Source organism: Emydura macquarii, unplaced genomic scaffold (genome assembly GCF_026122565.2).
Source record: "Emydura macquarii macquarii isolate MOO-44397 ecotype Brisbane River unplaced genomic scaffold, CSIRO-AGI_Emac_v2 contig_3328, whole genome shotgun sequence".
NCBI lineage: Eukaryota > Metazoa > Chordata > Testudines > Chelidae > Emydura > Emydura macquarii.
Window position 1 is genome coordinate 7,909,832 of NW_027133465.1, and position 144,179 is coordinate 8,054,010.

At 44.6% G+C, this 144,179-nt stretch overlaps 2 protein-coding genes across 3 annotated transcripts; one reads left to right on the forward strand and one right to left on the reverse strand.

Moving 5' to 3' along the window:
• Nucleotides 1-2,153: 2,153 nt before the first annotated feature.
• On the reverse strand, nucleotides 2,154-34,864 carry LOC137143488 (protein MROH8-like). The gene is made up of 12 exons (XM_067533285.1): nucleotides 34,527-34,864; nucleotides 16,140-16,372; nucleotides 13,730-13,869; nucleotides 12,628-12,750; nucleotides 11,942-12,021; nucleotides 11,219-11,363; nucleotides 9,469-9,564; nucleotides 8,297-8,401; nucleotides 7,375-7,510; nucleotides 5,840-5,949; nucleotides 4,388-4,540; nucleotides 2,154-2,384 (listed from the first exon to the last, which is right to left on the reverse strand). Exons 1-12 carry the CDS (start codon nucleotides 34,862-34,864, stop codon nucleotides 2,154-2,156), a joined length of 1,890 nt encoding a protein of 629 aa, XP_067389386.1.
• A 5,030-nt stretch (nucleotides 34,865-39,894) lies between these two features.
• PGM2L1 (phosphoglucomutase 2 like 1) lies at nucleotides 39,895-113,976 on the forward strand. 2 transcript variants are annotated; one of them, XM_067533327.1, is made up of 14 exons: nucleotides 39,895-40,376; nucleotides 67,478-67,645; nucleotides 82,790-82,896; nucleotides 90,549-90,633; nucleotides 92,252-92,335; nucleotides 93,146-93,339; nucleotides 94,542-94,731; nucleotides 94,908-95,005; nucleotides 95,711-95,891; nucleotides 99,479-99,572; nucleotides 101,648-101,777; nucleotides 104,388-104,577; nucleotides 105,584-105,717; nucleotides 107,113-113,976. In XM_067533327.1, the coding sequence occupies exons 1-14, from the start codon at nucleotides 40,275-40,277 to the stop codon at nucleotides 107,213-107,215; spliced, it is 1,860 nt and encodes a 619-aa protein (XP_067389428.1). In that variant the 5' UTR covers nucleotides 39,895-40,274; the 3' UTR covers nucleotides 107,216-113,976. The 2 variants fall into 2 exon arrangements, 1 of the variants encoding a protein (XP_067389428.1); XR_010917178.1 differs by lacking the exon at nucleotides 101,648-101,777.
• The last annotated feature ends 30,203 nt before the right edge of the window (nucleotides 113,977-144,179 follow it).

Sequence of the window (144,179 nt, forward strand, 5' to 3'; positions counted from 1 at the left end):
GGTCTGAGGTATGCAAGGAGCTGGGAAATACTGCTAGGGAGGAAGTGATCTGAGGAATAAGCTGTGTTCAGGAGGAACTCCCGTTATGTCTCTGTAAGGACCCAGGACCAGGAGCCTTGCAGAGTGGGAGGGCAGGATTCCCTTCTCTCCCAGCCAATTGGGATGAGCTTTAGGAAGGGGACCGGCATATAAGCTGCCTCCTCTCTCAGAGCAGAGCAAACACCAGCAGGAGAAGGCTGAGTCCCCTGAGTCTGAAGCTTGACTGGGGGAAAAGGGCCACCAGGAGAAACTGGCTAAGGCCCCACAGCTGGCTAACCTGCAACCCAGCTCCAAGGAGGAGAGCTCGGGGAGTCAGAGGCAGGAGGGACTGCCTGACGTAAACCCCAGCTCCAGGAGGAAGGCTGGGGGAGAGGGGGGGGGGACTCCTGTCTTATGGAGGGAAAGCAGAGGGGCCTGTTTGAAACACAGCCCAGCTGCTGTCCGGGTGGCTGGGAGTCAGGTGGGAAGAAGCCACAAAACCAGGGTGGGAAAAGCAGAGTCTGCCGACCAGTGGAAGTCGCTGACAAGCAGGGAAAAGGGAGGAGCAGCACCGGGAAGTGGTGAGGGATTGAAGGAACAGTCCTAGCAGACTGACATTGGATCTCTGGGCTGGAACCCAGAGGGAAGGCAGGTCGGGGTTCCCCTCCCTCTCCCCCAGCAAGAGGCGAAGTACCAGCCTCAGGACTAAAAGAGACCAAGAATGGGTGGAGGCCGAGGGCCTGGCACAGAGGCCACTAGACGTTGGGTTTCCCCGTTTTGGACTTTAACGTTAACCCTGGAAGAGGTGACATGGCCAGAGGGCTAGGCCACGGAAGCTGCAGAATGCTGCAGCACCAGGAGGCTGGGCAAGGGAACCCTAGCGTGGAATAACTCCTGCAACATCCTGTCCTGGCGGGTGAAGGTGTGCGGTGGGCCCCGTGGCACAGAGACATAGGCTAGACTTAACTTTATGGGGGTACGGATGTTCAAATTGGGACTTACGGCAGCAGGCACGTGGGAGGCCCGGTGTTCAGTGCTGTGGTGACGCTGCAGTTTCACAGCCAGGTTTTCCATCACCTGCCCTGCGAGGGCTGGGTCAGCAGACAGGAACTGCCACAGCTCCACTGAATTGCTACACATTCAGACATACAGCAACGTGAGGGACGAGGGGGCTTAGGAGCAAAGTTATTAAACCTCTTCACCCTCCAACCTCGTTGCAAGAGAAATCCTCCTTTTCCCAATCCCCTGCTCGGCCGCCCAGACCCCAGAGCTGGTGCAGTGCAAAGGAGAGCATGAACAAGGACTCCCTGGGCCTCAGACTGAGAATCACAGGAGTTTGCACTGGGATCTGGAGCTTTTAATCAAGGATGCCAGTGTGAATCTGGCTTCGATGGGTAATGACCTGAGACTGGCTGATGGCTAATACAGCCTTTCTGGCAGCAGATGGCCTATATGAAATGAAGGGTTTCCTAATGCTCACTGTCCACATTAGAGTCAACCACCACACGTGGCCTTTGTTGGTAGGTTCAGGGATTGAACGGGACATGGAGGCTGAACCAGTTTTGGGCCTAGCAGGTGGCCCCTCCAGCTCTGAGTTCAGGGTATTGTTAGGGGCAATGTGGAGGAAGCTTGCACTGTCACTGCCTGGGCAGCCGCTGAGGACTGCACTGTCCATGGTGTCCATGGGATGCCTTTCACCACCATTCAATTCCCTTTATAAAAAAGGGAAAATGCAGCAGCATGGCTCCGATCTCTTCAGCGCTTTGTCAGGGCAACTGTGTGAGGGAGGGTTTCAGTGGAGGCCGGTGATACAGGTTGTTCTTAATCCACCCACTGCTCCAGGACCCATTCCCATGACCAGTGACTATAGATTGGGGGATTGTGCTTTTGAAAACCCCTCCGACAGGCAGATCTGGAACAAGTACAAGGGGCAGGGAGAAGCAGACTGGGAATGAGAGCTTCTGTCTTGCACGTGGGAAGACACATTCAGGGAACAGGGGAGAGGGATTTCGCTCTCTGTGGTTTGTGGCTGAAAAGAGAAGAGCCATCAGGAAGAGGGGGCAGGTAATTTGCCCATTGTAGAGGTGGGAGAGTCAGTACTTTAGACCTTGTCTTAGTAAGAATAAACAATGTGTTTAGTAGTGGGGAGCTGATATAGGGCCCCAAAGGATCACATTAGGCCAGGCTAGTGGCAGCCTTTGGTACCTGTCTGTCGGGAAGGAGTATTCCAGCAGGCATGAGATCACTGTGTCCTGATGGTCAGCCTCGCCAGCCAACAAGCCCACTAACTTCATCATCAGCGTCTGGGAGCTGGGCTGCTGGACTGAATCCAACCGGCTGCAAACCCCAGCCACAAGGTCAGCCACCTGAGAGAGAGGGAGAGGGAACCAGATGAGATGGGACAAGATGCTCATCCCATCCTTCGGCTGGGGCCAGAGAAAACATCAGTGTCACTAGAGAAAGAGTGTCAGCCTCTGGGTTGCGTCTAAAAGTCACGATTTCCTATTTTATTGCAAGGGCTCGTTTCAGAGCCTTAAAAGGTGCATTGTAGCAAAGACCAGGTATCAGAGGCTCAAGAGGGATGAGTCCTGTCTACTGCGCAATACAGAGGTAACTGGGTGAAACTCATTGGCCATGCAGAACATAAGAATGGCCATGTTAGGTCAGACCAATGGTCCATCTAGCTCAGCATCCTGTCTTCTGACAGTGGTCAGCACCCGGTGCTTCAGATGGAGTGAACAGAACAGGGCAATTTATCGAGTGATCCCTCCCTGTCGTGCAGTCCCAGCTTCTGGCAGTCAGAGGCTTAAGGACACCCAGATCATGGGGTTGTGCCCCTGATCATCTTGGATAATAGCCATTGATGGACCTATCTTCCATGAACTTATCTAATTCTTTTTTGAACACAGTTATAGATTTGGCCTTCAGATCTCCCGGCAGCAAGTTCCACAGGTTGACCGTGTTGTGTGAAGAAGTACTTCCTTATGCTAGTTTTAAACCTACTGCCTATTAATTTAATTGGATGTGCTTTGGTTTGTGTATGTGTGAAACAGTAAATAACACTTCCCTATTAGTTTCTACACACCATTCATGATTTTGTAGACCTCGATCATATATCCCCTTAGTTGTCTCTTTTCTCAGATGACCAGTTCCAGTTTTTTTAATCTCTCCTCATATGGAAGTTGTCCATACCCCTAATCATTTTTGTTGCCCTTCTCTATACTTTTTCCAATTTTAATATGCCTTTTTTTGAGATGGGGCAACCAACACTGCACACAGTATTCAAGGTGTGGGCATACCATGGATTTATATAGTGGCATTATGAAATTTGCTTATTATCTATCCCTTTCCTAATGTTTCCTACCATTCTGTTAGCCTTTTTGACTGCTGTCCGCTGCACATTGAGTTGATTGTTAGAATATAGATATTTAGGCCTGCCTGTAAAGGCCTATAATTTTTAAGTATATTTTTATCACTTAGCTAGTTATAGGGGCATAGAGACAAAGGATCAAAATTACAGGCCGCCTGTCTATGGCCCTTCTCTCACTGTGACAGTCTGAGGCCTTGTACTTTGGCTAAGCAAAACCAGAAGCAGTAGAGACAGCCATGGACTGGGAAGCATATGATCACATCCGCACGTTCCAAACAAATTACATTAAAACAAGGCAATACCAGGCTGTTAAGAAGGCAACCCAGTCTAACGCCTCCAGATAAGGAAAAGATCCTGAAATGTTTAACAAAATTGTTTGCTAGCATTCTGTCTGGTTTTTAAATGCTAGTCAGCAGTTGTGGTTGTAGAATCTACACTTTGTATTGTTTGGTCATTATGGTAACCACTTTTCTAATAATTCCTGTTTAATTCTTCAATTGTTTCTATCTGTCGCATAACTAATTGTAATCAGTTAAGGCGGTGGGGTATAATTGGTTAAAAAATTACCTTGTAAAATTTTTTTAAAATGATTGATTAAAATACCCTATAAAACCTGAGGTCAAACAGGGAGTAAAGGAAAGGAAAAATTACTGGTGTGAAAAATTAAAATTGATGCTCGCTTAATTATCCCAATAAACCCATTGTATTGCCTGCTGCTGGATTCTGAACTTCTGCTTCTGTCAGCGAATCAAAAACTGAGGGAGGGGCCTTAACACTGATGTTTTCAGAGATTTATCCACGATGACTCCATGATCTCTTTCTTAAGTGGTAACAGCTAACCCCAGCTTTTTGTATCTATAGTTGGGATTATGTTTTTCAATATACAGGAATCAGACTAGGTGATATCACAGTCCCTTCTGGCCTTTAATTCTCTGGATGTATGACTTCCCAGCACTGGGAATTCCAGTTGCCATCCATATCAGTAGCTGTGCCTCATACCTTTTCCACTTTAGTCCCACCACTGTTCACCACGGCAGATAGCAATCCCTCTGCAGTCGGCTGGCAGTTATTGTGGCAGTGATCTGTCAGGCCATCCATAACAGTCAGAATGAAATCTGTCCACTCTCTTGGACTGAAATAGACTCCAAAGATCTGAAGCATATGGGAGAAAGTGTAACTTACAAAGAATCACAGAAGATGAGGGTTGGAAGGGACCTTAGGAGGTCATCTAGTCCAACCCCCTGCTCAAAGCAGGACCAACCCCAACTAAATCATCCCATCCTTTGTCAAGCCACGCCTTAAAAACCTCTAAGGATGGAGATTCCACCACCTCCCTAGGTAACCCATTCCAGTGCTTCACCACCCTCCTAGTGAGAAAAGGCCTCTTCCTGATTCCACAGGGAATAACTGATAACTACTAGAGACCAGAGATAACCCCATCTGAGGGTTGCAGGTCCCCTCCACTTTCTCAGGGGATCTGTTTTAGTCCTTTATATTACAGGGCCCCAGCAGCTGATAAGACTTCTGCTGCAAAACCTTGTTGCTCACACAGAGGCAAGAGGACTTCTGAAACCATTACAGGGACCCACAGTGCTGTTGTGCACTTCTGACTTTACATTTAGTGGTGTCAGACACCAGCTTCCCAGGTGTCTGAGGTGCAAGGCTCACCATTGAAAGATCAGCAATTGCCCCCAATGGTAAAGTTGTAGTAACTGGGATCAGTGTGGTAATATCTGTAGTGACCGCTTCAGTGCTCAGTCTTTGTGAATGTATGTGATACCCTCCTACAACACATCCCTACATGAATACAGCATCCAAGTCCTGATTATGACATCATAACCACACTTCCTGACTTACTCCAATCCAAAGCCCATTGAAATCAATGGAAAGGCTTCCACTGGCTTCAGAGGGTTTTGGATCAGGCCTATATAGTATAGACCTCACTGTCACAGCTCCTAACAACCAAAAGGGCTAACGCAGTAGGCTCTCAACCTTCTCCATAAGGAGAACATACTAGGACCCTCCCAGAGTCCCCTTCCAGACCAGCCAGGACCCTGTGCCCTTTGGCAATAAGGGGAGAACAGGGTGGCTGTGCTCTCCAGGCTGGGAAGTCGTTTACTAGAGAGTAGATCACTATGAGCATCTATTGTCTGCATTGTTGTTGTAGCTGTGTTGGCCCTAGGATATTAGAGAGACAAGGTGGGGGAGGTTAGTATCTTTTACTGGACCAACTTCTGTGGGTGAAAGAGACAAGCTTTTGAGCCACAAAGAGCTTTTCTGTCTGAAGACGAGCGAGGGCAGGAACTAGTATTCGTGGGTAAGCCATTCACAGTAGATATGGGGTGTTCTTGGGACAGGCAATGGTCTGGAGCGGTGGGACGCCATATTGTATTGACACCAATATAGAATGGTCATTAGTGCCTAACTATGGCCTTTCTGGGGCCTGATTACCTCTGCAATCCTAGAGGGGCTGTTGAGAACCACCGTGGGGCTCCAAGCAGGCAGAAATTCCTTGTTCCTCTGTTCAGGGCATTCCACATTCTTTCCGTCCAACTGTGCAACTGAAATACACATTAATAACATGCTCAATTTTCCATTCTGGTTCCTGGCTTCTGCTCTCATCACTTTTCACAGGATTTCACCTTTGTTTGGCCCAGATCCAGCAAAGCTTTTAAGCACATACATTATTCTACACAGGCGAGTAACCCCAGGGACTTCGATGGGACTCCTCGTCTGATGAAAGTTACAGATGTGCGTACATGCTGTGCTGAATCAGGGCCCCAGAGGAAAATCAATCACTCTCCTGACACTATATACAGAGTTAAGTAGATCTATCAAGTGGTGACTGGAATCCAGTCTAAACACTTCAGTGGCATAAAAGTGGAATAACACAATCATAAATCAAGCTGCAAATTTGGATCAAGATTTCAAATACCCATTGAAGTTCTGGGGTGTTTGGGGTGCTGGTGTTGGCCATCTCTAATGGATATAATTGTTGTGGTGGCATTTAATCCCCTGTGTTTGTGTCCCCACTGATCCTTCCCAGTCCCACTGATAGAATGACGTCTACTAGTTTCAGCTCTTTCTCAGTTTGCAATAACTCGTGTTGCCTTTCTCTGTATTCTCCCCATCCTTTCTTTGAAAGTCAGGGCTGGAGTTACAGGCTGACCGTCAGACAGGAGGTGCTTGTTTCTAGAGCCACAGAAAATGGCACTCTCTTAATCATAGAATTATAGAAGATTAGGGTTGGAAGGAGGTCATTTAGTCCAACCCACTGCTCAGAACAGGACCAATGCCAACTAAATCATCCCAACCAGAGTTTGTCAAGCCGGGCCTTAAAAACCTCTAAGGATGGAGATTCCACCACCTATCTAGGTAACCCATTCCAGTGCTTCACCACCCGCCTAGTGAAAAAGTTTTTCCTACTATCCAACCTAGACCTCCCCTACCGCAACTTGAGACCATTGCTCCTTGTTCTGTCATCCGTCACCACTGAGAACAGCCTAGCTCCATCCTCCCTGGAACTGTCCTTCAGGTAGTTAAAGGCTGCTATCAAATCTCCCCTCATTCTTCTCTTCTGTAGACTAAACAAGCCCAGTTCCCTCAGCCTCTCCTCGTAAGTCATGTGCTCCAGCCCCCTCATCATTTTTGTTGCCCTCCGCTGGACTCTCTTCAATTTGTCCATAACCTTCCTGTAGTGGGAGGGCCCAAAACTGGACACAATTCTCCAAATGCGGCCTCACCAATGCCAAATAGAGGGAAATAATCACTTCCCTTGATCTGCTGGCAATGCTCCTACTAATGCAGCCCAATATGCCGTTAGCCTTCTTGTGAACAAAAGGAATGCAATGAATAAATATTAAGCCAGATGCGCTATGTCTCACTCAGGCACTATCCTGAATGGATTTTTGCCTGAGGAAAGACTCTAGCATTTAAGCTCCCAGAAGTGGTGTTTAGACGTCCATAGTCTCTAGTGCTTCTCTTACTCTTTTGGCGCTGTGCAATAGAGATGAGGTGACAAACACCCACTGCCGCCTTCGAGCTCACCGCCTTGATGGGATCCCCACAGCGAATACCCAGTACTGCAACCAGGTGTCCAAGCCTGGTGAATGGAGATGCTTCCTAATTATGCAAAAGAGGAGAGGAAGAATCCATTATCACTGTAGGTAAAGCAGGCAGTGTGTCCTAGGCAAGGAATCTATCTATATCCACACAGTCACTTTCTATAATGGGGCATGATCCTCAACTCTTCCTCTTCAAAAAAGGCTTGGGAGCCAGAATCAGAACATAGGGCTTGATCCTGAACCACAGAAGTTCACTGGAGTTTTGCCACGTAATTCAGCAGGAGCAAGATCAGGGTGATAACTGTCAGCAGCTCCACAAGAGGAAAGTATCACATGGTATTAGAATGAGGAACGGAGGCAAACAGGGAACTACCTGTGGATGAAATGTCTTTCCAAAAATACTGGAATATAAATGAGCAGCCTGATCCCCTTGAATTCTCTAATCAAGACCAGATCAGGCAGCTGTCTTCAAGCAGGGAGGAGTTACTGAAACAGTTCATTCAGTCTCTATGATTTTGAAATCTCTTTTCTCTGAGATTCATTAGATCCAACAATAGAAAAAACCTGTTATTCCTATGCCCCTTGTTAGCTGCCTTTCCTGCACTGGAAAGCAGGGGCCTATTCCTCCAGTGTACTGCAGTTACTTGCCAGGTGTATGAGACACCCACCCCATCTCGATCAGGATGATGAAGGGGCAATGAGATAGGGTTCTCCTCCACCGGTTAGGGAGCATTGCATTGTGGGGCCCATCAACATGCTTCTAAGCAGGAAGTCTCGCTGGCATGGGAGAATGCACTGTAGACATAGTTTGCAATCAGGTCACTAGAAGTCAAGAGCTACTCACATCCAGTTCGACTTTTGTGGCCACGAAGTTTAGCAACAATATGCTGCTCCATACAGCCCTCTCCCGCAGGTAATCTTCCCTGGACTGCATCCAGGAGTCCATGAGCTGCAGGAAAAGCAAGAGAGGTCATGGTTAAAAATAACAGGGGAAAAGGGGCGTGTATACAAGTGATCCCCGAAGGATGATCTTTATTCTGGCTGAATCATCTCACTCTTACAGATACAGGCTGCCTCTGCTTTGTGCAGACTCAAAGCACACATGGAATTCTCCTCTTCACATGAAAGCGAAGTGCATTCAGAACAGGGATCCCTCCCACGCATGAGATCCCATCCTGTCACAACTTTCTGTCCTGGATTCACCCTAATTCATAGAACCGGAATCATACTCACAGAGGACTCCAATACCCACCCTCCTGCCCCAGATCGGAGGGTCTCTCTAAGGGCCCAGTCACACACCAGCTGAAGTCAATGAAAGTTTTGACGTGGATCAGTCCCTAGATCAAACAGAAAGGTGTCCATCTGATTTCAATGGGCATTGGATTAGCCCTTGCAAGATTAGGTCCTATATAAGGAAGGGAATGGATAAGTCTTCTCTGGACAAGCCAAACAATCCTGCATCTCATTCAGCAAAATAACAGCAGCTGGAGGCAAACTGCTATTCTTACATGATTGCAGACTTTGGGTCAGCCCTCATGGCCTGTAGTTAGTGGCAGTCTTGGTTCCTATTGCAGCCTCTTACTCTGGGACCCCTGGAGCTGGGAGCTCTGTGGAGGCCAGGTGGCCGCCCTCATGGGGGACTTGAATCCTGGGAGCAACCCATCCAATTGCATCAGCAGTAGCAATGATGAGCACTAAAGGGAATAACATCCTCATTTGGAGAGACGGACGCTGTGATGTAAGGGCCAAGAGGAGACAGGAAAGAGACTGAGGGTAACAATGGAAGAGATTTTCAGAGCTCACAGATGGAAACAGACGACTCTCCCGTGCTACATGAACTGTGTCACATATGCCCTAAATAGCAGAACACAGGATTCCACCCAGGAGACTCTTGTGGAGATGGGGCACTCTATTCTTTCTTTAACTCTCCTTTCCCTCACAAGTTCCTAACAAGGTTTTCCTTTGCCTCTTCCCTTTCTTACCATCCTCCAACCTGCATCTCTGGATCCTGTTTACCTGCAAGATCCTCTCCAGCTCAGATGGAACTGGATTTTCTAAAATCAGACTCTGGAGCATCTCGTTGAGGGTCTGCAATGTTCCAGTGAAGACAGCCTGAAAGGAGTGGAACCACCACGCTCAGCAGGGATTATACAGAGAATTTATGTCATCAGCTTGATGCAAGGAATCACAGGGTGAAATTATTTGGCCTGCGTTATACAAGAAGTCAGGCTAGATGATCTAATCGTCCTTTCTGACTTCCAAGTCACAGACGAATAGGTATTATAGTTCAGACCTTGTCTTAGGACAATGTCTATAGAAATAAGGACAGATCCTCAGTTGGTGCATATCGACATAGCTCCATCAGCTTGAGTGAAGTTATGCTGACTCATACCAGCTAAGGGTCTGGCACATACTTCTAGTATACAATAGTTGCTAAATAATTAGCTACTTCACTTATTCAATAATCTGGGTGCCATGAGATTTGTTCTGGGCAGTGAATTCTTCATCAATCTGGAGAAAAACAAGCCTCATGTTTCAACTGATTTTGGCCTGATATGGTTTAAAGCTGTGCTCTCGACAATCACACAGAAAGCCAGGTGAATCATTCTATCCCTGCGATAGCATCATTTCCATTATAAACCAAAGGGGACTGATAACAGAAAGACATTTGCAGTGTAAATGACCCTTTTATTATAACTAATCTTCTAAATCATCCCCAAAGCCTGATGTAATTAATTGATCAAGCCCTCCCTTGAGAAGATAACATGCAACAAAGCCATTATCAGAAGGTAAGGAAAATCATATAGCTAAAGAAAATCCTACATTGAAATGAGGTTTTTGAACATTGGAAATAAATAGCACTTTATTTAATAAATCTATCACCTAGTTTTTGTTCTTTACTCCTCTAGTTCTTAGATACTCTTCTCCGCCAATAATTTGGTTACAGAGAGCATGCAGAGTGTGTGGCAAATTCATTGCTGGGGTAAATGTTCTAAATTCCATTGACTTTGGTAGTGAATTTGGTCCAGTGTCTGTAATTTCTCTCTCTTCATCTTTAGGGCCATAAGTGGCTTTTCAGGAGAAAAAAGTTCAGGCCCGGAAAGTTTTAGCCGATCTGACAGTACGGGCCAGAGGTTTGCCACCATGTTTACACCCACAATTTGTAGGCGCAGTTTTGCTCTTACAGTTCTTGTCACCTGTCATGCTGATCACTTAGATGTCAAAGTACTGGATTTACTTGTGAAATCAGGTACTTCAGGGGTCCATGTGAGCGCAAATAATTGCAGTTTTAAAGTAGGGACCCAAGTTAAGTTCAAGCTGTATCAAGTGCGGCATGACTCTAACTTTATTCAGCCCCTTCATGCAAGACGATCTAGCTGTGGGAGGGGATTGTTGTCACACAGCAGAAATACCTGATCAGTGACCAAACAATAGGCAACACCATCTGGGGCAAGGTCAAAGTCTGGGTTCCTCATTCAACGTGCCTCATTCTAGCTTCACACCCGGAATGGGATCCCCAGTAGTACCCTATTTAATGGAAAACTGACTGATCATTTTCATAATTGGGAACGTGGCAGCCACTTGCTGTATGCATGTGACGAATGACCAGGGCGAAAGTCCCCAACTGATAATCCGCAATGTCGTTCCATGCGAAATTTCGCTGACAGCATTGACCAACATAGTCACATATCACAACTATGGGCCAAAGTAGGTAACAGGAAGCCTTTCTGTGACAATGTCCTATCAGGGTAGGATAACCAGTTACCTGTATGTACTGGGTACTTGCAGTGCTGCTCATTCCTTGCGCATGCAATGTCTTTACAAGTGGAAGGGAAAACACGCTCTTGAGGAACGTTCTCAGCAGGATCCTTCTCTTGTGGGAGCCCAGGGCCTTCACCACATGCTTTTTGCTGGTAAAAGGAAGAAGCCTGGGTTGGACTTTGAGGGGCTGAAGCATAAGGGAGACTTTAATGGGGGCATTCAGATGGCGAGGACATGAACAGAGAGTTACGTTGAAGGAGCGTGACGCTAAAAGACATCTGGACTATTCAGGAGAACAAGACCATGCAAACAGTAACAATGTAAGAGTAAGACACTGGCAAAGAGTAACAGGATACAGGAACAGCGTGGGAAGACAGGGACAGGCTTGCTGCCTTTAGTACCTGAATAGTAAATCCGGCTCAGAAATGCTGCACAAAATAGTGAAGGAAATGACTCAGCTGGCGCCTCCAGAAAGAAAATCATCTCAAATGGCTACAGGCGCTCTTGGCTTTGATAAGCATTTGGAGTAAAGAGGATTATAATGTTACAGGGAAGAAAATCATAAATTGCTCATATACGAGTCCCCAGCTCCTCCCCAAATAGTCCTCGGTGTCTAAAGAGGAGAAGGTATTCACTGAGGGACTGCTATTGGCAGCTCTGATCCCACAGAATGCGGAGTGAGAAGCCAGGTGTGAAGGCTGGCCAGAGAAATGAGAAGTCACCCTACCTCATGTCGATAATGGTGGCCATGGCCTGGAGACGTATGGTGCTGCAGAGAGACTCCCGAGGTTCTTTCTTTATCATCTCCTGTAAGTCACAAAGGGAGCAAACATAGTGGATAGGACTCAAGGGCTCCCAGAGTCAGTCCTACTCCCCTACACAACGTTCACTGGGGAGGTTATACAAAGCCCCAGCATCCCAGCTAACTCTGGAGGCCTCAGAAAAGCCCCAGGCCAGAGTCTCTGATAAATCTCCAGCTAAAAGAACATCACATTCCAAAAGTAACAAGGAGCCCAGCCAAAGTAACAAGGAGCCCAGCAAGGATATTCCTTTCCGACTGAGGAATTCCCAGATCATTAAGCTGCTCAGCCAATGTTAGTTTCTAAAGGGATCTCATCTATTTTCACCCACCTACAAATCCACTCACTCATTTCCTCATCCATCTCTGTCCACCTGTCTCCTGCTTCCCACCTACCAACATCCTCTCTCTGTCCATTCACCCTAATAAGTCCAATCAAGCGGTGCTGACCTCAGTTTTACACAGTGAAACAATTGCTTTTTGTATACAACAAAGTTCTTTACAGCTCTCCAGATTCCACTGACCCTAGAGCGGATTTAGCACATACGTATTCCTCACAGTTCGTCAGTCTTTTCCATCCTACAACATGGACCCAGTGTATATTATTTACTCACCACTATGACTCCCACAGTGTCTGATGCAAAGGTGTGAATAAAAAAGTCAGGCATGTTATGCCAGTCGATGGTCTTGCTGAGAACAGACAAGAGTCGTAAGAAGCTCTTTTTCATAGTGACATCCTAAACCAAAATGAGACAGAAATATATCAGGGTGAAAAGGATTTAGGTAGAGAACATCATCAGGTAGAGTACTATACATTCATTCAAAACCCTTCCACACAGACACCTTCCATCTAGAGGACTGAGCGATGTCGTAGAGCAATTAATAGTCTCTTCCCATTAAAATCACACTGGTTCCTGCATAGGCAGGATCAGAAATCTGGGTGAGTTGAGGAGGATGATGCATCCTGGCAGCAACCACAGTATGCTAGGCTTTGTCTGCACACAAAGGAAGATACAGGCCCAACTCCCAAGAGTTGACCATTTAAGAAAGGTTATGATGGCTCCCAGCGAAATGATGAACTGTGTAGGATAAACACCCCAAGGACCTGACTGTGCGAGCTACTTGTTCAGAGAAGGGTTGGATCAAGGAGAACAAGCAGAACAGCAGTGGGACTGTAGGTGGAGAACTCCACACAGGGCCTGTTTTCTGTAGGACAAGTAGCCAGATTTAGCGTGACCATGTGTATAAACTATAACGCTGGACCCATTTCTTTTATCAGTGAATGGTTAAGAGAGGCAGTCACCAGGGAAGACCTAGAGTGCAAACGTTTAGTTTGAGACCCAACAGCTAGTGTGAGGCAGGTGAGTAGCCAGGCAAGAACCTACTGAACCTAGCACCAAGTGGTGGTTTCAATACATCACCAATGGGAAATCCCTGCAAATCAGGGATACCAAAGAAAAACGGGGCACAAGATCACCAGACAGTGTTTGTGGGGTGTATCAGGAGGAGGTACATAATAAGTATAATAGGAGAAGCCTCCAGAGGCTGGATTGTAGGGAGTAAGTGAAAGAAGAAAAGATGAGTGCTGTAGGCAAAGGGTTTGAAGAGAAGTCATACCCTACATGATAAACCTCCTGGGATGCCTCAGGTTGGGTCAGGGGGAATGGACGGTGCGAGGGGACACTAGTTTACAGATTTGATGGAGAACGTTTATACCTCTTTGTTACTATTGTAGTAGTCAATAGTGTTTCTCCATGATTCCAGCAAGAGCATGGCTCCCTCCATAGCAGAGCCATGCTGCTCATGTCCACCTTCATCCGCCTCCCAAATAGTCTCCATCCGCGAAATATCTGGGACTAATAAGACAGAAGGAAAGAAAGTACTATCATCACTGGTTAAAGGGGAACGAATGTGACCTGAGGTGTCATTCATGGACTGGTTGGTGCCCAAAAGACAGTTTATTTAAATAAAAGAAAGGACATGGTCTGTCTACCTTAGAGTTGTATACTGCTGCCCATCACCGCGGCAACTGAGCACCTTCCAGCTAAAATCGATTAGCAAAAGCAAAGTTCCTAGTGGAAAGTCAGGAGTCACCATCATGTCTCCCTTTCCAGAGTAAAATATCTCTGCTCTGGATAGGGTTATCTTCTGTTTGTTGGCTTGATTGGTTTGATTCCCACTGTTTGTTTTGGGTAGGACTGAAAATCTATATCCTGCTTGATCAGAGTTGAAGGAAACCGTGATGCAGGTGAAATAAACCACTGACTCTCAAAGGGAGGGAGATTGGTGTGATAAAAATCAGAATCAAATTGGGGATTCCTTAAAAAAGCCAAGACAGAAGAGACTCCGAATGAGACTCCTTTGCACTTAGATGGAGTTTTTCAGCTGAGGATCTCCAAATGATTTTTAAAAGGTAGGCAAGTATTATGACCGCCATATTTATAGCTGGGGAAACTACAGCACAGGGAGGCGAAGTGACTGGACCAATCACACAGCAGCTCACTGGCAGAGCTGGGAATAGAAGATAGTTCTCCTGAATCCAATCACCTCCTCTAGCTCCTTTATTTCTTAGATAATATGAACAAGAAATATCTTGGGCCTTCTAATTGGAAATGAATGAGCACAGACCCAAAGAAATACCAGGACTCACTGTGCTGTATAGGCCAACAAAATAATATATTTGTCCAATAGCATGAACATCAGCCAGCTAAATATGGCTGAATAGTATTGGCTGATGCTTTTGCAATTAGGATTCGGTTCACATATCTTGCTTTGCTGCTGTCAGCAGCATGGGAAAGCAGCAGTCTGGAGCTAGTCATTTGACCTGAAGGGTAAGGGGTTCAGGGAGTGGGGGAGCAAGATTATTTTTGCCAGAGGCTGTAATACAATTTTCAGTGCTCCTGACCCCACTGATTGCCCTGTGTCGTCTCCTGGGGGTCACGACCCACTGTTTGAGAAACATTGGCTTTTAAGACAAAACTAGACTGGACAAAACCAGGGCTCAGCGTGAGATGGTCCGTGGTGGCATGGCATATTGGCTTCTCTTTGCTAATGCCCGCTTGTTCTGCCGACTCTAAGCTTTCATTAAAAAAAGTGTCAGTCTCTAGCTGTTATTTAACAGAGGCATTACTGTAATAACAAAGGGCCCACCAGGAGCAGGGCCTATTTTGGGGAGGCACCAGCTGGGCCCAGAGTGTGTGTATGGAGTGTCTCCCTTGCACAGTTCTGGGTGCACAGCAGAGGCCACAGAGCTGGGCTCCCATTTTATCCCCGCCCCATTCCCCCTTATGGTTGCTAAGAGAGATGTACACCTGCCAGAACTGTGAAAAGAGGCCCTAGTGTAATGAGAATCAGGTTTTAGGCTCCAGAAATATGACTCCCATTCCAACCCAGGTAATTGTATTGTTCTGCCTGCTCCAAGCAATGACTTCACTACATGGATAAGAAAGAGAAAGGGGAGGAGTCTGTGGTGGAGAAAAATAGAAGCTGCCCTTCCTCTTCCAGCAACGAGAGATTCCCAGAGGAATACAGCCTCTGGGAGCATCATCACCTCAATCAGTGCCGGAGAGCCTTAAAATACAGGGGTCTGACAGTCAGCCCCTTGGAGACACCCGGATTCTAGTGTCTATACCGTGGCTTGTAAGTATTGTGTTCATACTGGGGACGGAGGGACCCCATGGAGATCCGGAATTTGCCAAACCGGTCCGAATTCAGGAACCGTTTCTCCTGTCATTCAAATCTATGGGAGATTCAGGGATGATTAGTGCTGCGGTTGATTACTGCTGGCTTGTTATTTATTTGCCATGCCCCAGCCGTGATCGCTGCACTGTGCAGAACAAAGGGCTACCCTCGAGCTGCTTGCGGTCTCAGAGATGGAAGGCCACCGTCCACCCACCCACAAAGCTGTGCCGGCACAAGCACATAGCAGCTATACAGCGTAGACACCGCATTGATTTGTTCTCTCCTCCTCCACCTTTTCCTTGAGATTTCCCCCCGATTCTCTGCACCTTGTCCGCAGCGTCTCCTAAGTGGAAGGGCTTTTGGGCTCACCACAAATCTTTGAACACATGGGGTTAGCGATTGACCTTGCCTCCCTCCATTCCCACCCCTTAGCGCTTCCTTTTACCTGTCGTGACAGTTCTGAGCCATCTCGTCTTTCCTTTCTTCCCTTTTTGGAAGATCCGCTTTAGACACCTCAGGATGGGCCCACCCCGCTCAGGAGCAACGTTGGCTGTGTCATCCTGAGCGTCTTCTCGAGCCAGCTCTGTCTCAGGCAGGCTCCCACTAGATGGCTCAAAGGTAGATGTACCATCAGCAGCCGCGTTCGCCTCCTCCCCTGGCAAGCTGTGCACATCCATCCTGCAACAAGCCAGCCAAGGTCGCCAATTTTGTTTCAGTCAGTCTTATTGTCTGTGGAACAATTTCCAGCCTGAAACAAGGGAGGATGTATGCATTGTCTTCCAGAGACCATGAGCCACAGACAGCAAAGCAGCTGGGGCCCAGAACCTCAAAGGTATTTAGGCTCCTCACTTCCATGGAAATACCTCTGAGGATCTGGTCCTGAGACCATGCACCCCCCCCCCAACTAAGTGTATGTCTACCCAGGGAGCTGGGGGTGTGATTCCCAGCTTGCATAGACATACTCGCACTGGCTTGCTAAAACGGCGGTGTAGCTAGGATCGCATGGGCAATGGCGCAAGGGGCTAGCTGCCCCGGGGCACAACCCCACCCAGAGCCTATGGGTATGTATGCAGGCAGCTAGCCCAACCCACATCCTGTGCTATCACAGCCTCACTGCTATTTTTAACATGCTAGCTTGGTGAGAGCTAGCGCAGGTATGTCTCCTCGAGCTGGGAATCTCACCCCACTTGGTCCTGCCTCAGCAAAGGGGGCTGGACTCGATGACTTCTTGAGGTCCCTTCCAGCCCTACGTTTCTGTGATTCTATAACAAGATGAGAATTAGCTAGGGGACAGATTAAAGGTTGGTGCCGGAACCTCAGCTGAGAATTTCCTTACTTTTTAGCATGTAAATGCTCAACTATAAGGAATCTAGTTTTTTTTTAAAATACAGAAATAAATCCTCAATGCAAATTGTATATTGTCAAAGGTTTGGGGTTCTTTTGGAACATCCTCGCTTTAATAAAATCAATAAATATACTCAAAACTGTGCAAAGGATAAGCAGTGTGGGCTAATGGTTGGAGCATGGGACTGGAAATCAAAAACAGATTTCTAATCCTGATTTTGCCACTCACTGTGTGATGCTGGGCAACTCACTTCCACACTATGTGCCTCAATTTCCCCATCTACAAAAAGGGGATGATGATCATGACTCTCCTGTACCTCCCGGGGATGAGGAAAATTAGTTAGTTAATGTTTGTAAAGAGAAAAAAAAGGCAATTTAAAACTAATTTGACCCAATGACGACATCAAAAGTGGAATTACAAATCAACTAAAAATCCAAACATATATCTATGTATTACAATATTTGCCAATCCAAAATTCAGTTATGGTGCTTCTAAAAAAGAGACATTGAACATTGTCCATTGCATACATGTTTCATTTGAATAATGCATTTGGTAAGTCAGATCCTCAGCTGGTATAAAATTAGAATACTTCATTAAATTCAATGGATGTAAATGTAAAGTAAATGTAGATTTATAGCAGCTAAGGAGCTGGCCCATAAAACCTGACACATTTTATGTCTAAAGTTGACTTGCTTTAAAAGTTGTGACTCTAACCATTTTTAATAATTTCAGCAACATTGGTTTCCTCCAATAACTAAACTATGAGCAAAGATGGGGAAGGAAATTTACAAAGCTAAAATTACGGGCTCAATGGTCATCAGTCAATATCATAATATACTTCTTAGCTATATTCAAATATCACATTGGAGCACAATGTTACTTAAATCTTCTATCAAAGATTTAAATCTTAATCGACATACTTGTGCTCCATGTGAGACAGCAGGAAAAATTACAACTTTTCACAATAATTGCAACATTTTATCACACTCTGTCTAAGGCTATGTAAGTGGGATGTAAGAGGTACACAACTTTTTGCTGACCCTCAGCACAAGGGCGAATTGCACCCCAAGAGAGTTAAAGATTATGTACAAGTATCTGCCCATTCCTTCCTAATGCTGTAACATTTTAAAAATTGAAATGGGCAGTACAAAACCAAAGTGATCTACCATCGTGGGGAAAGGAAATGTTATTCTTTATTGAAGATGGGGAATTATGGAGAATCAACTTGAAGGCAGATTTTAAAGGTCATATCTCTAGCCCAATTCCTACCCATTATGGCAGCTATGAGCGTGAGGCCACAGAATGGGGGTCAGCTTCCCCAAATCCCCCAGACCTGAATTGGAAATCCCTTACTGTCCATTCTGCACCCCGAGAAAACAGTCCCACAGCAAAGAGCCTCTCCTTTCCACACTCTGCTACAGGGACAGCAGGAGCCATCCTTTTATTTTTCCTGTATTTGGGCGAGATCCTAAGGCCATTTAAGTCAAGAGAAGACTCCCCTTATTGTGTACTCTGGGGTCTATATGTATGGAGCTTGTCTACAGCCTCAGATGAATGGAGGCCTGGAACAGAACCCACTGCCTTATCATTCCCTGCTTCAGGGATAAGGACACTGAGTGAGATCCCACAACAGGGTCCCAGAGAGGAATCAGTGGAAGAGACACGGAAAGACTTTCCCCCTCTGGGAACGTCTCAGTGATCTCTGGAGATCCTTATTGGGTTAACAAAATGTAACCTTAACATGCAGCCTTATTAACTCTGGAGTTATTCCCTATCTGCCACAATTTTTACAACTGAACTAAAGAACCGAGTGTGAGAGAGATAGGGCAGAAGTAGCCCCTGATCAGACATCTGGATTGCCTCCTGAATTCTGCTAGGATGGCATTTGTCATGCCAGAGTGAGAGATAGAAAATAGAACAAAGGCCCAGATTCTCAAAGGTTTTTAGGCTCCTAACTCCCATTGATTTCAGTGCTTTTGAGTTATGTGCCTAAATACCTGTGACAATCTGGGACAAAAAACCAAATTTCATTTGGTGACCCTTTGCAAACAGAATTTCAGCAAAGTGGGCTGAACATCAGGCAGGACAGCCATGTGGAGAAGCAGTTCAGTAAGAAAGTCCACTTACTTTCCCCCCCCTGTAATAGAGTAGATCATCGATCTGAAATGGACTTTAGCCAGCACAACACCCAGCCTCTCCTGATGTCGAAGTAAAAGCAACTGACACTGAGGGCCAGTGTTCAAATCATGGCATAGTGATGTCACATTGCAGCACTTATGTCATTGTTGCCATGAACACGGGTGGGTAATAAAGGAATGACCAACGGTTGTTAACCATATAAGGGACATAAAGCATTATGGTCACAACTCCACAGTTAGGGTTTTGTCTAAAATGGGGCATAAATTCCTACTTTTCCCTGTGAGCAGGTGGCTAACCAATGTGGACTAACCTTTAGTCTGATTGCTACACTGTTGGGGAAATGTTGTGATGTGCTTTTATCTATGTAAATAGTTCGCATAGTCCCCCTGCTGGCAAGACTAGGCCCAACTCCATCTTGGTTAAGATGGAGTCTAACAAAGACACAGACACCAAAGATGATTGGCAAGGTGCCAACAGGGCAGGTTTGCCCAGCAACAGCCGGAAAAGGCGGGAAGGCCCGTAACCTTGGTGCCGTGTGCACCACCTGAGAGGGTGGTGTGCAAAAGGTTTGGTGCCGGGTGCACAAGATTAGTGCTGTGTGCACAACGGTGAGGTGGGAAAATCCCCAGGCTCTCATTGGTTCAGGACTGAAGGAACCGCAGGAAATAAAAGGACACTCAGCCCCTACAGGCTTACTGCCCAACTGAGTGGCAGTGTGGGGAGGGTGCCTTAAGAGTTGAGGACTGGCGTGTGGAGAGACAGATGATAGCCTGTGGACCAGGAAGAGAAGCCGCTGACAGCAGGACCTGGGACTGAAGCAGATGGTGACCAGACCGTAAACAACACTCAGCGGTCTTAGTGAAGAACAATAGTGAGCCATGAGAGACTTTTGGGGAACCAGGGGTTGTATTATTGGTCGTTGGGACCTGGGACGTTGGGACCTGGGACGTTGGGACCCCATCTGTTTATCCTTCTTGATGTTAGTGGTTTTGATTTGTTGTCACTTAATAAATTGTCACCCTGTGTTTTGCAAAACCCTGAGCATTGTGGTCCTTTATAATCAGCTCCACTGGTGATAGATCCAGCAGGGTAAAGACCTTCAATAGAGAGACCCTTTTTTTTATTCTGTTTTACCGTAACAACACCTCCATTAAACAGCCCTTTAGCCCGGGCCCGAGTCAGCTGGCACAAGCCAGTCACAGATGTCTAACTGCAGTGTAGACACACCCTGTGTGTATGTACAGTGTCAGCACCATGGGGCTCGAATCTCAGCAGGTTCTATGATAAAACTAACATTCTTCAGCCCCGTCCACCCACAAACCATGGGACCATTGTTTGTCTTTGGAGCAGGAGAAAGTGACCTGTACACTCCAAACCCTCCCTCTCTCCAGCAAACACAACTTCATGCTATCTGGTGGAAATGGTCACTCCCTGGGGGCTTCTGGGTGGCTACTCCCTCATCATTCTTCTTCAATACATTGCTAAGTAGATCCTTCCCCCATCCATCATGCTCTTTGGGGTTCCTTCCCCTTACTTTGAGGCCTTTTCCAAAGTATCTCTCAGCTGGCAATGGGGGAAGGCAGAAGGAAAACCTATTAGCTCCCTCATGGCTGGCATGGCTCCCTCTAGCAGCTGTAGAACTAGGAGCTTCAGACTGTGTGAATTAAACAGAACAGAGACTTTGCTAGAGACCCTCAGTGCAATAGTCTCACACACACACACCCTGACCCAGCACAGACACCGAGACCTAGATTCTCCTCTTGATTTCCATGGGAGTTAAGCACCTATCTACCTTTGAAACTATGGGTCCAACCACCACTCAGAACTTCCCCTGAGGATAGTGGTCTGGTTTGTTCTAAGTATCTACAATCCTCCTCATTTCAGTTTCTCTTTGGCTTTGAGTTAAACGACTGGAAAAGAAAACAAGAGTAGGAAAATGACTGTTCAAAGAACATCTTTTAAGTTCCGATCTCCTAGTACATAGTTTGTATGATGTTCTGTCCATCATCTTGGCTTTGTCAAGTGCCTGAGGCATGTACAAATCTTTGGTAATAAAAATCCAGCCCCCGAAAGGATTTATTATCCGATACCATGGGGGCATGCTTGAAAGACATGGACAGTTGCTAATTGCTAATGCCACGTGGGGACGTCGTGTTATCCCAACTCTGTTGTACGACTGTGAAAACATGGATGCTAAGTAAGTCTGAAGAGCGGCAGATTGACATTTTCTATTCTCATCGTCTGGAGCGGCTTCTCAATATTAATTAGCAGGATAATGAAGATATTCCTAGTCAAACCTACCAACCAGCTCCATCATCACTGATTCAGTTTCAACAGCTTTCTTGGTATGGACATGTTATTAGGATGGAACATTAATGAATTATGAGGTGTGTTTACCAAGGGACAGCCAGTGATCACGTGATCGCCAAAAGCTTTGGTGGCGCAATAAGATTGCCAATGATGGATGTACACTGAACATCCAGGCAAGCCACCTTAAGAACCAAGCTAGACTTCAATCCAGGTGGTGTTCGATTTGCAAAGAGGCTTTGGGGTTTGCCCTGTTGACAATGATACCATGTGGGATGGAGAACTGAGAATGCCTTGAGCAGAATTGGATCTGGAGTAATCATGCCACTTGACAAAAATCTGTCCCCAAAATTTCATAGCATGTTCTGCAAATGGACACTTATTCTGACCCAGCCTCATGGCTTCTCTGCAGCGCTGCTCATAGACACTGGATATGCTCCTTCTAGCTGGATGGTGCATATGTCATAATACCATCCAAGCAGAAGAAACGTGCTTAAATTACTAATCTCTGAGGGGCAGCAGACCCATTGGTCAATCCCAAAAGCAGAACTGAATGATAACAATGCAGCCCAATAGCAAAGGTTCTCTTTTCACAGAACTCTTTCCGTATGAGAACCTGCCAATATCTATGGGCCAAATCCAGAGTAATGAATTACTGAGCACCCCCAAATTAGTCCAGAATATCATCAATCTATAGGACTGGCTGTGTATGCTTTTGTAATAGTATTTAGATGTCTCACAACCACACAAAAGCAGAGTTTTATCTTCGCTTGGGACTAGAATAACTGGCAATGCCCATGTGTTCTGAGATGGCCAAATCAGCTGCACCCCCTGGGGATTCTGCCAGCATAGGGAAGTACTAGTCTGGCTCTGTTCCACCATTAGCCTCCAAACTGGTGACCTTTCTCCATGGTTTCAGCTACCCTTGGTTGCTACTGGGATGTGTCTGCTACACTGAAGAGACCATTATTAAATATTTGTTCCCCATGTAGCTACTCGTAGAGTTAAAGCATATTTCTAATCATTCTCTGAACCCTTTCCAATCTATCAACATCCCTCCTGAACTGTGGGCACCAGAACTGGAGACAGTATTCCAGAAGTAGTCACAACAGTGCCAAATAAAGAGAGAAAATAACCTCTCCACTCCTACTTAAGATTCCCCTCTTCATACATCCCAGGATCGCATTAGTTCTTTTGGAGACAATGTCACACTGTGAGCTCTTGTTCAGCCGATTATCTACCACAGCCCCCAAATCTTTTTCAGTGTCACGGCTTCCCAGGATAGAGTCTCCCATCCCGTGAGTGCGGCCCACATTCTTTGGTCCTAGATGCATACATTTAGATTTGGCTATATTAATCTGCATATTGTTAATTGTGCCCAATTTATCAAGCAATCCAGATCGCTCTGAATCAGTGACCTGTCCTGTTCCTTATTTACCTCTCCTGCAATCTGTGTCATGTGCAAACTCTTTCAGTGATGATTTTATGTTTTCTTTCAGATCATTGATAAAACAGTTAAATAGGATAGGGCCGAGAACTGATCCATGTAGGACTGCACTGGAAAGACACCCACTCAATGACGATTCCCCATTTACAATTACATTTATCAGTTAGCCAGTTTTCAATGCATTTAATGTGAGCCATTTAATTTTGTGTCATTCTAGTTTTTTAAGCAAAATATCATGCTGTACTAAGTCAAACACCTTACAGAAGTCTAATTATATTACATCAACACTATTATCTTTATCAACCAAATTTGTAATCTCATCAGACAAAGCTATCAAGTTAGACAGGACCTATCTTCCATAAACCCATGTTGATTTGCATTAGTTACATTGCTCTCCTTTAATTCTTTTGTTAATTGAGTCCTGTATCAGCCACTCCATTACCTTGCCGGGGGTCAGTGTCAGAGCCTGGGATCCAAGTGTATGATTCCAGCATGGGTATGATTTCGTAACCATGAGTACAACATTGTGAGGTGCTGTACCTTTAAAAATAAACTTTGTCCTGTATTATTCCTATAGCTGACCTTTATTTATCCGAGCTAGAAGTAGTCTCCCAAACTATGATCCCACCAGCTCTTTCAGCCTAATTAGGATTAGGCCAGGTCTGTATTTGGATAGGAGGCCTCCATAGTCCTGTAGGATATGATATATCCAGTGATATAGCCATCGTGAGCCCCCAGTGTCCCAGCCTGGCGTCGGGATGTTGCACTGCCACAGGCGCTCCCTTTCAAATGAGATTTAAAGCGCAGAGCGTGGAGGCCTTGTGATGATTAGACATCCCGGGGATCTACTGTGTCTGTGCTTCCTGCTGAAATGTAATCTCTTACAGCGAGCCTTCTCGGGGAATAGCCACTGATCCCTCTGCAACTGTTGACAGCAAGAGGACACTTGGAAAGGGACAAGTATCCCCTCACCTTTTTACAGTGGAAGATATAGCTGAGTCAGAAAAGCCCATGCTGCATGGGGATTCTGGTCCTCTCTACACAAGACACCAATAGTTCCCTGCTGCCCTTTGTTCCTGGGGGAATCCACTAATGACCCTTACCAGCAGCAGATTACTTCCCCTTGCACCAGATCAGATGTGCTGACTGTTGTATTGGGAGGAGTCGAGCCAAGATTCCACCCATTTTCTACCGTTCTCCACCGACTCCCCAGCCACCTGCATAGGATGGGGATGGAATACCAGGTGTGCAACTCTTCTCCATCCCCCCATGCCTGCAACTGGAATGTGGAGAGGCAGCACAGGGAAGTGTGAGTGTGGCCAGGGTCTTGCTTCCCAGTACATTGCTGCACAGCCATGTAACGGCGGGCCACAATCTGGCCTGTCGTGCTTAAATGAAATATAAAAGCAGCCTAAAGGCAGCATTCCCTAACGGATGCAAAATTCAGTTTGCAGAGAATCAGGCTTCTTCAGCCTGTGTCTTTCAGAAGCTCAGCTCACTAGACTACCTCTAGGTGGTGCTACAGGCTGGAAGGTGTCATCAGGCACAACCATGGTGCCACAGAGCATTTCATCTTACAGTAATAACACACTGTGCCCACGGTCTATATTGGCTGGTTTTCTCTGGCATGGCCAAAGAGCTGAGCTCACTTTTTGACCAAAGACCATCAACCCCCCACCCACATTGTTTCCATCTCCTTGGGATGGGGTGGTTTCATGGCAAAGCACATCTGGAGTTAGGAGATACAGGTTGAATTCCTGAGTCTGCTACAGATTTGCTGGGAGACCTTAGATAAGTCACAAAACACCTCTATGCCCAGTTACCCCATCTGTGAATTAGGGATAATATTTTGCTACGTCAAATGGGATGTTATGAGGCTCTGTTCCATGCTGCTTGTAAACCCTCAGTTGGAAGTTGCTACAGAAGTGCAAAATAGTACTAAGGATAATGTTATTCGTCTATTATTTATTACCTTCCTCTGGAGTAAGGCGAGAGAGAGGATGCATCTCCAGGAGTAACTCAGTCAGTACTTCTCAGAAATAATCAGAAAGGTCAGTCACTTTCAATGCCTTTATAAAAAACAGACTTCACACAGAGCTAAACAGGTCATCATTATAAAAGACAAGAGATGAAAAGACAGGATATCAAACAAGTTATTGCAGTACAAGATTATATCTTCATATAATATTTATTATATAACAGATGCATGTGTGCTGTGCGGATGAGTATTGCTTATAAACATGAACAGCTGTATTCCTCCGTGATGTAACTGATAAGTAAATGGACTCTCAGTGTCAAGCATCTCTGGCTTGGTTTTCCTTGAAAATATAGAAGACCCCCCACACCACTGGAGACATATGACAATACAGGCCATATATCAGCGGGGAGATTCAAGATGGAGTTTAGTAGTGAAATTCCTAGCTGGTTTTCATGCAGATTGTTCGGTTTTAAATCTGATGTTTGACTTTCTTTACAGCGTATCTTGGAAATTTCTGGTGGAAAGTTTGACCTGATCTACGGTCTAAGCTACACTCACACTGATGATCTATCTAACTATTGGTTTTATACTGCTGCCCCTCACCGTCATATCTGAGTGCCTCCACACAAAATCAACAGTAACTAAACAGTCCCTAGAAGACATTGTGGAGTCTCTGGATTAGTAGCTCACTACATAGGGTCCCACTGGTTTCAACAAGACTACTCATTTAGTAAGGCACTTTCATTGTAAGTAACGGTGGCATAGCTGGCCTCCTCCGTAGCAGCTTTATTTGTCTTTGGCTGGGAGTTCAGATCTTAGCTCAGTGCAACTGTTTCATATTTTTAACTCCTTGCTCAGACCCCATCCCCACAGACCTCAGGTGGAGTCATGTGAATTGTCAAGATTAATGTTTCCCATCAGTCATGGCCCTTGCTTCTTATCCTTCATCCTGCCAGGTACCCTTGCTCTTTTTCTGAAGTCTCTCAGGCCGATGTACATTATCTCGGTGGCGCCTGCCCCCATGTTTCTTGATGTTGGCTGATATTTTGTCTTGGGTGACCTACTTATGATGCAAGCTTCTCTAGCTGACCCTTTAAATCAGCATTCCACCTCTAGAAAGCATTAGGCACACAGATGGTGTAATAATATTAATAATACCCAGTTTTCCCTCTGTTGCAATGAATTCATCCAAATATCCTTTCCTTTTATTTATTTATATAGATTGATAAAATGCACTCAGGCCTCTCCGAGACTACAAAATTGACACCGATTAGCTAAAGGAGCAATTAACTAGTTGATCCAGTGTCAACAATAGGACTTACCTAAATACCCAGGAAAGGTCTCAATAAAATCCACACCCACAATAAAGAATCTTTACTCTGAGCACCTGCACATCCAGCAAATGCAATTAGAAAACTTAACAGAGAGGTCTGTGGTGTGCCTAGAAGAGATCTGTCAAACCAGCTGTGGGAGAATCAGCATGTTCCCCTCTTCGCCCAGGGGGTGGTTTGTTAGTGAGGCAGCCTATTCCTGTACACTAAACCTGGGACTTGAAGCCTCTGTGGTCCATCTGCGGTACCCAAGTGTTCTACACAGGGAGAACTCTCAAGTGGCTGCATAAACCAGGTTTACAGCTGCTTTGTGCTCCTGGAATGGCACAAAACACGAAGGGCATATGGGTGTAGCTGACATTATGTGTCTGGAAGCACCCTCAACATGCCAAGCACTGTACAAACACCGCAAAGGAAGGCATGACGCTGCCCAGGGGATTGTGACTCGTATGTTCAGATCAATGTTGCTCCACTGAAGCTGAAGATGTGACCCATTATTATTTTATTTCTGTTTTACAAATACTTTTCACATGCATCATTTCCTGTTCCGATCAGGGCGTTTATCATCTCCTGTCCTCAGGAATCTGCAGGAATCTGGAGGCCCTCATCCAAAGCCCTTTGGAGTAACTGGAAAGACCCCTGGTAACTTGAACGAGCTTTGGATCAGGCCCAGAGTAAGGTACTACTCTAGAGGCCAGACTGAAGTCAATGGAATTACACACCAGTGTGAGCAGATAGTGAAGTTACTCTAGATTTACACCATTTTAAATTCGAGGAGAGTCCAGTTTTTTGTGTGGGAGGGTGGCAGAAGTGGGCTTTTATTTGTTTCTCCGCTAGGTCACTTTAGCAGCTTTATGGCTCACATTCCCCCTTTGTCCCTTGATAGTTTATGGTCTATTCAAATATCAGTGGTGCATTTAATTCCTCACCCGCCCACACACCTCTTCTCATTCTCCTTACCTGTTTATTCAAGCAGTTGCCCTGTTTCCAGTGCAACTGGGGATTAGTTTTATTTCACTAATGCTTGTTTAGAAATATTTCACACTCTGGCCCTTCCATGTTTGCAAAGCTTCATTCACTGTATATTCCAGTCTGCACTTTGTGTCCCATAGCTGATTTTCTGACAGTGCTTCCTACCATCCCCTCTGCGGGATTTAGAGACCAGGTATTGGCACTCAGCTTCTCAGACAGTACACATTCATACCAGCACTTTAGTCTTTACTGTGCAAGTTCCTTTGGAAACAGTTCTTTTTTCCATGTAATTTCTCATACTGATTGATAGATATTTGCTTGGTATCACTGCTCCCTGTGCAGCACTTTGATACACAGGAAAAGTGTTTTACAAACATAAATAATCAATTGGAACTCATGTGGCATAGGAATGCCAGATTAGATGGTCCCTGAGTCTGATCCAATTTCATGCCTCTGGCAGAGGCCAGCACCAGATATTTCAGAAGAAGGTGTAAGAACCCCAGAGTAGGCAGATGTGGAATAATCTTTCCCCCATATTAAGCCTTGTCTTGATCTGTACTAATTAGAGATTGCTCTAAATTCTGAATTGTGAAGTTTGCTATCCCCTCCAAAAATATTATTAATTAAGATAAGCCTGGCTATTCTAGTTATCCATATAAATGTCCAATCCTTTTTTGAATCCTGTTAAGTTCTTGTCCTCAATGACTTCCTGTGGCAATGAGTTCCACAGTCTAATTACACAGTGTGTGAGAAAAATATGTTTTCTTTTGTTAGCTTTAGATTTTCCACCTTTTAATTCCATTGAATGTCCCCTTGTCCTTGTGTTATGAGATGGGGAAAGAGAAATTCCTGACCTACCTTCACTAGGCCATTCATTGTTTAACAGACTTTTATCATGTCCATTCTTCATAATCTTCTTTCTAAGATACCAGTCCCAGTATTTTCAATTGGTCTTCATGTGAGAGTTTTTCCAGGCCCTTAATCATTCTACTCATCCTTCTCTGAATCCCCTCTAATCCAGATCATAATCTTGCACTAATCTGATCAAGTCGCATTACAGCCAGGATTGTCAAAGTGTTTCTAAATGCATGACTGAAAATATAAGTATGAAAACTAAGTTTCCTATGCCTGTATGTGCGTGGTGTCTCCTTCCCTCCAGTGTGTAATATTGCCAGAAGCATATCCATGCAATAGCCTGCACTGGGAAACCAGTGATGCTAAAATGCCTGCCAGCATCTAAAGCCTGTCAAATACACTTAGTGGAGCAGGCTTCCTCAGGAAGTCGATGCTGCTGACAACCAGCATGGCATGGCTACACTGAAGCTGAGCATGCTTTCCTAGTAGCATTTCTTGCCCTTCTTGTCTTGGGCAGTGAGGGGAAAAAATCTGGTTCCAAGCCATTATGCACTGCCACTATTCCATAAGTGCAGCTCTGCCCCCTGATATACCCCTCTATGTGAATCTCTCTCCACCTATGTTGTTTCTTGTCTCCCTTATAGCAGCTCCTCCTGTAACAAAAGGAGGAGCCTCGCTACGGAACACAGAATACTCCCCGTAAGTGGGGGATTTCAGATAATCCCAGGATAGAGTGACCTCTGCCCCTCCACCCCATCTGATCGCCCTGGGAGAGGGGAAGATATTGGACAACAATTCAGGTGAAGGAGAGTGTGAGGGTTATTGATGACAAGGAGATAGGAGGGATTGCTTCGTGATCTGGGTTTTAAGGAGGAATTTGTAGCAGTAAAGAGACTTCTAGGCAGATGAGACCAAAGAGACTGCTCTGTGCACAGGGGCAGCCTGATAGGCACGCAGCGAAGAGTGAGAGGACAAACAGAGCAGGAAGGGAAAAAGTATCGCGTTGCCTTTCTGCATTATCATGCCAATGCACCGTCCCGGTCTGTAACAAGCAGCTCTGAATCTCCACGTTGCTCTGCCAATGCACCTGTCATAGCCTACATTACCCCCCCGCCTTTCCCGTCCTTGGCCTCGTCAGCAGAGACTGGTCCTCATGCTGAAGTGTGTGGTATTTGTGACGTGAATAAATGATCATTAAGAACTAGGTTGCTAGTAACAGTGTGACTCATTTGTGATCTAAACCAATCCTTCGTTCAGGTCTCCAGAGGTGAAAGGCTAGCTTACTAGCCTACTGCACTATTTAGCTCCCTGTAAAAATACTTCTAGTCCACGTATGAGGCGGCTGATTAAACCCTAGATTAAGTACTCATAGTCACACTAGCCTATAAAATGTCATTTAATCTAATGGTTAGAGCACAGGATTAGAAGGCTGAGAGGTCCTGAGTCTTAACTTCCCTTAACTTGCTGACTCAGGGCCACATTCTGCCGCTAATAGGGTTGTAATACAGGAGAGCAGAATGCAACTCATGGTGTCTTTTCTATGGCAAATCATTTGACCAAAACCCCCAAATTGTCTCCCGAGGTATTGGTATGAGCCATCAGGCTATATCAGCTCTGGCAGGGTGATTACCAGTAGCTAGAAAGCAGATGTGGCTGACTCAGATGCAGGAAAATCATCTCAACCCTCCTTGCAATCTGGTGGCAGATTAATTGATGGATCCAAACAGCACCTCAGATATTCTGCTGGATCTGTGTGTTTAGAGCCTAATTCTGCTTTCAGCAAAGTCAACAGGTATTTAGTCATCAGCCGCAGTGTGGGGGCAGGATTCTGTCTTTACAACGCTGACATCATTAACAGCCAATCAGAATTAAGCTGCAGAATTCTAAAGCCATTTCCTAATCCCTCTGCTAGACCTGCTATGATACAGTCCTTCACGTTTCCCTGCTTGTTCCTTTTGCGATGCAGCCTCCAGGCCTTCACTGGTTTTCATCAGGCCAAAGCGCTGATCTGACCCCAGATCAGATTGGAAGCTTCATTCAGAAATCAAGTGACATCCTTTTTCTCTGCAGTGGACTAATCATTTGGCTGAGATCCTGTTACAGCCTGGGTTTCAGGTTGCACTGGGTTTCTGGAAACATTACAGTTAGACAGAGAAAGGAATGGTGTACCACAGTATCACCACTGTGTAAACAGAGAGGCACAGAATGAGCATGGGGCAGACAGGATAAATATATAATGATAAGACAAAAGGAGCACTGCAGAACCAGGGCATGGATATGTACAGTACTGCTGACTCTGCTGCCATGCCATCTCAAGAGACCCACTGTGCTCATCCTGTAAACTCTTGATTACTAAGAAAATCAGAAGGTAGGAAGAGAAGTAAATGGAAACGTTATGGGAGACCAGTGCTGAAGAGCGTTTAAAGACAATCTGGAATTAATGACATGCAGTGTGATTATGGTGAAAACACTGACCATAACAGAATAGTACCTACTAAATTCAGGGCCAGATCTTCAGCTGTAAATGTAAATCAGAGCAGTTTCATTAAAATCATTGGCATTAACCCAATTTATACCAGATGAGATAGGAATCCAGTTCATATTACTGATTTGCTGGATTACACTGACTGATTTTGCATGTTACTGTACAACTGATTTTTTGTTACTAGTGACCATATTATTGACCATTTAACGTGTCTTACTCTGATTCAAAAGTAAAATACATTTAAAGTTAAAAAATGTAGAGTTAAAAAATTATACACTAGTGTACAGAATTTTCAGATATATGAGTAAGGCGCAGCAGTAGACTCTTGTATACTTGCAAATCCTGAAGCTTATTATTTTAAACCACGTTAGCTTTCATTTTCCAAAGATATCATTTTCGCTGCATTTTAAAACAAGCCTTTTTTTGAGCTTAAACAATGGTCACCTTCCCCTTTGCAGCTGTCATTATGCTACACACCATGGCCACTCCTAGCTTCATGACAACAAGGACAGAACTCACATCCTCCTATTTCAAAAGTACAAGCTACTTGCCACTCAAGTGATAAGAGACGCTCCTTTAGCTGCTGCCATTATAGGGCCTATGTCATACAATTGAGCAGTTCTGGTTCCATCCAGTAGAGGGCAGTTATATCCCCACAGATGCGCACACAATCAGTTCATTACAATATATTTACAGCCTGATTTTTAGAGGCATTGGTTATCCATAGAAGGTTCTTTTCAGCCAGCCAGAGTAGCTGGCAATAAGGTGCCTGTTATCAGAGTGGTCCAAAGCCACAGAAAGCAAAGTCTCATACACACACTCTTTTTATAGTCCCTTGGGATAGTGTAATTCACTCCAGCTGAGCTCACTCACATTCCCCCTGTGGCTTTGCTCCTTGGCAATCCCTGGAATGAGAGTAGGCATCTGTGGGACAGTATATATCAGTGGTTCCCTACCTTTTTGGCTTGAGGGCCAGAGATATCATTTATACAACCCTGAAGGGCCACCAGTCTCCGCCAGGAGGCCCTCTCCCTCCCCCCACCCCCATGCAGCCGGACGGAAGGAGTTCAGTCTCCCTGGCTGCAGCAGGGAAACCGCACACATCCTGTAGCCCTGTGCACTCCACCTGGGTCCCTAGGCAATGGCAGCTAAGGGGATGGGAGATCAGTGCTCCCCTCTCTCTGGCTCCAGTAGGGACTCTAGTGCCAAAGGACCCAGGCACAGCGCTTTGCTCTCCACTGGAGCTGGGGGAGGGGAGCGCTGATCTTCCCTCTCTCTGTCTCCAGCAGAGACCCCAGTGGCTAGGGACCTAGGCAGAGCGCTTTGCCATGCTCCCTGCTACAGCCAGGGGGAGGGGAGCGCTGATCTCCTGTCCCCTTGGCTGCAGCAAGAAGCCTGTACCGTTTTTTTAGCCCCGCGGAAACGCACTCTGCCTGGGTCCTTAGGCAGGGCTCCCTTCTGCAGTCAGTGGGAGGGGAGCTGCGAGCCACTTTGAAAGCCCCCATGGGCCACTTTTGGCCCCCGGGCCACAGGTTGGGAACCACTGATATATATTCTGCTCTGGGACACAGAGTCAATTAATCCTTTCTTTCCCAACCCCTGGGCAGCCTGTACAAACCTTTTCACACCAGTTAATCTGGTCATGATTGTCTCTGGTGATGCTGCCTCCTTGGCCTTTCGCAGCTAATTATCCTATTGGACAATTGCCTTTACTGTTACGTGATAATTGAGTCAGCTCTACAAGGTTATAGCATCGCCAATCCCAGACATTCAGACTCGTGCGTCTGACTCTAAAAATGGTAAAATTACGTTAAAAACCATCAGATTTAACACAAATAATAAAGGTTGGGTTCTTTTTACTTGCCTTTTGGTTTTTTGAGCTTTTTAGCATTCACTTTTTCCAGCTTTTCTCCATAACCACAAGGGTTAGAAATTTACTTTTTACAAAAAAATGACAGCTGAGATTCCATGATACCAGTAGCTGGGGTTTCAAGATAAGCTGCACATATCATGAGAATCTCCATAAAATCATGACAGTTTGCAACACTGGGATAAAATGAGAGTCAGTTCTATCTCTCTGCACCATTGAGACGCTACAGACACACTGGGGGAGGTGTCCCCAGGGAAGGGAGTCATTTCTAATGTTGAAGTTCCATTGGTGGACGCTGTAGCAGAGATACACTGAATAAGCATAATCCTAGCCCTTTCAGTCACATGCCCTACCTGATCAGCATCACCCTTTTGGGCAGCACTGGTTCCCCTGGCTTACTCCTTTTATAGGAATAATTCTTCCAGGGCTTGCAGGCTGCCTCTGCTATACCTATTTACAGGGTGCAGCTTACGCTCTGCCCTGAATGGGGTCAGGTCCATGGCTAGCATGGAGAAGGATCAGAAGCCATCTCTTCCCTGATTGGGGAGGTTAATACCAATTAAGGCCTGACTTGACAAAGCCCTGGCTGGGATGATTTAGTTGGGGTTGGTCCTGCTTTGAGCAGGGGGTTGGACTAGATACCTCCTGAGGTCCCTTGTGACCCTAATCTTCTCTGATTCTGTGTGGTCACCAGCCTGAGGCAGACCTTGTCCTGTTTGAGTGCAAGGACTGTGATTGTTTCTGGCTCCTGTTCAGGGCAAGCCAGGAAGTGAGAATGCTACTTACATCCCCTGTCTCTCTTGTACATCTACACAGGGATCTGCTTCTTTGTATTACTTCTCTTAATCAGCTTCAACAATTGTTCTCCCTTTTTGTGCTATTAAATCTGAAATATATCAGGAAAGTTGTCATATCCCTCATTGTCATCTTTTCTCTAGGCTGAACATATCAAATCCTTTAAATCCCTTCCAAGCGTAAGAGCCTGTAATCCTTTTATTTTATTGCCCTGCTTTGGAGTCCCTCCAGATGGCTTTCCTCTGTTTTCTACCAGCTAGCCCCAAACTGTGTATAATACCTCAGATACATGGTACCCTAAAAAGAAACCATTGCTCAATCAGCAACACCAAGGTGCATACTCTAGTATTGGATACAATACTGTGGCTCTCATAGACTTACAAACATGATCCTAGATGTTGTGGCCATGGTGGGTAAAGGTTTTTTGTACCCTTGGGGGCATACTTGCCACTGGAATTGGGCCCCCTCATAAGCAAAATTGAGGATCCCCTCTTTGTCTACCAGTGGGATTTGGTAAAACATATCCTTAAGGTCTAGCGTGCAGCCCCACTGATTGGTGTTATTTAGCAGGGCCCGCTCGATTTGGGGGATTTCCCACTGGGCTGCAAACGCTAATGATTGTACCCGCCGGTTGGCTTGGCGATAATCTATAACCATGCGGTACTTTCCCGGGGCGTGAGGCTTGGGGACCCCCCATGCGCTAGACAAGTAAGTACTGGCGTGGGTGCGTTTAATTTTGCCCTGAGTTAGTAGGGAGGCAATTAATTGGCGAATCGCTTGTTGGCCCTCAGGTGCTGTAGGAATGGATTGGAACTTCCAACGAGAGGTAGATATTAACTGCGGGCGGTGGGGAGGTGATTGAATCGGGGTTATAGGGAGGACGCTACGGACTTGGTCCCCCAGGTCAAACAACCGAATCTCGTCTACTCCAAGCAGATTCTGGTCTCCCAGCAGGGCTTTAAGCGTGGCCAGGGTGTGACCGAAGGTTAAATGAGTTTTAACTACCGGTCGTTTTTCGATGGAGTTTAACCCTTGTACGTACATAGAGGTTTTGGTAGGGACGTGGGGGACATCAGGGGTAATTATGGACACCTGGGCTCCGGTGTCCAGAAGGAATCGAACCGGCTGGCCGGTGGGTGTTTTAAGAGTAGCATAAGGCCGAGTGTCCTTGGTAGAGGCCGGGCCCCCAGTTAGGCACTCGGCCGCCTCTAGTTTTTTGGGTCCGAAGATGGTTTGGGGCAAGAGCACTGGACTCCTGAATTTTCCCCTGAGGTGCCGTAATCGGTCCATCCCAATTTTATGGCTAACTGCTTTTGTTCATTATCTGTCATTTTGCATAGGGCCTCTTTATTAATTCCTTGGCTGAGGAGGAACCCGAACATGGCCTTTTCGATTTTGGTGCGTTCGGGGAAACGGGGGTTATCAGGTCTTGGTTTACTTATGGGGGTTTGGGCGGCCGCCACTTCAGGGGAGTCTCGGGGATCTGGGTATCCCCGTGAGACCAAGGTGGTTAAGGCTTCCCGAGCATCCTGGGGCCACTTAATGCGGTCGACAGCTTCATATAATCGACTAATGGGGTAACCGTGGAAGGTGCGCAGCCAGATGAGGGCCCCAGTATCTACGTGGGAACAGCCTTCGAGAGCCATGTCAATTGCTCCCTCATTGATAGGAATTTGGGTGGGGTCGGTTAGGAAGAGGAATGGTGAGGGTGAGGCTGCCTGAGCCTGGGTAAGGCCGAGAGGGTGGGTGTGGGGGCTCCATACCGTGAGAGATGCCCCGGCGATAGCGTAGATGAGTTGCTGGGGTGTTTTAATACTGTTGGCGGGGATATGCATCCCTCGGGCTGACCCATGAAGGTGAAGAAGCGCTACGGCCGGGGTCGTGAGATTCCAGATTGTATTGGTGGTGACTGCGTGACCGGGGAACCCCCTGGCCCAACTGGCCGTGCGGGCAATAATGGTCGCCTCTGCAGGGTCTAACCAGTCCTGACCATTTTCTAACGTCAAGCGCCCAAGCCACATTAGTGGGGCTTCAAGCGGTCCTCGGCCGGTATCCCGTATAAATTCCTTCATTTCAGGTTTGGTGCGAGTCCTAGACTCAGAGACCTGGGTTCGTTGGCCCTGGCCGTCTACCTTAAGGCGGGTGACGGTTACGGGAAAAGCCTCGACAGGAGCTGAGGGCTCTGGGTTCAATGATTCTGGTAAGGGAGGGTAGCAGCTTTTAGGTTTGGTCGGGAGGAGTTTTGCTTCGGGCTCAGGCTCATATGGGGGAGGGACAGGAAAGCCGGTAGAAGAATCGGGCGGGATAGTGGGGGCGGTGGACATTTGAGATTGTGTACAGGTGACCAATGCCCCCTGGATTACGGTTAGCTTGTCCAGGGTCTTGCCTAGTATGTCGTGAAGACAGGTGGCCACCTTGTCAGCTTTATAAGTGTCGGGTCTGAACCTTTTTGCTTTTTTGATTCCCTCTAGGGCTTCAATAAGTTGGACTAAGAGGCTGTGGCTGGGCCCGCCGGGAAAGATGCGGGGGGCCGGGGTCAATTTGGGCGGGTGGCCCCCTGCAGTCTTGAGGACCCGGGTACAATGAGACCATAGTTCTGCGGGGTCCGTATCGGTCCTCCGGTCCCCCGTGGACGTACACCTGGGTTGGAGGCTGGTGTCACTAGGGGTAGCTCTGAATTGAGGGTGGCATACTGTTAAACATCCTACAGATTCGGGTGTTAAGGGAACAGTATAGGATTTGCAATGCGTCCCTTCTCCTATGGAGCAGACCCATTCAAGGGCTGACGGGGACCCTCTATTAACTAGGAGGTGGTGCTGGAGGTGTTCAAATTGGAGTTCCCTGTTAGTGGCACCCGGATTCTGATAGGGGCATTGTGGGTTGGTAATTGGGGATCCTGTTCGTGACGCCATGTTGTAGACAGGTAAAGGAATCCCCAGGTTACCAAGCACCACGCAGAGAAAACAGTTTCTTAACTACTTACAAGTTTATTTGGGGCCAAGAGGGTGTGGGGTTTTACAAGGGAAAAGGAACATCACATATAACAGACTTATCTACTTTCCTAAATAGGGGGACTAAAGCAGATTAGAAGGATAACAAGACACAGGATACACTAATTAACGATTAGATGATTTCCAATAGTATAATTAATTAATGTTAATTATACCTGAAAACTATAACAAGCATGCTATTTAAAATCTTACCACCACGAGGAACAGGGTCATGACGCCTGGCCAATGGGGGGATACGAGAAACGCTCGGATTCAAGACCCGGACCGGTTACACTCGACTCGACTCTCGCCCAGTAGAAGACTCGGGGGCGGGAAGGGAGGCAGCAGCTTCAGGCGTGCAGTCTGGTGGGCCGACAGCTCTCTTCCGTCAGACCCACCGAGATGCAGCAGTGTTTATGCACTCGGGCTATGTGCAATATTCGTAACAGCTGATGGCTGTTGGGCTATGTGCTGTATTCGTAACAGCTAATGGCTGCTGGGCTATGTGCCGTATTCGTAACAGTTGATGGCTGCCCCTGGCTATTTGCAACGTCCCATTGTTTGCCATTGCAGACGTGCTATCTTAGGTGTGTCAGTAAAGGTCCCGATAAGGTCAGGTCTCAGGTCTACTGTAATTGCCGAGCGGGAGGGGCTGAGCGGGGGCGAGTGCCGGTCACTAGATATTATGTTGTCGCCACAAAACCATTGCTCAATCAGCAACACCAAGGTGCATACTCTAGTATTGGATACAATACTGTGGCTCTCATAGACTTACAAACATGATCCTAGATGTTGTGGCCATGGTGGGTAAAGGTTGTGAGATCCCGTTGTCCATAGAGCAAGTAAAAATAAACCAGAGCTTTCCTCTTCCACTGAGTTGTTTTATTTATAAATGACGTGCTATTTTCCAGGTGATTGTCACATGCAGCTGTGTCACCCAAGGCTCTGTGAGCAAGAAATCAAGAGAAAGAGATGGTCTAGATTTCTGGAATTTCCTACAGTGGTATATTTTGTTATTATTATGTATTTTCTTGGAGCACTTAGGAGACCTAGTCATATAGCAAGGCTCCATTGTACTAGGCATTATACAAACACAGAATAAAGAGACAGTTCCTGCCCCGAGAAGCTTATAATCCAAGACAAGAGACAACAGATGAATATCACAAGGAGTCAAAATGACAAACGATGGTCTCAGCATATCAGCAGCCTAGCTGTTGTCAAGTTGGTTGTAGGCTGTGTGTGGTGGTTTCCCCCACTCCCAGGATTCAGAACTTCAGCTGACCAAAATCCTCAGACCTGACTCCGTTACCACAGGGTGCTAACTCCCATTGCCTTAAATGAGAAATTAATTGTATCCTACAGCCAGAAAACAGGGCATCTCATGAAGCTGAATCAAAATCATTGAGCCTGGTCCAAACCACTATAAAATTAGATCAACATTTTTCATGCATTGGATAGCTCCCTCCTATAGCTTAAGCTTTTAAATAGCCTCTGATGTTTTCCTGTTATATATTATTTGACTGAAGTTGCCTGCCGCTCATATCAATTGTTTCCCACATTTCAATGGTCCTCCTATTCTCTTCTTTTTCCACTCACACTGCATCCCTCCATTGTCTGTCCTCCCTACTCCCCTCATTCTCTTGCCGTACCCCACATGCATGAATTTCTTACACCCACTACTGTGATATTCCCATTTTTTTTATCTCCCTTGATTTCAACCAGTCCCTAGACTGACATCAGCAGGTCAGGCTTTTTCCCCCTGCATAGCTCATAAACAGCAATTGCCCCCTCTGGCACTGTTGGGTTAGCCAGATACTGAAACCATCACATTTCTCTGCAGTCAGTGCCTCCTATCACTATGGAAACAAAAGTGAGGCTGTGCTGCTGAGATGCGATCACCACAGTGGCCTAGAGAGGAAATGATAGGACATGTGAGCAAATCCAACATGAATGCGGGGAAGGGGAGACAGGGAACTTCAGTAAACTATAATATTCTTTTTGTGGTGGTTTAACTCCAGATGAGGCACAGCTGGAAATGCTGCTGAACAAATGGTTTATTCCCTAGATGAAGGGCTTTTTCTTCACTTGCTGGGAAGTGGATCAGAACAGTCTGTTTGGATCAGAGAAGTGTTCCAGCGATTTGCAGGCAGAAGAGATGACAGTGTAACTGGCAGTAAATGAAGGCTTGTTTTCCTCAGCTAGCAACTGACCACTGAGTGTTCTGAGCCGACATAAAAGGGAGGAATGAAGAAGCAACTGGAGAGGATTTTATTTGGTCACATCTAGACTTTTCTGAATGTAAGAATGGCCATAGTGGGTCAGAGCCATGGTCCATCTAGCCCACTATCCTGTCTTTCTGACAGTTGCCAGTGCCAGATGGTCCAGGGGGAATGAACAGAACAGGGCAATTTATTGAGTGATCCATCTTTTGGCAGCTGAAGGATTAGAAACACATGGGGTTGCATCCCACACTATTGTGGCTAATAGCCATTGATGGACCTATCCTCCAGGAATAGTTTTTTAGCCCAGTTATTCTTTTGGCCTTCACAACATCCCCTGACAAGGAGTTTCACGGGTTGACTGTGCATTGCGTGAAGTACTTCCTTCTGTGAGTTTTAAACCTGTTCCTATTAACTCCATTGGGCGACCCTTGGTTTGTGTGTTATGTGGAGGGGTAAATAACACTTCCCTTTTCACTTTCCCCTCCACATTTGTGATTTCATAGACCTCTATCATACCTCCCCTTGATAGACAGACTTAGGTGCTGGGCAGGTGTGCTTGTGACAGGAACAGCTGTGCCTTATTTATGGCGAACCCTTCTGCTTTTTTTCTTACGTCTCTTGGAATCCAGCCTCGTCTAAATTTTTGGCACTCAGGGGGTGTGGAAAAAAACACCCCCGGCATAAGATTTGCTGTCTTAAGCACTTGTGTGGACAGCGCCATGTGGGCAGGAGACGCTCTCCCTCCGACATAGCTACTGCTGCTCCTTTAGGTGGTTTTATGATGAGCTTATCGACATAAGGCAGCTAGACAAGGGCTATTACAGCGGCACAGCTGTGCTGATACAGCTGTGCCACTGCAAGTTTTAAGGGTAGACTAGCCCTAAGTTCTCAGCCCACTCAGCCGCCCTGTGACCTGCGCTGCCAGCCTGTCCTCAACTCTGGGAGCCGATAGTGCTGTGCGCTGCAGCTGGTCCGCGCCTCAGAGGTGGCTGCACATCAGTGGTGGTGGGGTTCGAGCCCATCCACGGCCATCAGGGCGGGGTTTGCCAATGGCTTCACTAGGAGCAGGGGGGCGGGGCCTGGAGGAGAGACGGTCTCTGACAACGAAGGGAATTTGATACCCGGACAGCCTTGGGATCCGCACCCACTGGACAGGGCAACACCCCTTCAGTTCCAGCTTCCACACTGGCCTGGTTCTCACCGACTCAACCCTCCAAGAGAAAGAGAGCAGGGACTGCTGGGAGCTGGAGTCCCCTACTCCCCCTATGCTCCGTCCACATCTCGGCTCGTGAAGGGGAAAGAAAACTACATTTCCCGTCGGGCACTGCGAGACTACAGGCTGCCGCCGACAAGTCGGAGGCGGGGCCAGCTAGGAGCTCGCGTGCCAGGGCGGGCGGCCCCCCCGAGCGCGGCGTGCAGCAAAGTGCCGCCGGCTCCGGGTGGGCGTGGCCTGGAACGCGGGTGCTGCGACTGTCGCGGGGAGGGGGCGGAGCCGGCGAAGGGGCGGGGCTGCGGGCGGCTGGTGGCGTTGTTGTTGTGGAGGGCGCGCGGCGTGCAGGGACGGACCGTTACTCTGAGGCGGCTCAGCGAGCCGTTGCCTGCGCTGGGTGGTGTCGCCGCGCGCGAGACCGGCGGGCGCTGACTGGGTGGTGCCGGGGTCCCCGCCCCCTTGTCCTGAGGGAAGGGACGCTGCCCGGGCGAGGGGCTTGAGACACCCGCTGCGCCATCGCCGCCTGCTCCCCGGCTGAGGCACTGAGCAGCGCCCGCCCCTCCCGGGCGATGCCCTTGGCCGTGCTGGGCGTCGCCAGGTGAGCCCCCGCCGCCCGCCCCCGCCCGCCGCCGCCATGGGAGACAGCGGCGATGTCAACTCCAACCTGCCCATCGGCCGCAGCACCGGCGACGCGCAGCTGGACAAAGCGGTCTGGCAGTGGCTGAGCTGGGACCAGGTGGGTGCCGCCGCCCGCCCCGCCGGCCCCTGCCCCTCGCTCGCCTCTGCCCCCCCCACCCCCGCAGGGAAAGGGGCCGCCGGGGTGTCTGCGGGCGCGTGCCCGGCCCGGCGCTGAGCCGCGCGGGGTGTGTGTGGCTGTCTGTCTGGGAGCTGCTGGGGGTGTCTGTCTGTCTGTCTGCGTTGAGTCCTAGGGTTCCAGGCCCGGTGGGACCCACAGATCATCTCGTCTGACCATCCGTCCCCTCCCCCCCCCCCCGGTGAATCCCAGGCCACTGACCCCACCCAGCACCTGTGCACCAGCCCCAGCAGCAATCCGGAACTAGGCGCAGGTGTTGCCACCCGCAGCGTGTGTCTGTCTGTCTGTCTGTCTGTCGGAGTGGCTGGCTGGCACGAAAGGGCATCGCGCCGCGTTCTCCGATGACTCGCCCAGGGAAGGTTATATCCCCCCCCCCACCCCTCGCAGATTTTAACCCCGCTAAAGGGCGTTTTGCTGCTGTTCGTTCAGGATGTATTTTATTCGCCACCGGACACTGCTGTCTTAAGATGTTTAAAAAACAAAAAACATGACCACATAGTGTGTGTGTGTGTGTGTGGGGGGGGGGGGGGGGTGTCTCTGTTTATGTTCCCTCTGGGGGACACATTCATTTGGTAATAGTCGGCTGTGTCCTTGGTTATGTGTGTGGGTGTTTCTCTTTCTCATACCTCTTGTTTTTTGCCAAAAAGGGTCAGATCTGGTCTAATGACATCTCATTCCAGTTCTTCCTGTCTCTCTGTCCGTCCCTCCCCCCAAAAAATATTTGATGCTCCTTTTGTGCGGTAATCCAGCTGCTTAGGTGATGAGCTGAGCTCCCATTCAACAAGAGGAAGGGGGAGAACCATCATTTGAAAAATATATGGGGGACTGAATGTGGTGCATTAAGGTCCTGGAATCATAGATGGGAGTAAACACTATGTTGTGCTATAATCTGTTTAGCACATAATGCAGCCTATGAGAGGATATTAAGGAGAAGGAAGATGCACTGATTGGCAGATAAATTACTGAATACATTGCTTTTTTTGGAGGGGAGAACACTTCAGTGGCTTCCCTTTTCAAATAAATCCCAAAGAGAGTTAATCTGGCCTTAATGAAAAAGGGCAACATAAACTCTGTGGTGGTTGACAGGTTCTGGGTGGGGGTTGGGGGGTCATTCACTATTAAAAGGCTACTCATTTAAAAATAGTTAACACATTTTAATACAATGTCTAACTAACCTAAAGGAATACACTACGATAGAATATTGTGTTGGAAAGATTAAAAAGGATTAGGCATCTATATAAATAGGGATAGCATTTACACTTACTCTGTCTATCCTAAAAAATAGAGGCTATAATACTTCATGGCACAAGCTCACCACCAGCTGGGGTCAATGAGCCAGGGAATCCAATGGTATTACATAATTAGATGTATTATGGTGTTTGAATGCTTTCATCTAAAGCATTGATTATTAGCTTTATCCCTGATAACAGACTAGATGGCTCATTCGTTTGTTTTGATGTAACAGTTGCATTGTTAGGCTTCATCCTGCAAAGACTTGTCTTCCACTGAAGCCAAAATTGCTTACATGCGGTAAGCTTTTGCAGGATCTGTCCTGTTTTGGAATATCAAAGCTCTTTTCTTTCAATCAATAAAATTTGTACTCTTTGTAAAGAGAACATTTTGGCTAGTACTGAATGTAATCACCTGAAACATAGCAACTGCTTAATAGCACATGCCACAGCTGCCTGGGACAAGGAGTGAAGAATACCTTGTATTGACATTAAAGGAGTTTAAAAACAATGTAATTATCCATGTTCCTAAAGTATATTTACATTGAATTATGTGAAGTCAGTGTAACTTTTTACTTGTCTTGACTTTCTGAATCTAGAAAACTGTAAACATAAATTTGTCATTTCTTCAATATTAAAAACGGAGGTTTGAGTTCTAGCATGCTATTTTTAAAATATAACAAGGCATCAAAAGGGCTGTGTAACTATTTTAATGTTTTCCTAAAACATTAAAATTAAATTCTAGGATATAGTCAGGATCCAGTATTGGAGATGATCTGGCTAATAATTTTTCATTTAAAGATTCATCGATTCCAAAGCCAAAAGGGATCATTGTGGTCATCTAGTCTGACCTCCTGTGTAACACAGGCCATAGAACTTCCACAAAATAATTCCTAGGCACGTTGTCAGATTAAAATTTTTTAAAGAAAAGCTTCCTGACCTGTATTACTAGACACATTAGTGTTTTAAAAAATCTAATTCACAAAATTTACACTTTTCATTTTAGACCGTGGTAACTTTTGTTTACACTTGCTTTTAAATCAGTTTCACTTTGTGCTAGTGCCCCAGTTCCAGAATTCTCATGCAACTGCAGTCCAAACTGCAGCATTTTAAAATCCAGACATCAGGCTTTATTCAACAAACATCGTACTGAATGAAAATATTTGAACAAAGCATGAAAGTAAAATGTGCAGGATTTTTGGTCTATCTATACTGAAATGATGCTAGATCGAAGAACATTAGGAAGAAGAGCATGAGTCAACAGTATGCCCTTATTGCCAAGAATATTGAGCTGCATTAGTAGATGCATTGCCAGCAGACCGCGGGAAGTGAATGGTCTTTTCTATTCAGCATTGGTAAGGCCACATTTGGAAAATTGTGTCCAGTTTTGGGCCCCCCACTACAGGAAAGATGTGGACAAATGGGAGAGTCCAGAGGGCAATGAAAATGAGTAGGGGGCTGGAGCACATGATTTATGAGGAGAGGCTGAGGGAACTAGACTTGTTTAGTCTGCAGAAGAGAAGAGTGAGGAGGGATTTGATAGTGGCCTTCAACTATCTGAAAAGGGGATTCCAAAGAGGATAGAGCTAGGCTGTTCTCAGTGGTGGCAGATGACAGAACTAGGAAGTGGTGGTTTCAAGTTGCAGTGGGGGAGGTCTAAGTTGGATATTAGGAAAAACTTTTCTCTAGGAGGGTGGTGAAGCACTGGAATGGGTTACCTAGGGAGGTGGTGGAATCTCCATCCTTAGAGGTTTTTAAGGTGTGTGTTTTGACAAAGCCCTGGCTGGGATGATTTAGTTGTGGTTGGTCCTGCTTTGAACAAGGGGTTGGACTAGATGACCTTCTGAGGTCCCTTCCAACCCTAATATTCTATAATTAAAAACAGGTTTCTTAAATTCTAAATTTTAATGGAAAATATTTTGATAAGAGCTGCTGATGAGGAAAGACGTTTTAGTATGACATCTTTATCAAAATGAATTTAGTTAATTAGATTTTTTTAAAGGAATCTGAATCTTCATATATGTGGTCTTTTTTGTTGTGATTTTAAACTCCTCAATTACAGTTTTCCTTTGTCCAGTTGCCAAAGCCAAAAAAAAAAAATGGATTGTACATATATGGTTAATTTATTTCTGGGAAGCTTTCATCCTATAGTGTTGTCATTGTAAAGAGATATTTGCTCTCTCCAATTTAAAACCAGTTTCTGGGAGCCCTAATTAAAATAGGCAGTCCTACTGCCTTTTGGACTGTTATCATTTTAGGTTTTTAAATGTACCTGCAACTGTCTGTGACTAACAAAAGACCCACCATAGCCATTAATCTACAATGCCCAATAGGAACAATAGGCAACCATTTGTCTCCAGGCTAAACAGCACTAGCTTGCTAATACTGTCTCTTCCGTTTTTCCTCTCGGATTAAGAACTATAGGATGCTTTCCAAAGAATAACATAACATGTAGGCATATGTACAAAGGAAGCTTTCACTAATCTAAATTCTGTTTCCATCATGTTTTTCTGTTTGTTTCCTTTTCTGCTCATTTACTGTTTGTCAATTTCCTCTCTTATTATCAGGGTCTTTTTTTGTTGCTCCCTGTGTCTAATTTTTCTATTTTTGAGAAATTATATCTTTCAAGTTTACAAGATACAGTAGCATCCTCTTTGTTTTTCTGTCTTCACTCCTTCTCATCTGTAGATCACATACTTGACTAAATGAAACACTAGCTTGTTCTGTTATGACTGTTTCCCCCCCGCCCTCCTTGGTCCCATTTTTCATGTCTGAATTCTTTTTACTTTGTTCTTCCACTTCTCTGCCAAGATTGAATTTGGGCATGTACAGACTTCTCAAAAAGGGGTCCCAGGACAGGTGCCTTTTAACCAGAACATCTCCTACATGGAGTTCACTGTAGGGTTCTGACCTCAGTTGTGGGTAGGTGAGCTATCCGTTTTCATTAGGTGACTTTATATAGTGCCAGGAATATGCTTCTTGAGTGATATGAAAACAAGATTCTTTCACTGAAGATCTGATATAATCTTTTTATAAGGCCCCTGTCACCATAGTGTCTGAGAACCTGTTGTGGAGAGCAATGCAGAAGGCATTTAATATGAACGTGGAGGATCAAATACTGGCTTCACACTTATGGAATTTTCTAGAGGCAACAGTTCATCTAGTTAAGGTTTGGAGCAACTAAATAAAAAATATGGGTCTAAAGAGAGGGATTTTATATCCCTAGCTGGAAAGATGTAGTAATATGCATAATGAGAGGATATTTGATAACGTGCTTCTCAGACAATCAACATTTAAAAATAAATGCTTAAGCTCTAATTGGCCAACTGCAGGTTTTTTGCTAGTTACCTCCTGTAAAGCCTACACCCTCTAATGGATGTCTGATTACTTGAGCATGCTCAGTGGAGGAGTCCAAACTTTATCAGTGTTGGCTATATGTGATATAAAGTTCTGGTGGTGGTGAAATAGAGAGTCTTCATAATGGGAATATGGATGTCATTCTGTGCCTGAGAACAGGGAGTGTTATACCAGCATCAAGAAGCAGAAGACTGCAAAACTGCTATCTGAACAGCACATGTAGAAAACTTGCTTGACTTGTGATCCTGCATTAATTCTGCACGTGCAGTCCCCCTGTGAGGTATTCCATTGACTTTAGTGGGCCTCTGCCAGCACAGGGGTGTACCTGCACACAGTTTAGTGAAGAATCGGGTCTTGGTTGGTGGCTACAATCCTTAATGTAGACTGGTAGTAGTGGTTGTGTAAAAATGGAAGATTGACAGATGAGCTGTTTCACTTGGAAAAAGATACTGCAGTGCACCTGTACTCTACTTTTTTTGCTGGAAAGTTGTATTTGAAGATAAAACTAATAAAAATAGGTGCATTGATTAAATTGTCTTCTAAAGGCTAACAGTGTAACTAATATAAAATCTTTCTCCTGCAAAACCTTTCAAGCAAGTTTCTCTAAGCAACAATGACAAATTGAGCATAACTAATTTTCTGAAGCCAAAGAGAAGAAATATTTTGAAATTGCTTCACATGCATTTCAGTGGTCCAAGGAGGTTAATTATAAAGGTGAAGGACAAAACTGAAAATCCTATCCATAGCTCACTTCAGGTGGATTTTGCGGATAGCAAAAGTATCTTAAAGTGCAATAAGGCATTAGCCACTAAAGTAGATAAGAGACTGTAAGATAAGGCAATACTTGTATCTTGTCTCTTAAAACTGAAACTAAGACGTATTGGTAATCAATCTTGGAAAAAATTAAAAACTGAATTCTTGGTGCTACATTAGAGCCAGAGTTGTGGAGAGGCTTGAAGAGCACATTACCTTGGTCTGTTGCATACTGGAGTGTACAAGACTACAGATGTCTGCCGTGTCAATTTAGGCAAAAATGAATTAGTTCTGAGGTAAAAAGGACTAATGTCAAAGGATATGTAATGTAGTCTGTAAGGATCCCTGGTTAAAAGAACTGCTGTTTTGTGTAGATTCTGGTGATGTACTGATCTAAAATTGATGCTGAGCACTAAATAGCACTTCATCTCTAAGGAGAGCTAGTAACTGAAATAGAAAAGGTCTATAAAGATCTTGAAGTATATGTAGGAGTTGGGATACACAGTTTAAGTGGACCAAAACTAAAGTATTCTTTCTAACAGGTGAAAATATTTAAAATTTTTAGCTTTTTCTAATATCTTATTTGCTTTTCACTGTTTTTACAGCTTTATTTTTGCATTTCCTTCAGCTCTGGCACTGGAAATCAATTGAATCAATTTCCCCTTCATTTGTTAGTTTCACTTTAAGGTTTTCAATACATCAGTGTTCAGTTTGCTGAGACCTTAAGAACCCCTCTGGTAAAGGATTCACTATTCTGTAACAGAACCTCGTGACAGGTCTGACAAACTCACTACACCCAATATATTGCTCTTAGAATTAATCCAAAGAGGGTCAAGTGAGGTATCTAATACAAACTTACGTCATAGTGATTCTCATGATTATTGCAAGATGTATTCACCTGTGATATTTAAGGAGTTGTGTGTGTACTAAAAATGTTTTAAAATCTTTATCCCAGGCAGGGTTGACAAATTAGTTTTGCCAGACAAAGGCATGTAGATTCACCTGTCTGTCTTGGTTCATATGTAGATTAAGCATTGGAAGCCCAGTTTTGCATATGCAGTTAACAGGAGGATGTGAAGGCAACTTGAAGTTCACACACCAGGAAGGGAACCACAGGGGATCATCCTGATTGTGCGGACAAAAACAATGAGTTGTGAAAAATGCAAGACAACATTTTGTTATCCTTTGCTGAGGAAGCAAAAAGGACAGTACTTTTTGTGTTCATGAGAACCTGTTTTAAACGAAACTTTAACAGGCTAAAAACCTAAGTTTAGATCCTGTATTACTGTACAGGTACAAATGCTAGTAAGTCGAGATGAGTGATAAAGAATAAACAGATCTTTGGATTTTTTTCTACAATAGAATATAAGAATCAAGAACTTAGTACCACTTATACCATCAGTGTAATGCTTTAAGTTATATGCTAGAGATGAATTAGTTATGTCACAGAAAATTCTAAATTCCCTGCTGCTCAGGAGCATTGATAAAATACTTTATGTACTTGTTGGATATTTAGGGGCTGATCTTGCTTCCATTTGAAAACATTAATAAAACATCTCTTGACCTGCTATAATTGCAGGAACTGGCCCTACATAAACGTGAACAGTATCTAATGAAACGTCTGCAGAAAGTTAGGAACAATAGCTCTTAGGTGCCAAAAGTTCCAGCAGTCTCCTACCCAGCTGCCAAAACTTCTAGCTTTCCCCTGATTTTTATACTTTATATTTGTCTTCAGTGCAGAATTGTGCAGCACATTGAAAATTAAAAATGGAGTAGTAGAATACTGAATTCAACTGAGGGGATATTATGACTGTATTATTCAATTTTGTATTCTGTAAAATCTTCATTTCTTAATGTAGTTGAAGATGTCACATTATCTCCAACGTGGTACCCTGGCAATGCCTCAAGATTCTATAGTTTTGCAGTGGAATATGTGACTCTGGTTGGGGGGTTTCATAAGTGGACACTTAAACATGACGTATGTTAGGAGGGAGATGGCATATACATTTGCTGTCTACTCTAGAGTAACACTTGAAAAATTAGTTCCATAATACCTACAATGTAAGCAAAAGTAATTTTATATTGAAGAATGAAAACAGCAACTCTGTTCTTACTGATCATTAGTCTTAGTGGAATAGAGCTTCAGAATGCTCAGTCTAGAGCAGTATGCTTTCTGCAAAAGTTCTAATTTACCTGAACAAAAATTAAACTGAACAAAATCTGGATGTGTAGAGGGTACAGAGTATTTAATATTTTTCCTGCAAAGAGGATGCTTTCAGGTAATGCATTGGTTTTTTTTTTTCTTTCTTTAATACCTTCTACAAATCCATGAACAAAGTTGTATTCTGTCACTAATCCTCCTGCTCTATGTTTGATCTTTTCCATTTTAAGGAAAACTTAAAAATCATTGAGGAGCAACTGCTATTTTATATCAAAACAACCTAGGTTTTTTTAACCTTAAAAAGGGATTTCAGTAAAGCCTCATGTCATAGTAATCCAGACAGCTATTAAGAGGTGGCATGTCAGTCTACATCTGTATTTGATTTATTTTAACTGTTCTCTTCTGAACCTTCTATGTTAAATTAATTGTGTTTGGTATGAATTCATGCCTGTCTGTTTTTACCTTGCTTTTTTTCCATAGCTTGAAGAGCATGATTTTATGTAGTAACTTTCCTCTTTGCTTTTGGTTGGTTCAGTAGAAAGTATTGTTTAACTTAAAATAAATAAACTTAAAAATCAATGTTGTTTATAGAAAAAGAGGTCTGTTGTGCAAAAGGATTAGTTCTCATCCAAGCGTCTCTCAGCTATGTCGCTACTCTAAGTTAGTTTACTTGGACCCCAGAAATATAATGGAATGCTACATGATTTTACTAATATCTTCCCTCAGCCCTACATTTATTTTCAGCCAGTGCCAAAGACACACTCAGTGGGAAGCATAATGGTGCAGTGATGCTGAGAACTTTGTTGTGGCACATAGTCAGTGTATTGAAATAGGGTGTGTCAGGTTTTCCATTACTTCATGCACACCCAGTCTGCAGTGTTAACTCCATGCCACACAAATCTTAATTTTCGATGAGTGTACCGATTGCTGGTTGTTTTATGAATCTAAGAACTGAACCTTTATAAGTGAGCCACTGCACACTTGAAAAATTGATCACAGTAGAATTTATTTACATATCTCTTTAAAAAAACAAAAGCTTTGTGGTCTCACTCCACTTCTCAGTGAAGCTTTAATAGCAAAAGCTGTGGTGAGGGATTAATAAGACTTTGCTCTTACAAAATACACTAGTGTGTGTGTTTTCTGAATACTGTGTACAGTATAGTATTGAGCACAAGAAATTAAACATGGCTAAACATATTTTAAAAAGTTCCAATCCCAGGCCAAAATTTTATAGCAGAGATCCCTGAAAAAGACTCAGGACTAGTCTACACTGGGAACTTACATGGGCACAGCTACATCTTTTAAGGGTGTAGATTTTTCACATCCCTGAGAGACGTAGCTATGCTGACCTAACTCCGATGTAGATGGAGCTAGTTTGCTGGAAGAATTCTTCTGTTGACCTAGCTACCACCTCTTGGGGAGATGGATTTCCTATGCCACATTGAGAACTCCTGTTGGGGTAGGTAGTGTCTATCCCTCTTCTCCCTCCCCCAATAAAATTGCCCTGTTTTTTCAACAAAATAAAACCACTTTGACAAGAGGCATAGAGCTTTTTTTCAGCAAAGTTTAAGCAACAAAGCATCAGTGTAGGCACCGCACTTGGTTATATAGCTGTAAATGGCCTCCAGACGTATCCCACAATACTCATCATGACCACTCTGGTCAGCAGTTTGAACTCTGCTGCCCCACAGTCGTCTGCTCCCCCCCTTCAAAGCCCCAGGAAGTTTTGAAATTACTCACAATGGAGAGCTCACACACAGCTAAGCATGCTGCTCCCCTGGCAGCAAATGCACTGCTGCCTGTGCTGCCACCTACACTGCAGGGGAGGGGGAAAACTCCCGATGTGCTGTGCAGAGCCAGGGAGGGAGGTGGGGGCTGATGTTGGGGTGTCCCTCTCCCCCTGCTGATGTACCTGCCTCTGTTGAGCTGGGGTAGAGGGACGGGGGACACCAGCTGTCTGTGCAGCAGCATCTGCCTCAGGATTAGTTGCTAATGTTCTTCCAGCTGCTGCTCTCTGAACTTAGAGATGGTGTGGGGACACAGTCAGTCCCCCAACAGTCACTGACCCCCCAACACACACTGTGTCTCTTGCTCACACACACTCACTCGCTGACACACACCCTCCATCCCCCTCCCCCCTTCTGTGGGCTTCTTGTGGTTGTGTTCCGCAATGTCAGTTTGGCTGACAGTGCAGCTGAAAAGCAGCTGTCAAACTAGTAGGATGCCCAATGGAATGAGGGGATTCAGAAACCATCATCCTGTGATGCTGTTCCTGCCCCATGAGGCATTGCAAAGCACTCTGCATGCAGTTGCACAGTGGGATAGCTACCCACAGAGCACTGCTCTCTGTGTTGATGCAAGAGCTGCTACTCCACTGACAACAGCGGTTTAATTACAGTGATGGCTGTACGCTTGCATAACTTGTGTTAACGAAACTCTGTAGTGTAGACAAGGCCTAAGTCTTGAGAAAAGACTTGGGTGGAGGGGCAGGCATAAGTCTTCAAATATGTTAAGGGCTGTTATAAAGAGCCTAGTGATAGATTGTTCTTGTCCACTGAAAGTAGAACAAGAACTTTATGGGCTTAATCTGTGACAAGGGAGGTTTAGGTTAGATATTATGAAAATTGTGTAACTATAAGGGTAGTTAAGAACTGGAATAGGTTACGAAGGGAGGTTGTGGAATCCTTATCACTGGAGGTTTTTAAGAACAGTTTGGACAAACACCTGTCAGGAAAGGTCTAGGTTTACTTGGCCCTGCCTAAATAAAGTGACTGGATTAGATGATCTCTAGAGGTCCCTTCCACCCCAACATTTCTATGAAAAACATCTGTTATGAGCTAAAAATTAGAAAATCCCAAAGCTTTCAACTTCAATAAATAAAAAAGATTATAATCACCTAACTATTGAATAAGACCCTAATAAATTAGAATTCATTTAGGAAATTCTTAACTGCTTTTTTTCGTCTGTAAAACATCAGATCTTTCATTTTCGGTACACCAGCATTATTGATGTTAGCACAGTTTTGTGGGAATTGTGCACATGTATTGGTAAAATATGCATTCCTGCTCTGGTTCAGGCTTTAGTATTGTGACTTAATTATTTTTGCAGAATGTACTTGTGACCTTAAGAGCACTCCATTTCTGGCTGGCAAAGGGCTTACTGGTATGTACCAGTAAATCTCAGCTGCCTGTATACCTCAGCTCAGTATACCTCACACACTGTTGTCTTGAGATGCCTTTAAAAGTTGTCTTGTAATATAGATCATTTGCGAGCTAATAACACGCTGGTCGCTGATATCACTGATATGTAACTGCAGTATGTGTGAAATTAGGGATATTCTGATACTGTGTTTTGGAGGGTGTAGACAGACAAAGGAGGCAAACCAGGCTTTTTCCGGACAAAGGGAAAAAAGCAAAAACCTCTCTGTCTCAATTGCAAACCGAACCAGGTGTGACCAGGGACTGGAACAATGGGCTGTTAATTTGCCTTGCATTGTAAACCACAGGGGACTGCAAAAGTAACATGGCATCTGCTCCTTGTGGATATGGAAAGCTGAGCCTCGAGGAGAGCTTCCTCATTTTGAAGACAAAGATAAACTTTGGGGATATAAGGATCTGTTTGAAAGACTTTGGGGGTATCCGCCAGTGGAGAGAAGCAAAGTGGTGCTGCCTTTGACTGTGAAGGATGGGTCCTCCTGCTAGTCAAGCTGGAGAATGCTGGCCACTTGGTGTGAGTCAGAAACTAGGTTAGGTCAAAGCTGTATCTTGCTAGAATTTAGACACTAGAAAGAGTGTTGTTGATTTTTGTTTTTTTATAACCCTTTCATATTTCTTTCACTTTCTTGAAATCACTTAAATCTGTTTAATAAACTTATTGTTAGTTTTACTACAATCATCTCAGTGTTGTGTATGAAAGTGGAATGTATAATCCCAGCTGAGCTAACAAGCTGGTATGTGTAGTGAATTTAGTGTTATTGAGCAGTCAGGGCTATGAGGGACTGGACACTACAGGGGAGACAGTTTTGGGCAGACTTGGGACCGGAGGAGCTGTTGGGGTCACCCTACCTGGAGTTAGCTGGTTTGGTGGAAGCAAGGGTGAACGTTTTTGTTGTGAGCATGATGCTTGTGTCAGGGCTCTGAGTCAAAGCTGCATAGCCCAGAGGCACCCAGGTTAGAGGGCAGGTGGGACAGAACTTCTTATTGGTCTGGGTGAACCATCAGACTACTACATTACATTTACTAGTATACTGTAAAGTCTTGTCATAAAACTAAACTACTTGTCAGAATAAATGACCAAATTGTATTGTGATGTAGCATCTTTGATCTTAGGGTTGGCTGGCTTTCAATTAGTGTGAAATGAAATTCTCTTTTAGCTCAAAAGTGAACCCTCTTCGCCGCTTCTCTTGCTATTTGGCCAGTATTGGCTCTGTCCCGGCAACCATTTCAAATAGAAAAATGAATCTAAACTAGATTAAATTCCTTTTTGGTGCACCAGCCAATATTGATGATGATAGCACACTTCTGTCGGAATGACTAGCTGTTGCTGCACAGTCAGCTGAGAGAACTCGCACAATGTGGTATTGGTCTATTTTTTTAAAGGTGCATTTCAATTAAAAGTTACATTATTCTGTACCATTCAGGGCTTATTTCCCATTGGTTGAATAATTTTAAAGTAGGTCAGACTTTTGGGCCTAGATTGCTTTATAGTTTTCCTTGCTAATAGAGGATCAGTGGTTTTGATTGGAGAAAAATAAGTTATTTTAAATCCTCCTTAAGAAACATCTTCTCTACAGAGTATCTTTCTTAAGTGCAGCAAAAGCTGAGCAGTGCCAGGCAGTGCTGGCTTTAGAAGCTGGCTGACCTCTGTGGTAAATGTCAGTGGTGCTCACTCAAGTCTTTCAGATTCCAGTTGCCTTTTTTAACCTGTGCATAGGGCACTGCCTTAAGCTACTCTGGAGAACCCCGTCTCTAGTCTGTCATACTGTACCCAGTATATACACACAGTTGGGCTGTCTGGTTATCATAAGACTTAATTGTGCTACAGCAGTATAGTAATTTATATTACAGCTAGAGATGCATTGTTGGTGAGCCAGCTTTCAGTCTTGGGTTATGTCTACACTACAAATGCTGCAGTGATGCAGTTATGCTGCAGTATTGCTATAGTATAGGCATTTACTACAGCAATGGGAAAACCTCTTCCATCGTTGTAGTAAATCCACCTGCTCAAGCAGATGGAATTCTTCCATCCACCTAGCAGTGGAAGTTGGAAGCAGTGGAAGTTGGCAAACTGTCTCTCAGGGGTCACACCCCTAAGCAATATAGCTAGGTTGACTGAAGTTTTAGGTGTAAACCAGACCTGGGTTATAGCTTTCATAGATTGATAGATTCCAAGGCCAGGATGGGCTACTGTGATCATCTAGTTTGGCCTCTTGTATAATACAGGCCATAGAACTTTCCCAAAATAATTCCTAGTGCAGATATTTTAGAAAAACATTCAACTGTGATTTAAAAATAGTCAGTGATGGAGAGTTCACCATGACACTTGGTAAGTTGTTCCAATGGTTGATTGCTCTAACAATTAAAAATGTGTGCCTTTTTTCCAGTCTGAATTTGTCTGTTTTCAACTTCTAGCCATTGGATCATCTTATAGTTTTCTCTGCTAGACTGAAGAGCCCTTTATTGAATATTTGTTCCCCATGTAGATACTTAAAATTAAGGATCCAATTCTGTCACGGAGCTCACGGATTCCGTGACTTCACTGGACCTCCGTGACATCTTCGGCTTCAGCCTGCCTCAGTTGGAGCAGTTGTCAGCCCCAGGGCCAGAGTAGCAGTGCTAGGGCTGGAACAGTGGCTGGTGGTTAGTGCTGCTGGGGCTGCCAGAGCTGGGGCTGGGTCAGCTCTTCAGGGCTCAGGCTTTTAGTGCCCTCCATCGACCTCCTCCAGAGTATTTTTAGTAAAAGTCGCGGTCAAGTGATGTAAAAGTCAAGGACAGGTTGCGGCCTTCCATGAATTTTTGTTTGTCACCTGTCGGTGACTTTTACTAAAAATACCCATGACACAATCTTAACTTACTTATAGTCACCCCTTAACCTTCTCTTTGGTAAGCTAATTAGATTGAACTCTTTGAGTCTATCACCATAAGACATGTTTTCTAATCATTCAGTCATCCTTGTGGCTCTTTTCTGAACCCTCTCCAGTTTTTCAACATCCTTGAATTGTGGGCACCGGAACTGGACACAGTATTCCAGGTGTAGTTGCACTGTTGCCAAATACAGAGGTAAAGTATTCTCCCTGCACCTATGTGAGACTCCCCTATTTATGCATTCCAAGATTGCATTGGCCCTTTTGGCCACACCACCACACTGGGAGCTCATGTTCAGCTGTTTGAAAAAGATCTGGAGGCTGTGGTAGACAATCATTTCTTCCCAGGATAAAGTTCTCATTCTGTAAGTTTGGCCCACATTTTTTGTTCCTAGATGTACTCATATACATTTAGCCATATTAAAACAGTTTGTTTGCACGCAGTTTACCATGCAGTCCAGATCACTTTGTATCAATGACCTGTTCTCTACGCTATTTACCACTCCCCCAATTTTTGTCATTTGCAAACATTCAGTGACTATTTTCTTCCAGATTGGGAGAAATGGCTATAAAAAGTTACCACATCACATCCAGTTCAGGATGTTCTCTGCTCAGCTGTGTTGAAAAGGCTTTATAACTCCATGCTTTCTGCTTATAAGATGCCTGGAAATAACTTTCATTTTTGTCTCTTGAATTTGTTCTCCTCTGTATTTGAGGGCTAAAAAGCTTTGCAAGGTGCCCAATAAAATAGAAGGAGCCTCATGACACTGTATAAACTAATAAATAAACATACAATATAGAAAATGTATGAGCAAGACTTAAGTTTATTAAAATGAAGAATTAAAATTTTTCCTCAGGGTAAATTTAAATCATTCTGTTGCATATGTATTTAAGAGTTGCATGTAATCGGGCAACCTGCATGTAAAATTATGGGGTCAGAGTAATTCAGTCACTGTGACAAACTGAGTGGCTAAACCCACTAAAGTGCTTCATAATATAATTTAGATATAACCAATAAGACTAAGGCATAACATAAATAGAATTGGTATGTGAAGTCCCTGCTGATCTTCATAAGATTTGTATGGTTTGAGGCAATTAAAGTCTGTACGTTCTAATTTATATCTTTCTTTTATAAGGAAAGAAAAAATTGAACTAACAATACTGCTAGGGAAATAGACAAATCCATCCTCCAAATAACTTCCACTTCGTCTGCAAATAGACAGTACAACCTAATGTACACTGAGGAGATGAGCTGTAAACTTGAGCAAATCTGAACAGTGCCATAAAAGTAAGACAAGTTTTCTGCTTTACATATAGTATAATCTAAAGGTCTGATCTGTAGTTTTGTTTGGATAAATGCTAGAGTCCATGGGGTTGAACGTTGTTTAGGTAGTACCATACGAATTGATGGTGCTATAATAAATATCACTTTCCAAACTATTAAACAGTATATAATTAGTAATAGCAAACGTGGAGTTCACCAGCGTGATGTGAGGCACTACTACTGAGTGGATATTTAACAGTAGTAAGGGCCATTGTGGAGGCATGGCTCCTATAGTGAACGTTAGGAGGCAGTGCAGAAGTACTGAACTTCCTTGCCGCCATTCCTAAAATCTGTGGATTAAAAGACTGAGCCCCCTTTCGGGTTCTCAGGGAGGATAGTCCTGCTCTTTCCTTGCTCTGGCAAATGAGTAGGTGAAAGCAGTCTAAGTACAAACTCAGTTTCTTATAGCTTATGTTGGTTATTCTCATATGGGAGTAATTCTGCTCTTCATAAGTGGGCAGATGTCATTTTCAGAGGCACATCTTCTTACTCCACAGATCTGCCTCCTGTCACTATATCCACATTTACAACAATAGGATATGCAGAATTATGAACAATTAATTTAAAAAATGTTTTCCACCTTCTTTCTGCCCTGTCTCTTCATATCGTGTTAGTCCAAGGGCACCCTGGGTGTGAATGCTCTGTGATTTCTTGGCCTTCAACCTTCCCTTTAGCATATTTCCCTAACTGAACCTTTATTTTTTTCAGATAGCTTTGTCCTCTGTTGATGTAAAAGAGGGAGTAGTAGAAAGGGAATGGCAAATTTTGCCTATTGTTGCTGCTGAATATGAGTTTTGTAGGACAGCGGTCTAATACATATACATGTACATGTTGTTCTCCCCCGCTCCCTCTCCCCCAAAGATCTGGGGGAGGAGGAGTGCTTGAGGATCATATTCTTTGCCTCTTTTTTGATCCATCTGTCTCAAAACTGTCCTTGTGCTGAGTATCTGGATGAATGGGGCTCCCCAAACGCTCCTGACCGTCCCTTCTTACCTGCAGTGTTGTTTGTAGAGGGCTGGAGAATGTGCATTTAAAAAAAAAATCCCCTTCTCAACCTACCTTCCCAAATAGCTAAAATAACCAACTACAAGCAAGCACACTCCCATACTTCAAGCAAAAAGCCTTCCCTGAAGTAGGCCTCTGGCCATCCTGACAACATATTCTATACAGTACCTCAATTCATAGAACAGAAAGTGTCACTATACTTTTAAATAGATTTTCTGAGCAAGTTGAGGGCTTTCCATAGCATCTGACCCCCATTACATATTCTTTGTATACCAAAAAACTTGAGTCCTCCACATATAAAATTAAGATTCAGCCTTCAACAGTTGAAGTTTTCAAGTGCCATAAGAAACACTGTCCTTCTCTTTACTTTCAAGGCACTTGTTCCACTAATCTCAGTGTGGTGGCCACAGTGGATGGAAAGTCAGAGGAGGCAAAGAATTCTGAACAGTGATCAGTGAAATAATAGAGAGCTTAGATTGCCCAGATTAGTGTCATCAAAGGAGGATAGGGGATGGACACTTTATTTCACTTAAACTGGCCAGTGTAATTAATTGCAACACATTAAAATTCTTTTTTATATTTAAAAATGTACTTTTCACTGCATGCACATCCAGATATCTTAAATTCTTGAACATATGTACAGGCTTTGCAATACTACAGAGTGGGTGAGCACTAAACAGGTCAGTTAAAACAGTTTTGGAGTTATGCCAGGTCTTGTCTGCCAACTGGTGTCTAGAGTTAAACATCGGCAATTATTAGGGATCCCACATGCTGGCCAGACTCACTAACTGTTTAGCTGAAATTTTATACTAAGGCCTGGTCTACAGAAGAGACTTTTGTCAAGCAGAGTCAGCTTTTTGTGCCAAAACAGTGGTGGTGTACACACTTCAGTCACCCCCTTGCCAACCCGACTCCTCTGATTTTGCAACAAAATAAAGCTACCTCGACGAGAGGCATAGAGATTTTTGCGCCAAACTTTTAGTGACAAAGCGTCCATGTAGATACTGCGCTTGGTTATGTCATGGTAAATGGTCTCCAGGAAGTGGCCCACAATGCCCATCCTGACCTGTTTGGCCCTCAGTTTGAAGTCCACTGCCCTGCAGCCATCCACCCCATCTCCTTTAAAGTCCTGGGAATTTTTGAAATTCCTCTTCCTGCTTGGTTGGCGTGAAGAGCTCACATCTCATCTTCTCAGCTGACCATGGCGGCTCCACGCACCAAACGCTCTCCTGCTTGGAGCACACTGGAGCTTCTGGCTCTGATTAGCATTTGGGAGGAGGCTGTGCAGTCTCCGCTCTGCTCCAGTTGAAGGAACTATGATATCTGCAGTCAGATTTCTCGTTTAATGGCAGAGAAAGGCTATGAATGGGACACACTGCAGTGTCATGAAAATCAAGGAGCTGCAGCAAGGGTATCAAAAGGCTAGAGTCTCAAACCATCTCTCTGGTGCAGAGCCAAAAGCCTGCTGCTTCTATAAAAAGCTGGAAGCCATCCTTAGCGGTAACTCCACTTCCACCGCCAAGAGACTAGTGGATACCACTGGGGACCCAGAGGCACGGAAAACTGAGTCAACCCCGATGAAGAAGTTGTGGACGAAGAGGTCAAGTTGGAGACCGATGTGGAGCAGAGGATTGGGTTGTTTGCTGACATGGGGAGCTGGGACCAGGTGGGTTTGAGCCAGTCCCAGCCCTCCACCTCTGGAATACAAGATACAGGAGAGGGGAGCTCAGGTAAGTGATTTTTTTTTTTGAGTAGATGCTGCTTGGTTACATGAGGTACAGCTGTCCTTTGCTTTGTTGCATTATACAGCAGGTAGAAGGGATAGAAATGCACAAGAGTAGCTATGTTTGCATGTGCTTCCCATTCCCCTGTTTAGCTAGACAGTGCAGCGGAAAAGTGTGTTAATGCACACCGAGATTTCACGGGAACCCTCCAGAGAGATCTGTAGGAAACTTTCCTGGAGGTACTTTCCAATCTTCTGCCAGAGGTTACTCGGTGGAGCAGCTTTGTTTCTTCCCCTGTTGTAGGAAACTTTCCCGTCCCAATCGGCAATCATTTGAGCAGGACCAAAGCGGTACACAGGTGAGCAGCATAGAGACCTGATTTGAAGCTGCTCGCCTGGAGGAGATGCCCCCGGCATCCCTGTTTACTCTCAGGAGTGAGAGATTGGCTTCTGTGGCCCCCACAAATGGAAAATGATGGCACAATTTGAAATTTTGTGCCCATCTACTCGTATCAATCCCCCAAACAACCACCCAGAACCTTTTCCCAGCTTCAATGCTCCCCTCCCCCTGGGTAGAACTCACCACGCCCTGGTTGTGCACTTGCCAGGGGACAGTGAGAGAGGCTTATTTTATAGTAATGCATCAGTGCTGTTATTGCACTCACAATAATGCTTCTGTTCATTGTTTATTGTGCTTCTACAGATGTGCCCTTGAGGGGAAACTCTTCCACATCTGCCAAGTGCATGAGGCTGATAAGAAAACAACTACACAGAAGCAAACAGGAGATGTTCCAAGAACTCCTCCAATTCTCTGAGGTGGAAAAGAAAAAAGGGCATGGAGACGCAATGTGTCCGAAAATCAGAAAGTTGATAGGCAGGAGAGGAGGGAATACCAGGATCAAGTGGTAGCAGATCACGAGCACATGATAAAAGCCATGGAGGAGCAAACGGAGCAGCTAAAGTCACTCATAACACTGCAGACTTAATTCATGTATGCTCACCACCTCCTTGCAGCCAATACAGAACTGCTTTCCATGCCCTCCCTAAACTCCATCCTCACATTCCTGCCACACTCCTGGCCCATCTTGGTACTCCATTCACTCGAGCCCTTCAGACAGCTTCCAGAATGATAGCTGGACTTACACCCAGCTGTTATAGCTCACACTTCCCCTCACTGCTTTCCTCCCTTCAGTCCAGCTTTTTGTGTGTACTGTGAATAATTTTTGTTTAGTAAAGACGTACTTTGTACAGAATAAGCAATCTTTATTTGTCTCTTGCACATGGTGGTTGCACCTCACATTGATACACAGTGCAAGCTGGATAGCAGTCAGAGCATGGCACAGTGTTATTTACAAAGACAACTTATTTGTGTTCCTTGTCAAAATAGTTCCTCAAGGCCTCCCTGATTCGAATGATCCCCCATTTTGTCCCTCTAATAGCCCTGAGATCTGGTTGTTCATATTCAACTGCAAGGCATTCCGCCTTTGTGCCCCACCTAGGGGGAAATTTTTCACCCTTAGCTTCACAAATATTATGGAGCACACAGCAGGCAGCTATAACCATGGGAATATTTTCTTCATTTTGATCTAACCTGCCATAAAGGCATCGCCAGTGAGCTTTTAATCTGCCAAACGCACATTCAACAGGCATTCGGCACCTGCTCAGACTGTTATTGAAGCATTCCTCGCTGCTATCCAGGTTACCTGTATAAGGTTTCATGAGCCATAGCATTAAGGGGTAGGCTGGATATATCAGGATCACTATGGGCATTTCAACAACCCCCATTGGTATCTTTTGGTCTGGAAACAAAGTCCCTGCTTGCAGCTTTCTGTACAGGCCAGTGTTCCTGAAGATGCATGTGTCATGCTCTTTCCCTGACCAACCCACATTGATGTCAGTGAAATGCCTATGGTGATCCACAAGCACTTACAGTACCATAGAGGAGTACCCTCTTTCTTTTGACGTACTTCATCACAAGATGGTCCAGGGCTAAAAGTGGGATATATGTGCCATCTATCAACCTGCCACAGTTAGGGAATCCTATTGCTGCGAAACCATCCACTGTTTCACTCACAGTTCCAAGACACTTAGCAGAATGTGATTGATGGCCCAGCACACTTGTGATAACACTGCTCCAACAGTGGACTTCCCGACGCCAAACTGATTAGCGACTGACTGGCTAGCAGTCTGGAGTCACCAGCTTCCACACAGCGATCACCACGTGCTTCTCCACTGAGAGGGCAGCTCTCATTCTGGTGTCCTTGCGCCACAGGACATGGGTGAGCTCTGCACAGAGTTCCATGAAGGTGGTTTTGCATATTTGAAAGTTCTGCAGCTGCTGCTCATCATCCCAGACCTGCATAACGATGCAATCCCACCACTTAATGCTTGTTTCACATGCCCAAAGGCAGCGGTGCGCCATGTGCAGATGCTCTGTGAATGCAAACAGTAATCCGGCGGTTTTTGTTTGAATGGCACACAGCAGGTCGGATTCCAGATTCCAGTTTCTGTTGGGAGTTCCCGATGTACTTCATGACCAGCCATGATGTGTTCAGAACACTGACAAAAACAGTAGAGAGTAGTTCAGGATCCATCCTTTCAGATGGAGATGGTGGGCGCTCAGTAAACTGAGGCCATTGAAAAATGCCACAAAATGCAGTCAGAAACCCATGGAGTGACGGGCCAGAAATCCATCATGGGACATTGAGCCTGCACTCATGATGCACTGCAATCCTCTGTCTTCCCACACCTCCCAGTGGCACAAGGTGGGATAACTGCCCACAGTGCACTGCTCTCATTGTCTGTGCTAGAGCACCAACTGTGGATGCGCTTTGGCAACACAATGAACATTGTGTGAACAGGCACAAGTGTAATTACAGAGCTTTTCGATCATCACTGTAACTTGCGTCGACAAAACTTTCTGGAGTAGACAAGGCCTGAGACTCCCATGGTGTGTTGACTGCAACCATAAATAAGTGAGACAAAATGGAACCTTCCTCTAGCCATGGGCTCTGTATTAAGTGTGTCTTTGTTGGAAGCTGGTATTTGTATACATTACACCTGGCAGGACTGAGTCCTGATAGTTCAGGACCCTCTGATCTCTCATATGGGTGATTTATCTGGTATCCTAAAAGCTGGTGGTGAGGGGGGTGAGGCTAATGCTGGCCGGTGAAATCCAATACTGATGCATTCATGGAATTCAAGGGTAAACCCAGAAGCTCCTAGGTGTGACTTCATCCTTGGACAAGCTCTCTACTGATTTCACTGTACTTACAACTGGGATGAATTTAACCCTGTTGTCTAAATCAGAAATAGTTGCAGAGACCACCATTTCCTGATATTCATATTGTCTTTGTAGAACCTTCAGTATATACAGGCTCTAAAGCACATCAGTTAATTTTTATCCAGCCACTTCTCCCAAAACAACCTACTGTACTTGGTTCACTTCCAAGCTGACTTCCATCCTTTCACAGCACTGGAACTGCCCTTCTACCTGTATCCACTGAGCTTCCTCTTTTATTTTGACCATGGGTGACCACTTTCCTCCCCGCCGCTATCTTTTCCTTTTAACTCATTTTACTTACCTGTTTCCTCCACTGTGTGCTTGTAATACTTTATCTGCAGTCTGTCCAAGATAGTGTGATGTGATTGAATGTGTCTCTTCTTAGTTTGTCTGATATAGATAATTAAGCTGAAACTGTCCAGTCCTCATTCCCTTTCAAACATATATTTTGACTGTACCAGGTGTAAGATGTACTGTAAACACCCTGATTAAGAATTCCAGAGAATGTGTACTGTCCCTGAAGTGGACAGATGCCAGTGCAGATACTGCTCTATCCTAGTTACCTAGAGGAAATTTTACCATGGATAAAATAATGGATCTTGATGGTCTTGTAGAGCATATAACCTTGTGGGGAGAGGTGACCTTTTAAACTTTTCTCTTGGAGAGAGAGAAGAGGCAACCCCCAAAGAACTTTCTCTATTCACTGACCATGGTGTTTCTTCAGTGTCTTTGCTGCCAAATCTCAGGAGGTGGGGAGATGCTTTTAGGAAAGTCTTGGGAAATGTCAAGGAAACAAATCAGCTAACTTTTCAGTTAAAGACTAGTCAGAATGCCTTCTTGACACTGAAATGTGTGTAAACAGGCCCAAATTTTAATTCAAGATTCACCAAGCAAGTAGCTTCTTGGCCGAAGTTTAAAGGTGTTCCAAGCACCTGCACCACCCACTGAAATCAGTTGTTGTAGTTCTGAAAATTGGACCATCCATATTTACCTTGTGCATAGAATAACTTTAAAGAAAAAATCGTGCATGTGTGTGGCAGGGAAGAAATGGAGGGCAAGAGGGGAAGTGTAGAGCAAGGCTGAGGTGAAAACAGAGGGTGGGAAGCATTGGAGCAAACAGCCAATTAGCATAGAATGGAGCAGGTCCAATCAAAACTGTAGAAAATTCTGATAGCAGCAGCAGTTGTGAGTCCCTGCTTTAGTTGCTTCTACTAGCTGGAGTCCCTGGATGGCTCCTCCCTATAGTTTATTAGAGTATAATGTACCCAGGTCACTGCATCCACTTTAATTTGTATCTAATATTTTTTACCTTTAACATCTTTCTGAATTGTTCTAAATCTATAATAGAGGTAGGGGGAAAAATCCAGTCTTAACTTGAAAATTCACATTGCTAAATGTCTATTAACTCTCAGTACAAACACTATGGTACAGTCTTTAACAAAGTGTACTCTCTTAGTTGACAACCGATAATTAACTGGAGACTTTGGTTTTTAATACCACACTACTTGTTGTCAGAGTGCTTTGTCTGAACAGCAGCCCCAGGCGGAACATCAATTTTTGAGGAAGATGTTGCTGTCTGTGAGTCACTGTGAACAGGTGCTCAGTAGCACACATGCTACATATTAATGTAGGGTGTTTTTTTTTCATTTTCAGTATGTTCATTGTTATGGTTGGGATCTTATATCAGTTATACTTTAGTCCCCTGGCATACATGCATATAACATCCATTGTTTGACTACAATGGGGGACAGTGAAACTAATTTTTGGACAAAAGAGGGAATGGTCAGTGTTATAGGGTCATGCCCTATGATGTCTATTTCAGAAAGCAGCGTATTGGGTAATCTTGGTAGCATTGCATCAGTATGGCTTGCCCATTCAGATCTGCTATGTGTGCAGTGCAGCTTGAGTTATTGTTGTCATTGAAACCATAACTTTGACTTCTCTAACTTCAGTTCTGTCTCAGCTATAATGTTGCACAATCATAACTTATTTCTGTCTTAAACCTTGGCTTAAAATAAAAAAAACTTGAGTCAAACATAATTGGTTAGTAAGTGACAGTTGGTCTCTTGAGACTATGTGGATTATCTCAGTAAAAGTCCTGAGCTTCATTATTCTGGAGAATGAAACAAGAGGTTGCTCTCAAACTGGGTGTCCTGGACCACAAATCACAATGCTGGGTGAAATTATTTAGGCAGGTTGGGTGGCCTGGCTTGAGGATGAAGATGATGTTGGCTAAAGCTCTGACACTGGCAATCTGATCAGTTTAGGTGGACCCTTTTAGAGTCTTTTAAAGCAAATGGGGCTCCATGTGGAAAAAAGATCTGCCTGCGACAACACAATTGCATGTTGGGTACTTAAATTATGCTCTTGGTAACTCCAAGTAATGCCTTTTTCAGAAAGGCTTTTGTTGCTGACTTGCCATAGTAACAAGGCAACAAACCTATTTCTGCTTCATCAAATTCACTTCTTTGAAAATAGTTGCAAAACATCCTGGGCAGCTGACTCCATCCAACTACTGTTTATTTAAAAGTAAATTGCTTCTGCATTCTTGTGATTTCTGTAGAAATATACTACCATAGATATTCACATATTGACTCTGCATCCAGATAAAATGCATGGATACTTGGCCTCTTTGAAAATATGCCATTAAAAAAAGACAACTTTTAGTCTGTTGTGCCATTAATTTTATTGCAAGCCCTTCTAGTTGACACAGACCTCTGAGGGTATGTCTACACAGTTGCTGGGAGCAAGTCTTGTAGCCTTTGTCAACAGTCTTGTTTGAATTAGGCTTGCACTAGCATGCTTATAAATAGCCATGTAGGCATTCAGGTGAAGCCTAGGGAGCCCAAATCTCAAAGCAGCATCTACACAGCTATTTTTAGCATGCTAGCCCAAGCCCTGCTAGCGCCAGTCTGTCGTCCCGGACTGCAAGATTCGCTCCTGGCAGCTGTGTAGACATACTTGTGGAATCCTTGGTCAGATGCATTGCATTTAACTGCACTCGTATCCCCAGTCACTCCAGCATTTGAGTCTAATCTGTTTCCATAATAAAGAAGCAACAAACTAGACTGGATTATTTGTATGGCAACTAAACTCAGCAGAGGGAAAAAAAAAAGTCTCAGAAAGCAGTTTAAAACAGCATGGGGGACCTGGTCCAAAAAAAGAAGTTTCACCTTTTCTGGAATAGATTTATTCTGGTTTTGAGGGATCAGGTAGGGAATATATCAAAGCCCAGTTAAATTATTTAGCTCTAACTGCATTTTTCTGTCATGAAAGGAAAGTATTTTGAAGGAAATTCCTCTCAGAATATATAATCAAGGAGGAACATGTCAATTATTGTTCAACAGCCTTATTGAATGAATTTGAAATGGACCACTTATTGGCAGGCATAATGATGGGTCTTTTTGGCCTTAGTCAAATGGGATTTTTCCAAATGAGAGGTTGGATAATGGATTGGAGGCTTTTGACCAGGAGAGAGAGTTTGACTCCCTCAAATTGTGTGATGATTACATTCAAGGACCTCTGAGTCATTCTTCTGGTTAAATGTCAATGCTGATATTAGAGAAACAAGGTGGGAGAGGTAATGACTTGTTAGACCAACTTCTGTTTGGTGAGAGAGACAAGCTTTCAAGCTTGCCCAGAGCTCCCCAACCTCTCCCATCTTGTGTCTCTAGTATTATAAATGGCACGTTTGCATACACTCTCTCTAATTCTGAGTTGGATTTTCTGACACAGTACTTTAAAAAGATAAAGCTTTTGTATGGGTATTGATTGTATCTGTTACATAGTTCACTGGGTACGTTGCCAGTGAGGATTGCTAATTATCTTATTTATTATTTGATCTCTGAATTAACATCCCCCCCCCCACACACAAAATATCTCAGCACAATGATTTGAAACTATTAAATTGTGCATAGGGTTAGTCTATGAGCATATGTTCCTATCATTGGTACCCAGTTCATTCCATTCTTTTATGCTCCCTTGTTTCATCTTGTCTTATGCTAGTTTGTAAACTCTTCATTGCAGAAACCATCTCTTTCTATATTCTCAGACAGCACCCTGATTCTTATTGAGGCCTCTGGATGCTGATATAATACAAATAACGGCCACAGGCCCAATACTGCAAACACTTCAAGTCTGGTGGGCTACTGATTGATAAAGTTACTCATGTGCATAAGTGTGTGATTAGGGTCTGAGGTTACATATTTCAGAACTTTGCAGGCTTAAAGGGATGTGAAAAATCATTTGTCTGAATATACCTTCTATAGTTATAGCTCACACCTAAAATTACTGTAATTTAAAAGGTAGCAAAAAAAATTCTTCCTTTTCTATTTGTCTAGTGACTTTACCATTCCTCTGCAAAACTTCTCCCTTACAGAAAAGATTTGCATAAATATAAACAGTGGAGAAGAAATACCCTTAACATTCCTTCTAAGCAATTAGAGACAAAATTAGAGCATGCTGTGCAAATCTTAGAGAATTCAGGTTGGAAGCATTCTTGTAAACTTCCCATGCTGATCTCTTCTCAAAGTCAAATTGTAATTGACAGTTTGACTACTGGATGAGAGTGAAATCCTCCTCCCATTCCCCCGTTATATAAAGAAATAGCTAAGCTCCTGCTTATTGAGGATGACTTCCATTGTGTATGTTGAAAAAAATCTGTTTTGATTTAATCATTCAAAATTGTGTGTTGGATATGTGCAGTAGAAAAATGAAGTTTACACATGCACACTTGAATAAAGCTATGTATGTCAATACAGTACAAATAGGGAAGTGCACACGTATTGGTTTGTGGAATTCAGCGGTACCAAAGGCAGAATTTGTAAGCTTTTCAAACAGAATAGCTAGGAAGTAAGGAACTTGTAAGTTCCACAAGGAGAAGTGTCTTCTAAAATTAGCCTCCACACTTCCAGCTTCCCCCAGAAAACACTAGGAAAATAAGTGCAGAAAACATGCTGAGGTTGCACATTTTGAAATAAAAAGGTTCCAACTTCAGCATTAATTAGTTGTTGTGCAGCATAAGACGTAAAGATGTGCATTTTGTAATAAGCAGTAATACTTAACCAAAAAGAGGAATAGAAAATAGTTCATATGTACTATGTATGTGCATATGTACTATGTAGTGTTCATATGTATGTTCATATGTACTATATAGTGCAAATACAGTACTCTCCTATTCTTCTGGTTAAGTCTCTAGCTTATATAATTGAGCCTTGCTTCAAGTTGAGCAATAAAAGGTGCTCTTGAAACCGCAATTTCTGCTTTGCATTGCCAGACTATATAATTAACTGTGCAGTCTTAACATTGCATGAATGCTTGGTTTTATATATTAAAATTTGTTTACAATTCTGGTTAAATTATTGGTACCCCACAGTAATATTTTTTTCACTGCTTAGAGGCACTGAAGGCTGATTATGCATTCATATTTACATTCCCCTGCAAAAATCTTGTCCTGACCTGTTTTTTATTACTCTGGGTACTCACGGCTCCAAATACATGTTTCTGAGGCTGAATGTGTCCAGCACATGTCCTGACTCTGATATCTGCTCAGTTGTTTGTTGCCTCCTCTTGTGTGTCTCTCCAACAGAAGTTTGCCCAATAAAAGATATTGCCTCACCCACCTTGTGTCTCTAATATTCTGGGACCTACATGGCTACATCAGCACAGCATATCCTCTGCTTGAGTAATTTAAAGCTAAAGTGAGCAAAGCACTTGGGCAGGGGTTCTCAATCTTTTTTTGCTGGGACCCCCTTTGCAAACATTTCAAGCTGTGACAACAATATGGGATTATTTTTGTTGATTTTGTGTGTGGTGAAATTAACATTTACCAATAAAAATATAATCCTTGAAAGCCTGTGCATAATTAAAGATGTTTGAATAGAGAACGTGCTAGAAATGACAAAGGTTAGAGCAAAGGCTGATCCTTTTTTACCCCAACACAGAACTTGTATTTTAAAAGAGTTTGGGTTGTGGATATGGACACCACCACTTCTTATCCTGTGAATTTGTGTTAAAATAATTTTCTCACTAACTGCACTGCAGCAGTAATTGTTCCATCAGATCCTCCTTGAGCAGTGGGAATAGAACTTTTATTTTTCTTTTGCAGAACCCTAAAACAAAAGAGCAGATTGAAAACCTGTTACAGAATGGGATGAATAAGGAGCTGCGGGATCGTCTCTGTTGCAGGCTGACCTTTGGGACTGCTGGGCTTCGTTCTGCCATGGGGGCAGGCTTTTGCTACATCAATGACCTTACAGTGATCCAGTCAACACAGGTAACTAAACTGTTGCGTTGCATTATGCGGGCTGACTTCTTATTTATAATTTCATAATAATCCTCTTGATTGGTTAAAATTATGCCTTTTGTTTTCAAAAGTCACAAAGCAATTAAACTTATTAAACTATATATAGGAAATGCATCACCTGTCACTGAAATCCAGCCTCATGGGTGGAATGTGGCAACTGTTCAGCAGTATACAGCAACACCAAAAAGACAGGAAGTGTAAAAATCGAGTTAAACCAGTCCAGGGCATCTTAGATTGGCTGGATCTAATTACCTAAAGTGGAATTTGGCCAGTGAGCTAAAGCCTTTTGTGTTAACTTCAGGGGACTCATCTGACATTACAAGAGCAACCAAAATACTCTTGTTTGCAAGTGTTTGAAAGATGTACATACTGAGAAGAAAAGATTGTCCAGGTTTCTATAATCCCCTCCCCCCCCACTTCAAGTGATCTGTGGGGGGGGAGAGTAGATTTTCCCTTTTGAGAGGCTCTGAGTGTGACAAAGTGGGAATTTTTCTTAATATTTTGTATAAATATTGTGTCTTTTCCCCCTATCTGCTACATGTTTAACTAGGTGGTGGGAAGGGTTGTTTTACTCTGGCAGAGTCACTCTCAGCAGACAGTGGTCACATCTATGGCTGGACATCTGGTTCTTGGCAACTAACAACCCGGGATTGCCGCACCTCCCCCCTTTCCCTCCCCCTCTGCAGAATGCCAACTGGTTTTGACCAGCTAGTGTATAGAGAGCTAAGGTGGATAACCAGGTGATCTTGTTTAACCGAGGAAGAGGAACAAAGGACGGAGCCTCGGAGGATGGGCCTTTGGCGTTGCATAGTATGGGCTGCTGGAAGCAGGGCACATGCTTTTGCACTGGGCTGCACTCAGGACTGACCCAGGTAGACTATGCTGTAACTTTTTCTGTTCTCGATGTGAAGAACTTTCTCCGCTGTGTTCCAGACATCTAAAAACCCTTCTGTTTTTACAATGCTGCCTGAGAGTCACAGAGGTCGGGGGTGCGTTGCTCCCTTTGGGTGTGCAAGTCTCCCCTAGGTGACCAATTTGAGTGGATTCGCTATGGGGAGTTCACAATGTGTGCCGAAGTTTGGACCCAGGAGCTGGTGGAGCCAAGGGGCTTACCCTAGTGAGAGAGTATGACCCTAAGGGGGTTAACATTCCAAAGGGGTCCTCCCAGGGATCCGTGACATCGAAGCTCTCTCTCTGTCTCTCGTTTGAGTCAGGATCTAGAAAAGTCCTGCCCCTTTGAATGGGGATCTGAGAACACATTTCATGCATATCACAACTTTAAAGCACTCAGGAGGTGGATGAGAACACCCATTGGATGAATAGAGCAGGCCATACATCTCAGAGCTGTTGTTTTAGGAGAACATCACATTGAAATGAATGGGCCACTTCACACCTTTCATACTCTCCTGTGCTGCAAGTGGATGCGTACTCACTCTATCCTTCCTGTTTAAAGGACACTTCTGAGTGCTCTCAAATCTCCATGCTTGCATCGATTTTCTTGAAATTAGCTATGGCTTGTCAGAGTGCAGAGTAGGGCTAAGTGAACCAAACGTGGGGTCATTTGAACTAGGGTTTCCAGAGGTATAAGCCTTAGAGGGAAAAATAACCCAATTTTTTTTTTAATGGCTTTTTTTTTGTATATCAAGGTAGAGATCAAACTATTGCTGTGACGCAGGTCAAAATGGTCTCAATCAGTCAGTTTTTATCTCAAGTATTGCCTGGCACCCACTAAGTCTTTTGGAGCAGCAATTTTGTCAGACAGACCCCCTCCTTGGCTCTATTTGGTGCTGCAGAAACTTTTGCCTTAATTTCCCCCATCTTTTGGCCTCTTCTGTCTGTAGTAGTGCCATGGCTATTTCCTGATCTCTGGAAAGATTAATGTGGTGTTTCAAAGGCACACAGCATGGAGGTTTGGAACCAACAGTACAGGTACCTTGACCTCTGGGGGAAAAGAAATGTGCCCGCTGCCAGCGTTGGCAGCATGTGGATTCTGGGTGATTCCTGGATCATGAGGTTGCAGAAGTTTGCGGAGAGCAAGGAGTATACCATGACATGGGGATTGCTAACTACAGGCCCATTTGGGTGGAGAGAGTTGGCCTGCATTAGCATCATGTTTTGCCCACCTGCTGCGTTGAACTGGTGACTTAAGAGGTTGTGATCTACTGGACATTGTGGTGATTCATTCAGGAGGAAATAATCTGGGTTTTATTCCTGGCATACACCTCAAACAATGTATGACAGCAGATTTGGACTGCATCAGAAATTTGTGTCTGGGAGCTGTGTAAAAGTTTTCTCTGATTTTGCTGAATGTTTGAATAATCAGTACAGACACAATATGAAAGCTATTAAGCATCAGAACAACATTAATTGGGAAACAGGCAGGTATATTGCTACCCAGTAAATGTATATTGTATGACACAGAAATCTTCTTCTTCGTGTGATTGCACATGTCTGTTCCACTTTAGGTGTGTGCATATCTCGTGTGCAGTTGTTGGAGAATTTTTTAGCTCGCTGGTACCGGTTGGGGCGGCTCAAGTGCTCTTTCACTGTGCGCCACTGCATGCTGGTATGAGAGGGCAGAGCTGCCCCCAACCCCTCCCAGTTTCTTACCATCAATGATGGTTGTTGGAGTGCTTCCAGATTTGCTGTTGTAAGTTTATTTCCCTTGTTCTTTGTATGTAGTCTGTTTTTTGTATAGTAGTTAGTGTTAGGTTTTAGTTTTAGGTCCCTTTTGGATCAAATTTGATTCTCTGGACCAGTACCGGTACCAGAACCATGCCTCTTTCTCTGGGGTTTAAGTCTTGTCAGTTTTGTGCCAGACCAATGCCGGTCACTGACCCACACTGCAGCTTCCTAAAATGTTGTGGGGGGTCTTGCATCAGTGAGAAGTACCACATTTATAGAGGGTTTAAGCCTCACTCAAAAAAAGATAGAGCGGTGAGACTTAAGTATCTCCGTATGGATGCAGCACTTGGCCCTCCATTGGAGATGTTGGGTTCAGAGTGTACTCCCAAATACAGCACCATCGGTACAGAGTGTGCCTCCCGAGAAGCCTTTGGCACTGTGTTCTATATCTCTAGAACCGAAGAAAAGACACAGATCTGCCAAGGACATCGTATTTTGTCCTACAAGACTTTCAATACCAATGCCAGCTAAAAGTAAGAACTCTGAGGGACTCTGACAGGAAGCATTTCCCAGCACACTCGTCTGCTCTGAAGTGGGGTTTGTCAAGTCCAGAATCTGTGCCAGGTCTGTTGAGGCTGATCCCTGAAGTTTCTATACGTCAGACTGAAGATCCATTTCAGTACTGATGATGCCAGAAGTGTACACTGCTACTAGAGAATTCCTAACCTCTTGGCACCAGTGTTCCTAGTTGCTCAGGAAGGGTTTCAGTCCACACCGGCAACTGTGGTCCCTACACCACCTTTGGAAGAGCATGCCATACCGATGCCACTTCTGGTGCCTAGGAGGCCAGTACATTCCAGGGGCAAGCCACTGTTAATATCCCTGGTACCACTATCCCTGGGTTTGGCTTACTGATCGCCTGACCATGTGGGTTCTGCTCCACCATTATTGCATGACTGAGTCATCTTCAGTGGATTCAAAAGTGGGATCTATTATGTCCCATACAGGTGGGAAGTTTAGCCTTGATCAGAGCCATGGGGTCTGTGGATGTCCTAGCAGTGGGCACATCTCAAGGAGCAATGGCCTGTGTAACCATGGGGCTCGCCACTACCATGTCAGTTGACTATTCTGGGAAAAAATCTGCTAGTGTTAACGGATAACACAGCAACTGTTTTATGTAAACCGACAGGGAGGGGTGCATTCATTCCAACTGTGCCAGGAGGCAGTTCTGCTCGGGGAGTTCTGCCTAATGAACTCCATTCACCTCAAAGCTGCTCACCTCCTAGGAGAGCAGAACACGTTGGCAGATCACCTAAGCAGGTCTTTTTCTGCTCGCCACAAATGCTCGCTAAGTCTGGACGTGGACAGGTCCATCGTCCAGCTGTGGGGAACTCCCTAAGTGCACCTGTTTGCAACAAAGGCCAACAGAAAATGCCAACCGTTTGGTTCCTGAAGTGGTTGCAGGCCTGGGTCTTTGGTGATAGCTTTCCAGCTATGAAATGAACTCCCTGCTCTATGCTTTTCCTCCCCTCCCATTACTACCCAGATTCCTATTCAAGACCAAGCAGGATCATGCTTGTCTCATACTAAGAGCACCAGCATGTCCTCAGCAACATTGGTTCATGACCTGACTAGTGTTGTTAGGGATACCTACTTTACATCTGAATCTAACGGGAGAGGAGATTTCTCAGGATCATGGCTGTCTGCTTCATCCCAACCTACAGGCCCTCCACTTGACAGCATGGATACTTTGTGGCCAACGCTAATTGAAATTACTTGCTTGAAAGATGTGCAGGAGATGCTTCTGAATAGCAGAAAGCCTTCAATTAGGCATACTTACCTGGCCAAATGGAAACGTTTTTCTATGTGATCATAGCAGAGAAGTGTGTCTCCAGTTCATGCTTCCACCTAAAACATCGAGGCCTGACTGTTAGTTCCGTTAAAGTACATTTGGCAGCGATTTCAGCATTCCACCCTCCAATGGGTGATCACTTTTTTCCAATCCCATAACTATCAAATTTCTAAAAGGGTTGGACAGATTATATCCTCAGGTGAAGAACCTGTTTCCCCATGGGATCCTACCCTCGTGCTGACAAAATTAATGGGACCTCCCTTTGAATCCCTTGTGACTTGCTCCCTATTCCACCTTTCTGTGAAAGTGGCATTTCTGGTTGCGATAACCTCAGCAAAGAGAGTGGGAGAATTGAGAGCCTTGGTTTCAGAACCTGCTTATACAGTTTTCCATAATAATAAACTATACCTCTGCCCTCACACAAAATTCTTGACAAAGGTGGTTTCCAATTTCCACAGTAACCAGGCAGTTTATTTATCAATTTTTTTCCTGAAGCCTCACACACAGTATATTAAGTGTACCTATGCTAAATGGAGAAGGCAGTAGTTGAGGATGTTTAATATGTGGGTTATTTTGACATGTGTGACAGAGCTGTGACTGTGATATGAGGAGTTCTGTGTTTTGTACCCTTTCACGTGAGGAAAGGGAAGAGGTGTATGTGTACCTTCAGGATGCAGTATGCATCATTTCTATACAGAGCTAGAGGTTATGTTGGTAGCAGGTCATAGGGCTTTTATAACAAAGAATATTGTCAGCTGTGAGGTGGAATATGAGAGGATTCTAATGCTTTAATGAGAGTATTCTGTGAGTAAGTCTAAGCAATCTGTATAGAGCTGAGAAGTGGTTTTTCAGTTGCTCATGTGTAGTCTTTCTGGGGACTTGGCTAAGTGTGTGTGTGTACAACAGGATCTGGAACCTCCTGAATCTTCTAGTGCCAAGGACATGTATGAGTATGTGCATACAGAGGCATTGCTTGAAGAGGGTAGAAGGAAGGTGGTAGTGAATGGGTTGTGAAAGGAGACAAAGAGCGTGTATGCTTCAGCAACTGGTGTTGGCAGAGTAAGGGTATGTGTGTTAAAACAGGGGGTGCATTGGGGCATAGGTGTCAAAGGGCAGACTTAAGGTTGCATGGGCAACTTTAACTGTGCATTTCCTGGTTCTCAGAAGTTTTTTTTGCTCATATCAATGTTCTGCAAGGGGACGCCACACTGCCAAGCAATCTTACCTTTGCATTAACATTTTTTGCAATTGAACCTTCAAAGCGCTGCTTAGTCTGGGCTCAGGGTATCTAAGATTGTCTAAAGCTCCGGGTCAAAGGTCATGGTTGACAACTGCACTCTTCTGGCATGGTGGAATTCTCAACAATAAGAGGAAAACTTATCTGTGCGGGAGTCAGAATCTTCTCTGGGGGTGGTCCTAGACTATGAAATGAGCTCTGCCAGGACCTAAGGACCAACACTAGCTGCATAGCTTTCTGAACTAAGTGCAACGTGTGTTTCTTGGACCTTGCCTTCTCTAATTGTAAATATATAGCAAGAGGTATATTTAGTTAATTAAAAAAACCCTACCAAAACCACACTCTACTGCATACACTTTCTTCTATGGAGAGAATGAGAGAACAAACATATGACAGATATATAGTCATTTTGCTTAACACACTACTTGAAGGTGCTCAGATACTATGGCAATGGGTGCAGTATAAAAACTTCTATAGAGTGGAATCAGTGTTGGCACTGGATTAGCTACAATAGTGATAGGGATGATGGAACTTCTGAAGAAAAAAGTCTAGTGGCCTTGGGAGCAGTAAATGTGTCTTGTTGATGCAAAGGAAGTTAATTCGTCACTTCACTTTTTGACCTGTGTGACGTTGTTTGGAGCTGTTCACGCTCTGACAGCCTGAAAACTGCATGCTGCGTTTGTGTTTTGGGTCTGCTGAAAGCGTGAGTGAGCTTGGATTGGCTGACAGGAGAAAGTTTTTGGCAGGAAGTGAAAAGTTTCATTTTATGCACTAGGGAATCAGATTTTTCTAGTGTAGTATCGTGTTATTTTTTTATGTGGGTTACTGAAAGTCAAACTTGTGGGTATTTACTCTGCAAAGGCTCTATTTTTTGGTTGTTTACTTTCTATGGTTAGGTATGCTACTGTGGTGATCTCAGGGAACTAGACTGAAATTTACTTCTGAAGCAGAAAGGCTTTTGATTTAATCTCTGTTCATTGTGTACTTTCATCTTTCTGTGCTTTGGGATTTTAACTACATTAGAGATAAGGTAGAGAGGGAGTATGTTAAATGGATAATCCTGATTTAGGAAAAAAAAATATTTTAACTGCTTTATTCCTGTAGCAGGTACTTTAAATGGCCATTAATGTAATTTAAGTTTGTTTCGTTTAAGGTGTTCCATTGAAGTCTTTGTTCTAAGTATATCCTGTACTTCTTGGCACTGAGGTTTGTGATTTAACTGGACATCATCCAGTCACACAAAGGCCTGATCCAGAGAGATGCCTCGCACCCACTACTACTATTCACTCTCTTGGGGGATTGTGAGTGCTTAGCACCTCTCTGGATTAGGCCCAGAACTTCCTATGGAATGCAGTGTTTCCATCCAGTTATGAGGATAAATCTATGACAAACATTTGTTTCTAAGCATTATGGTTACATTTAGTATGTTACTGAAATCTACATCCAACAACTCTTTCAATAGTTCAAGAAACGCTAGTGCTCTTTTAAAATTGATACCAGCAAAAAAAATGTTGAGTCAGATCTGGGTTGGGTCAGAGCTGAAGAAAATTCTGGCCTGTGTATATATGAATAAACATTAGATAGTCAGGAAATTTATATTTTCTAAACCTACCTCCCCTCATGGGTAATCAAACGACTTTGGTGCTCTAAGGGTTTCAGTGCTCTCTGGTCTTTCTACAGTTCTCGATACATCACTGAAGTGGTGTATTCTATCATAACTAAATGGCTAATGGTCCATATAATTATTATGGAGGTGTTTGAAAGCTGTCAGTGGTGATGCTGGGAATGGAAAGCTGATAAATAGCCTCTCCTTGTCAGCTTTCTCCTAAGCACTAGCATACAGTACAAATGTTGACAAGCTGGGAGCAATTCAACCAATCCAAATTTCAGATTTGTGGAAAAAACACACACACCCCTGAACAACACAATTTTTGCTGGCATAAGTGCTCGTGTGCACAGTTCTATGTCAGTGGCAGAGTTTCTCATGCCGACATAGGTCTACCGCCACTCATGGAGGTGGTTTTATTATGTCGATGGGACAGTTTTCTCCTGTCAGCATAGAGCAGCTACACAAGCAATCTTATAGCAGTGCAGCTGCATCAGTACAGCTGTGCCTCTGTAAGCTCACTAGCATAGACCACGCACGCGCTCTCTCTCTCTGACCAAACTTGTAACTAACAAGTCATATTTGGGGAATGAAGATGATGGACAATTTTTAATGGCAAATTCAATTAATTTAGAGGTTACCTAAATGGAAGTGAGCAGTTACACCACTTCTGCTAGGATCCCAGAAATTCCCTAATATATTTTCCCACTACCGTAGAGTAGCAACACTGTCAATTCCAAGCATTCAAAAATGAGTCAGTCCCCCAAAATAAAAAATAAATTGCCTTCTGGCTTTTGTGATTGCAAGGTTCATTTTTAAAAACTGTTACCTGGATGGAAGCTGAGATTCTCACAATCCCATGACTCCAGGAGCTGGGGCATTAATAAAACCCCAGAAAAGGGAGGCTTATGGTAAAATCACAAGAGCTGGCAGCAATGGAATAGATGCATGTAATTATCTCTTAACCAGAGCAATTTAAAAAATGAAACCCCTTTGTGAGAGAACATGGATATTCCAGCTAAATCCATACTGCAGTCAAGAGAATGAGAACGATCAAAGCTGTGCGAACAGAACATAGTGAGCATCAGACAAGCATGTTAACTAGCCAGTCAGAAATCCCACAACTGAAATTTGTGCTGGTTGAACTATCCTGAGCCTTGTCAGCATCTGTGCTGTGCCATTTTCTGCTTGGGGAAGAGGGTGAGGGAGGGAGGGAGGGAAGCTGATGCACAGAACCCCAGACATATCAGGGTTTTGGAAGAGTTCAAGGGAAATCTCAGAAGACTGCACAGGTGAGGGTCTCAGGATTTATAAGAGTGAAATGGAAATTATGAATTATTGGGTCAGTTATGCAAAGATGGGCATTTTACCTCTGAGTTTGACTGAAATAAATGTTAGATATTATTGTCTCTGCATTTGTCTTCCAATCTGTTGGGGCTTTTAATATAATGAAAGCAATAATACCTGTGGCTGCTGACCTGCCTATGAGATCTAGCTTGGGTGGATGGAGTCAGATTTAAATTAGCTTTACTCATTTCTCTTTGACAATTTTCAGTGTTCATAGTCATGTATGCGAAAGAACATAACTTTCTTCTTAGCATACGTTTGTGAATCTCACTCTAGGTGCACATGCACATTATAGGCAAATATAGTGCACATCTTCAAAACAGGGAAGGAGGAGGATTCGGGGAATTACAGACTGGTCAGCCTCACCTTAGTCTCTGGAAAAATCATGGAGCAACCCTGAGGGCAAAGGGCAGAACAGCTGCAACCATCCATTTCCCTCTAGTCTCTTACCATATGTAGTGGTGAGATTGAACAAGCTGTGTCAGCCCAATATCCCATAGCAGGATTGCTCTCATAAACTGGGGTTAATTCACTTCAAATACCTCCCACCCTTTGATTTCTGTGTTACCAAAACACCCCCACAAGAGATTTAAATTTAAAACTTTTCCTCAGCACTTTGCATCCCTATCTGGGTCTAAAATGGCAGATTCAAAACGCTTTGGTTTCCAACTGTGTCTGTTCTGCCAAGGATTCATTCCTCTATGGCAGGGGTGTCAAACTCATTTGCTATGGCGGGCCAGATTTGAATTAAATGTACTTCAAGTGGGCCATACATATACTAGGCACAACCATTTTTATGTAGTATTCTATTTTATTTGCTAGATATGTGATATAAAAACTGCAATAAATTCACTTCTACAACTACTATTTTATGATTAACAGAATCGATCAATGATTAAGAATTCTAGTACTGCGCGGTGCCCCAAGACCATACTGTCCCTCTCCCACCTTTTGGAGCGCTGTCTCGTGCACACAGAGCTCCACGCGCTGCCGCCAAAGTACACAGATCTCGTGGCAGTGCGTGACACTGCAAGATCTTGTGGTGTTGTACTGTCTGGTGGCAGTGCATGATGTCGCGACATCTCACAGCGTCACATGATGCCGCCAGAGAGTACAACGCCGCAAGATATCGCAGCAGCCGGACCAAAAAGCTTGGTGGGCTGTATCCGGCCCACGGGCAGGGCCGGCCCGAGCTATGGTCTGACCAGGCAATAGTGCGGGGCGCCTGATTGTATGGGGTGCCAAAATGTTTTTACCTTATACCGCCGAAATGCAAGGATCAGCACGATTTTTCGGTGGAGGGTAAGACACAGTTGGAAATTCAAATGTGAAACTGACAAACCGCCGCAGTAATTGAAATGCACACCCTAATGAAATGTGCTGCGCACGCCTATGGGTGCAATTATAATGTCTGCCCGGGGCGCAAGAATGGCTCGGGCCGACCCTGCCCATGGGCCGGATGTTTGACGCCCCTGCTCTATGGTATTATAAGGCAAGGATAGACCTCTGAAGACCACTTTGGTACTGACAGCTGCTTGAGCATAGAGGACCAGTACTGCTACCTCACTGAGACAAGGAAGATCTGAATACTGGGATAGATGTGGCTCCTCACACTCATCCTTCTTCCCATGAGAAGCTCTAACTCTTTCTCTCCTCTCAGAAACTGAGCACTAACTCCACTCATTCAACTGGGGCAGATGATGCTGGCTCAGTCTCCAGCTCGACATTGAAGAGGCACAGATCACTCAGTGCCTACCTGCATAGACATTGGCACCAGTATAGACAATGGAAGCATTAATGGTACCAGCCAATTCAACGTTAGAGGAGGTTGCTATGTCTCTGGCATCGTACTCAGCACTGATGACACTAGGCTTGCCAGCCTTATGTACAGAAGTCACCTCAAGGATTGCCACCACCTTTGGAGGAAGCTTATCGCTCATCTCCATCACCAGGGACACACCTCTTTGCTATGTAGCAGGGAATCTTTTCTTCAGTCACAAAGAGCAGGGGAAGGTTTCTGCCTGCAATACAAGAACACTCACTTCAGAGCCCCAACTCATCTGGCTTAGCCATGGCAATGGCCTGGTCAACCTTCCTAGAACCAGCTTTATCCCTACAATGCTCCACTTTGTCCCAATAGGACATACTAGAGATCTTAATCTAGAGCAGCCAGGAGCTGATCTTCCTCCTACCATGTAAGCAAATGTAAGTCACTCTCCCCTTCTGCTGTAGAAACAGACAGGTCTAAAGCATCCTGAGAAAAACCCTCCTTAATCTTCTTCCAGAGACCTGTCACTGTTCTCTCCTGACAAGTTTCTTCAACTTCTGGACTGGCTTCTGATGACTTTAGAGCATTCCAGGAAGCTGCTACTCTCGTGTTGCTGAGATGTTGAAAATAGAGAGCCAGTACTTGAAGCAAAAACTCATGAGCTTTTTAAAATACTGCATTCTTCCTCTCTGTCGAGAATAGCACTGTGAATTAATGAGGGCATCTTAGAACCAACCCTGAGACAGATTCCAGCAACTTTGCCACCAACAACTTAGAGCAGAAAAGATGTATCAAGTACCACAAAAGAGGCTGGACCATCTTTGCATCTGTTCAGGACTGTATTGTTTAGAGATCTCTTCAGTCCAGGACAAGACCAGTGTACAAGCACTCAAAGAAATTAGCTGTCATTGAAAGAGAAGCTTATTTTTCAGCAATGCTCAGTTTGCTCTTCACAGTTATTAAACCGCCATACTGTGTCAGACCAACGTTCCATCTAGCCCAGTATTCTGTCTTCTGATGATGGCCAATGCCATTATTTACAATTATCTGACTTAGGATAGGTTATTTTGTATCTCACTTCTTAGCTGAACTTCAGAAATCCAGAATTGAAAGGGCTATTACATCCAGTTTGGTCCTTTGCCTCTTACTCCTCCTGCTTCAGGGACTCTTCTCATGAAAATAAACTAAAAGTAGCTTCTCTGCTTCCTCTAAAAGCCCTAGGAGATACATTTGGAATTCAGGGGAAGAGTTGTCTGTTCCTGATATCTCCTTATTCTAAATGTATATAATGTACCCCATAATACAGTTTTGCTTAATAGTTATCTTATGACAGTATGTCTTATCAAACAATTTTCAAATTAACATAGTTCCTTCTCCTCAGTTGTAGAATTATGAACTATCAGACTGGCTGGTATAGGATTCCCATCTGTTCTGTGGAATTCCACTGTGAAGCTTCTTTGCAATGTACTATATAAACAGAGGTGCCCATTTTTCACCCCATGCCAGGAGATAATCAAGCTATGGAAACTGTCAGGACTGGATAACTTTAGTAACCCTCTCTCTTCCAGGAGTGGTCAACAATTTAGCAGACTTCAAAAACAGACAATTCATTACTAACTATGAATGATTACTTACTATTTATGTTATTGTAGTGCTTAGGAACCTTACCCTGGACCAGGAACCTATTGTGCTCGACACTGTAAAAACACAGAACAAAGAGCGTTGCTGCCCCAGAGAGCTTATGAAGTATAAGATGAGAACACAGATGGATACAGACAGACTGACACAGTACAAGGAAGTGGTCAGCATGATAGGAAGTGATCTCTGCACATCAGTAGTCTAACCATTAAGGTTTTGTTTTTTGGTGTTTTTTTAGGTATCACAGCTAAGGAGCGATTTCAAGGAGAACAATGAAATGGTCTCTGAAGAGCTCCATCTTGCCAATATTTCGTGGGTGGAGAAATCCTGTTATACACTTGTCTGCCATGAAAGACAGCACAAAGCATCCAGTCCTTTGCTCCAGTGGCATCCTGAGCCTAGGGATCCTTGCAAGCTGCCTCTTGTACCTTTAGGATCAAGGTCATATATACACATTTCCACAGATTTCCTGGATTCCCAGAGCGAAACATAAAATCAGATTGGATGCAGCCAAGTTGATCCTGATGCCCAGAATGGTTTGCCAATATGGAGCTAACAGATCTCAAGATATTTGTTCAACACCAGGACAACTTCTAGACTGTCCAGACATATTGCAGAATCAAGGTCAAAAACTTCATCCAAACCTGAATTTACTACAGCTGGCAGCCTGGAAGTTGGCTGGCTGAGAGCTACTGACTTTTCTCTATGAGTAGAAAAGATCCTGATGGAAAGTAGTTCACCATAAGAAACTTTTTCCTTTAAATAGAAAAGACACTTGTTTTGATTTGGGTGGCCCAGCGTGACCTTGATCTGTTGGAGGCCCCTTTCCCTAAAATTCCCAATTATATTCTGTAGTTGAAACACTGGACTCTCATTCAGGTCCATTAAAATCCACCTTGCAATGATTTCTACTTGTCAGCTGTTATACAGTCTTGTGAAGTTTTCTTAGAGAATCCCACTCAATGTGGGATCTTCATACTGTCCTTAGAAAGCTTATTCAGCCCCCCTTTTTTTCCTGAACCTCTCTCAGTGCTCCCTCCACCACTTTTACATCAGCTAGAAAGCCAACATACTACAAGCTGTCACAGATGACCCCTCACACAACATTTTGGTAAAGATAAGGTGGTGTTGAGATCTCATCCCAAATTTATTTCTGAACTTGTTATACTCATTTGAACAAATCTACTTGTCTTCATTCTGAAATCCCATTCCTCTCCAGTGGAGAAGAAATTTCCCCACTTTAGATGTTTTTAGAATCGTGACAGGACAAAGCCCTTCAGACACTTCTTGTCTCTTTTTTTTGTTGCCATTTCTCATGCTTCTAAGAAACTAGAAGTCTCCCAGATATCTGCATCTAAAGGATTACGGTGTGTTTGTCTATCATATGGCTGGTATCAAAGTTCATTCCACTAGAGGGCAGACTGCTTCTTCCGTGTGCTTTAGAAACACCCATACAGCTGAATTTTGCAAGACCGTTAGTGGCGAGCAGAACTCCTCAATCCCACCTTCAAGATGGGACACTGCTTATCAGTCATCTGGAGTGGGAGCAGTGTCTAAATCCAGGGCCTGTCAGACCAGAGAGGATGAAAAGTTCCAAAGAACAGCCTCTCAAAAAAGACATCCTAATTCGGGCCCTTCTTCCCCGCCCCTCCCCCCCCATTAAACTACAGGGATGTTCTCTTTGAGGTGGCCCATTACTTGGTGTTCCAGCTGCTCCTTCCACATTCACACACTTCTCAGATAGAATTTGTGGCAGAACTCCAGTCTGGAGGGGATGAAGTCCTGAATTACATAACTAAGCCCTAATTTGAGAAGAAAGGACCAAGTTTTAGCTAGCAAGGATATTAGAAGTTGTTTCTGGCAATGTTGCTATGTAGCAACTGTATCTAATATCACTGATGCATCCAGTAAGCACCTTTTTGATCACCAGTGGGAAGAGGACCTCTCTTGGAATGAGAATATAAAATGCCAGTTCCAAAGTGTTTTCCTGTAATGTCACTCATCACCTTACGTGGATCTAGCTTGAACCAACTGCTTTTTTCACAGCTTCCAGTTTCCCTTAGACAATAGTGGATGTGGGAGATGGCACTACCAGCACTAGAAGACAGAATGGTTACTTACCCTATAATAACTGTAGTTCTTCAAGATGTCAGCTAAGAGTTTCAGGTATACTGCAAAGCTCCCCTTTTTTTCTGGCTTTTGGTCAGAGTGGGGAGTGATTAGATGTGGAGGAAGTATCAGATGTTACTTTAGATGAGATAATATTTAGCCAAGTGGTTCATTGTCTTGTCTTGTTTCTTTTTTCTAATTCTTTGGCTTTACATAGATATTTCAAGGAAACTTAAAAAGTAAATAACTTAATGAAAGACATAAACAGGGTGAACTAAATACACTTATGGGATAACTGCTTCACCATTGAGGTAGGTATGTAAATCCACTTGTAATGAGACTGCTGTGTACTGGGTCACGTTTTCTAAAGTAATATGCAGTGTTGAAAGGATAATTTACTTTAGGTTAAGAAGTGAGAACTAGTATATATTCTGTTCAGTAGATTGCGCTCTAAATTCAAGCATGAAGACTTAAGTGAACTACTTATTTAACAAAGGTAGCCCTTTAGTATGTGTGAATTATTCAGATTTTTTAAATGAATTTGTTCGCTATTCACAATTATCTGATGGTTTGAGCATGTTTCATCCTGTGGATTGCTCTCAAGTATTTGCTGCTTCAAGGATTTCTTATCTAATTTTCTGTCCATTCTGTCTGGTTATCTGTTTCTGCTCCCTGACTATATTTTCATGAGTATTTGCAACCTTTCTCTTCCTGAACACTCTAGGAACAAAAATGTACTTACACTGCAAATGCCATTGTAGCAGATTTTCTATCTGTTTGAACCAGTGTTTATTCATACTAATTTTTTAGCATTAACCCAGCTCTAGTGAAACAAAAGCCTCCCATTATTGTGGCATTATGAATTCTAAATAAAGTCATCATGTGTGTACACTGTAATGAAGCTAACTCTTCATGCTTCTGTTTTGCTGCAGGGAATGTACAAATACCTTGAGAGGTGTTTTTCAGACTTCAGGCAGAGAGGCTTCGTTGTTGGGTATGACACACGAGGTCAGGTGACTAGCAGCTGCAGCAGTAAGAGGTATGAGGATTGATTTCAGTTGAAAGACTAGAAATTAAAGGCTTAGAATGTTTCTTTTCAGATGGGGAATTTATCAGGAATCTAGTGTACTATCTATTTATATTTCAGTGGTGCGCAAGAGTCCTAGTCATAGAATCATAGAGTTGGAAGGGACCCCAGGAGGTCATCTAGTCCAACCCCCTGCACAAAGCAGGACCAACCTCAGCTAAATAATCCTAGCGAGGGTTTTGTCAAGCCGCAGCTTAAAAACCTCATGGACAAGGCCCCTCTTGTACTAGGTACTGTACAGACCCAAAACAGATGGTCCCTGCCCTAAAGAGTTTACCATCTAAATGCACAAGCACTCTAAACAGCAAGATAGTCCCAGGATGCAGAAATCACTGTCTGTGTGAGACTTAAGTGTGCAAGCAAACTTCAAATGCCAAGCCCTTAGCTTGAATACATAAAAAACTGCATGACTAGTTATCAGTGTGTCTGATCAAGTTTTATTGCAAAACTGCCGTCATAACTGTCAGACTACATGTGATTTAAACTTGCAGGATGGAAAAGGAGTAATTCTGCCTTCAGCCCTATGTAACTAACGTGATACCTCTTGTAACATCATACACTGATCAGTTTCAGCAGTATGCAGGCATAACACACTCTCATAAATTAATTTTCTAATTTCATGCTTAAAAAATCCAAACGTCTCCAATTATAAAGGTGCTTGATGCTGCTGATTTAATTAAAATTGCTCAGCCAGGCTGGTATATGACTTTAAAAAAAACCAAACCTGATTTCGTATCCTGGCCCATGATTTTTGACTTTGGGTAGTATATATATCTTGAAATACAGAGGAAGAATTCCTATATTATCATTAATTCTCATTTGATTCGTCTGGAAACTGGATATTTTTCAGAAAACCGGCAATGCTGTCAACCCACTTTTAATAGACGTAGCTGTAGTGAAGTATCATATTACTGAGACTCTTGCTTTATAGTATGCGTTACAATACACCTAGTATCACACTATCAAGTAGTAAAAAATTAAATTACACTTCATTGTCAAAATAAGTGAACAAAGTAAACCTAGGATTTGGAATCCTTAATTTTTATATCCTGTTCACTGACTTGTTCACTTACAAGATTTCTCTCCCTCCCCCACCCTTCAAACACTTTTAATGATCAGAGTGCAAATAATTTGCTGGTTATAAATACCTGTGAAGCTGTAGTTTCAAAGACAAGGTGAAATTGAACTGAAGTTCCCCCATGCCCAAATAAAAGGATTATTTTAAAACAATTCTGTCTGTTGGCAGCAAAGCTAATGACTGACTTTCTGTAACTATTAGACTGATTAGAATAAGGGAGAATCCTGGCTCATTGAAGTATATTTTAGGAATGGTATATTGATCAGCTTTGTAGGAATCATCTGAAACTGTTGAACAACATTATAAACTGGTTACCATTATCTATTTTTAATCCCCTAAAAGGCTTTTGTTGTAGGAATTTGACATTTTTTAAACATGTACCATAGGGCTTAGCTTTGCTTCTTTGATCATATATGGTTCTCGAACAACTAGAGGCTTTGAACCTTGGTATGTCTTTTGACTGTGATGTTGATTGCAAGGCCCTTTACAGTCGAATAAAATGACACAATGCTGCTTCAAAGAGTTTACAATCTAGTTGTACGAATGATGCGGTTAGTGAAAGGAGCAAACAGTGGATGGAAGTGGGAGACGAGTTAAATGAAGGTTACAATAATGTCATATGGCTACTTAGTTTTGTTATGTGGACTTATTGATAGTTTTGTTACATTCAAAGTTGAACACTTAAATGGGGCTGATTTAATGAATGCTGTATGTATGTTATAATACATGCACGAATGAGATTAAAGAGGGAATTAGAAATCAATGTGCATGGAAAACACTTTACCCATAGCAAGATGATATAAATTATGTATGCGGTATGTCATAACTCCTTCACAATATGAAGAAATAGGAAACCAAACTTCCCAGCGATAGCTAATTCCTTATCAAATGTGAGAAACAAAACATCAGAGGAGTCACCATCTATAACCCTCTGACCACTACATACAATTCCAAATATGCTGACAGCTCTGCAGAAGGACTTCAGAAAAACTACGGAACCATATTCTTCACCTTCCATACTCTAGAAGGGACTACCCTCAAATAAGAAATCATCACATGCTCTCACACACTGGAAAAAAGAAAACAGCAGGAAACCAGGCTGTAGGTCATGCAAGAAACCCCAGACAATCAAAAAACCTGATGACAGCTATCCCACACAGAAACAAAAAGGGGGAACCAACTACAACTGCAGAACCCGGAGAACCCATCTCCGAGAGAAACCAGGACCCATCACATGGATGCTAAGTGACACCCTATCATCATTGACCTATCAAAACAACCCCTAACTAGAGATGAATTATCGGTAATCTCCAAGGGATTGAATTTCTGCCCTGCCACAGAATCTGATACTATACTAATGTGGAGAACTCGAAGAATTCTTTAATGGCAAAGACTATACCACCCACAACTATCACATCCACTCCCCCCTCATAGTCATAAAAAAAAATAAACATCTGACTGGACTACACACAGTGAACAAAACCACAAACTTGATCATTACATTGATTGCTTCAGGAAAAAAATTGACTGTGAAATCCTTAACATCACATCCATTACAATCTCTCTACTGTTGAGTGGACAAGCTGAACAGTCCATGAAATCCAATCACCAGATAGTGATCAAATGAGCGCAGACGGGGTGTTATCGTAGTCTTCAACCTCAATGACTTGTCAGCAAGGCCAACTAACAACTCTGACATCAGCTGCTATAAAGAACACAAAGAAGACTGTACACTACAATTCATCCAGGAATTGAAGGTTCTTCTTCGAGTGCTTGCTCATGTACGTTCCCAACTTAGGTGTGTGTGCACACCACATATACCGGTGCCGGAAAACTTTTTCCCCCTAGTGGTACCCCTATGAGCCGGCTCTAGTGCCCCCTGCAGCAGCACACATGTGCACCCGCATATAGACACTATCGGCTCCCCCTCTCTCTCAGTTCCTTCTAGCCGCCAGTGACGGTGCTGGAACGTCTTTTACCTTCGCAAGTTCTCTCGCTAAACCTAGTGGTTTATTCTCTGTTCTAGCATACATAATTTTTCTTCGTTCTAGTTAGTTAGTTGTTAGAGTCCCAGCTTCTTCTTTTGCGCGGCTTCTTCTTTTGGGCTGCTGCTTCTTTTGAGCTGCCGAGCATGGCGTTTCCCCGATGAAGGCATCGGTTCCACTGTCTTTGGGTACTTGCACCATCTGAAGCAAGAGTGTCTGGCCTTCTCATCCATCAAGGTCCATGTTGGCCATATCTGCATTCCACCCCTTGGTAGAGCGTAGAACAGTTTTTTCGCACGAGATGACAGCCAGATTCCTTAAGGGATTGGAAAGATTTTTCCCACCAATAAGGGAGCCTTCTCCTCAGTGGGACTTGAACTCAATCCTCTCCAGACTCACTGGGCCCCTCTTTGAACCCATGGCTTCGTGCTCTCTTACATACCTGTCCTGGAAGGTGGCCTTCCTGGTGGCTATTACGTCTGCCAGACGAGTTTCCGAGATTTAGGGCATTAACATCAGAAGCACCTTACACAGCGTCTTATAAGGACAAAGTCTAACTATGCCCACACCCAGCCTTTTTGCCTAAGGTAGTGTCTCACTGTGACGCTGGCTGGATTGAGGGGCGAGGGGCATTCATTATATTATTTAACATCAATATGTCAAAATCATAATAATTCAATGAGATATGCCATGTCAGGTACTATTAGAAAGGCTATGTGCTAAGTAAGATGATGATGTTTATGTTCATGTGTTATGTGTGTAATGGAAGTTATGGATATGTTTGATAGATCTGTATTTCAAATTGTGCTATGTCTGGGTGACACTCCAGACAGGATGGCTGCAGCACTAGCCTGCTTAATGGCCCATTAAGAAATTCACAGGTACAGGGGACCCAGGAGGAGAAGCCAGGGATATACCTGATGAGTCACCAGGACTTACTCATGTGACTCTGTACTACATCTCATTCCTGTAAATTTCCACAAGCAGCATAGAAAAGGCCAAGGGACATAAAAGGCAGCTGCACCACATCCATTTTGTCTTCAGTCTTCACCTACCTCTGGATCAACTCATCTACAACTGAACTGAACTGAAGCTGTGAAACAAAGGACTGAGCCCCATCCAGGTAGTGGATGTATACCAGAGGGACTATACAAGCCTGCAAACTCCACAATTTTACTAGAAACCAGATATATATGAACTTTCAAATCAACTGTATGTGTCTGTTGCTTTAATTATTTAACATTTCTCTTATAGTTTGCTTCTTACTTTTTATAATAAACCTTTAGTTTTAGTTACTAAAGGATTGGCTGGCAGCGTGGTATTTTGGATAAGATCTAAACTTTTATATTGATCTGGTACTGTGGCTGACCCTTTGGGGTCAGGAGAAACCTTTTTGGTAAAGAGCATAGAGTTTTAAATAACTGATCTCTTTACTGGACCTAGTGGCTGATTGGGAGCCAGAGACCGGAATGCAGTAAAGGGGGTGGTGTATATTTTTGTTTTGGCTCCTTGATAACCAGTGGGGAATCAGAAGCACTGTTTGTGGCTGGTTGGGAAGTCTGACTTAAGTGTCACCCACCAGTGTTGGGAGAATCTGCTCTCCTTTTACAGCCTGCCCTGACCTTTGCATTTTCAGGTGGCTACCCTAGGCACGGGTGGGTCACACTCACTTCTACCTTAACCAAGATATTTTCTTACCTGTCTTTTATCCCAAGCCTCACACCTCCAGTGAAGAGAGGTGTTTGCGTTCTCTCGATGTGCCACAGGCCCTGGCATTTTACGTTGACAGAACTAAACCTTTTCACTGGTCGACGCAGCTCTTCGTGGTGGTTGCAGACTGAATGAAGGGTCTACCTGTTTCTTTTCAGTGTCTCTCAAAGTGGATTACGGCCTGTATCCGGACCTGCTATGAGCAAGTTGGGGTCACAGCTTCGGTGGCCCTGACAGCCCACTGAACAAGAGCATAAGCATCATCTGTGGCCTTCCAGGTGCACGTCCCTATATTGGACATCTGCAGGGCAGCTACCTGGTTGTCGGTGCATACCTTCGCATCCCACTATGCCTTGACGCAGCAAGCTCAAGACGATGCTGGCTTTTGGTAGAGCCGTGCTTTAAGGGTCACATCGATGTACTCCTGCCTGCCTCTGGAGACACTGCTGGTGAGTCACCTAAGTTGGGAATGGACATGAGCAAGCACTCAAGGAAGAAAGAACGGTTCCTTACCTGTAACTGTTGTTCTTTGAGATATGTTGCTCATGTCCATTCCACGCCCGCCCTCCTTCCCCCTCAGTCGGAGTTCCAGCAAGAAGGAACTGAGAGGGAGGTGGAGCCAGCGGTTCTTATATGTGGGTGCATGTGCACACCGCTGCAGGGGGTGCTAGAGTCAGCTGGTATTGGTACCACTAGAGGAAAAAGTTTTCCGGCACCGGTGCATGTGGCACGCACACACACCTAAGTTGGGAATGGATATGAGCAACACATCTCGAAGAACGACAGTTACAGTTAAGTAACCATTCTATATCATCAAATCCTTCCTTCCCCAAACAATTCCAAGAGAAACTCTACAACCTTATCCCTCGTGATCCCACTCCAAGCACCTATTACCTGCTTCTCAAGATACACAAACAAGGGAACTGAAGCAGAGCCATCATAAATGGTTACAACAATTTCACTGAAGGAATATCAGGACTCTCAGAAAACATCCTCACAGTTCACCACACAAAGGGCCGGTTTTCTCCAGGACACGTTGACTTCCACCAGGAGCTCTACGACATTAACATCCTCCTTCAGAGCACTGTCCTTACCATCATGAATGTCACCTTCCTATACACAAACATCCCTCACCCTGATGGCATTGCTGCCTGCCTCAAATATCTACAAGACAATGGACAGCCCTCAGATATCCACCCCAAACACATTGCCAAACTTATCCATTTCATCCTCACCTATAACAACTTTACATTCAACAACAGATACTTTGCCCAAACCATGGGTACTGGGTTGGCTCCCCAATATGCCAACCACTTAATGGGCCCCCTTGAAGAAGAATTTCTGAACAAATGCATCATGAAACCAATGATATTGCTGAGATACATTGATGACATGTTTATTCATAAATTTCCACCACAACTTCACCACCCCCCATCTATCAAACTCTCTAGAACACCCCCACACCAGCTGGACACCATGAACAGCTTCAACAATGGAATACACAAGAAACTCAGAGATCACCACACTTACTTCGTTAGATCTAATAAGCACCTCCCCCACACACCAAGAAATGTTTTCTGCAGACAGGCACTCAGGTACCCCAGAATATCCTCCAAGGAGAAAGTCCAAGACAGGCACTTAAGCCACCATGACCAAACAAGGACACTCCACCAGAAAAATAGATAGCATCATGGAACAGGCCACCCAAATACCCTGTGGAGAACCTACTGCAGTACGGGAAAACTCCTCTGACCATACCCCTGTTAGCTGTCACCTACCACTCCACATTGGAACACATACAGGGTATCACCAAACAGTTACAACCCATATTTGATGGTGACCACATTCTGAACGAAATCTTTCTCAAACCCCTTTGTGGCCTTCAGTTAATCCCCCAAACCTTGCCTAGCTCATCAGAAACAAGCTCCCTACAGACTAGGACATACCATCTGTCAGTGTCTCATGCCACTTTGAGAACAAATGCAAAACCTTGTAGACATATCTTCACTCCTACAATGATCAACCACCCTCCCCCAACACACCTTTTGAGATCCATGAGTCCTTCACGTGCCTTTCACTCCGCCAGTGCACTAAATGCCCCAATAGCAACTATGGGTGAAACAAGACACTCACTCTGCTCTCAAATGCACTCACACAGAAAAATGCTAAAAGACAAAATCATCTTATCACCTTTGGATGAACACTTTTCACAGAATGATCACTCTATATCTGACCTCATCCTCAAAGGAAACCAGCACACTAGATATGAAAAATTATGGACTGAATAAAGACATTGGATTAATGACTCATTAATGCAATCTATAACCCACTAACCCTCTTTTTTCTGACAATTGTAGTGGTGTTAATTGCCCACTTCACCTTGAATGGTCTCTTGTAACTTATGTTAATTCATTATGTGAAACAGTCTGTTCTACTCTGTGTTTAGCTGTGCCAGTACCTTTCCCAGACCTGAAGAAGATCTCTGTATAAACTCAAATGCTGGTCTCTTTCACCAACAGAAGTTGGTCCAATAAAAGATCTATTGCCTCACCTGCCTTGTCTCTCTAGCAACTCTTTAGTCACTCTCTGTCACTGGAGCTTTTTAAGAACAGGTTAGACAAAAATCTTGTCAGGGATGGTCTAAGGTATAATTGGTCCTGCCTCAGTGCAGGGGCTGGGCTAGATGACCTATCAAGGTCCCTTCTAGCCCTACATTTCATGATTCAGTGATAAGAAGATCTTGAAAGAAAACAGAAAAAGAGTTGAGACTTTTAGAACAGTATTGTGTAGAATAGGTAACTGAATATTTTTCCTGTTTCCCTGTTGAACAGACTTGCGAAGCTCACTGCAGCAGTCCTGCTTGCTAAAGGTGTACCTGTGTACTTGTTTTCAAAATATGTTCCTACACCGTTTGTGGTAAGTCTTTTACACTTTGTTCTATCACAGCTAATGTTTTTAGCATTTCATCAAGGCTGCCATCTTATTTTTAGCTAAATATTTTTCTTATCAAAAGGCCAGAGTGTAAATGAAACAATAGACTAGAGGTAGAACATTTGATTCCTCAGGAATACTTAAGAAATCATAAGGCTGAATTCTGTTTTGTTACGCTAGTATTAAATCCATAGTAACTCTATTGACTAAGTAGAGATACTTTTCTCTCTGGGGTAAAACAGAGAGCAAAATTTGGCCCATAATTAAAGATGGAAAACAGGTCCCTTATACCTTTATCGTACAAATTATTATACACATAAGTAGTTCTGTTGAGTTCAATGGGTCTACTTGTATGTGAGCATTCATGGATTGGGACGTATAGACTCTTCCCCGGCGGTAGGTAGAGGAAATGAACGATTGTTCTATGAAAGGGGTGTCAAACTCGCAGATGGTGATGAGCCAAATTCTCATAAACTGCACTTCACAGGGGCCATGCAACACCCTCCGCCGAAAAATTCGGGCCATCTTCCCCTTTTCGCCGGCGTGGCATCAGCCCTTTCTGGCGGTGGGATTTTGCGAGGGACCGTGTTGCCGAACTGAGTGCATTGCCTCTTTAAGAGTTTTCTCTGCGTTCGGCATCGACACTTTAAGACATTTCACGGACTCTTAAACCGGCAATGCCGTAGGCAGAGAGATCTCTTAAAGTGGCAATGCCCTCACTTTGGGCGGCAGCATGTCTCAAAAAAACTGGCCGGATCAAAAAGGTTCGTGGGCCGGATGTTTGACACCCCTGTTCTATGCAGTGTATTGTTCACTTTAAACTTCTAGATATCTCAAGCACTGGGGCTTTCACTTGGATCAGCATTTCTAATGTATTAGTCATTTTAATGACGGGGCTCCAGTTTGTGGATATGACTGATACTGTGGAAAGAAATAATCTCACTAGGTTTCTCAATTTCCTGAATTTTGCTTGTGTTTTTATGAACTCCATTCCTAATACATTGAATTGAGTTTCCTTGTGGTTGCTACCTCCTGTGTGTCTATAAACTTGGTATTTATCATTTAATTTCTCCATAATGAAGAACAAAATTACTGTCAATCCATGATGGATGGCTTCTCTGCCTTCTGGATTGTGATTTTTAGCTATATAACTTTTAAATCTATTTTTAGCTATATTTGTTAGCCTTCCAAATATTTTGGTGAAGTCCTTCATGGATATAAATGGCCTTGGAGTTCTTGATAGCTGCTCCAATTTTTTTCTCCTCCTCAATACGTGCAGTCTAATGGAAGTTTTCTTCACCATAAAAAGTTTTTGTTTAAAAATTGTGTGCCTGGGAGTACTTCTGGAAGATTATCTGTTTTGGAAGTGTATTATGAGAATGTTAATTTAACAGAGTAACTCTGATCATGCTCTCTCTCACACAATCCATTGCTGATAACAGAACACAGTGTGCTGGTTATCCAATTCTACAAATAATATCTTTGAAATCAGCTGATGAAATTTTAAGAATCTGTATTACTTCCCCCTTAACTGGCTTTTACACCTTCATTACTTTGGAGCTGACAAGAGTACAAATAAACTTTAATTGCTTTTGTCTTTCAGCCCTATGCTGTTCAACAGCTCAAAGCTGTAGCTGGTGTGATGATTACAGCATCCCATAACCGTAAGGAGGACAATGGATACAAGGTAAGCCCTGTGCTCTTAATTTCGTTAATTTGTGACGAGTAAATTGATTTATCAAGTATATCTAGTGTATGTCACCTAGATGCTGCAGCGACTGGCACTTTGTAAATACGTAATATATGTCGTTTCATCTGGAGTGTTTCTATCTATACCCATTAGAAGGAAAAATCATTTCACATAATTGGTTGTTTGCTCTATTTTGTTGGGTTCTGAATTATACCACCAGTTTTCTGAGAACAGAAGCAAGGAAGTTTCCACTTTAAAGTCCACTATAGGTCTTGAATACAGATGAGGGCAAAGTTTGTAATTCTGTTCCTATGCCATTCATTACAGAGACACTACTCTACTCAACAGCTGAAGTAATGTCTGAAGTAGTTAAAGTATTTTCCCTCCCCAAGCTCTCGTTCATCTATTATCTAAAAATGAGAAGGGGGGGAGGGTTAAAGGAAGCAGAATATTATAAAAGTGGCAGTTGGTTTTTTTCATGTTGGACTTTGAGATTAATATTTTAAAACATAGGTGCATGACTTTAGGCATCCATAGTCTGATTTAATTGGAGGGCATGGGTGATCAGCAACTCTGAAATCAGGTCCCCCTAATTATGAATTTACATGTCTAAAATTAGATACTTGAAAACTTTGGCCTGAGTGATCCTGAAGGTTCCTGAGTACTAGACCAGTCTGATATTGTGCTTTGCAACATGTTTCTTGTTTACTATAAGACCTTATGTAATCATAAGATCATGTGGCTTTATAAAGGTTCAATCTCATCCATTTAACACTCAGTTCTAAATGTCAGTTTTTTCTGTGCTAGGTTTATTGGGAAAATGGAGCTCAGATCACAGCTCCTCATGACAAAGAGATCCTAAAATGTATAGAAGAATGTGTTGAACCATGGAATGGTTCCTGGAATGAGAATCTAGTCGACACCAGTCCTCTTACACAAGATCCTCTGGAGGAAATTTGTAAAAGCTATATGGAGGATCTGAAAAAGATCTGTTATCACAGGTACTGAATGAGAAAAATATAACTTCCATACTCTAACCAAGGGCTCACTTCAGAAACTTGTCAGTGTAATGGTTTCTGACCAGCAATGACAAATCTAGGTCCAACTTTAAAAATAGGGGTTAGAAAAGCACTATATACAAGTGTTTCTCAACAACTGGTCCATGGACCGAGACTGGTCCCTGAGATCTCCCTGAAACAGTATAGGAAACCTGAAATCTCCCTGACACAGTATAGGAAGCCGGTCCCTCGTATCAAAAAGGTTGAGAAACACTGCTATGTACAATCAACTTTGGCGGGGATTGTGAATGGACTAAATTAATGGGGGTTTGTACATCTTTTCTGTGTTATATTTTTGTGCCCCACATGTAGTGATTTCATTACCTTAAATCAGGCGATGTAGCCATTGCCTTCTGCTTTTGCCATGCAGAGCAGGCTGACTCACTGTTGTTGGGGCTGCACTTCCTGTCTGTAGCTGGCAATATGCACTGCTTATGGCAGGAAAACTTTTCTGACTCACTTCCATCCGCTTTGTTTTCCTGTTTCGTTGTCTGTTTCCCCTTCCATCTTATCTCTTTGCATTACTATAAATGCTTCCTAGCATGACTAGGGTTAGATCCTACCATCTAATGATCTGCAACTCAGATACAATCTCCTCTAATCACATACTATGCTGTGAAGTCTCTTCATTGCCACACTCGCCCATACAATTCCGGATCCTGAAATGAACCTTCATGATCAAGTGGATTTACAGTGTTTTGATTTTGGCTATTTCAGCTGTGGGGCCTTCAGAAAGAAGGTGCAAAGTCAGGAGTGGGTGAAATACAAATAAAGTGGTTAGGATTGAAGCTTGTGTAAAGCATAGGGACGGGAGTAGGAAGAACTGAGGGAACGAACGTAGGCAAGGGCAGATTTGGGATAAAGTTCTCAAGGTGCTGATAAAGAGCATGAGTATGATGCAGAGGGAAGTAAATGTCTCATTTTTAGGGACTTTCAACAGCACAGCAGCAAAGTAGAGTAAAGATCCCAGTTTCCAGAGTGAGGAAGAAGTGAGCCAGCAATTTTTATTGAATGCCTAAAGTTAAGACTTTACTTTTCACACCTTCTTTTAAGGCACCTTAGACATCTGGAGAAAGGGCATTTTTACTATAAACTTCAGTCACCTTATCTTGGAATGTTAATTGAAAGCTGCTTTTCCTTTCCAGGGAGCTGAACACAAAGACCAACTTGAAATTCATTCATACATCTTTCCATGGCGTTGGACATGACTATGTCCAGTTGGCTTTTAAAGCATTTGGTTTTAAGCCTCCTATTCCAGTGCCTGAACAAAAAGATCCAGATCCAGATTTTTCAACTGTTAAATGTCCAAATCCTGAAGAAGGAGAGTCTGTGCTGGTATTTATTTCTTTAGTTCAGTCACTTTGTTTTGCAATTGGGTTTCCACTTGTTTTGAAACGTTAATGTAATAAAGCCAGAGACCTGGGGGTGTGTGAATTTCAGCAGAGTTAATACACTTGAGGTCTACAATGAATTTGACTATCTCTATATAATGGCTAAATGGCATTTTTCAGGAGTTGTCTCTAAGGCTTGCAGAGAGAGAAAGCGCCAGAGTGGTGGTGGCCACTGATCCTGATGCAGACAGATTGGCTGTGGCAGAACTCCAAGAGAAGTAAGAAATGGGATCTTTCGTTTTAACTTTGCCTTTGAGAAAAGGAGGGAGAACTAGCTGCTCCATCCTCTACTGATTGTCACTTAGATTTACCACTTTACTACACTATCCCTAGCATATTTAATCATATTGAGATTTTTTTTTACTGGTAAAGGCTTCATCTTTTCCTATGTTTTTATCTAAATGAGACATTTTAAGCAAGAATAGTTCAACCCTTTCACTACAACTCTGTCATGGAGAGTGATTGTAAACATAGCACCTTTGATGACTGTACACGTTTACTACCCTTTGACTCCTGCTAGCTCTGCTGAACCAGTACAGCTATGGGAGAGTGAGCTGGATGCTATTCAGCACACTTGAATTCTCAACAGAATTGTTAATTTATTCCAATAGCAAGGCCAGATCCTAGCCACACCTTCTCTAGTACATCCCCATTGAAGACAAAGAAATTGCACAGGTGTAACTAAAGGTGGAATGTGGACTGCAGATACATTATTATTAGTGATAGGTTTTTTCTGGTTCATTTATCTTGCTTGAAGGGCTGGTAACAGGGAAACAACACTTCTTTTTACTTGTAAACAGAGAAAATTTGGTCTTGAAACTATTGAGACCAGGCAACGCTGAGCTCTGTTGGTGTGCTGTTTGCAGAGCTGCGTTTCAGGCTAGAATGATGTATTAAACTGTCCACTGTCATCCTGTTTGCAGTGGTCGTTGGAAGGTGTTCACTGGCAATGAGTTAGCAGCTTTGTTTGGGTGGTGGATGTTCAGGAGCTGGAAGGCGAACAGCTACAAAGAAGCTGATGTGAAGAATATTTACATGTTAGCAACCACAGTCTCCTCTAAAATTTTGAAGGCGATTGCACTTAAAGAAGGATTTCACTTTGAAGTAAGTATGGTTTGTGTAGTGTTTGTCTTCTAATCACCAGGTGTTATATTCAGGAGGAATATAATAGCCATTGCTATAATAATTAATAGTCTTGGGTTTTCATGTAGCCTCATTACCTCCACTTCCAAAAAAGCACAGACACAAATTACTCTTTGCTGCTGTTTACTGGAGATTTTTACTCAATGCTTCTTTTGGGACTGCCAGTTTACCCATTAGATCTCATTTGTCTACCTTGCAGACTAGCATGTGCATTGCCTGGTAATCCATGTTGCTGAGTATGCAGACTGTAATGTCTGTCTCTCTGAAGACCTGGGAGGTGTTCTTGAGAGAGGCGGTATGATACACCCTAGCCTTAAAGGATTGCAAGATTAATTTTTAGGTCCAGTATCCTAAGATGGGTCGAATAGCTCAAGCCTTTGCCTTGAGGAGGGGAATCCCTTTTTATTGGAAATGCCACAGCTTCTCTCCTTCCCCAACACAGAGAGCTTGCTGCAAAAACTGTTGCTTGCTTAGCTCTATGACATGAAACCTATTCGGTGGGTTTAAATTGATTTGAACAGTATTTTTATTTTAATTTGGCACTTGAGGTTTTTGAACTAGATTTTAGTTAAAAATTGTAATAACTTGATTGGGAATCTTCTACACTGTAAATACCTTTTTATTTTGTGCCTCTTCCTCAATGGTTACATTAAAAATGTGGAGGTGCTATGAAGGAAACAGCTTTTCTTGTAGATCCTGCACAAACCATGGATCGGATTCCTAGAGCTCTGTGAATATCAGCAGGTGATGCAAGTGCACAAAAAACATGTTTGACATAATCTACTAAATAAGATTCAGGTGTCTTGTCAGATGAGTCCAAATGAAAACCCTAGAAAGTTTTTACTGCCAATTTTTCCAAACAATGAAGAGAAAAAAAATCCTAAAAGCTGTACAAAATGACTATGCTATGGCGCTGTTAATCAACTTACATGTTGTTGCCCTCCAGTGAACATTCTGGAGTACATCACTAAATATTGTCTTTTGAGATGGAAAACATTGATTCTAGAAATAGATAATCAATCTATAATTTCTCTCCTGTTAGCTATCACAATTTCCAGACTTTAAAAATACTAATCTGATTTGAAACCTTTATTGTTATAAATCAGTCATAATACAGGATTTTCCCTTTTTGTAGGTACAGAGTAATATTTCTCTCACCAGTACTGCTGCTATATCATTACCAGTTAACCTTATACTTCTGTCAGATCTCTTAGAGAGAGATTTTAGCTTTCTACTGTGCCTGTTTGCCAGATTCTGTTCCACGGGGCTCTTCATAAGAGCTAAACCTTTTTTTGTGGGGGTTATTACAAATATATTTTTTATTTTTGCTTACATATGCAATAGTGAAACCTATTCTGAAACACCGTGCCTTAGATTCATAGTCTAAACTGAGTGTTGGACTCTTTATTTGCTGGGCTTAACCAGATTGTGCTGGGTTTAAATATGGCTAATTGACATAACAGCTTATATTGGGATCTTACTCTTAGCTTTAGAAAGGAGAATAAACTCTGGCAAATCAAGTGTAAAAGCCTATTAACACAGGCCAAGAAAGCAACTAGCTGAGGACAAAAACTAACAGCAAAAACTTCAAGTACATTAGAAGCAGGAAGCCTGACAAAGAATCAATGGGGTCATTGGATGATCCAGGTGCTAAAGCAGCGCTCAAGGAAGACAAGGCTATTGCGGAGAAGCTAAATTAATTCTTTGCATCTGCAGTGAAGATCAAGGATTTGAGGGAGATTCCCACACCTGAGCCATTCTTTTAGGTGACAAATCTAAGGAACTGTCCCAGATTGAGGTGTCAATAGAGCAGGTTTTGGAACAAATTGATAAATGTAAACAGTCACCAGGAGCAGATGGTATTCACCCAGGGGTTCTGAAGGAACTCAGATATGAAATTGCAGAACTACTAACTGTGGTATGTAAACTATCGCTTAAATCAGCCTCTGTACCAAATGACTGGAGGGTAGCTAATGTGACACTGATTTTAAAAAAAGGCTCCGGAGTCGATGCTGGCAATTACAGGCTGGTAAGCCTCAATTCAGTTCCAGGCAAATTGGTTGAAACTATAGTAAAGAACAGAATTATCTGGCACATGGGTGAACATGATATGTTGGAAGAGACGGCACAGCTTTTCTAAAGGGAAATCATGCCGCACCAATGTATTGGAATTCTTTAAGGGAGTCAGCAAGCATGTGGATAATGGAGATCCAGTGGCTATAGTGTATTTGGACTTTGAGAAAGCATTTGACAGAGTCCTTCAAAGGCCCTTAAGCGAAGTAGGCAGTCCTGGGGTAAAAGGAAAGGTCTTCTCATGGACCGGTAAAAGACAGGAAACAAAGGGGTAGGTGGGAATAAATGGTCATGTTTCACAGTGGAGAGAGGTGAATAGTGAGGTCCCCCAAGGATTTATACTGGGACCTGTGCCGTTCAATATATTCATAAGTGGTCTGGAAAAAGGGGTAAAGAGAAGAAGGAATCTCACTAAACAGGGTGACTAAGTGACAAAAATGGCAGATGAAATTGAATATTGATAAATGCAAAGTAATACACATTGGAAAATATCATTCCAACTACACATACAAAATGATGGGGTATGAATTAGCTGTTACCACTCAGGAAAGAGATCTTGGAGTCATTGTGGACAGTTCTCTGAAAACATCCACTCAATGGGCAGCAGCAGTCAAAAATACTAATGTAAGGAACCTATAAGAAAGGGACCAATAAGACAGAAAATATGCCTACCCCTTGGATACTGCATGCAGTTCTGGTCACCCCATCTCAAAAAAGATATATTAGAATTGGAAATGGTACAGAGAAGGGCAACAAAAATGATTAAGAGATGACTGAGAAGGTATGATAGAGACCTATAAAATCATGAATGGTGTGGAGAAAGCAAATAAGGAAGGGTTGGTTAGTTCCCCTTCACTTAACACAAGAACTAGGGGCCACCCAGGGGAAATTAATTGGCAGCAGGCTTAAAATAAATATAAGGATTATTTCTTCACACAATGCACAGTCAACCTATAGAACTTGTTGCCAGGAGATTTTTGTGAAGGCCAAAAGTATAGCTGGCTTCAAAAAATAATTAGGTACATTCCTGGAGGATAGGTCCATCAGTGGCTATTAGCCAAGATGGTCACAGATGCAACCCCATGCTCTGGTTGTCCCTAAACCTCTGACTGCCAGAATCTGAGACTGGTCGACAGGGGATAGGTCAGTTGATAAATTGCCCGGTTCTGTTCATTCCCTGTGGTGCATCTGGCACTGGGCTAGATGGACCATTGGTCTGACCCAGAATGGCTGCTCTTATGTGTATTTGATTTACCAGCATTCTTTGGTCCTGTTGATCATGAGGTCCTTTTGCATCATTTTACCTTTTGAGATTTTCTGACATTCCAGACCTTGTTCTTAAGACTTGAAAGAAGAAAGCATCCTGAGGTGAAAGGTGTTAATTTTATGTGAAAGCGGCAAATGTTCCCCTTGTTCCCTGATACTGTTGTATTGAAAAAATGTAGCTTTAACAAGGTGACCTCTTCGTTTTTCAGGAAACACTGCCTGGTTTTAAATGGATTGGAAGTAGAGTAAAAGATCTCCTAGACAATGGAAAAAAAGTCCTTTTTGCATTTGAAGAATCTATTGGTAGGTAAAATAATATATTTTGTTCTAAAATATCTTAATGTGGAAGCTAGTAAACCAATATTTTGATGCTAATGTATGTTGGTTGTGACAAGGAATCCCATAAGATTTGTTTCTCTTTAGTCTTCCTCTTTGCCATTCTGTTTCGTTGATATTTCGTTGATATTTCGTTGATATTTCGTTGATATTTCGTTGATATTCGTTGATAACGTTGATATTTTATCTTTAACAAAACGCAGACTATTACTGTCAGACCAAATGCTTTGTGGATGCTACTGATCTACTGTTGAGTCACATTGGGGTCCCACACTGGGGGACCGTGGCACTGTTTAAGCTTTCTAACAAGACAATCTGAAGAGCTGTGTATCCATACAAAATCATTTTGGGCCAGAATTAAACTGTCTAGTTTTCAGTTCACTCAATAACATTCTCTGTAATGGATGTTGGATTTTGGCTTTGCTTTGCTTTTTTCTTTACTTTTTGCTTACTGAGCCACTTAATGACTCTGTTTTTGGTAACCTTACTGAAAAGTAAACTAATCTAGATATGTTCAGATACTGTCACTTAACACTGTCCTTTGAGAGAACTTCAGAAATCTGTGGTGTCTGACAATAGATTTATTCTCCCAGAACTAACTGTACCCATTAACCAACTGCTAGCTCAACTAAAGCTCCATACTGGTGCATCCTTGTGTTAGGTTCCTGTCTCCAATGCAGGGTCCTCTTTCCTATGTCCATGATGTACAAAGTAATTTCCATACTTGCTCAGACTAATGATCCATGTAACCTAGTATTCCATCTCCAACAGTGGTCAGTACCAAATGTTTCAGAGCAAATTGTAAGAAACCTAGTCGAGTACAGTTATGAAGTAGCCTGCCCATGGTGGTGTACGGAAGGTTGCATAATTTTTTCTACACAACAGTCATTTAGCGGTTTGTTTGTGCCTGGTATTTTCAAAGAAGCTGAAGGGAGTATTCTTTCCAAAAACTGCTTCTATCTTATCTAAAGTTCCAATGAATAGCAGATTGGAGAGTAACAGATGTTTTTGTAAAGCACTCTCTAAAACACTAAAGAGACCTGCTGGGTGAGGTAATATCTTTTATTGGACCAACTTCTGCTGATGAAAGAGACAAGCATTCTAGCTACACAGAGCTCTTCTTCAGGATCATCTGTGTAGCTTGAATGCTTGTCTCTTTCATCAACAGAAGTTGGTCTAATAAAAGACCCTCACCTACCTTGTCTCTCTAATATCCTGGCACCAATACAGCTATAACATCTCTAAAACATGTTAAGTAACTTATACCTTTATAGCTGACAATTCTTCTATAGTATCATTCATTTGAGGCTCTCTGAGCACTTCACAAACAAACCCTCTTGACAACCCTTAGAGGTAGATAAGGACTACAGAGGGAGCACTTCGGTTATGGAAATTCAGCCACCTCTTGGATGGAACATGGCAGCTGATTAGCAACACATAAAAACAGTGTAGCACAAGAAGTATATCCAATTAAAAGTAAAAGTGGAGTTTAGGGAAGCAGAGTGCAATTATCTAAGTTGGATTGGACACAGGCCTACTTTGAACATCCCTGAATTTGCGTAAAATGTAGAGAGACCTTTAACAACTACAAGGAGTCAAGACCTCTATTTTAGATCTCCTCCAAAAGACGACATATCTGGCAGCCTTTTGGGGGCATTGATTCACGATTGACTTGTAGGACTAGTGCTGTTTATTAAATCACTGGCAACATTTCTTGCAGCACATAAGTGTACTTACTCAAACCAACCCAGCTTAGTGTGCGAGATCTGAGAGGGAATATAGCATGATAAGGCTATAGGCTTCCGTCTACCTGAAACTGATAGGGCATTCCATGTATCTTCCCACCCCCATAACTCTTACACTGGCTAGCTTATCGGGCAGATGAGTGTAGCATATGCATCAATAGAATGGCAATATTTGGACATGTGTTTAGTCTTATGTGCACAAAGGGCATCTGAAGTTTAACACTTCACCCAAGTAAACAAATGGAATTGGAAATCTATGGAGAGAACTGCTCTGAAAACTAGTCTTGTGATTGTCAGGTTTCATGTGTGGCACATCAGTGTTGGATAAGGATGGCGTGAGTGCAGCTGTGGTTACAGCTGAAATGGCATCTTATCTGGAAACCAAGAACCTAACATTGGCACAGCAACTAACTGAAATATATGAAATGTAAGTTCTGTTTTTTAACATGCTCTACTTTATGATTTTTTCTGAGCTTTGCATAATCTATCAAACATAATTTCCTAAAGCTATCAAATTCATAATAGTATCTGTCACTTGCTAATAGGACACATTTTCTTCTATAAAAATGAGTGCAATATAAAACATTAATACCATTATAAGTATAAACTGGATTAATATGCATTAAATGTATGTATTGTTCAGAAAAATATGATGCCTGTCAACTGTGTTTGATACAGATAACATAGTGATTAGGAGATGGGGAAGAAGGACAATATAAAAACCTAGGCTGCTAGAATAAATATGAAAAAGACCTATTAGCAAGGATTGTGTTCTTAGTTAATTATCAGTTTAGTCAATCTGCTGTTAAATGAGTTAAATTATACACTTCTGCCTAATAATGTTTGCTTGTTTAAACATCTTGCAAGAGAAGTTCTGACCTCTTGTTGAGATTCTTCTCATGTTGTAGTTAAGGAGGGAGGACAAATGAAGTATAAAAGTCTGGGCAGAATCAAGAGGTGTGGAGGGACCAAATACAATCGCATAGTATATTCTTGATTTTCAGAAAATCACAAGAATTTTTTCAAAATTCACAATGAGCTCTGCATCTGAAAACTTATTGTTAAAATAAATGTCTCTGGGACACAGTTTAAAAAAAAAAAAAAAAAATGTTAACTACTTGTTGTAATTGGATCTGATGAGTCTTTATAGTGTGGGCCTTACTTGGGGATGGTTTTAGAGAAAAGCATTAGGTATAAAACACCTAGACTTGCTGGAATCACAATTTAAAAATCTCTTTGGATTACTTCAGCTCTTCCTCTCTTTGAGGGAGATAGCAAATGGCATACAGGTCACGTTGGAGGCTAGTCCTTAAGAATGCAGGAGGCCCAGTCTGCTCTGCACTGGCATCTAAAAGTTTCTGTAAGAGCAGAGTTTTGCCCTGGGTCTGTCTCTAGACAAAATGATCTCTTCTCCCACTGTTAGGCTATGTGTTGGTTGTCCTCCCTTCTGTATTTTAGTGGTGCTCTCTGTATATCTTTGTAAAGTGCTTGGAGTATAAACTGACAATTTATGCCTCTTTATTCATTGTGGAACACAAGGCCCTCATCACTGCCGTCCATCTTTAACACTCTCTTGCTGCAGGCTTAGCTTCTGCCTATGTTGTGCTAATAGATTTCAGTTCTCCTCCTGCTGTGCTTTTCAAAGTTGTTCTTGGGTTACATCATTGTCTTTTTCTCTGAGGATTCCAGTCCAGCATATGTCTTGCTATGTTGTTTGGTTCTTTCCTCCATGTGTGTCCTCCTCATTCTATTTTGTTCCATAATTTCCCATTGGGCTTTAAAGATGCTATATAAAAATAAAAAAAAAAAAAAAATTACTTTGGGGATGCTAAGAAAATACCTCTTTAATTGAAGTGTTTGCTAGTGAACAGATTAAAACAGCTTGGTTTGGATTAGTTAGGCTCTACCCTGTGATGGTTTATCAAATATAGTGACCACTTAAAGGAATAATTGAAACCCTTGAAACTTGTAGTTAAATCAGAGACACTGGTACATATTCATTTCAAGATCTGAAATTCTGTTTGTATCAATATTTAGTGAACTACTACTTCACCAGTATCTTATTTTTCCAGATACCCAAGCGAGACTGGGGCTGTGTTACGCTAGGTGCTGTATAAACACATAGGTTTCCAGGGTGCTTAGCTTCTAAAAAGGAAGTGACAGTCATCTATTTAATTTGAAAATAAATTTGCTGTCCTTGCTATGGCCTGTTGATTAGCCTTTGTTTTTAAATATCTCCCATCTGCATCTGGCCACTGTTCTGAGTGCTGTTGAACTGAGTTCAGTCTGCCACGTGGATTGTGGCAGAACTGACTCAGCACAGCAGGATTGGAGAAGTAATACTGGCAAGGGCAACATAGAGGCAGGACGTTTGCAATATCTTTCCAAAGGAACAGTGGGAAAAGTGGAACAGAATGCAGTAGGAGGTGAGGAAGGGTTGGTGTGGCAAGAATTAGACTACTCTTTGGGGCCAGAAAGGAGCAGTTAAAGGAGTGTATGGAAACTGGGGGCCCAAGGAAGAATACAGGCTTACAGATCAGACCAGGGATAGCAACACGGGGATAGGCATTGGATCGGGTCTCTACTCCGAGCACAGTTTTCCGGCCTCCAAACAGGGATGCTATATTTTTAGTGGTATGAATTTCAGGTAATTCTCTCAACTGGGTTTAGTCCATTTCTGTGACTATGGAGGGTTACTGTACATTATTGTCCTTTGTTACTGACCCTCATTTTAGGTTGAATTGGTGAAGTTCAGTGATTTTGGGTCTGCAAACAGGCTGAGACAGCCATGCATCATTTTACATTGTCTAGGCTATCATTTAAAACCGAAAGATCTTGAAATGTTATAAAAAGTAAGCTTGGGTTCTGAAAAATGCAGTGAAATCTACTTGAAGTCCCAGGTATGTCTGTGTAATACTATGCATGCTCATGAATGTGAATCATGATCACTGTTCTCAATAACTGATCATCACTCTGTTGTCTTAAAGTGTGCATAAGACTTTGACTCTTGTAATTAAAAGAATATTTTTCCTTATAGGTATGGACATCACATTTCCAAGACCTCCTATTTTTTGTGCTATGACCCTCCTACTATCAAAAGGATATTTGAAAAGCTTCGGAATTTTGATTCCCCAAAATCTTATCCAAAATCTTGTGGCGGTTATGGTATATTACATGTACGGGATGTTACCACTGGGTATGATAGCAGCCATCTTAATAAGAAATCGGTGAGTTTCATAATACTTTGAGGAAAAATTAGTCTAGTGACTAACATTTTAACGCTTTGACACAAGGTGTTTTCTGAGCCTGTGAAAGTACATTAACATAGGTTGATTTTATGATGCAGAAAGATGCCATACATCCAGTATTTGGGATATAAACTTAGGGCTTGTCTATGCTTAAAACACCACAGGGGCACAGCTGCACCTCTGTAGCACTTCAGGGTAGACCCTACCTACACTGACAGGAGGGTTCTTCCATCGGCAGAGGTAATTCACCTCCCTGCGAGACCATAGCTAGGTAAATGAAGAATTCTTATACACTGTGTTTTCTTGAAAATACAGTGATATAGACAGTTAAATCCAGCACATTAATTAAAGTCTGTCTTTTAAGTTACTTTGAAGCTACTGTGCTTTTCTGTAACTTAAATTAGTTTCCTTTAATCAGCATCTTGAATAAAACTTGGTCATAAACTGTGATATCACCTCTGTGTTTCATTTACAGCTGAAAGTTTAAAACCACAGAGGTGATACCACAGTTTATGACCAAGTTTTATTCAAGATGCTGATTAAACGAAACTAAAAATTTAAGTTACAGAAAAGCACAGTAGCGTCAAAGTAATTTAAACACATTTGATTTAAAGGATACCATCAGTGGATAAAAATCTTTAATATTAAACAATTGAAGTATCAAATAATTTTTTTAAAATTTCCACTGATACCCGTATTTAATTAAATTAATTTTGTACATGGATAATTAAGGCCTGGTCTATACCAGAAAATTAGGTTAGTTTAACTAAGTCAGTCAGGGTTGTGAAAAATCCACACCCCGGAGCAACGTTGTTAAGCCAACCCTAAATCCCCAGGTAGACAGCACTCGATGGGCGGAAACTAATTTCTCATATTGATCACTTGTTTGCACTGTCTTAGTTTGTATGCAGTACATGTAACTTAGTATAGCAGGGAGGAGAGATGCATATCGATTGTACAGATTAAAATGATGTTGTTCCATTAGGTGTTGCCTGTGAGTAAAAACAGTCAAATGATCACCTTCACCTTTCAAAATGGGTGTGTTGCCACTCTCCGGACAAGTGGAACTGAGCCAAAGATCAAGTACTATGCAGAGATGTGTGCACCACCTGAGCAGAGGTGAGGATTTCCCCTTCCCACATGGCTGAACACTAGGTTTGCTGAATCTGTCTGTTCTCTACAATCTTTAGTCCTTTTGCTTGAATGGCCAGTATTTTTGAACGGTGAGTGATGGAGCTGCACCTTCATCATTCAAGTCTATGGAAAACTCTCTTGGTATGCCCAGTAATCCGCTAGCAAAGGCACTATCACTGCCCTGGAGAGCATACAGACTAACTTAACATGACGCCAATACAAAGAAACAGTTTAATTTTAATTTTGAAGAATTAGACATTCAAATGGATAAGAAGAGTATCTGCATTCACTCTCCAGGACAGAAATTAGAAGGGCTATATTAAGCCTTTCTACTCCAAGGTGTAAGATGATCAGCAGCTGCAGATCAGAAAGGCACTTCCTCCTTTGATGTAATAGCACTGCACAACTAGGAGAATGAGGTAGAATTCCTCCCTCTGAAGCCTTATTCATTGGTCACCATCAGGAACTGATTACCATGCTAGATGAAATGCTGCTCTGTTTCAATGGTAATTTGTATTTTAAGTCTTTGAGGGTTGGTGACCTTTAAAGAGCAACCAGTCTCTTGCCAGTTCCGAGGCAAGGTCAAAATGACCAAAACTGATCTAAACAGGACACAAACTAATTGGACCTACTTAAAATCAGATTGAGTCAGTTCGTCTTGCGTCCAGTGGAAATATAACATACAGTGGGGGTAGCAGGAGAGAAGGATATGTGTCTTTAGAGACATGCTGTTCTCTTGAATGGAGTTGGTCTTGATTTATCTTCCCTTGTGCTTTCATTTAATTAGATTTCATAGGGGTTAAGGCCACAAGAGGATCACTAGATCATCTAATCTGATCATCTGTCTATCGCAGGCCCTTAAATTTCACCCAGTTACCCCTATATTGAGCCCAGTAACTGGTTGGACTAAAGCATATCTTCTAGAAGGGCAGCCAGTCTTGATTTGAAGACTCCAAGACTGAGAATCCACTACTTCCCTGATGGTTTGTTCCAATGGCTAATCCCCCTCAGTGTTTCAGATCTGTGCCTAATTTGAATGTGTCTGGCTTCAGCTTCCAGCCATTAGTTCTTGTTACGCCTTTCCTTGCTAAAGGGCTCTTTAATTTAGCGCACAATATTGTCTCCCTGTGAAGGTACTTGTATACTGTAATCAAGTCACCTCTCAATCTTCTGTTTTGTAAAGTAAACAGATTGAACTCCAAGTCTGGAAGCTCAATAAGTATGAATGTTAAAATTAGCTGAATGGCAAGAGACTTCTAAAGGAAACTTCTGGGTTTTTGAAATCTAATCAAGTTTAGTTCGTTAAAATGTTGTAGCTGCCTTTTTGGGAGTAGATCACTTGATATTACTGTAACTTCTGCCATTGATTTCTCCCTCTAGTGACAAAACCTTTCTGGAAGAACAACTACAGAAAGTCATTGAGGCTTTGATTGAAAATTTTTTGGAGCCCTGTAGGAATAGACTGATCTGGCGCTCCGTGTAGATCTCCTCCAACAGTTTGTTACAGAAGTGACTCCTTGCGCTGTATCATGTGGAACAAAGGAACCAAGAACAGAACTCCATTTAGCATTAATTGTGTGTTTGTGTGTGTGTGTGTGTATTACCTAACTGGCTATATTCTTAAAACCAACAAAGAGGCAGCATCTTTTTGTCAGTTTTCCAATAAAAAGCTATGGCTGACAAATTGATTTGGGGGGAGTTAATATTTACAATTTCCTGTTCTTTTGACCAAAAGACACATGTATGTTAGCATAAGCAGTCAACTCCCATAGTTTAAGATGTAGCACTCCAAAGTGTTAAGACTGCTAAACTCTGATGTAGTGTAAGACACTGGGTTTCATGTTGAATGAACTAATACCTAGCACCTTTGGTTTGAAAAGGCTTGAATTCAAAAAGTTCTGTTAGTCATAAGGGTATTTGAAGGGAATAAGCAGTCATATAAGACTGACAAAATGAGCCAGCTTCTTCATTGCTGTGGAGTATGTAGGTATCATTTACTGTTACAGGTCTTAATTTACAAGTTTGTTCAAATAGAAGTTAGTACTTAAGATTTCTAGTTTAGACAGGTTGTTACAGTATATGTTTTTCAGCCATTTAAATATCCTATTATGAGAGATGCTCTTGGTGCATTGTATTTTTTCTTGTGTATCTTAAAATACTGATGTTTACTTAACGGTGAAACAATAGTGGCAACTCATGCAATTTGATTCGCAGGTTGGCTTTTGATTGATCAAACAGTGCCTTTCCAGGACATCCCAGTCAGGGGAAATAATCTGTCCTTGTCTTGTTTAAATTAGTGATTCTAATCACCAGAGGCCCATTGAGCATAGCTTAATAAATTAACTTTCATTCACCCTATAAAACTCTTCCAAAATATTCTGGATCTCATTCTACATGATCTTAAATTAAAACATCTAATGAATTCTGCTCACTTATGAGAGAGGAAGCTAATGTAGATGAGACTTGGGCTCTGGAGAGTCACCCATTTACTTTCACTTTTCTTCATCGCTTACAATTGCATCTACAAATTAGGTCAAAATGCTGTTGCCTGCCTGCAAATATTCGATCCTTCCTCTAAACTCGTTTTAACCATCCCTTAGTGTAATTTTTTAGCTATTATTCCTAATTAATAACTAGTCCCTTACTCTTTGACTGGAACCTGTTTTTCTTAATGTGGAAAGTCTACAGGAGGCCGCTATTAGCTGAAGTAGCACTGTTATGGGAAAAGTGTATTTTTAAAAGCACACTGCTTACCTATTCAGTGTCTTTTGGATGCTCATATCTCTGGGTGCAGGATAATGCTTGACACTTTCTTCTGCTAAACTGGTGATAGAAACCTCTAAAATAAGAACTGTGATGCTCTGGTCATCTAGCCACCATGGTACTAAAATAATTCAATAGAACAATTGAACACAAAACTACATACTATAGAGTCTAATGCCTAAACATAATGGTTATAGGATGTTAGTAATATATTTTTTGAGTAATCAGCTCTAAATCAGTTTATAGCTGAGTTCATGTAACCCAAGAGGCACTTAAGTTTAAAACATTGTTTGCCACTATTGTTAAACTTTTGAATTTGTCCTCTACTTTATTATACCCTTATAGGTTCCATAGAACAGTGCAGAGCAACGCTGTACATATATATCTGCTTAGCTGAGATAAAGGACAACGGGTTTTCTATTTCTGTGCGGATATTGGATATGTCATGCTGACAGAGGCTTTGCACTATGACCATAAATAAGTATTTTAGCTGTATATGAATGTACATGTGCTGCAGGAAGTTGTCTGTGTTGCACAAATTCTTATTTACAAGCAATATTTATTTATTTTTTATTTTACGTGCGATTTCCAAGTTGTCCACACAGTTGAGTGAAATTTATCTTATGCCAAAAAGGGTTATTTCCCTTGATTATTGTATATTTGTGAGTGCAAATGGGTGAAAGCAATGAAGCTTGAATGCTTTCACAGTATTGCACAGCATTGGAATGTATCCAAAGATATGTGGGACAAGTCTTTTTAAGTTGCTGCTTAGACTGCATTTTTTTCCTGATGGAGATTAAACTTCAGACCTGGTTCTGGTCCCACTAAAATGAGTGGAAGCCGTTGCCTTTAATTTCATTGGCAACAGGATCAAGTTCTTGGGGTTTTGAATCTTTGCTTGTAATTCAGAAGAGAACAATTCATTTTTTTTGTGCATTGCTTGAACAAAGCTAAACATTGTAAAAAGGGTACAGAGTTGTGTATGTGGGTAGGTCAGGTGTGGGTATGGTGTAGCACGTAGAGTTGTGTGAGGCTTTCAGATCTACTTTCCTAGTAGCTGGTTAACCTGAGCATGGTCTGAATCTCATCCAGTATTAGGTAAATCTTAACATGTGCACCAGGCCTTTGAACACTTAAAAGATGCAGGTTTTAAAATGCTTCTGAGACTTGACAAATCTGGTGGAGTTGAGTATCTGTGGCTTTCTTAATTTGATGGTTAGGCCCTTAGTTCTTAAGCAGTATATCAAGGGTGAAATGCTTTTGGAATATGGGCAAGTGGTGAACCAGAATGACTGTATTCTAAGGGTATAATAATTACTGCTGTTTAATCTGCTGCTACCATTGTTTTCCATTGTTGTGTCTAAAGCTTGAAGTGTCCCTACTATTCCATTTGGAAAAGTTGTTTCCTTTCCTCTCTTTTCCTCCCCTCCCCTACTTTTGTTACTGTGAAAGATGATCGTCTTGTTACCTCACTGCTGAGTAACTTTTTGCTGTACCTACTGCCTTAGCACTTTGAACTTGTGCACAATCTCATTTCAGTTATGGGTGTTTTCAGTAGTTTTGTTTGCATTGTAGAAATATTTAAACTGTGTGTCGGGAGGGGAATAATTCTAAACCAAACCAGTTCTTTGTCTGGATGTTTACTGACTTTCCGGTGCTTCCTGTTTATAAGATGTTTAAAGGTTGGTGTGGAACGATTCATCAGGTTACTGTATGATGGAGCCAGTGATTATTTGTTTCTGGCATTTGATTAGTTTCAATCATCATTATTTTTTGTTTTGCACTACTGCATATAGAGGGCCTAATCTTTATCCCATTCAAGTCTGTGGCAGAATTTCCATGGGACTAGGATATGGTCCTTTAAAGTAAGCGTAAGAAATTTGCCAGGCAAGTTGAGACTATTTACAATACACCTCTTCTACTTATCTTTTGTATAAGCACCATCTTTTCAGAATTGGAGTACTTACTCTTCACCCAGTAAAAGGAAATCAAGAGCTGTTACACACCTCCATCAGTGGGTAACATCAGTGCTTGTCACAGCTCTGGAAGAGACGTCTAGTTGCAGCAGGAGAGGATAGCGAAAGCTGTTAAAAATGCACACTCCCCTGCTCTCCTGGCAGTGTAACACTGAATGTGACTGCAGGTAGTTTCTAAAGCAAAATTTAAGTGAACTTCTTATTGTAGTTAGAAGTACAATTACCTCCCCTTCTGTCTTTGCAGTCAGGATGTTTTCCTATTAAAATGGGACTGAATAAATGGAATACACTAAAATGATCTTTCTTAGCTATTGCGGAACCCTAAACAGTTCATCTGCAGAGTTCACTACTTGTGTTTTGATTCAATAAGACTTGAATGGGAATTAAGAAACTTAACCTGGGGTTTTGGCAGAATGAAGCCAACAAGAGAAGGCCGACATTTAATGTGTCTTTAGAATGCAGGCCAATCATGGGCTCCCAGGGCTTTTTATCTTTGTGTACATGGCAGAGGACTTCAGTGAAGGGAAGCAGCCTGAGAGGGAGGCAGTCTTATATTGTGTTGATCTTCCAATCCATTAGTCTGCATTTGTATTTAGTGAAATATCCAGTTTCCCTTTGTGTGTTGAGAAGAGAGCCTTTCCTCTCTGTGTGGCTGGTGCAGGTTGGTTAAATGCTAGCTAACTTTGGTTTGAAGTCTGGGGTAGTTTATTATAATACACAGCAACAACACATAGGGCAGTGTGCAGCTCTGGATGGGTCTTTAAGCTGTTGTATCCCTCCATTCACAGGATGCCAGCTATAATGCTAGCCCTGGCGCTGCAATGCGCAAGTAGCACTGGTCTCTTTAGCCCCCACTCTCACATATGCCAGAATTCCAGGACACAAGTAATTTCAACAATCAAGGAAAAAATCAGGCCAAAGAGGTTGGAAATTTTGAAGAAAACAGCCATGCGTTCCCTGGGGGGGAGGGAGGCAGAACATGCCTGCTCCTTCTCTGACATTCTTCTGCTCTGGAGCCAGTGCCCCCATAGTGTTCCTGAACTCTGCCCTGTACTGGTGTAAGTGTTTCCTCCCTATGGCTGGGGGCAGATGATACTTTATGAAGCACGCTGAATTCATAGATACTTCCTGAAAACTTTTGCACAGAAAGCAAAAGTGTGGACGCTGCTGGCTGCAGATAGGGCAAAAACCCACTCACGTTAAGGTCCTTGACCCTAAAACTGGCTGTGCGTGGGCACACCTCTGCTCCCCCACACAGCCCCATTAATGTGAGATGAGTTCCCCTCCCTCCCCCCTGCACACACATTGCAGGATCCAATTCTATGGGTTTAACTCTACAAGTTGGTGCTTTGAGCTGTATTTGAGACTCCATCTAGGCAGTGTCTGATCTGAAGTGGTAGAAGCATTTGCCAAAACATTGCCCTTCTACCGCAGGAGTAATTCAGCACTACTGAGGGATATTTGTTTTATTGATTTTGACCTAGAATTTTTATAAGGCACAAACATTTGTGAGCACTTCTTACCACACCCGAAGGAAGAGAGAGGTGCTGTTTGCATGGGGAAGCCTGGACACTTCAAGCCCAATTCTGATCTCAGGTTCCCGGTGCAAGTATAGCAGCTATTTCCCATGAATGCTCAATAGCTGATTCTTCCAAGATGACAGCACCCACAATACCTGAACTTACTGTGCTCTCGATCCGGAATCCAGGAGCATTTTAGATCTGTTACCTATTCTTGTTACATTTGTTATCCCAAATGCCTTTTTCTTTTAAGAGATCGGGGTGTATTATAAATACAGACTTGAGAATTTGCACTTTTTTCTGAAGTATTTCTGTATGGATTACTATGTGGATTTAGCTGAATGAAGTGTTGTAACTAATAAAATGTTCTCTTCATAGTAGCAAATCTCCATGTGTGTTTCTTCGGTGTATATTGGAATGTTTCTTTAGCAGTGTGTGTGAATCTGTGTAGAACTGGTTGAATAATGTATGTTATTTAGGAATATTTTAATTGATTAGGGGGGAAAATTGTGGTGTAAACAATTCCTAAATATTTGACTGGTTCCAATCTGAGATACAACGTACAAGTTATGTGGAAGAATACTTACAGTGGTGAAAATATTCCCCATCTCTCTGTTCCCCCGCACCTCCTGCCTCTGCTCCGTCACCTCCTGCCTCCACATCTCCCTATCCCACCTCTTCCTGCCTCCACATCCCCCTGCCCCGTCACCTCTGCCCCCATCCCTCTGCCCTTTCCCCCCACTCCCCTTCTTGCACCCACCCTCCCCATTAGGTCTCTGGGTTTCCCTGGGAGTCTCCCGACTTTGCTGCAGGTCTATGGAGTCGCTGCCTTACTGTCTTCTTTTTATAGGCATGAAGTAACTTAGTCACCCCAGCGTGGGGCCTCGCACATTGGATGGGGCCTCAGAAAGGCACAAAGTGAAAGATGTGGAGCATCACCCTAGCGAAGGTCTTGTGGTGGGGTGGAGCCATAGTTGTGATGGGTGCTGGGAGAGCGCACCCCCGTGTTGGGGGTGTATCATTGCAGCTTGGTGACAAGCTGGGACAGCTGAGGTGAGGGGAAGGGCAGGGTTGTCCAGCCTGGAACAGGTGATGGGCCTCGTTAGTTACAGGGAGGGCAAAGGAACTATCATTAAACACAACAGAGGGAATTGAAAGGAGGCAAGGGCAGACCTGGCTGGGATTTAGCCTGGTCTCTTGGATTCACCCCTCAATCATGGTGCAGAGAGTGTCAAAAGCCCCACAGGAGCCACAAAGCACCTTGGTTTATGTCTCATCAGACAGCACAGATTTCAGCCATATATTAGCACATAGACAAGTTAGATCAAACTTCACTGTGTTTTGCCCAAGCTGTGATTCCCACCGGAGAGGTCCAGGTGCAGTGGGAGGTATGGGGCTGAGTGACCCCCGGGAATGGGCTGTCTCCTCCAGCGCCCCACACACCCTGTTAGCCAGTCTCCAACTACTTTTGGCATTCCCTTTGACCATTCAGTCACCTGGCTTCTCCCCGCATTCACTCACTCTTCTCCGTAGGGAACCATCCTGAACGAGGGATGGTTAGATGAGCTCAGCAGAGCGTCTCTATTTCTGGTTTTTATAACTGTATAGTTCATCAGCGTTGCAATAATTCCCAAATACAATGCTGAGCTTCCTTCTAGCAAACCCTACCATTATCCTAGGAAGTCCACAGCTCAAGGCAATGCTGGCTTGCACATCTTTAAATAAAGGTTCATTAAACCCTCTAAAGAACCCAGTTATTTAACACACAGGACAACATAACTCTATACTGTGGCTCCGTGTTTTCCTCTTTCCTGATGGTGGTGGTAATGAGACTTGTGTTAATTTAGGGTGGATTTTTTTAAAGAATTAAGCTTTGCTGAATATTGTCTGAAAACTGCACCCTTAAATGTCACTCGTTGCTCTGTATTATGTGTTTGCTTGTATTTGTACTTGGAAATGATTAAATATATATTTTCTAAGTGCCAGTAGATGTTGAGTGTCGCTTTCTCATGATATTTAACTTGAAGGCAGTTGTGTGTGGACATTAAGGACCCGCTCCTTACAAAGGTAAATTTACTTAGGTGAGTAGACCTTGAACTCAGTGAGACAACGCACAAGAGTAAAGTTATTCACATGCATGTTTGCGCGGTGAGGCTCTTCGGATTGGAGAAACGTTGATTAAAGGTAGCTGTTTGCAACTTGGCAAATGTGTGATGTATAAAAGACTTCGGCTGTGGTCAAGCCAAAACGATCATCATTAATTAGTGTGGCACTTTCAAATTAGCAACGCTGCAGTCCATGTCAGCATTGGAGTAAATGGGCCTTTGGAAAATGGGCGGCCTTGCACAGATTTAGGTGGCTGCCAGCTGTCATTAATAATCAAGTTTATTGCCGTAGTGCTTAGGGACCAGCCAAGACCAGAGCCCCATTGTGCTGGGCACTGTAAAAACCAAAAGCAGGAGAAAGTCCCTGCCCCAAAGAGTTTACAGTCTCAATAGGTAGATGAAGGGTGTAGGGGAAAGGATTACAGCTCCCAGCGGAGTGAATGAAGCAGTCCTGGCAAATACCTTGGTGCCATGGGGATGGGGAGATTAGTGAGGAGGGGGTTAGCTAAGCAGGAAAACAAGGGACTGGAGGGGGTGAGGGGAGCATAGGTGGGAGAGGAAGATATCTGGGTTAGGTGTGTCATGAGGCTGAGGTCAAGAGGCTGAGACGGTTGCAGCAAACAATGGCTGAGTAGTGGGGGGGGACCCCGGAACTCAGCTGTCCCAGGTAGTGGAGGGACCTCAGAGCTCCAAGGTCCCCCCACTGCCAGCAGCTCAGAGCTGCGGGGCGTCTGCCGCTAGCGCCAGCTCAAAGCCACGGGTCCCTCCACCCGTCCTGGTGGACAGCAGCAGAGACCCTGCCGCTTGCAGCAACTCGGAGCCGTGGGGTCTCTACTGCCCGCGCTGCTGGGGATCCCCGCCGCTTGCTCTGGCAGAGAGCAGTAAGGCCCCAGCAGCCTGCGGTGGCTTGGAGCTGGGGGGGACCCTCCCATAGCTGAGAGCTGCTGCCCCCTTTCTCTCCCCTCCCCCATTTCCAGAACCCTTGCTGTACTCCGCTCCCCGCAGCTCTCAGAGGTTTCTGGAAGTCACAGAATCCGTCACGAAATCTTCTCCTGACCTATAATATGATCGTTGCTACTTTCACTGGGAGGTTGGTAACGTGACGGCCGCTGGCCAGTTGACGACATTGGTATGTTCAGTGAATTTGCACGAAGTGCGAGAAACACCAGCACTGACCAGGAGCATCACGTGAAAGTGGCGTTCACCCAGCTCACTGCTGCATGTAAATTTGTAATCGTCGCTACCTCCCCACGCCGTACGAAAGAAGAAGCTGCTTCTGCCGCTGCTTGGCAGATTACAGAGAGCATCTTCACTAGACGCAGTGCAGGGGTGAAGCTGCATCAGTACCGCTGTGTCACGGCAGTGCTGGACGTGTAGACATGGCCTTAGGGAAGACGCTGCCTATGCCGACGGGAGAGCTGCTCCTGTCGGCGCACGGACTCCACCTTCCCAAGAGGCGGGAGAAGCCTCCTGTCAACATAGCGCTGTATACCTTGGGGGTTAGGCTGGTATAACCATATCACTCGGGGTGATACAGTTCTTACCGACGTCGGTAGTGTAGACCAGGACTCAGTCTCTGGCTGGCTTCACCCCCCAGTTTCTAACAAACCATGTAATCAGAGTGGTGTTGCATTGCATTCAAATGGCCCAGCACAAAGCACATTTTTGCCTTCGAAATTCCTGACTGGAAACATCCCAGAGTGGGGCTCTGCACACGGACAGACACAGTGCCCCCCTGTTTTCATAGTCTCCCTGTCAGCTCTTTTTGTAAGGGGTCAGGAAAAGAGTGAGACACAAGGAACCCAGTTTCCAAAACCATCTGTTTTTTGTTTCTAATATATTTCCCCTGGCAACTCCCCACTGCACAGGAAACGCAAAGCCTTCCTATGCTCTAGTTGGCCTGTTCTGGTGTTTTTACTGAAGCTAAACATTTAGCAGATGTTTTCCTTCCTTTCCCTCATTAAACACAAGTCTCTGGCGCAGCCGTAACTATGGCATTGCTACCATTCCATTCTCAGCACAACCAGGCATGACATAAGGCAGTGGTCTAGCTGTGGAAAGACGAGTGGGGAGAAGCATAGGGTTAGAAAGGTTCAGTAAAGGACTTAGTTATGCAGAGCGAGGTGAAAGAGGCGAGGAGGGAGATTTATCCAAGAGCTGGTGGGAGACAAAGTTTGAGTGGCAGATGGAGTTCAGTGCTGATCAATGTGAAGGGAATGCGCCCCGGAAGGAAAAGTTAGAGGTATTTGTACATCTCAGTGGGCTCAAAATTAACTGCAGCTGCTCAAGGCAAAGATCTGGGCATTACTAGGGGCATAGTGTGTAGACAGGATCCTAAAAGCCAACAGACTGTTGAGTGCATAAGGAGCGGGCTGGAGAATAACACAGAGGATATTCGAACACCTTTATAGGTGTCAAAGGTGCAGCCTCACCTGGACAGGATGTTCAGATTTGGTTGCTCAGTCTCAAAGAGGAGGCAGCACAAGAAGTATTAGGGGCATGGAAAGAGAGCTTGATCAGACCCAAAATGTTTAATGGGGACAGGATGTGCTGCTGTAGCTTCCCTGGGCCACTCCCAACTAGCCTACCAGCATCCGGCTCACACCCTGAGTATCTGGGTGCTAGACAGCCCCGGTTCAGCAGCTCAGACCCCAACATAGTCCCAGGCCCAGATTTTCCCAACAATGTATTTTGCAGCGTCCAGCCCTCTTCTGCAGAGGTGAGAGATTCAGTTCTGCTGCCCCGTAGGGAGTTGATATTCAACAGTTTGTTACTGTAAACTGAACTGTTCGGTAACTCCAGTTAAACGCAGCCCTGGGTTGGTTTAGATTTAAAAATAAAACACACGTATTAACAAAAGAAGATAGGATTTTAAGTGAATTCAGGTATAAGAGAGAAAGTTAGCACTGGTTACAAGCAAACAAAAGTGAAAAGCTGCAGCTACACGTCTAAAACTTAATCGATGAAGGTTTGGTTCAAGGCTTTGTTTAAAATGGCTTTTCTCACCCACAGTCTTCTAGCAAGACGGTGACTCGCCCGCTCCTCGGCCAGGATCTCTCCCAGGAGCCCAAAGTTGCTGGTGCCTTTATCTTCTTAGGTGAAAGAGAGAAGAAAAGGTGACTCACCTTTCCGTAACTGTTGGTCTTCGAGATGTGTTGCTCGTGTCCATTCCTATGTAGGTGTGCGCGCGCTACGTGCGCCATCGCCGGAAGCTTTTTCCCAGTTGTATCTGCTGGGTCGGCCCTGGTGCCCCCTGGAGTGATGCCCCCATGATGCGGTATATAGGCAACAGCCACCCCCTCTGTTCCTTCTTGCCGGGTACTCCAACAGAGGGGCAGGTGGGCGGGTTTGGAATGGACATGAGCAACACATCTTGAAGAACAGTCACAAAAAGGTTAGTAACCGTCCTTTCTTCTTCGAGTGTTTGCTCATGTCCATTCCACGTAGGGGATTCCCAAGCCGTGTTCTAGGTGGTGGGGTCGGAGCTCTGTGCTGGTATGGACACAGACTGTAAGACTGCCTGCCCCAGAGCAGCGTCCCCTCTCTCCCGTTGGCTGAGGGCAGAACGAGTGGTAGGCGTAGGAATGGACGACCAGGTTGCCGCACTGCAAATGTCTAAGATTGGAATCTGTGCCACGAACGCCGCTGCTGAGGCCTGTGACCTTGTGGTGCTGCTCCCACGGTGCTGATGATCTGGGTGTCGGGGAAGAATCATGGTGCCGAGGGGGTCTCGATGCTGGGGACACTCTGCCTCTCTGTGGTTCCCTAATCGAGGCTGGTGCCCTCCTGACGGAGGAGGAGTTCGGCGCCTGGTCCAGTTGGCGCTCCAATGCTCGGCGGAGTGTGGCTTCCATCAAAAGGAACTTCAGCCTGCTGTCCCTATCAGACAGCTATCGGGCGGGTCGCTCACTGGTATTTTCCTGGGACAGGTCACACACTGTTTGAAGCCCTGGGAACGCGGCGTGTCCCGGGGCCCCAGGCGGGCTAACTCGGCAGGTTGGGGAACTTAACACCCAAGTACAAACTAATCTTATCTAACTATTTACACTTAATTACAGGCGCAACCACTGAGAATAGTACTTGCAGAGCAAGATGAGAACAGGGTTCCAGCGACCATCCCCGAGGGAAAGAAGGAACTGAGGGGGCGGCAGGGTGGCAGCTGTCTATATACAATGTCATGAGGGCACCACTCCTGGGGCACCAGAGCTTACCCAGCACGTACCACTAGGAAAAAGCTTCTGGCGACGGTGCACGCGTTCACCCCTACCTAGGAATGGACGTGAGCAAGCAGGTGAAGAACTTGGGATTCTCTGCTCCTTTTCTTTTATAGTCCAGTGAACCTTGGCAGTGGATTCTTCTGAGGGTTACTCTTCAAAGCAAGTTTATTCAAGAAGGGAGGAGGCAGATGGAGGCGAGGGGTGAAAGAGGCTCTGTGCTTGGTACATGCACATTTCTTTGTTCAGATAGGCCTGTTGAATACCTTCTGCCCAGGCTGGGTGCTGTGGGTTTTCAACATGTGCTAACATCATCATCCAGGGGGAATTTATCATTTTACAGATACTGTTGCTACGTACATTTCATCGTGATATTATTGACTAGGGTAGTGTTTCTCAGTTGGGGTTCCGCAGAACCCTGGGGTTCCGCGGGAACACTGTTAGAGTTCCGCGAACAGCAGTTCTCTGCGCCGCTGAAAAAGGGAAGATGTCCCAGATTTTTCGGCGGAGGGTATCAAGTGTAAGTGTAATTTAATTAAGAAATGCTGACCTAGTTGTTTGTGTTAAGAGTTTGGGGGGTTCCGCAATAATTTATAGAGTTCAAAAGGGTTCCGTGGCCAAATTTAATTGAGAAACACTGGACTAGGGAGTTGTTAGTTTTCAAATGAACCCTCAGGAGGCATATTTTGTACCCAGACTATTACAATAGTGTGTAGGATGTGACTACAGGGGTGCCCTGGGTCACACCCTCAGCTCTTGCCGTCCCATGACTACCTCAGAAGCTGTAGTTTTCACTGCTTTTTGAAAACTCGATTCTTCTGCCCTGATCCCAGTGTCCTGGGATGGCTCCCGTGGCTCAAGACAGCTTGAACCAACAGCTCTGAGAGGGCGGAAATGCCTCCGCTTGTCAGCAGGGTGTTAACTCGAAGGCCCATCACTCTGGATTTGCCTGGCAAGCAGGCCCACCCCAGCTGTTGGGATAAGCATGGAGAGCCTGTCTGCTACAGTCCATCCATCTCCGGGGGCAGGGGCGTGAAGGGAGCCAGGCTGTCATCCCTGTCTCTCTAGTGGGGAGAAAGGACCTCTGCTGCCCCTTTCTGAGGTGGGGGAGGGAGAAGCACTTCCCAATGTCAGCCAAGTGCAGTGTGGGACCAAAGCCTGGGGTCAAGCCCCAGTGCGGCTTTGGCAGCCCTATATCAAGTCACCGGGGGCCCTGGATTGCCTGAAGCTGGCCCTGCCCACAGCTGGGAACACAGCACAGCTCCGGGTGAGAGTGAGATTTCAAAGCAATGTTCATTTAACATAGACACACCCCTAACTGGCGTGAGACGGGGAGTGCTCACCACACCCCGAGAGATGCATCTTCTCTTCATCCTGGACAGAGGCGTTGTTCCTGCCCAGCACCAACAGCCAGCGGGGGGCGGTGTGATCTAGACCGAGGGGAGGGCGGACCTGCAGGCCTCGATCCCAATAATGCCCCAGACTTTGGGGTGAAAGCTACAAGTCAGGAGCCGGCTCCTGAGCCTGCCTCCATCTCTTGGCTACCTGGACAGGGCCAGAGGCCTGTTCTATAATCCGTGAGATCCAGCGCAGGGCTTGAAAGATTAGGAAGGTTCTAAGGAACTGAACAAATGTTATGAGCGTTTGGCCTACGCCTGGTTGTGCCAAAGTCCATAGCAGTTTTGATGTTTGTGATTAATTGTGAGTATTATTAATTGTGGTAATAATAATAAACGTGGTTATTTTGGTAGGGTCTGTAGCAGAAAGTGAGAGACGGAGACATGAGGTCTAGGATACCAGGCCTGAGGCCTGAGCTCAAGTAACGGTCAAGTCTGTTAGAAGGTAAAGTTAGCGGAAGGCAGGCTGCGAATGCCGGGACGTTCACAGTACCTGGCAAGAACAGAGCTGATAGGTCCCTAAAGCCGCCCTAGGCACAGAGCACTCCCACAAGCACGTTCCAGAAAGGTACCAGGACATCCCAAGCCCCCAAAGATAACGAGGGCTACTGACCCCTCAGGCTGACAATAGGGTGGCTAGAGCTGTTTGGCTGAATCATTCGGTACAAGGTGGTATCTTTACCACAGCAGAGGGGCAATATGCAACTTGTTTGTGTCAGTGTACAAAGGAGGGTCTCAAAGGGAGTGTCTTTGTCGGGCTGAGTGAGGAGCGGCACGTCCCGCCATTTACTGAGCTGGTCCATGGTCAGGAGCACGCGTGTATTAAGTGTATTTGTAGCACATCTGGAGCGCTTTTTACCGTGCTCGCCTGACGATAAACCTGGCCTGGTGCCTTCAGTGCTGAAAGGGATCCGTGGTCTTACTGGATAATCCGATCGTGGTTTGGTGTCTCGGTTACCGGCCGGGCTGAGACAGCCGACTCACGGGGAGAACACACACACACAGCCAACAACTGACAACAGTGCCTCAGGCCACCCAAGAATGGGGCCCCATTCTGCTAGGGAGCTTAATGACCCAGAGCAAGCAAGACGGCTAGAAATTACTCTATGTTGAGTGACTTATTAATTTATTTATTTCTTACTTAGAAATGTCTAATTGAGGATGTCAGAATGGAAATGTGTAACCTACCTCCAGGCTCTCCTGTCTTCCCAGCTTTAGAAACATTTTGACTGAACATTAGCAACTGAGCACAAAGGAATATGATACAGAGACGGCGAGGATAACAAGATAGGCAGGATCTGCAGCCGCAGCCTCAGAGATCTGTAAGAAATGATGTCGGAACAGATCCTGTGTTGGACACGTTTACCTGTAATTACCCAAGGTGGTCACTGGGTGTCACTAAAACCCCATAAAAATCATAGACAATTAGGATTGGAAGAGACTTCAAAAGGTCATCTAGTCCAACCCCCTGCTCAAAGCAGGACCAACCCCAACTAAATCATCCCAGCCAGGGCTTTGTCAAACCGCAACTTAAAAACCTCTAAGGATGGAGATTCCACCACCTCCCTAGGTAACCCATTCCAGTGCTTCACCACCCGCCTAGGGAAAAACTTTCTCCTAATATCCAACCTAGACCTCCCACACTGCAACTTGAGACCGTTGTTCCTAGTTCTGTCATCTGCCACCACCGAGAACAGCCTAGCTCCATCCTCCCTGGAACCCACTTTCAGGTAGTTAAAGGCTGCTATCAAATCCCCCTCACTCTTCTCTTTTGCAGACTAAACAAGCCTAGTTCCCTCAGCCTCTCCTCATACGTCTTGTGCTCCAGCCCCCTCATCATTTTTGCTGCCCTCCACTGGACTCTTTCCAATTTGTCCACATCCTTCCTGCAGTGGGGGGCCCGAAACTGGACACAGTACTGCAGATGTGGCATGACCAGTGCCGAATAAAGGGGAATAATCACTTCCATCGATCTGCTGGCAATGCTGCTACTAATGCAGCCCAATATGCCATTAGCCTTCTTGGCAATAAGGAAACACCGTTGACTCCAGCTTCTTGTCCACTGTAACCCCCCCTCCCCGGTCCTTTTCTGCAGAACTGCTGCCTACCTTGTCGATCCCCAGTCTGTAGCTGTGCATGGGATTCTTCCATCCTAAGTGCAGGACTCTGCACTTGTCCTTGTTGAACCTCATCAGATTTCTTTTGGCCCAATCCTCCAATTTGTCTAGGTCACTCTGTATCCTATCCCTGCCCTCCAGCGTATCCTAGCACCCCCCCCAGCTTAGTCTCATCCGTGAACTTGCTAAGAGTGCAATCCACCCCATCATGTGAAGCACAGGCCGGGGTTGGATTCTGACCTCATCATTGTAAGTGTTAATTTAGCAATTAAATTAATTAAAAATGCCTGAGTCGACCTCGGCCAGCGTGTCCTCTCTCTCTGGCTCAGCTTTTCTGTGACCTGATTAGAGGTTGTGTTTCCAAAGTGCTGAGACTGTCCCCTTTAGATTTTACTGGCAGGATCCATCTCACAACAAGGTGAGGAAAGGAACGGCTATTCACCTGGTTCCCCGGTGGTGCCTTGGGGCATGATTCTGCTGGTCATATACTCCCCAGTACAGACTTAGCGGATCCTCCCGCACGCCCCTGGAGAGCAAGGAGTTATGATTGTTTTTCCTCCTGCTTTAGCCAGACAACCAGCAAATGAGTCCATCAGCCTGTAGCGATGCAGCACACATAACTCTGCCTTTCTGAGCTGGACTCAGATCCTGGGAAGCCAGGGCTCCACTCAAGCCAATGAGAGGGGTGGCTGCTCTGCACCATTTAGAATCCGGCCCTGGAGAGCCACACAGCTGGAAATTGTCATCTCCCTTTCCCAGGGGGGTTGGAAAGGACAGCTCCCCCAGAACTCTCACTAACTCCCTGTACCCTCAGCGGGGGAATACGTGCTTTGAAATGCTGACAGCCTGATTTAGTTAATGAAATAATCCCTTCAGTTGTTCCATTTCCAGTTACTCGAAAATTACTGCGAGAAATCTGCTTTAGCAGAGGAGCAATTCTATTTGCAAAGGGCATTTTACAGAGCCCGGCGAGCAGCTCCCCTCATCAAATCAGCACCGGGCCCGGCTGCCCGCTGCCACACTGGACGCTGTCAGATGCAGGAGTGGACCTGCCTGGTGCGTCTGAATCAATAAGAGGAGTGTGGAGGCAGATTGGGACGAGAGCTGCTCTGTGAAAAGCTGACTTCAACTATCGGCGTAGGAAAGAGCCGAAATATTCAGGTTTTAGTTCCAGACTCAGCAGGATATTGAATGACAGCACATTCGGCCAATGGAACAGAAGATGGAAGCATTACATCATCGGAGCAGCTTACACTAAATAACCACACCTCACTGTTATTTCAGACATTTCTCCCTTAGATCTCACAGTGCTTGACGAAGGACAGCAGTACTTTTATCCCCCTTCTACAGATGGCGAAAGTGAGCACAGGGAAGGCAGTGACTTGTCCAAGGTCATCCAGCAGGTTAGAGCCAGGCATTGAACCCCACGCTTGTGAGGCCTAGTCCAGTGCTATAACCACTAGGTTATACTGCCGACTGGCTGGTTAGTGATTCTGAGGACGGGACACTGGTACTTACCAGTGCTGGCGCTCCCACTAACCCTTTCATTGGTCCCCTCGTACACAATGCTGCCCAATTAGTGCAATGACAGCAACCTGCAGGCAGGGAGCAATTCCGGCCCTTTCTGACCGCTGCAGCTGGGTTTGTAAAATGGTTTATCACAGCGTTTAGCCCTACGCACATTGGCCAAGGAAACTGTTCAGCCAGAGCTTGTGTAACCGCTTTGGGAGTGCGATAGCACGGGTATTGCAAATCACTGACGCAGCATTGGAAATGAATATGATACTTTACAGAAGGCCAGATCCTCACTGGATGTCAATCAGAGGAGCAGAGCCTGTTTAGTCCGCTGAGGGGTCTCTGCATTGAAGAGCCTCTGGTCCAACATGGACAAGATAATGTCAAGGCAGGAACCAGGACAATATTGTAGGTGTGATCCAGGGAGCCCCTTAGAGCCGTAATGTAACTCACATCTGCCGTACACACTCACTGCCCCAAAACACTGTTGTCATAACATGAATCTTAAATGTGTCATGTAAGGGGAGGCAGTGCAGAAACCCAGTCTGTCCTAGACAAAGGAATGTGTATTTACCTGTCTGAATAGCCTTCCAATGGCAGCAGTGGGGGCAAAAATCCTAACTGGCTTCAAAACTGAGCTTGATACATTTATGGCGGGGATGGTGTGATGGGACAGCCTAGTCTGGCAATTGACGGGTCTTTGACTACTGGTGGTAGATATGCCAGTGGCCTGTGAAGGGATGTCAGATGGGCTGGGTTCTGAGTTATTACAAAGAATTCTTTCTGGGTGTCTGGCCGGTGAGTCTTGCTCAGGGTTTAACTGATGGCCATATTTGGGGTTGGGAAGGAACTTTCCCCCAGGGCAGATTGGCAAACCATGATTTGAGGACTTTAATAACTCAGTCATAGGTCAGGGGTCTATTACAGGAGTGTATGGGATGAGGTTCTGTGGCCTGCGTTGTGCAGGAGGTCAAAAGGGACCATTATGATCATCTAGAGTCTATGAGTCTATGTGCTTGGTAACAGGCAGAGAACAATGAAAGTACATTTACATAGAAGGTAAACACAGCTATCAAGCTAAATAAGCAGGGGAGAAGACCATTAACCATTTAACAATCATGCTGGGGAACAGAGTTTGCACCCCAGGAATCCTTCCCGGCTCTTGAGATGGAGACATGGACTTTGGATAAGTTGGGAGAGCGAAAAGAGATTTTAATTCTCCATCACTGAGGGGACGATGGGGTACAGCACCCTCTGAGTTTATGAAAACTGAGCCTCCTATTCTGGAGGGCTAGGGATGCTGGTAACTTGATCTAAGTAAGAAAATTGCTGAGGCAAAGATTGTGACTTGCTACCATTCAGTTTTAGTCACTAGAAAGTGTGTTTTGTTTTGTTTTTATATGTAACCAGACCTGTCTCTTGTGCTCTCGCTCAGTGTATCACTTAAAGCTCTGTTCTTTGTTCCTCAATGTATTCTTGTTTTCTTACACAATCATCTCAGCGTTGGGTATTCAAGTGAAGCGTGAGTCTTCTGCTAATCTAACAGGTGGGTGGGTGCGCTGTTGCTTCAGATGCAGGGGGGGGCGCTTGGCAGAGAAGAGGTAGGTGATGCCACGTACAGGGGACAGCATGGCATAAGATGAGAAGCTCAAGATGGAGCAACAGAAAAGGACTTTAATGGGGGTTTTTTTTTTTTTTTTGGATGGCCTGAAGAGAAGAGCAGGGAGAAGCGGGGAGATTGGAGAGAAAGTTAGAGTGATCAGGTTGGTCTGCGTTGGTCTGTGATGAGGGGAAATGCCGTGCTGGCCCTGTTCACACGGAGAGCTGAACCCAAATCATGAGATGAACATTATGGGTCAAGTTCTGAGCAGCTGCTGTAGATAAACAGGTGCAATTCATGTGTCCATCCTTCCTGGCTCACTGTCTAGGGCTATCTTAATGCCTGCTAGTGGGAAGGATGTGACAGTTTTTTTCTCTCTTGTCATGCTCATGAAATGGGAACGTTTCATTCCTACAGTCACGACTTGTCATAAGCTGGGCCCTGCCGGCCAGCTGCCTGGCCACGTGCTCACATGCTCTGTGCTTTCATAATCCAAATCCCAACCCCTGGCACTTGGCCTCCGTGGGCTGATCGAATGCTAATCCCTCCACCTTCATTCACATTGCCCGGGTGGGAGCAGGGATACACCAGGCCTTACAACTCTCCACCCCATTCATGAGCCAGCAGAGGTATCAAGAGAGGAACAAGGCAAGATCCTGGGGGTCTAGGATCCACAGGCGGAAGGGACACAGCAATGAACAGCAGGGAACAGTGCAGGAGTCGCTGCTCGGCTGTCAGTGCGATATCTAGGGAAGAGATGATTCACTGTGGGTCCAGGGTGTCCCCTTAACGCAGGCTATGTCCATCGCCTGGCATGGGGGAAGGAGGTGATCCAGACAGTAGCTAGGAGTCACGTGTTTCTCATTCAGCGAGCACATGTGGCACAGTCTGCTTGTCATCCAAGGACGAGAGAGGAGAAAATGTTGATGTATCTGGGCCTAGCATGATCTCAATCCACGCTTAGCTGGCATCCACTGACGCCAGACACAGGCCTGTGGGAGTGCGAAGCAGAAGATGTAGTAAATGCTCTTGAAGTGAACGGCCTGTCAGCCACCAGTTGTGAACAGCACGGTAACACCAAAATACAGGCCCAGGAAGCTGGCCCAGCATGTCTCACTTGATTTCAAATACCTCCTGCATCAGATCAGTCCAAGGCCGATAAGCCACGCTCCATCCAGACTAGGTCAGGCTGTTTCTCAGACCGTGGCGGCTGTCATGTGTATCTGTTGTGACTTGTTTTCTGCACGGTGCGGGTTTACATTTCACTGAGCTTGCAGTCTGCAGCTGCAGACGGCCGTTTTCACGTGCAATTGGGAGTGCAGACAGCCACTGAGTGGGCTGGGGACACGCTGCTTGCCCAGTGGGCGCTCTGCCTTAGAGAGGATCATGCTTTAACGGTCCTTTGTGTGTATAATTTGTAAAGCATTTTGGTACTATAGTTTGGAACGGTTCTACAGGAGCTGTATTAGATTTGACCTCCCAGCTCCATCCATGTTAACTCATTGATTTTTAGCGCCAGAAGGAACCATTATGATCCGCTAGCCTGACCTTCTGCATGACACAGGATGTATAATTTCACCCACTAAGTACCTGCTGTAGGTGCACATGTACGTTGTGCATGTGAGATCAGAGTCTTTTGAATAGCAGTGGCCAGCAGGGCTCCCCAGGCACCCTGTCCTTCCTTGTGCTTGCATGTGAGGGCAGAAAGAGCAGAACATCCAAGGCAATGTCCTCGAGCTTACTGTCTGGCGGACACTCGATTCCAAAAACCCATGTGGAGGAGACTGTACTGGAAGATCATGTGCCGAAATAAATGCTACAGAAACCAATGACCGGACGCTGTGCTAGCCCATCGGGGACCCTAAGCAGGAATCTTTTTGGGCCCCACCCATCACAACACATAAAAAGCAAATAATAAATAAATAAATTAAATACAAAGCAAAAAATCCCTTGAGCGGCTCAGGGCCCTCAGCAATTGTTTAGTCAGTTTATGCCTAGCATCGGCCCTGCCAACAGCATCAGCACCGAAGCAGATGTCATCACCTCCGGTACCGAAGCCCAGCACTGAGAGAGGCCACCCTGAATTGAGAGGGAGAGACTCCAGATGGAGCTCAGTGTCGTCCTACCTGGAAAGACCATGCCATGTAAGGCCTCCAGGGACAAAGCCACTAAGCCCCAAACAATGTTGAGGGCTAGTGTTAAGGAACCGTCTGTCATCATAACACGGAGAAAAAGCTCCACAGCAATGCATGGAAGTAGAAAGGGCATTCACGCCTACCCGTACTTAAATGACTGGCTGGTCAGAGGCAGATCCCATCAGGAGACTGCAGAAGCCCTGGAGTACGTCTTCGCCCAGCTCGGCCTCTTTGTTAACTACAAGAAATCGTCTCTAAGCCCATCCCGGACAATTGAGTTCATAGGGGTCCTGATCAACACTCACTCATTAATTGCTTACTTCCTGCAGGATAAGTTCCAGTTCCGCCAGTCAGTGGTGAGCAACCTAAGACCCAATCTGACGATGATGGTGCGTACCTGTCTAGGGCTATTCAGCCACGCATTGGCGAATACATACTTGACACTACCAGGCTTCATCTGGGGCCACTATAACTATGGTTGAGGTCAGCATATTCCCATGCCAAACACCACGTGAGTCAGACAGTCCCAGTCCCACCCAAGTCCTGTGAGACTCAGACTGGAAGCTGGACTCAGAACGTGAGAAAGAAAGTTCCATTCTTGGATGCCTCTGTGATGATGACTGCTGCCAGAGACATGTTAGGGACCCCACCTGAACCATCTGCAGATGCACAGGACCTGGTTTCAGAATGATTTGAAACTACACATGAAAGTCCTGGAGCTCTCCACCTTCAGACTGTTCTGCATAATATTCCTATCTGTTCTACAGAACTCCACAGTGCAGATCTTGACAGAGACCACATCTGCAACGCACTACAGGAATAAGCAAGGAGGCATTCGTTCATTCTCTCTCTGCCAAGAAGCAATTGAGCTATTACCATGGTGTCATCAACATAGAGTAATCCCACTGGCTCTGCACCTTGCAGGAATGAGAAACAACTTGGCAGGCTTCTTAAGTGGACACAAGACAACCAAATATGAGTGGTCACTTCTGAAGTCCATTGTAGAGCATCAGTGGGGGATTCCCACAATAGACCTGTTCGCCACAGAGGACAACACCAAATGCTCAAACTCCTGTTCCACCACGAGCCAGGCTCCCTGCCAAATGCCTTTCTCCTACAATAGTCTTGAGGACTCCTAGATACCTTTCCATGGACTCTCCTGTTCCGCAGGGAAATATCCAAGATCAGATGGGATAAGGCCACAATGATCCTGATAGCTCCTTACAGGCTGAGACAACTGTGGCTGTCGCACCTGTTGCAGATGTCCAGGCAGCTGTCCATACATCTCCTGCACTGCCCAGACATCATATCTGAGAACCATAGCCAGATTGTGCACCAAGAGCTGCAGTCATGACACTTGACAGCTTGGATGATGGCTGGTTGAGCACCACTGACAGAGACTGATCCCTACACGTTCAAGAGAGTCTTACACCCAGCAGGAAACTTTCAGCTAAGAAGACCTACTCTTCAAAATGGAAAAGAGTCTCCATATAGGCAGCCCAGCACAATCTTGACCTAGTAGTGGGCCTGATACCAAAATTCATCGACTACATACTGACCTTGAAATATTCTGGGCTATCATTCTCAAGATCCATCTTGCAGCAATATTGGCAGGTCATGCTCCGGTACAATTATGCTCTATGATTTCACATCCAATAATATCAAAATTCGTCAAGGGCCTCCTGCGTACTCACCCACCGGTTACAGACCCAACTGCCACGTAGGACCTTACCACTGTCTTCCTAATGCTCATGGAGTCTCCTTTTGAGCTGCTGTAGATTACTCATTACCCCATCTGATGCACCAGATGGTATTTCTAGTGGCTACTACCTTAGCACAGAGGATCATCGCGCTCCAAACCCTTGTGGCCAGACCTCCTTACACATCCTTCCAAAGATACAAGGTAGTGTTGAGACCACACCTGAAGTTTGTCCCTAAAGAGGTCTCAGAATTTCACCCGACCCAGTTGACTAACTTGCCATTATTCTTCCCGAAGCCACGTATGATGCCTGGAGAAGATAAGCTACATACTTTGGACATATCCAGAGCCTTGCTCTATTGTCTTAATGCAGCGGTTTTCAAACTTTTTGAGCTGAGCCCCAACTTTGAGTTACAATTTTTGGTTGTGCCCAACCCCCAACCCAGACAAAAATAGACACAAAAATAAAGTATGTTTGATAGCCTACTTATAAATCTAACAGAAACCTTAACACCTTTAGTTAAATTATCTACACCTGTAGGTTTCAAATACTAGCTATTTACCAGTGAATGTGAATAGTGTGGCTGTTTCTCTGCAGTTTATCAATTTGTGGGGAGATTTTTGAAACCGACGCTCTGAGGTTGTCCTCCACTTCCAGTCTTGGATGGTACTTTGTCTTTAGAACAGCCAGTGCAGAGAATCTGATCTCACACAAATAAGGTGAACCAAATGGTAAACGAGCTTTGAATGCACACTTCGACAAAGCTGGATATTCGGAGCCAACTTTCAACCAAAAAATCCCCAAAGACTGTTTTTTAAATTGAATGTCCAGTGTCCTATCACTCTGAAGTTCAGTCAGCCTCTCCTGAAGGTCATTTGAGAGATGGGACAAGATCACTGGCTCAGTTACAAATGGTTAGATAATCCAATAATTTAGGGGTGCATTTTCTTCGGGAAAATATTTATCCAAACTAGCTCTGAAAGAAGTCACGTGATTGGCTCCACAACACTCAATAGTTCAGATTCTGTTTCATCTATAGTGTTAGTTAACAATGGGAATGGAACACTTAAACCAGTTTTGATTTTGTTTTCCAGAGATCTAACTTTCTCTTGACTGCCAATATCTTGTGGTGGATGTCAAAAATGGAAGTTTCCACTCCTTGCAATGAGACATTTAGAGAATTCAGTTTGTCCAAAATATCAGCAAGGTAAGCCAAAAGCACAAACCAGCAGGGATTACACAGTGCCTCTGCATCGCTGAAATTCAAAACCACAAAAAAAGTCATACTTTGTTTCTCAGTTCATAAACACATTGCAACACTTTCCCCCTGGACAGCCATCAGACTTCCATGTGAAACAAAGCATCATACTCAGCTCCCATTTCTGCACAAAGCATTGCAAAGAGATATGCCTTTGCGGGCTGCGTCTCAATAAAGTTCATGGTTTTAATAGCAGAACTCAGAACATCAGTAAGTTCCCGATCCGTGTTTCGAATCGCAAGGGCTTTGCAGTGCATGATATAATGAGTCCACGATATAGGTGGAGCAATTTCAAACACTTTGGCTTTCAAGTCTGCCCTACCTCCAAACATAGACGGAGCTCCATCCATGCAGATTCCAAGTCTGAAGCAGGCTTCCCACGTCAACTTGTGAGAAGTTAGGAAGTCATTTAAAATGTTGAACAGTTCGGATCCAGTAGCACACATCTTAATTGGCTTGCAAAGTATTGATGTTTTGTGAGAGTACCGAATGTAAGCAATGAAATGAGCTTCTTTCGATATATCTATTGCTTCATCCAACTGGATTGTAAATAAACTGAATTGCAATTGAGAGATCAGCTGTGCATTGGTATTTTCTGACATGTCAGAGATTCAGGGGCTGACCGTGTTGTCGGACAGCAGGATCATTTTAAACTTCTCTGCCACATTGTCGCCAGCCATTTGCAGCTGGGAGAATCAGTTTTTCCCTAGTTGTGTAAGGCTTTTTATACTTGACACTGTGGTACGCAATTTGATATGATGCTTTTAAAGCGTCTGCCCGACCGGATACCATATTTTTCATTGTGTTCTTTTGTTTGTTAATTTCTTGTAGTTTTCATTTGGAAAAAAAATCTCTGTTCTTTCCTACCAGATTGCTATGTTCTGTTTCTAAAAGGCGTCTTCGTTTTGTTGGCTTCAGGCTATCGTTTGCTAAAGTTACTGCACACACTATACTGAGGCCTAAATTCTCCGTTAGCTGCAACGGAAGTGAAACCAAAATCCAAAGATGGGTCATCGTATTTTCTTGATTTTTCTTGATTTTTTCTGTAATGGGGCCTATAAGCCCCAGCCAGGACTTAGGTAAGAGGGGGAGGGGAGCTTTCCCTACCTGCAAACAAACAGACCTGCCACGCCCAGGCGCAGCTGCGAGAGCTGCCAGTCCTGGAGGCAGACAGCCACAGCTGAACCTTGTGAAGGAGGCAAAAAATGTATAAATGAGGAAGAGCAACAAAGGCGGGGGAGGCAGAGAAGCGCAGGATTGCAGAGCAGCGACAGTCCTGCATCAGGCAGCCTACCCGAGCCTTTTAAGAAGGCAGCTTTAGCCCGACAACCCCGGCAAGGACAACAGCCCCAGAGGCTGCCCCCGATCGGGGGACACAAACTGGGACACTGGAGGGGCCCAGCAGGGAGCCCAACACAGACTCCACCGGGAACCTGTGATATTTCTCTGTATCAATTTTAGTCATTCCAGCTTCTGCCTTTCATTTTGGACCACTGCCATCTTTCGGCAAGATGTACTGATCCAATTTATCACCATGTCATGATGTGAAAAAGTAGCAAACTCAGCAGCGGAATAAGCACTGCACAGCTGCTTGTTGTAACGACAGGATGTGATATACTAAACCGGAAGGCGGGAAAGGTAGTTGTTGCTATAGAAATGATCGTGGGCTTATAAATGAATACATTGTAACACGCTCCTGTGTCGCAGCCTTGTATCAGCCAAAAAAGTCCATCTGATTAAATCAGTTGCAAAATGTTTACTCATGTTATTTCAGTGCGTGTAGTTGTCAGTGTCATGTTCTTGTGATGTGATGAAAATTACAAAAAAGTAAAAAATGCCTTGTGACCCAAACGTTCTTGCACAACCTCCCAGGGGAACATGCAGCACAGTTTGTGAACCTCTGCTTTAATGGGGACAAACCTTTCAGGTTCTCTCACTGCCTTTTTGTGGCCATATCTGGCCCATCAAAAGGCCAAGGTATCTAATCAGAGAACCTCTTGAGTGAATCATGCAGTGTATTTTCATTTGCTATCGCATGGCTGGCACACTTCTCCCTCTGTAAGGTACCATCCGCCATGGCCCAGGGACATCGTTATTCTTCTTAAGAAACTTGCCGGACTCTGAGAACTACAAAGCAATAATGTTGAGCAACCCACTGACTTTCCATAGACTCATAGAATTGTAGGACTGGAAGGGACCTCAAGAGGGCCTCTAGTCCAGTCCCCGGCACTCAGGGCAGGAGTAAGTAATATCTAGACCATCCCTGACACGTGTTTCTCTAATCTGCTCTTAAAAATCTCCAATGACAGATTCCACAGCCTCCCCAGGCAATTCATTCCAGTGCTTAACTACCCTGACTGCTAGGAAGTTTTCCCTCATGTCCAACCTAAACCTCCCTTGCTGCAATTTAAGCCCATTGCTTCTTGTCCTGTCCTCCGAGGTTAACGAGAACAATTTTTCTCCCTCCTCCTTTTAATAAACTTTTATGTGCTTGAAAACTGTTATCATGTGCCACCTGTGTTCTCCAGACAGAAAAAATTGGGTTTGTTTAGTCCCTCATAGGTCATGTTTTCTAGACCTTTTTTGTTGCTCTTCTCTGGACTTTCTCCAAATTGTCTACGTCTTTCCTGAAATGTGGTGCCCAGAACTGGACACAATACTCCAGTTGAGGCCTGATCAGCGCAGAGTAGAATCACTTCTTGTGTCTTGCTTACAACACTCCTGCTAATACGTCCCAGAATGATGGTTGTTTTGTGCAGCAGTGTCACACTGTTGACTCATATTTAGCTTGTGATCCACTACGATAACCAGATCCCTTTCCGCAGTGCTCCTTCCTCGGCAGGCATTTCCCATTTTGTATGTGTGCAACTGATTGTTCTTTCCTAAGTGGAGCACTTTGCATTTGTCCCTATTGAATTTCATCCTATGTACTTCAAACCATTTCTCCAGTTTGTCCAGATCATTATGAATTATGAATCCTACCCTCCAAAACACTTGCAACCCCTCCGAGCGTGGTATCATCTCCAAACTTTATAAGTGTATTGTCTATGCCGTTGTCTAAATCACTGATGAAGATATTGAACATAACGGGACCCTTCCAGCTTGACTGTGAACCACTGATAACTACTCTCTGGGATTTGTTTTCCAACCATTTATGCACTCACTTTATAGAAACTCCATCTAGGTTGTATTTCCCTGGTTTGTTTATGAGAAGGTCATGCGAGATAGTACCAAAAGCCTTAGTAAAGTCAGGATACAACACATCTACCACTTCCCCCCACCCACAAGGTTTGTTACCTTGTCAAAGAAAGGTAGCAGGTTGGTTTGACATGATTTGTTCTTTGTTAAACATTATACCCTTGACATGGCAGTCAGGCCTGATACAAAATCCAGAAGAGCTGTACTGCAAACGTTTCGATTGATACAGCTGAAACTCCTTAGTCTCACCATCCAAGGGGATACAGATTACCACTCTCCTCTGGTGGGATCCACACTCTTTTTAGTGTTGTGAAATGTTGTTGCTGCACCAACAGCTACTCGGTGCTGCTCTTCTTGGAGCTCCGGCGTTTGCTGCATGAGCAGAGGGGGCAGTTTACTGATCCAGCTACCTCAGTGTTACTCACAAAGAAAGACCACAGGCTTGGCTTGGTGGCAAAGATGCTTGGCTACGTTTCTTGTCAGCAAAGCATGGCGGTAGTGCCCTGTCCAATGGGTCACAGGGGACACTAAGACATGTATGGATACCCAGGACAGGGTATAGGTGCAGTCAGGACACTCGGGTCCTGTCCCCTCGCCCAATAAAACGTTGCCCCTCCAATAACTTCTCCTGGCCAGCTGCAAGATGAATATATAGAAATGGAGGGGTCGGGGGAACAGAGGCAAATGGGACACGCTCCTAGCAGTTGTGAAAATCTAACTGAGTAGTTTTCATGACCATCATTTGTGACAATGTAGCTCACAACTCCATCTAATCTGCTCTTAATCCCTTTTCAAAAAGAATTAGATCCTTTGAGAAGAGGACAATAAAACCATGGCGGATGGAATCTCCGTAACAGGGTCGGGGGCATCCAACTAAACTAACAAACATAACTGCAGGCCGGATGTTATTTTCCTTTTTCTCTCAATTTGCCGTCCCCCCAGGATCCAGCCTCACACTACCCCAGAACTCCACCTGTTCCAGATGTGTAAAAAACTTGCTTCTCGGGGCCATGAAAGCAGTTTTTGGAAAAGATAATCCAGATCAGAGATGGATTAGTGAAGCCACGTCCCCCTTGCCCATCTGCCCGAATGGCTCACTGCCCGTAAATTGGTTGGAACCATGCCCTAGAGCACATGTGCCAGGAAGTGATGGGATTAGATGGCCGGCCTTCATGATGCTGTGAATACCTTTCCTCCGGTAACCCCGAAGGGCCCTCCTTTCAGCCCTTGCTAGAAACGTCTGTGCATTAGATCACCTCTGCTGTGATCCAGAGACGATGCCCTTTACCAACTGTGACTTCTTAAAAGACGGGTTGCATTGAATGATGTGGAAGATCATGTAGGAAGCTCAGCAGCGTACCTTTTTCAGAAACGCTGTATAAAGACAGACACAGGGAAAATAATCACATAAGAAACAAACTGCACCAGGAAAGGGTGAATCCACCATCCTGGATTGGTGAGCAACCAGTGGGGGAGCCCTCGTTCCAAGCTGTGAACAAGACAGAGTATGCAATGTACTTACTTGTAGTGCTCGGGGGAAATGAGATTTTGCTCACGAACTGTGAGCTGCAGAAACTGCCTGGCTGGCTGGAAATAAGAGCCTCTAGTGAGCTGATTTCACCCACTTGCCACAATCAGCCCTTGGAGACACCCAGAGCAACACCGAATATTTTTAGAGCCATTGTTTCAAGCCTTGAAATAGGTGGAGTGCAAGCAGGCAAAGAAACTCCTTTCCAGGGGGCTGGCTGTGCACCCATTGTCACTTGCACGCCCCACCCTCTAGTTCCTACTGCACCTGCAGGAGTCTCTAGGAGCCTGCTCTGATGAGCTGTCAGGCTCGATCAACAGCTGATGTAAATCCGTGTAACTTCATTGATTTCAATGCAGCTGCGCCAATTACACCTGCTGAGCATTTGGCCCTACACTAGCTAGGAGAAAAATGTAAAGGGCTAAGGGCCCTTGTGCTTCAGGATCCTTAGTTAGGATCAGATACAAATGTTCTCCTTCCCCCAATCTCCACCTGACCGGTGCTTTATGCAGTCTTTGTGCTTTTCTCTGGTATAGGCGAGGGTTGCAGACAAGATCCTGGACCACAGGGGAGCGTCTGTTCCAGTGTGGCCATTCCTATGTAGAGAAACGTATTCCCCGGTAACTGAGAGGTAACGATGCATCCCTGAGTCTGACTGCCACGGACACAAGATGCTTTAAACTTGAGTCACTGGCTCCACAGCAGCTGAGCCCTGGAAGCTGCATGGGGAATTCCATAACCAAAGCCTGAATTCAGCTACACTGATAGGACCAAACTAGTCCCTGCTGTAACGCCATTGAAGGCCGGAGCGACAGAGCAGGGTTGAATTTGGTCCATGCTGCAGTAAACAGGAGAGAGTTTTCCAAGATGCTGACACATCAGGGCCGTGTATGTACAACGCAAGTGCCTCGCTCTGATGGTATTGTGATGTCATGGTCTTCGCTCAGGTGCGTCTGCCGGAGGAAATTGTGAGGAAGCCGTAAACACATAGCAGGGCAGGATTAGCAGTAGGGCACAGAGCAAAAGTCCTATATCTTTGATCAATCTGTGTGAGAAATAAGACCAGATCTCATCTGCTGAACCAACAGGTTCCAAGATCTATGCCAAAGAACATCCACTGATCAGAACACTGTTACATCTGTGGGTCATGTCCTAATCTGTGCCACCGAGAATCATTCCTGCCAGCACCTGACATCCCTTCCCTTCGTCCGCTCTCCCAGCTGGAACCAGATGTGGCTGAGATCAGCTCTGGGTCAGTGATGTCACAGGGAATTAGGATATTGTCAGATCACAGGTTTTCTAAGACTTGTCACAACTTGTTTCATGATGGCACTGTAAGGGGTCAGGGCCACCCCTCCCTGTCCGTCTGGGCGGGAGGCCATGCACCCTTGCTGTGGCATCTGAAGAGACAGCCTCAAAAATGGGGGAATTAGCTGTCTTGGGGCCCTAGCCTGCAGGCAGGGCAGGGCAAGTAGCAGTCTATGGCCTGGGCCCTCAGGTAGGGCAGGGCAAAGGTGAGCAAGCAGGCCTACTAGCCTGTTGTGGGGTAGCTGCCACCCCTGGGATGGGCGGCAGAGGGTAGGGGGACGTGGACCCACCTGACTCCACTGCGTCCCAGCCCAGGGCCCTAACAGTAGCGGAAGGTTCCGGCACTGGGTCAACAGGTCCCATCCGAAGCAAGCTGCCCGAGTACCAGGCTACAACACAGTTAGACGATTGTCCGCTCTCCCTGGGCTACTTCCTACTGCCTCGCCATAGGGTGCCCGGCTTTCGGGGTCGTTGTTGGTCTCCTCGGGGTAGACAACCAGTGTCAGCCCTGGCAGCTCCTCCGTGTCCCCAGTGGCAGGCAGCTCCAGTAGTGGCGAGGAGACGTCCTTCTTCCCCGGCAGCTCTGGCCCCACTGAGCTGTTGGGCTCTCCCTTTATATTTCTCGTCCCACCCCCCTGCTTCTGGAAGAGTGGGCGTGGCTGTTCTAGCTCCACCCACCAGGGAGTGGGTAGGGTGTCCTCCCTGTCTGTCTCAGCGGGAGGCCACGCCCCCTCACTACAGGCACCTCATGAAATGACTCCCCAGGGACCACGCTTTCATTTGTGATACCTGCTGTCATGGGCTGGTGTTTCCTGCACTCATCTGTGACAGCCTCGGGCTTTGGTGAAGTTCCAGTTTCAAGCTTTATCCAAACTTCAGGCAGCCTGCTCCTTTCTCTGTACCTGGCCAGCTTGGCTTCTCTCCATCTCCTCCTCCTCCTGCCTGTCGTGTGTCTTGTGCCCTCCCAGGTGCTAGGAGGGAGTAGTTCCTGTGTTCAAGAGAACACAGTGGCTTTTTGTGCCTTCCCCATGCCCTTTGCACATTCACACAAGAGCGTGTTACAATCTACAGTAGCCCTTAGTTCAGTGTTTGCAGTGAGTTATGGGTAAAGCCTGTGTTTTCAGATCAAAGCTGCTGTGTAAATGCAATCGATTCTGCTTATTAGTTCACATTTAGGGCCAGAATTCTAAACTTTGGTCTCCATTTTTATGCCTGCAATTATTTGCTGGTTCTATTTGTGTCACTGAATATCTGATTTGTAAGTGAACGCAGGGAATTAGATACTTAAAGGAGCTAAATTGCACCAACAACTAATTGCACGGGCAAAATTTGTGTGTCTATTTGAAAATCGGGCCCTGAGATGCACCTGACTCCATCTGCAAATCAGTTTCTTAGACATCTGAACTGCTCCAAATTGCATTTGTGAACTTGGCATCATAATAAACAGAGGCCTGGTTAAATAAGTCTAAAACTCTGACCCATTGGGGGAAAAGTGTGGTTAAAAACTTGCATGATTCCTTTGAAGACACCACTTACAAGTGTTCCCAAAGGTCCCTCACACATATTCCAAACATGAAAAAGCTACAGAATGAAACCAGAAGTAAAAAATGAACAACTTTCTGTCTCCTATGCATTTGACTCTGCAGCTTTTGCTATCTCTGGGTGGATAAATCAATGTGCTATTGCTGTGCAAAGCTGTTTCAGCTGAATAAATCTTTATGGCTGATCTCAGGAACATAATGTTTTTAAACCAACTTAATGCCTCAGCCATCTTTGCACCTCTGTGTCGCAAAGATGATATCACCCCAGTCATCCATAAAATGTGATGTGCAGCGGACGGTGGCGTTTGACTCAGACAAACAGTTCCCAGCGATACGTTTTCCCTATCCACTTGCATTCTGGATTTCCCGTCTCCCAACTCTACATAGCCGTTCCCACACCACTGCTTCGTGCCAGAAGGACACAGCTGCAGAAGGTGTATGCAGGATGCTATTCAACTCTTTCTGCTGCACTGTTCCTCATTCCAAAGCAGATCACGCATTTGACACTCAGATATGTCTGTCCCACACGGACGGGCTCACTGCTTCTTTTGTTGTCACCTGTAACATGGAACCTCGAAATTGAGGTTACAGAATGTCAGGGAGATTTTGAAGGAAAGAAGCCACCATCATGGCAGGCTTCTGCCTCTGCTGCTCATTTCTGTGTCTCTAATTTAACATGCCAAAAAGGTCAGTCTTATGAATTTGGGTCCTGAGTGACTTGGGTAGTTCAGAACTGGGGACCAGATGCCTGGTGGAACGGCTGTGAAACCAGTGGTGAATTTGGCCCATTGCATTTGTTCTCCTGGTTCATGACTTAGTCCTCCTCGTCCTTAAAACTCTCTGTGGGCGGCTCCTGCTCTGTCCTACACTTCCAGCCCTGCTGACGCAACAGCCTTCTCCGCAGCAGCGTTTGCCATCTGGAATAGCCTTCCTGAGACACTGCTTCACCAGCTCTTTTCTGAAAATACCTCTTCTGTCCCTTGTCTGTACCTCTGTCTTTTCCCCTGTGTGACTGGCTATGTGACAGATCACTGACGTCTCTTTGCCATGAAATGCCTTTATATTGCTGTTTTCTGTGACTTACGCCATAACCCACCATTAGTCTTGCATGGTAAAATATTCTGGGGTCCTGTTTGTGCGGACAAAGGATGCTAGCTCGTAACCCCCTGGTGGGGATAGAAGATTCACTTATTTTGGTTTCACCCTTTCCCATAAGTCCCATAGAATTTAGTAGGAATAAACCCAACAGGGGATATTTCAAAAGTGCTCTAAACCCTACAGAATTTAACAGCATTATTATATCCTTGCTATAGGGGTTTTAACCCAGCCAATGGGATGGGGTATCATTCCGGAGTTTGGGGAATATTTGTTCTGGAATCTGTTGCATTCCCATAGCACCGTCTTGGGTTTAGTGTCTAATCAATTTGATAGGACTCTTCTCTGGGAGCAGAATGCAATGCATTGACTTTTAAAATGGCTTGGCCTAGTGGGGCTGCATACAGGACTCCTGAGTTGTAGCCTGGACTCTGCCAGTGACTCCCTTTGTGACCTTAGTCAAGTCACTTGACTTCTAATGCCTCGGTTTCACTGTCTGTAAAATGGGGTTAATAACGCTGCTCTCCCTCCACCAGTGTTGTGAGGATGGATCTAGTTTTTGTGCAGCTGGAAAGTGCTGGGGGATGGGAAGCATTAATGTTAATGGTTCATAGAGATCTCTCAAGAACCCCTCCAGTTCTAGTACTGGGTAATCTCACACCGGGATGGTGCGAGGGCAGGTGGGGACAGCAGACAAGGAGAGGATTGAACAATAGAGGCCAGCCTGGGGGGAAGTGGCCGACAGCTCACTCATTACAGGCAGCAGAGATGAGATGAGTAAACTGAGGTAGGGAATTAGCACGGTTGGCAGACGCTCTGTGCAGCTGGGCTGGTGTCAGCTAAGGGTCAGATTCCAGCAGAGGAGGCAAGAAGGGAACTGGGCGTAGGCCTACATTGGCAGAGAGAACTGGAGCAACTGGAGGGGCGGGGTAAGCTTGGCTCCTGGAGGTAGCTGTGGCTCTAGCTGGGCAAGCCAGGCTGACAGCGCCCCGAGCTGCAGGGTGCGTGTGGGCATGGGGAGCCGCACTCTGACCAGCCGGTTGTGTGGAGAGGCACGACTGAGACCATGGAAGGGAGGGAGCTGCAGGAATCCAGGCACCAAGCGACAAATGCCTGACTGAGCGACGCGGCAGAGGGTGGCTCTCGCAGCTGCCGCAGAGCATCCTGGTGCCATCCCGCTGCCGGGCCATGTCTCGGCCCATGTTCTGTGCCACGGACCTCTCCTGCCATTGGTACAAGTGGGGATGTCGGGGGAGGTGTGTGTCGGCTCCCAGTTCCCCATCGACCCAGGGCCGCGGCCTTCGGCTGACTGACAGACAGCATGTGTCTCTTTCTCTGCCTATGTCTGCAGGTGATTTCCCCCCCCCCTCCTGGCTCTGCTCGTGCTGACCGGAGGGGAGGCTGGCGAGGTGGGGGGGTTAATGCAGACATGCCAACTCGCATGACTTTATCGTGGGAGATGCACTTTCTAAGGAACATTCAGCCCGACTCACGATCTTGTGGTAGACCTCTCAGATGTCAGGATTTCTTTTTCAGCTGCGCCTGACAGCAGCAGCCCCTCCTCACTTGGGGGGAGGGGGGGAAGAGGGGGGGCTGACAGCAGGAGTCGGGGCCCCAGCCAGCCCCGGTTGCTGCTCCAGCTGTCAGCTGCCTGGGGATGACATTGGGAACCCCTTCTTGTGGGGTCCCCAGTAGGATAGGTTCCCCTGTCAGCCAGCCCTGGTTAGCTGGGGCTCCTCTGCCAACCTGGGAAATGGGAGAGGGGACCCCACTGCAGCGCCTCAGGCCTAGGGAGGGTGAAGAACCCTAAGAGGAGAAATGTGAGGCTGGGGGGGGGATGAACTATGGCCTGGGGATTGAAGCGGGGCTGTATTGATGGTGGGTTCTGAGCAGATGGGGTAAGTGCTGGGGGAGTGCACTAAGGGCGGTGGGGGTTGATGAAGTAGGGGGGCTGAACTGATGGGGTGGTGATGAAGGGGACTGGGGGAGTGAACTGGGGGGCTGAATGGGGGGGTTGGGAGGGTTGGGTGGGGACAGAACTGATGGGGGACTGGATTAATTGCTGGGCAGGAGAGGGGCAGATGTGGGGGTGAGAGTTTCTGCCACAGGGGCCAAAATCACCTTATGCAGCACATGTGGGAGAGTGGGCAACACGGATTGCCACACATGCACACCCGGGGGATGGGCGACACGGATTGCCACGTGCGCACACCCGGGGGATGGGCGACACGGATTGCCACGTGCGCACACCCGGGGGATGGGCGACACGGATTGCCACACGCGCACACCCGGGAGATGGGCGACACAAATTGTCACATGCGCACACTCTGGGCCTGAGTTCAAAAATCAAGAGGCTGACTTCAAAACACACTGCCCTCTTCTTTTACTGTGTCAGGGTTTTTTGGGCCAATCTTTCTGGGGGCCTGACTCATGAGTTTTGATCCTGTCCCGTTGGCAATGCTGCCGAGGGCTGAGAGTGACCTACCGCTGCTCCCTAGGCTGAAAATCTGCCAGCCCTGGCGAAAGTCTGCTCCAAGCATGTCCCTTCCCTGGTCGCCCCCAACTCCTGTGGCCTCTGGTCCTGGCTTCCTCAAAAACAGCTCCTCCCTCCTGGTCTCCTTGCCCTCACCACACAATGGCACTCTCTCTCCCCCCCCACTTTCCCACACAGCAGCCCCTCCCCACACAGCAGCTCTCCACGGCTTCCCCCTTTCACTGCTCACCCCCCACCTCCTTCCCTACGCTCCCTCAAACCACAGCTCCTCCCACTCTCCCCATGCGAGGGCTCCCCACCCTTACCCAGATGCTCTCCTCTCTGCCCCCCCCCCAACAGCTCACACCCCTTCCGCCTCTGACCCATGCACTGCACCCGATGGCTTCCCCCTTCCCCTGCTGCAGCTCAGCCCGCATGCTGCCGATTTCAAGTTGCTGTCACGGGCTTTGACTCAATGATCGCCAGATGTCCCGATTTTATAGGGACAGTCCCAATATTTGGGGCTTTCTCTTATATAAGTGATTATTTCCCTTCCCCCTCCCATCCTGATTTTTCAGACCTGCTATCTGGTCACCCTGCTGAGTGACCTTTCTTCGGCTGCGGAGAGCTGGCCAGAAACCCCTGTGGAGCTCATCAGCGCTGCTCTTAGCTGAAAGAGGTCACGGCAAAGCAGCTCTGGATATTCTGGGGCTGAGCGCGCTGGCTCTGCAGCTCCCCCGGGCCCTGCCAGCTTTTTGCGTGCGATGCACAACCGAGCTCCTGCCCATATGTGATTATTAACGATCCCATGGCACGTTTCACAAGAGCAGGCGTTCTTAGCCAGGGCGTCCTGGACAGATTCCAGCTCAGGCAGCTTATTTCGGCGGCTCAGACTTGGTACAGAAATTTCCTTTGCTTCCTGTCCGAACCTGGTGTGCAGGGTTGCTTTGCACTGTTAAAACAACTGCTGCTTTCCAGGCCGCCGCTGACTGCATTTCAGTGCTGTGTAAAGCGGTTCTTGAATATGTAGGCTGTAAAGGGCACTTGTTAATAATAAATATAATTGGTGCACTGTTTCCCAAGGAGTCGGCTCAAGGACGGATTGAGACTTTGAGGGTGATTAAAACAGTGATTAGAAACTTTCTTCTTAGAGCTTTGCTTTCCACGCACCCACCAACCCCCCCTTCCCTAATGTTCTCATCCATATACCAATGCACATTTATTTATTACCACTATACAACTTACTGTAAAACCAGAAGGTCTGATCCTGCCATTTTTACTCAGGCAACGCCCCCTTATTACAATCCCTGGACATTTTCCATCAATATTTTCATGGAGGGGCGAGTAGGCTTATAATATTTGCAGATAACCCCAAGGCGGGAGGGGTTGCCAGCGCTTTGGAGGACAGTTTTAAAATTCAAAACGACCTTGTCCGCGTGGATCTGAAATCAACAAGCTGAAATTCAGTAAAGACAAGCATAAAGTATTTCACTTAGGCAGGGAAAAAAACAAATGCACATCTACAGAATGGGGAAAGAGCTGGCTAGGTGGTAGTACTGCAGACGTGGATCTGGGGGTTCTAGTGGCTCACAAGTTGAACATGAGTCAACAATGTAATGCAGTTGCAAAAAAGGCTAGTCTCATTCCGGGGTGCATTAACAGGTGTGTTGGATGTAAGACATGGGAGGCAGTTGCCTGTTCCTTAGCACCGGTGAGGCCTCAGCTGGAATACTGTGTCCAGAACTGGGTGTCTCACGTTAGGAAAGATGTGGGCAAACTGGAGAGAGTCCAAGGGAAAGCAATAAAAAAAAATGATACAAGGTTTAGAAAAACCTGATCTGTGAGGAAAGGTTGAAAAAAACCCTGGGCATGTTTAATGCTGAGAAGAGAACACTGAGGGGGGGACCAGATAGCTGGTCTCAGATCTGTGAAGGGCTGTTATAAAGAGGACGGGGATCAGTTGTTCTCCAGGAACACCGAAGGTAGGACAAGAAGCAATGGGCTTAATCTGCAGCAAGGGAGATTTAGGTTAGTGTGAGTGGGTGAGACCCTGCCTAGTGGTTAGAGCCTGTGGCAGCAGCCCTGCCGAGCAGCAGAGGACAAGGGAACCCAGACCCTCCCACTCCGCCAGGTTATGACCCAGGGGCCCTCTTGGGCACAGTAAGGAAAGTATTCACTCCCTGCAGTCCAGCTACCACCCTCCCTGGGGCTCTTCCTACCGCATTGTCCCTCCTTGGGGGGCATCATGGCTGGTCCCTTGACCTGGCCCATGGGCCTCTGCAGGCAAGGGAATCCCGGATGTCTGCAGTCGTCCTCCTCCTGGCATAGTCCCGCCGTAGCAGTGAGTGCAGGTCTGTCTGTCTGTCTCTCTCTGCCCGCCACCCTGCTGTGCTGAAGAGACTCCCTTTTAAGCCCCTGTTCCAACTGGAGCATGCCCATGAGAGCTGCCAGGGCAGGGCTTCCCAGACCCAGAGCTGTTCTTGCAGCCCTATCTCTCCGGAGAGTCTGGCCCCAAAATCCAGACCTGCCAAGACATCTGCGGCACCAACCAATTCAGATTCTGATGTGCCCTGTGACACTCTGTCCCTGGAACCCCCACGTTCACCACCGTGTTATGATCATGAGATGTGTTGTGCAATGCCTGCTTTGTGCAGCAGCATTTCAAAAGTCTTGCTCCGTTGAACATGAATATCCTGTTGGATTGCATGTGCTGTCATTGTGGGTGAAGTTATGAAGTCCTGCTAGGTGTGTGTAACTGAAATACCTGGGGAAGGTGGGAATACCCACAACCAGCCTTTCAGTTACAACAAAGGAGTCACCACCACCGTCCACACAGTGCTGGTGGCCCATTAAAGGGAATCCACTCCCCCAACGGCCATCCCAGAGAGTTCTCAGAGAGAAGGTACGTAGGTGATGGAGACCGCCTGGCCCATGGGAACTGCCTAAACCTCACATCACAGCAAGGATCTTTCTAGCAGCTCGGAGAAGGTATAAAAGGAGAAAC

Bases quoted from the DNA above. Each gene is read 5' to 3' on its own strand.
- LOC137143488 (XM_067533285.1), bottom strand. From the start codon at position 34,864: ATGGCTCTCGAAGGCTGTTCCCACGTAGATACTGGGGCCCTCATCTGG. The intron at 16,373-34,526 runs GTTAGCCATAAA...GGCTTGTTGCAG, and splicing joins ACAGATAATGAACAAAAGCA to GATGGATGTGCACAGCTTGC. The intron at 7,511-8,296 runs GTGAGTAGCTCT...TTGCATAATTAG, and splicing joins CCACAAAAGTCGAACTGGAT to GAAGCATCTCCATTCACCAG.
- PGM2L1 (XM_067533327.1), top strand. From the start codon at position 40,275: ATGGGAGACAGCGGCGATGTCAACTCCAACCTGCCCATCGGCCGCAGC. The intron at 40,377-67,477 runs GTGGGTGCCGCC...TTTCTTTTGCAG, and splicing joins AGTGGCTGAGCTGGGACCAG to AACCCTAAAACAAAAGAGCA. The intron at 99,573-101,647 runs GTAGGTAAAATA...TGTGATTGTCAG, and splicing joins TGCATTTGAAGAATCTATTG to GTTTCATGTGTGGCACATCA.